Source organism: Salvelinus alpinus, chromosome 31, assembly GCF_045679555.1.
Source record: "Salvelinus alpinus chromosome 31, SLU_Salpinus.1, whole genome shotgun sequence".
NCBI classification, from domain to species: domain Eukaryota; kingdom Metazoa; phylum Chordata; class Actinopteri; order Salmoniformes; family Salmonidae; genus Salvelinus; species Salvelinus alpinus.
Genome location: NC_092116.1, coordinates 14,272,067 through 14,416,245, shown reverse-complemented (window position 1 = coordinate 14,416,245; position 144,179 = coordinate 14,272,067). Strand labels below are relative to the sequence as shown.

The window sequence follows — 144,179 nt, the reverse complement described above, 5'->3', positions numbered from 1 at the left end:
GACTCCAACCATCTGGGCCTCGCCTTGCGCCTTGATACTATGTTCATGATGTGTTTGAGATACTATGCATTGAATGACTGGAGGAAAATTATCATGGGCCACATGTGTATGTGTGTATATATATATATATAAACTCAGCAAAAGAAGAAACGTCCCTTTTTCAGGACCCTGTCTTTCAAAGATCATTCGTAAAAATCCAAATAACTTCACAGATCTTCATTGTAAAGGGTTAAAACACTGTTTCCCATGCTTGTTCAATGAACCATAAACAATTAATCAACAGACGGTAGGCAATTGAGGTCACAGTTATAAAAACTTAGGACACTAAAGAGGCCTTTCTACTGACTCTGGAAAAACACCAAAAGAAAGATGCCCAGAGTCCCTGCTCATCTACGTAAACGTGCCTTTAGGCATGCTGCAAGGAGGCATGAGGACTGCAGATGTGGTCAGGGCAATAAATTGCAATGTCTGTACTGTGAGATGCCTAAGACAGCACTACAGTGAGACAGGATGGACAGCTGATCGTCCTCGCAGTGGCAGACCACGTGTAACAACATCTGCACAGGATCGGTACATCCGAACATCACACCTGCGGGACAGGTACAGGATGGTAAAAACAACTGCCCGAGTTACACCAGGAACGCACAATCCCTCCATCAGTGCTTAGACTGTCCGCAATAGGCTGAGAGAGGCTGGACTGAGGGCTTGTAGGCCTGTTGTAAGGCAGGTCCTCACCAGACATCACCGGCAACAACGTCGCCTATGGGCATAAACCCACTGTCGCTGGACCAGACAGGACTGGCAAAAAGTGCTCTTCACTGACGAGTCGCGGTTTTGTCTGACCAGGGGTGATGGTCAGATTTGCGTTTATCGTCGGAGGAATGAGCGTTACGCCGAGGCCTGTCCTCTGGAGCGGGATCGATTTGGAGGTGGAGGGTCCGTCATGGTTTGGGGCAGTGTGTCACAGCATCATCGGACTGAGCTTGTTGTCATTGCAGGCAATCTCAACGCTGTGCGTTACAGGGAAGACATCCTCCTCCCTCATTTGGTACCCTTCCAGCAGGCTCATCCTGACATGACCCTCCAGCATGACAATGCCACCAGCCATACTGCTCGTTCTGTGTGTGATTTCCTGCAAGACAGGAATGTCAGTGTTCTGCCATGGCCAGCGAAGAGCCTGGATCTCAATCCCATTGAGCACGTGTTCCAATGGCACGTTGTGTTAGCTAATCCAAGTTTATAATTTCAAAAGGCCAATTGATCATTAGAAAACCCTTTTGCAATTATGTTACCACAGCTGAAAGCTGTTGTTCTGATTAAAGAAGCAATAAAACTTACCCTCCCAGGCCCACCCATGGCGGCGGCCCTGCCCAGTCATGTGAAATCCATAGATTAGGGCCTAATTAATTGATTTCAATTGACTGATTTCCTTATACGAACCTCAACTCAGTAAAATCGTTCAAATTGTCGCATGCTGCGTTTATATTTTGGGTTGAGGTAGGGTGATTGTGGAGGCCAGGTCATCTGATGCAGCACTCCATCACTCTCCTTCTTGGTCAAATAGCCCTTACACAGCCTGGAGGTGTGGTTTGAGTCATTGTCCTGTTGAAAAACAAATGATAGTCCCACTAAGTGCATACCAGATGGGATGGCGTATCGCTGCAGAATGCTGTGGTAGCCATCCTGGTTAAGTGTGCATTGAATTCTAAATAAATCACAGACAGTGTCACCAGCAAAGCACCCCCACACCATCACACCTCATCCTCCATGCTTCACGGTGGGAAGCATGAGTTTGAGCAAGAATTCATTTTTTCCCACAAAAGGGCTTTATTACAGACAGAAATACTCCTCAGTTTCATCAGTTGTCAGGGTGGCTGGCATCAGATGATCCCGCAGGTGAAGATGTGGAGGTCCTGGGCTGGCGTGTTTACACGTGGTCTGCGGTTGTGAGGCTGGTTGGACGTACTGCTAAATTCTCTAAAACGAAGTTGGAGGCGGCTTATGATAGAGAAATGAACATTCAATTTCTGGCAACAGCTCTGGTGGACATTCATGTGTTCAGCATGCCAATTACACGCTCCCTCAAAACCTGAGACATCTGTGGCATTTTGTTGTGTGACAAAACTGAACATTTCCGAGTGGCCTTTTACTGTCCCCAGCACAAGGTGCACTTGTGTATTGATCATGCTGTTTAATAAGCTTCTTGATTTGCCACGCCTGTCAGGTTGATGGATTATCTTGGCATAGGAGAAATGGTCTCTAACAGGGATGTAAACAGAAAAAAGCTTTTTGTGCGTATGGAACATTTTCTGGGATCTTTTATTTCAGCTCATAAAACATGGGACCAAACACTTTACATGTTGCATTTATATTTTTGTTCAGTATATATATATATATATATATGTATATGTGTGTGTTATATTTGACACCCCAGTAAACCTATACTTCATTTGGAGAGTGGTTAGAGAGAAATGGGTTAGAAATGTATTGGTGTCACACGCCTATGCTGATCCGCAACCCAATCCCAGAATCCTCCTGTGATATAATTACAATAGTACAGGACATTGGTATTGAGTGACCCAGGCTTCCACTGACACAAATTATGCCTCTGACCACCAAGGTCTGTTGAAGATAAGATTGCAAGTCGGGTTACCAGGTAGCCATGCAGGATAACCTAGTAATCAGAAAGGTTTGCCGGTAGTGAGTGTGCCTGTGTGTTTTTTTTTCATGTTTGTGTGTGTGTGTGTGTGTGTGTGTGTCCTCCACCCCTTAAAAACGAATCTCAGTCAGTTTCTACATTGACTTCAGTGATAACAACGCCCAGTCCCAGTCCAAGGGATGGTATTTAAGATGTCTTTCTTAAAGAAAACAAAAGGTTCCCGCTCGCCCCACCGAACACTCCATTCAGCAGAATACCAAAACTTCCTTATCCCTTCCCAAAAGGAAATGTTATTTTGCATCCTGAGGAATGAGCGTAAAAGCAGATATTTAAACCATTGTTTCACAACACTTATTGTCATGTTTTTTACGTTAGGCCTATTGGTCAAAACATTCAAAAGGACCCCAAAAACACTCAACACGCAACCTCAGAAGATGGTGTTATCTCATATTTAACAGTCAGAGGGTGTTATCTTTGTTATGGTTCCCGATATCGTTCGTACACACTCAAACCCCACTTAGTTGCACACCCGTCTCTGGCCTGCATCCAAGATGGCCGCCTTTGAAGGGTATTTACTGTAAGCTCTGTTATGGAAAACTACTTCCTCAGGATGTTGCTATGCTATTTGCACCCTGGCTGTGTTCTGTGTGTTGTAACCTACTATTGTATTACTGTACGTGCATATATCACAGGCAGGCTCATTGAAATGTTTACTTCTGGGAATAGCAAGGGGCCTCTGTTGTTTTGTTTAATGCTGCGTTCGCAAACCAACTACGAAGTGGGAAGTTACAACATACGACTGGGAAAAATCAACTTGAACGGCCCTCCAATTGTTAATTACTAGTGGAAACTCATCTTTCATCCTGAGCTCCCACTTCTCCACATAATGATCTCTGACGTTACCTACTAAGGAAAGCATTTTCGGCAGTTAAATGCAACAAAACATTATTTATAAAAAGCCATCTATTAATTTGTTTTTTGAACTCTATAATTTGTTTACAAGCATGATAGCTGTACTTTTAGTTTATGGTTTTTAGTTTAGCCAATGAGCATTTCTCAATTAGTTCAAAGTATGTGAATGCTTCACAACTGGTAAATTCCCACCTCCCTCTTGGAAACAAACGCTGCATTACTAACACAATCATATGGGCCACACTGAGGCTAGTGGGAGGAGCTATAGGAGGATGGGCTCATTGTAATGGCTGGAATAGAATAAATAAATACATATAGAAACCACATTTGACTCAGTTCTATTTATTCCATTCCACCATTATAATGAGTCCCTCCTCCTATTGCTCCTCCCACCAGCCTCTGAGTAAATCAAATCAAATCAAATTGTATTGGTCACATACACATTTTTAGCAGATGTTATTGTGGGTGTAGCGAAATGCTTGTGTTCCTAGCTCCAACAGTGCAGTAGTATCTAACAAATCACAACAATACACACAAATCTAAAAGTACAAGAATGGAATTAAGAAATATACAAATATTAGGATGAGCAATGTCGGCGGGGCATTGACTAAATACAATAGAACAGAATACAGTATATACATATGAAAGGAGTAAAGCAGTATGCAAACCTTATTAAAGTGACCAGTGATTCCATGTCTATGTTTATGGGGCGCCAGCCTCTAAGGTGCAGGGTTGAGTAACCAGGTGGTAGCCAGCTAGTGATGGCCTTGGGATAGAAGCTTTTTGTCAGTCTCTCGGTCCCAGCTTTGATGCACCTGTACTGACCTCGCCTTCTGGATGATAGAGGGGTGAACAGGCAGTGGCTCGGGTGGTTGATGTTCTTGATTATCTTTTTGGCCTTCCTGTGACATTGGGTGCTGTAGGTGTCCTGGAGGGCAGGCAGTGTGCCCCCGGTAATGCGTTGGGCAGACCGCACCACCCTCTGGAGAGCCCTGCGGTTGCGGGCGGTGCAGTTGCCGTACCAGGCGGTGATACAGCCCGACAGGATGCTCTCAATTGTGCATCTATAAAAGTTTGTGAGGGTCTTAGGAGGCAAGCCGAATTTCTACAGCCTCCTGAGGTTGAAGAGGCGCTGTTGCACCTTCTTCACCACACTGTCTGTGTGGGTGGACCATTTCAGATTGTCAGTGATTTGTACGCCGAGGAACTTGAAGCTTTCCACCTTTTGCACCGTGGTCCCGTCGATGTTGATAGGGGCCTACTCCCTCTGCTGTTTCCTGAAGTCCACAGTCAGCTCCTTCATTTTGTTGACATTGAGGGAGAGGTTATATTCCTGGCACCACTCCGTCAGGGCCCTCACCTCCTCCCTGTAGGCTGTCTCATTGTTGGTAATCAGGCCCACTACTGTTGTGTCGTCTGCAAACTTGATGATTGAGTTGGAGGTGTGTGTGGCCACGCAGTCATGCGTGAACAGGGAGTACAGGAGGGGGCTGAACAAGCACCCTTGTGGGGCCCCTGTGTTGAGGATCAGCAAAGTGGAGGTGTTGTAAACATTTATTGAAAATGTTGCAGCTATTGGCAAAACTGGTAACTTCACACTGTAAAACTGTAGGCCTGTCTTAGTTCCTATATTCTTGAAAAATACTTTTCATCAAGTCATATACTGTATACACATTCATTAATATCTTTATATATACATGCTGACAACAATTTACAGTTGTGCCTTTTGTTTTCAATGGCAACAAATTCAGATGCATGTCCATGTTATCTGTAAAGACATTTTGCCTTCTTTGAGATATTCTTCACCTCGTGCCTTATGTGGAGGTGGCCCCAGACTATATATAGGCTAGGCCTAAGTCAAGGCAGTAGGGGGGACACAGACTTTTATCAAATCCTTATTGGAAGGCCTAGTCTTCATTTCTATACAGCCAATTCATTAGAACCTTGGCCTGTTCAATGGCAAAATTTTTGCAACAAATATTTTGTGGAAATGGCCCTGGATACATGATCAGATTTACCAAACAGGACTCACTGGGTTATTGTTTAATTTTCTCTCTGAAAGTCCAGTGTGTCAGACAGGAAGTGACCTGACCTTCTTGAGCCGCGAAGGCAGGCTAAATAAACATTGTTCGTTGCCTCGCACCCTATAGTAGGCTACTGGAGTGACACACGTGACACGATGACTACACATTTCCTAATACGGTTTACAGATGAGAGTTTAAAGTCTGTGGAGGAGAATGAGTAACTAGTGTGTGAGATTATGTCAGCTTTTTTTCTTCCCCATTTAGCCTATGTTCTCTTCGTCTTGAGACAGGGTTACATCAGGCGCATGATGATCTAATTTCCTATTTTTCCACCCAGACTACCAGACAAAGTGGTGACTGTTTTTAAGAGGGGGAGTTACAACATTTGAATAGAATAGGCTAGACTAGTTTAGACTGTAATTTGAGGAGGGGTTTAAGGGGAATTCCTTCACATGAAATCAAATTTTTTTGTAATAGGCCTGCAGTAGAAATACCTTGTTTTTTTAGTTTTTATACACTCCGTTACTTCATGGCCTACTCTGCTGTGCTGTCCTGCCCTGAACAAGTCATCATCTATTAAATAACATTCCAAATAATAAACTATTACATTTCCCATCGGTCTATGGTAGCCTAACTCTGGTAGGAGCAATTTTATTGAGAGAGAGAGAGAGAGACTCTTGTTATGTAACAGCCTTGAGCAGAATAAATCATAATGGTCCTTTAATGGGTTCCATTGTGGCCATTCAATTGTATGAGAAGAACCGCCAGCCTACACAGATACACACACCAGAAGGCGTCTAGCCTCTAGAATAGTTCCCTTATCACAATGCTCCTATGTTCCCACAGTGGGCTATGTTGCTCCAGACCATGCTATCTATCCAGAAATATACTTATGGCACAGTAGGCCAGTCTATATTTAGGGCCAGGAGTTTCTCTTGTGGACCACATAACCAGACCAGGAAGGAAACAGTCTAGGCAAAGAACAAGGGTCCAGAGTTGTTCCTGGTGAGGGCACATGGTCAGGAAAAACACCTTATTTTGCAGTTCCGCTTCCTAGACAACAAAAAACACCTTTTCTGAAGCATTTTATGGTGGGTGGCCCTTGGACTACCTACTGTATAGTTGTATTTAATTCGTTATGAGTTATTATAAAGTGCTATAGGTAATTTAACCAGGATCCACTCTATAACAATTGCCACTGCTTTCCAGGGAATGCTGTTATCCAGAGTTATATGACCAAAATTGGATGGAAGGAATACACAGGGTCAAAACGATGTATCTATCAACCTTTCATTTGGACTAACTTATTGCTGCCCTCTCTTTGGCCATTGTTAGATATATGTTATGACGAGGTTTAGTGATGGTGGTGATGACTGAAATGTCATGAAAATAGTCCTCACAGCCCAATCACGGTAGACTAAACAGGAAAAGGAGGCAGCTTCCTGTGTTGGCCTAGAAGGGCTCCCAAATGATTTGTGAGCGCATCAAGTCACAACACCAGACCATTCAAATAGAATAAGAAAAATCTCTTGGAAGTCAAGTTGCCCATTACAAGACTAAACATCATATGTTATTTCTGCTCAGTGAAATCAAGAATGAATATGAATGTAATTAGTTAAATAGGTTTTGTTCCCTATCTAAATGAAGGGTTCTGTGCCCATATTCACAAAGAGTCTCAGAGCAGGGGTGCTATTAGGATCATTGTGCTTTAAAAGGCTAAACTGATCCTAGATCAGCACGCCTATTTGGCCCAAGGACTTGGAAAGCCGTTTCAGCTCTGTGTAGGCTACATTAGTGCCCCCAACCACCAAATGTCCTGTTTTGAACAGTGCCCAAAATAAGTGACTTCTATCAGGCACGGTATGTGTAATGTGTACCTTGATTATGGGTGCAGTGAGTGAGTGCACACATTTAGTGGATTTGGCAAAGTTAAGAATAAAACCTTTAATTTTTTTTATACCTAAAATTGTTTTCCCACATTGACATTCAACAGTTTGACATTCAGGAAGCCCCAATGTTTCCATAACACTTTATTAGAAGTGTTGGTGGGTAGTTGGCATTTGGCACAGTATAAGTCTCGCTTATGAAACACTGAGGATGATGTCATCTTTACAAATCTCAGAGGAATTCATTATTTGGGTTTTTAAAAAATATCTACAAAAAGCATCACAAACCTCTGGGAAATAATAACTCTCAATATTGTATTACACCTGTATTAGACAATATGTATTATATATTTACTATATCTTCATTACATTTGAATTAATGGTAGGCCTACAGCGAAAAACAGTACCAGTCAAAAGTTTGGACACACCTACTCATTCAATGGTTTTTCTTTATTTGTACTATTTTCTACATTGTAGAATAATAGTGAAGACATCACAACTATGAACTAACACATACGGAATCATGTAGTAACCAAAAAAGTGTTAAACAAATCAAAATATATTTTAGATTTTAGATTCTTCAAAGGAGCAATCCGTTGCCTTGATGACAGCTTATATGTGTTATTTCATAGTTTTGATGTCTTCACTATTATTCTACAATGTAGATAATAGTAAAAATAAAGAAAAACCCTTGAATGAGTGTGTGTTCAAACTTTTGACTGGTACTGTACATAGACAGAATATAATAAACAGACGCACACCAATTCCAACAAACATCAGTGACATCACGTGCTCAAACCCACATATTCCCACCGCATTCCGTTTGTCTCACTCCAACATTTTCTTTCATTCTTCATACCTTGGCCATTTCCAGTGCTTGTAACATTCTATGCCATATGGCTGAAATCGCGCTATACTATTTATCTGTCTCTATGCCATACGGCTGAAATCATGCTATTCTATTTATCTGTCTCTATGCCATATGGCTGAAATCGCACTATTCTATTTATCTGTCTCTATGCCATATGGCTGAAATCACGCTATTCTATTTATCTGTCTCTATGCCATATGGCTCAAATTGTGCTATTCTATTTATCTGTCTCTATGCCATATGGCTGAAATCGCACTATTCTATTTATCTGTCTCTATGCCATATGGCTCAAATTGTGCTATTCTATTTATCTGTCTCTATGCCATATGGCTGAAATCGCACTATTCTATTTATCTGTCTCTATGCCATATGGCTGAAATCACGCTATTCTATTTCTCTGTAGCACCCATTTTTTTCAATATATAAATGCATTTGATTCACCCACCGTCTTAATGATGGAGGATCATTTTATTTCCAGTTTTTAAGTACATTTTTCCCCAAAATGAGTGACGAGAAAAGTAGGCCTATGGTCCAACCCATTGGCGCCGACAGAGATGGCTGCCTCGCTTCGCGTTCCTAGGAAACTATGCAGTATTTTGTTTTTTCATGTGTTATTTCTTACATTGTTACCCCAGGAAATCTTAAGTTTTATTACATACAGCCGGGAGGAACTATTGGATATAAGAGCGAAGTCAATTCACCAACATTACGACCAGGAATTCGACTTTCCCGAAGCGGATCCTCTGTTTGGTCCACCACCCAGGACAATGGATCGGATCCCAGCCGGCGACCCAAAACAACGGCGGGGCAGACGGAGGGGCAGACGGAGCGGTCTTCTGGTCAGGCTCCGTAGACGGGCACATCGCGCACCGCTCCCGAGCATACTACTCGCCAATGTCCAGTCTCTTGACAACAAGGTAGACCAAATTCGAGCAAGGGTTGCCTTCCAGAGAGACATCAGAGATTGTAACGTTCTTTGTTTCACGGAAACATGGCTCACTCGGGATACGTTATCAGAGTCGGTACAGCCACCTGGTTTCTTCACGCATCGCGCCGACAGAAACAAACATCTCTCTGGTAAGAAGAAGGGTGGGGGTGTATGCCTTATGATTAACGAGACGTAGTGTGATCATAACATCATACAGGAACTCAAGTCCTTTTGTTCACCTGACCTAGAATTCCTTACAATCAAATGCCGAACGCATTATCTACCAAGAGAATTCTCTTCGATCATAATCACAGTCGTGTATATCCCCCCCAAGCAGACACATCGACGGCCCTGAAAGAACTTCATTGGACTCTATGTAAACTGGAAACCACATCCTGAGGCTGCATTTATTGTAGCTGGGGATTTTAACAAGGCTAATCTGAAAACAAGGATCCCTAAATTTTATCAGCATATCGAATGCGCGACCCGGGCTGGCAAAACCCTGGATCATTGTTATTCTAACTTCCGCAACGCATAAAAAGCCCTCCCAGGCCCTCCTTTCAGAAAATCTGACCACGACTCCATTTTGTTTCTCCCAGCCTATAGACAGAAACTAAAACAGGAAACGCCCGTGCTCAGGTCTGTTCAATGCTGGTCCGACCAAACGGATTCCACGCTTCAAGATAGCTTCGATCACGTGGACTGGGATATGTTCCGCATAGCGTCAGACAATAACATTAATGAATACGCTGATTCGGTGTGCGAGTTTATTAGCAAGTGCATCGGTGATGTTGTACCAACAGCGTCTATTAAAACGTTCCCCACCAGAAACCGTGGATTGATGGCAGCATTCGCGCAAAACTAAAAGCGCGAACCACTGCTTTTAATCAGGGCAAGGCGACCGGAAACCTGACCGAATACAAACAGTGTAGCTATTCCCTCCGCAAGGCAATCAAACAAGCTAAGCGTCAGTATAGAGACAAAGTAGAGTCGCAATTGAACAGCTCAGACACGAGAGGTATGCGTCAGGGTCTACAGTCAATCACGGACTACAAAAAGAAAACCAGCCCTGTCGCGGACCACGATGTCTCGCTAACAGACAAACTAAACAACTTCTTTGCTCACTTTGAAGACAATACAGTGCCACCGACACGGCCCGGTACCAAAACCTGCGGGGTCTCCTTCACTGCAGCCAATGTGAGTAAAACATTTAAACGTGTTAACCCTCGCAAGGCTGCCGGCCCAGACGGCATCCCTAACCGCGTCCTCAGAGCATGCGCAGACCAGCTGGCTGGTGTGTTTACGGACATATTCAATCAATCCTTATCCCAGTCTGCTGTGCCCACATGCTTCAAGAGGGCCACCGTTGTTCCTGTTCCCAAGAAAGCTAAGGTAACTGAGTTAAATGACTATCGCCCCGTTGCACTCACTTCCGTCATCATGAAGTGCTTTGAGAGACTAGTCAAGGACCATATCACCTCCACCCTACATGACACCCTAGACCCACTCCAATTTGCTTACCACCCCAATAGGTCCACAGACGACACAATCGCAATCACACTGCACACTTCCCTAACCCATCTGGACAAGAGGAATACCTATGTAAGAATGCTGTTCATCGACTACAGCTCAGCATTTAACACCATAGTACCCTCCAAACTCGTCATTAAGCTTGAGACCCTGGGTCTCAACCCCGCCCTGTGTAACTGGGTCCTGGACTTCATGACGGGCCGCCCCTAGGTGCTGAGGGTAGGAAACAACATCTCCACCCCGCTGATCCTCAATACTGGGGCCCCACAAGGGTGCGTTCTCAGCCCTCTCCTGTACTCCCTGTTCACCCATGACTGCGTGGCCATGCACGCCTCCAACTCAATCATCAAGTTTGCAGACGACACTACAGTGGTCGGCTTGATTACCAACAACAACGAGACGGCCTACAGGGAGGAGTTGAGGGCCCTCGCAGTGTGGTGTCAGGAAAATAACCTCACTCAATGTCAACAAAACAAAGGAGATGATCGTGGACTTCAGGAAACAGCAGGGGGAGCAGCCCCCTATCCACATCGATGGGACAGTAGTGGAGAAGGTGGAAAGTTAAGTTCCTCGGCGTACACATCACGGACAAACTGAAATGGTCCACCCACACAGACAGCATGGTGAAGAAGGCGCAGCAGCGCCTCTTAAACCTCAGGAGGCTGAAGAAATTCGGCTTGTCACCAAAAACACTCACAAACTTTAAACAGATGCACAATCGAGAGCATCCTGTCGGGCTGTATCACCACCTGGTAAGGCAACTGCTCCGTCCACAACCGTAAGGCTCTCCAGAGGGTAGTGAGGTCTGCACAACGCATCACCGGGGGCAAACTACCTGCCCTCCAGGACACCTACACCACCCGATGTCACAGGAAGGCCAAAAAGATCATCAAAGACAACAACCACCTGAGCCACTGCCTGTTCACCCCGTTATCATCCAGAAGGCGAGGTCAGTACAGGTGCATCAAAGCGGGGACCGAGAGACTGAAAAACAGCTTCTATCTCAAGGCCATCAGACTGTTAAACATCCATCACTAACATTGAGTGGCTGCTGCCAACATACTGACTCATCTCTAGCCACTTTAATAATACAAAATTGGATGTAATAAATGTATCACTAGCCACTTTAAACAATGTCACTTTATATAATGTTTACATACACTACATTACTCATCTCATATGTATATACTGTACCATCTACTGCATCTTGCCTATGCCATTCTGCCATCGCTCATCCATATATTTTTATGTACATATTCTTATTCATTCCTTTACACTTGTGTGTATAAGGTAGTTGTTGTGAAATTGTTAGGTTAGATTACTTGTTGGATATTACTGCATGGTCGGAACTAGAAGCACAAGCATTTCGCTACACTCGCATTAACATCTGCTAACCATGTGTATGTGACCAATACAATTTGATTTGATTTGATATTTCACCGCACCCTCATAATGTATGCCATGTCTTGAAATATGCTGATAGACGGATTAAAAGTCATCTTAAATTGTACCATTTCTGACAGCCAACTTTCTACACTGAAAAAAATATAAACGCAACATGTAAAGTGTTGGTCCCATGTATCATGAGCTGAAATAAAAGATCCCAGAAAAGTTCCAGTCACACAAAAAAAGCTTATTTCTCTCAGATTTTGTGCACAAATTTGTTTAAATCTCTGTTAGTGAACATTTGTCCTTTGCCAAGATAATCCATCCACCTGACAAGTGTGGCATATCAAGAAGCTGACTACATGGCATGATCATTACACAGGAGCACTTTGTGCTGGGGACAATAAAAGGCCACTCTAAAATGTGCGGTTTTGTCACACAACAGATGTCTCAAATTTTGAGGGAGCCTGCAATTGCCATTCTGACTGCAGGAATGTCCGCCAGAGCTGTTGAATGTTAATTGAATGTTAATTTCTCTACATAAGCCACCTCCAACTTAATTTTAGAGAATGTGGCAGTATGTTCCAACTGGCCTCCCAACTGGCCTCACAAACGCAGACCACGTGTATGGCGGCCTGTGGGTGAGTGGTTTGCTGATGTCAACGTTGTGAACAGAGTGCCTCATACAGTAGGTGGCGGTGGGGTTATGGTAAAGGCAGGCGTGTTCCAGTTCCCGCCAATATCCAACCACTTCGCACAGCCATTGAAGAGGATTGGGACAACATTCCACAGGCCACAATCAACAGCCTGATCAACTCTATGGGAAGGATATGTGTCGCGCTGCATGAGGCAAAAGGTGGCTGACTGGTTTTCTGATCCACACCCCAACCTTTTTTAAGGTATCTATGACTAACAGATGCATATCTGTATTACAAATCATGTGAAATCCATAGATTAGGGCCTAATTAATTTATATTTTATTCCTTATATGAACTGTAACTCAGTAAAATCTTAGAAATTGTTGCATGCTGCGTTTATATTTTTCAGTATAACTCAGTCCCTAACTTTTGGACTTGATAGAACTCCCAGAAGGCATGAATTATTGAGTCATTGTTAGTTTACACTTAATTAAGATATGACTCTGCCTTCAGCTGTATAATTTTTTTTCTTCTCTCTTTTATAATAAATTCTATACAATAGTTTATACTAGATTAAGCGTACATATTCGTTAACTGTAATTTCGTTAGTTACAGTATGTTCCAACACTCCCTCTGTCACGTTCTGACCATAGTTCTTTTGTGTTTTCTTTTAGTGTTGGTCAGGACGTGAGCTGAGTGGGCATTCTATGTTGTGTGTCTAGTTTTCCTGTTTCTATGTTTGGCCTGATATGGTTCTCAATCAGAGGCAGGTGTTAGTCATTGTCTCTGATTGGGAACCATATTTAGGTAGCCTGTTTTGTGTTGGGGTTTTGTGGGTGGTTGTCTTCTGTCTTTGTGTTCATTGCACCAGATAGGACTGTTTCGGTTAGATTCACTTTTGTTTTGTATTGTATTGTATTGTATTTGTATTGTGTCTTGTTCAGTTGTTTATTATTAAAACATGGACACTAACTACGCTGCGTCTTGGTCCGATCCCTGCTACACCTCCTCTTCAGACGAAGAGGAGGAAATCTGCCGTTACACCCTCCATCTTGAGCCAACCCATTGTTCCTCGATAGTGCATTTAACAATATGTCTGAAGTAAAAGCCCTGGGTGGCAAGTCGATACAATTAAAAGGTCAAAACCACCCTCACACTTAGGGAGATGTAAAACTTTACTTTTTATTCTGAGTATTATTGCCCATATAATGTATTTTATACTTTTTTTAAAGAATGTCTTCGGTGGGGTAATTAGTATTACCGAGAATAACGAAAGTTTATTTTTGCTTTAGGATATTTATATAATATTTGTATGATTTTTTTTTTTCAGCTGGAAAGTTGAAGGCTTCCAAAGTTTTGAATAGAAAAAGCCATTAAGGATGGATCTAAACATTTTTCGGCATCAACAGCCATTATTTATAAATCTACATCTTGTAATTTAGCGTATTGTTTTATACTGAACAGTATTCTCCAGACTTTTTCTTTTAGGCTACTTTTCATTTTTCTGCAATCCGATCCTGACTGATTCATTATGACTTACTCTGTATCCCACGGAAAACTCCCCTTTTTCCTTTCTCTCTCTCTGTCTTCTTATTCACTGTTCACACCCGTATTCTTTACAATGTTTCCATTTCTAACTGCCTGACTTCTCTAAAGTACGTCGATAAAAACCGCCAAGGGTGTCGAGCGCACGTCATCAGAGCAGGGACCAGAGATACTGATGAAAATGGCAAGCGCTGCTTTTGCTTACGCCGAGTGTTCAAAGAGCCGTCTAGTACGTCTTGTGTGCCAAACCGCCTCTCTGGCTTGAATGTATGTGTATGTATGTATCCTTTTTAGACACAAGTCAGGGTAGAATCTTGTAATGACGACTTCGAAGCCTGCCACCCCCTCTTACCCGTTTCCTCCCCGTACTCCTTATTTTTTATTTATCCTTTATTTAACTAGGCAAGTCAGTTAAGAACAAATTCTTATTTACAATGATGGCCTACCATGCCAAACCCTAACCCGGACGACGCTGGGCCAATTGTGCGCTGCTCTATAGGACTCCCAATCACTGCCGGTTGTAATACAGCCTGGAATCGAACCAGGGTCCATAGTGACGCCTCTAGCACTGAGATGCAGTGCCTTAGACTGCTGTTTTCTTTTTTTCTTTTTTTTCTTTTTATATACAGTAATCCCTCGTTTATCGCGGGGGTTACGTTCCGAAAATGACCCGCGATAAGTGAAATCCGCGAAATAGAAAACTTTTTTTTTTTTTACAATTAGCAACTATTACATGTATACAAATACAGTGACTCACGTGTAGGCCGTTTCACTGCTCTTCAGACTGGGCCGCTGCATCCTGACTGCGCTCTGCAGTGTTCTCTTCTTCTGAAGCCCGCGGTGCAGGTGTGTTTGTTCGGGAGAAGAGCATAGTGATAGGCAGCTGTTGTCGCTCTTTTTTCTTCTTTGCAAAAAGATCCTTGTACACCGACATGCCACCATCGATTACGTTGGAGAACTGTAATGAACGGCTCATCAAAGGGTCCCATTCCTCAGCTACTCGCTTAAGTTCAGTGGCCATTCGCACCATGGTTGCTAAGCGACCAAGCGTTAGTCCTTCCTTCCTTCCTGGCCAACTTAATGTAAATTTGCCAAGCTGTTTTATGTACGTACACATAACTGCACGAGACGACAAAATGATAGCACAATTCGTAGCATGTTTTGATACAAGAAGCGGGAGTGAGTTTTTAGCGAATCAGAATGCAGAGCACAATGCACCAAAAAAAAATAAAAAATGCATTATGAAAATCCGCGAAATAGCGAATCCGCGATAAGTGAACCGCGAAGTGGCGAGGGATCACTGTACTTCATATTTGATACACTTCTTGTGAATACGAAACTAATGGCATTGCACTTGTGTTGCAAAAGTTAATGGATGTCTCACCAGACGTGGAGAGAAATTTCCCATGCTAGTTGGAGTCCGTTAGAGATTGATGAGATCATGTTATGGGTTAGCCTATTTCTGGCACTGAAGGAAGTCACATGGCTGTTTTGTGCGTCATTTCAAACTGTTTGAAGAAAATCTAAAAGAGAAACGGTTCTGTAAAATGCTAGGCTTATTAATTGCCATAATATCATAGACATAATAGCATGTCAAGGAGCACACACACCCCTACCCCTGAAGTGTATTTGGGCCTGAAATGAAAGCTGGAATGCTGTTTCTCACAGTAGGCAGTGAGTCTGTCCATTAATCCAATTCACACATTTTTAAATGAATTAACTGTAGGCTAGATTTTCATTCTTTATTTGCACCTAATTTACGGGTCCTTTGGTGTTACTGGGGGACTGTGCTTCCATGCGAGTTCCAATGGTAACCACCTCCGCTTGGAAGGCACTATTAAGATATTAACAGCCTAGACTTAAACTCGGTTTTAAATCACAACCGTTATCTCCTTTCTGTTCTTTTCCGGTTTACTGTACCCAGTGGCGGTGTTAGCATGTAAATCTTGGTGGGGCAAACTCAAAAAATGTTTTTTAGATGCATGCCAGCAAAGCCAATACACAACACAACACAAAACTAAACAATATATTAATTGCAAGATAACATGACAAACGGTGCCCACAACTTTTACAGCCTACATAAAGCTGTCCCAACAGCAGAGCTTTCATTACAGCACCATGGAGTGAATCCTTACCACCGCTACACCTGGCTTTCAGTGGAGCCTTGTCTGGCAGCGAAACGGTTCATTCAGCCTCATTTACTGCCTTTTTAAAAAACAGCTGATTTGGTTGACTTGCAAAAATGTTGTTTCGACTGACTATTGAGATGTACAAACTATGGCATAAGGGGACGACGAGTGGATAAGAGGCAATCCGTAATGAAGACATTAATGAGCGAGCTAGGACGGACATAGTCAATATAACTATTTGTTCAGCACTTTTTAAATGTACAGCAACAGAATTCAGAACATGGGCCGTTCTTACAGTATTCTCCCTGTACACCAAGTCAGAACCGTAGGATAAATAAAGGGGGCATATAAGCAGACAATGAAAGCTCTTACAATATTAGATGATTACATTTATCTAAAAACAGCCTATAGGCTACATGTGCACCACCAAGTCAGAACAGTAGGCTAAGTTATGAGGGGGAAAGGGACCAAATTGTTAGGGTGAGGCACATGGACTACTAACAGCTTACTACACAACATACAATTAGTTTTACTTTCTTAGCTACAGTATACATATCTCCCTGGCATATTACATCATTTATGCAACTGTATACACAACATTTTTGGACTCACCTTGTTGTGCCGTGCTCACTTGAACAGGAAGGTGACGCTGCGGTTCTTCTTGTGGGCAAATTTTGTCATCAAAGTCTGGCATTCTCTGGATGTATGGTGCTTTCAAGACACCTGGGAACTTGGGGAAAAAACAAGGTCAAACCATGACGTCAGTGATCTTCAGGTCGGAGTATTAGAAAGAGGCCCGAGTTCCCAACTTGGAATTCCGAGTTGGCTGACCATCCAAAAAGTATTTGGAGCTTGTTTTTTAAAAACATATATACAGTACCAGTCAAAAGTTTGGACACACCTGCTCATTCAAGGGTTTTTCTTTATTCTTACAATTTTCTATGTTGTAGAATAATAGTGAAGACATCAAAACCATGAAATAACACATATGGAATCATGTAGTAACCAAAAAAAGTGTTAAACAAATCAAAATATATTTTATCTGTAACGGTTTTCTTCCTGGGATGAAGGAGAGGACCAAAACGCAGCGCGGCTAGTGTTCAACATGATTTAATAAAGAATATATTTGAACACTACAAACAACAAAACAAGAAATGTGAAAACCGAAACAGTCCTATCTGGTGCAGAACACAAAGACAGAAGACAACCACCCACAATCCCCAACACAAAACAAGCCACCTATATATGATTCTCAATCAGGGACAACGATAGACAGCTGCCTCTGATTGAGAACCATATTAGGCTGAACACAGAAACAGACAAACTAGACACACAACATAGAATGCCCACCCAGCTCACGTCCTGACCAACACTAAAACAAGCAACACACATACAGTGGGGCAAAAAAGTATTTAGTCAGCCACCAATTGTGCAAGTTCTCCCACTTAAAAAGATGAGAGAGGCCTGTAATTTTCATCATAGGTACACTTCAACTATGACAGACAAAATGAGGGAAAAAAATCCAGAAAATCACATTGTAGGATCTTTAATGAATTTATTTGCAAATTATGGTGGAAAATAAGTATTTGGTCACCTACAAACAAGCAAGATTTCTGGCTCTCACAGACCTGTAACTTCTTCTTTAAGAGGCTCCTCTGTCCTCCACTCGTTACCTGTATTAATGGCACCTGTTTGAACTTGTTATCAGTATAAAAGACACCTGTCCACAACCTCAAACAGTCACACTCCAAACTCCACTATGGCCAAGACCAAAGAGCTGTCAAAGGACACCAGAAACAAAATTGTAGACCTGCACCAGGCTGGGAAGACTGAATCTGCAATAGGTAAGCAGCTTGGTTTGAAGAAATCAACTGTGGGAGCAATTATTAGGAAATGGAAGACATACAAGACCACTGATAATCTCCCTCGATCTGGGGCTCCACGCAAGATCTCACGCCGTGGGGTCAAAATGATCACAAGAACGGTGAGCAAAAAATCCCAGAACCACACGGGGGGACCTAGTGAATGACCTGCAGAGAGCTGGGACCAAAGTAACAAAGCCTACCATCAGTAACACACTACGCCGCCAGGGACTCAAATCCTGCAGTGCCAGACGTGTCCCCCTGCTTAAGCCAGTACATGTCCAGGCCCGTCTGAAGTTTGCTAGAGAGCATTTGGATGATCCAGAAGAAGATTGGGAGAATGTCATATGGTCAGATGAAACCAAAATAGAACTTTTTGGTAAAAACTCAACTCGTCGTGTTTGGAGGACAAAGAATGCTGAGTTGCATCCAAAGAACACCATACCTACTGTGAAGCATGGGGGTGGAAACATCATGCTTTGGGGCTGTTTTTCTGCAAAGGGACCAGGACGACTGATCCGTGTAAAGGAAAGAATGAATGGGGCCATGTATCGTGAGATTTTGAGTGAAAACCTCCTTCCATCAGCAAGGGCATTGAAGATGAAACGTGGCTGGGTCTTTCAGCATGACAATGATCCCAAACACACCGCCCGGGCAATGGAGTGGCTTCGTAAGAAGCATTTCAAGGTCCTGGAGTGGCCTAGCCAGTCTCCAGATCTCAACCCCATAGAAAATCTTTGGAGGGAGTTGAAAGTCTGTGTTGCCCAGCAACAGCCCCAAAACATCACTGCTCTAGAGGAGATCTGCATGGAGGAATGGGCCAAAATACCAGCAACAGTGTGTGAAAACCTTGTGAAGACTTACAGAAAACGTTTGACCTCTGTCATTGCCAACAAAGGGTATATAACAAAGTATTGAGATAAACTTTTGTTATTGACCAAATACTTATTTTCCACCATAATTTGCAAATAAATTCATTAAAAATCCTACAATGTGATTTTCTGGATTTTTTTCCCTCATTTTGTCTGTCATAGTTGAAGTGTACCTATGATGAAAATTACAGGCCTCTCTCATCTTTTTAAGTGGGAGAACTTGCACAATTGGTGGCTGACTAAATACTTTTTTGCCCCACTGTAAGAACTATGGTCAGGACGTGACATTATCTTTGAGATTCTTCAAAGTAGCCACCCTTTGCCTTGATGACAGCTTTGCACACTCGACTCTGGGATGCTGGCCTTCTAGGCAGAGTTGCAAAGAAAAAGCCATATTTCAGACTGGCCAATAAAAATAAAATATTAAGATGGGCAAAAGAACACAGACACTGGACAGAGGAACTCTGCCTAGAAGGCCAGCATCCCAGAGTCGCCTCTTCACTGTTGACGTTGAGACTGGTGTTTTGCGGGTACTATTTAATGAAGCTGCTAGGTGAGGACTTGTGAGGCGTCTATTTCTCAAACTAGACACTCTAATGTTCTTTTCCCCTTGCTCAGCCTCCCACTCCTCTTTCTATTCTGGTTAGAGTCAGTTTGCGCTGTTCTGTGAAGGGAGTAGTACACAGCGTTGTACGAGATTTTCAGTTTCTTGGCAATTTCTCGCATGGAATAGCCTTCATTTCTCAGAACAAGAATAGACTGATGAGTTTCAGAAGAAAGTCATTTTTTTCTGGCCATTTTGAGCCTGTAATCGAACCCACAAATGCTGATGCTCCAGATACTCAACTAGTCTAAAGAAGGACAGTTTTATTGCTTCTTTAATCAGGACAACAGTTTTCAGCTGTGCTAACATAATTGCAAAAGGGTTTTTTAATGATCAATTAGCCTTTTAAAATGATTAACTTGGAAACTTGGATTAGCTAACACAACGTGCCATTGGAACACAGGAGTGATGGTTGCTGATAATGGGCCTCTGTACGCCTATGTAGATATTTCATAAAAAATCTTCTGTTTCCAGCTACAATAGTCATTTACAACATTAACAATGTCTACACTGTATTGCTGATCAATTTGATGTTATTTTAATGGACACAAAATGTGCTTTTCTTTCAAAAACAAGAACATTTCTAAGTGACCCCAAACGTTTGGGTTGTGTATATATATTTCTGGCTAAACAGGTGGGGCTCAAAACAGTTTCTATCTGCCCGTGCTTCCACCCTGGAAGACTGCAAAGACATCGCGAGGATGATCATGGTGAGTGTAACCATGGACCTCATAATATACACTGAGTGTACAAAACATTATGAATACCCACTCTTTCCATGACAGACTGACCAGGTGAATCCAGGTGAAAGCTATGATCCCTTATTGATGTCACTTGTTGAATCCACTTCAATCAGTGTAGATGAAGGGGAGGTTAAAGAAGGATTTTTAAGCCTTGAGACAATTGAGACATGGATTGTGTATATGTGCCATTCAGAGAGTGAATGGGCAGGACAAAATATTTGGTAGGTATGGTAGTAGGTGCCAGGCACACCGGTTTATGTCAAGAACTGCAACGCTGTTGGGTTTTTCACACTCAACAGTTACCTGTGTGTATGAAGAATAATCCACCACCCAAAGGACATCCAGCCAACTTGACACAAAAGTGGGAAGCATTGGAGTCAACATGGACCAGCATCCCTGTGGAATGCTTTCGACACCTTGTAGAGTCCATGCCCCCATCAATTAAGGGTGTTCTGAGGGCAAAAGGGGGATGCAAAGATTTGCATAACTAACCCAAGATAGACCACAGGCTGTCGTTTCCAATGGGAGCAAATTAATCATAGTGGGCAGAGCCAAGCACGAGCTAGCGAGATCCTATTGGCGCGTTCTAGCATGTATTTGCATATTTCCATTAGGCAATGCCTACTCTGTGAAGTGCACGTGTGCAATAACTCAATTCCCCCCTCCACTCCTTCTAAAGAACAAAATCTTTTTTACATCTACAAAACTTAGTCCACTCTGTTCATAACAGATTTTAGTTTTTGAAACCAATTTTTTTATTGAGATGAAATGTTTCATCGATGACAAAATTAGCAGAATGTCAGCCAAAATCCATCTCATTCCATCTTCTCCCACTGCCAGCCACTGGGCTTCCATATTTGGTAGTGAGTGGAAACGTCAACCGGATGCTTCACATTTACACATCAGGTGAAATATCTGGCTACAACTTAATATTCGGAAGGATTTCTTAATGTTTTATACACTCAGTGTGTAAAGGCAAGGGCATGCTTGGAATTTGGTGAACAATGAATGACATTTGCAAATAAATATTATGTCAGTATCTACATAGATCTCTATTCTTCGTCATGTGAAATTAAATATTTTGTTTGCAGCTGCTGTTACATTGTATAAATTCTTTGTCTCGCAAAAGCTAGGCGTATCCTGTTATTCGATAGGCTACAGAAGCCATGATTGTACAGTTGGAGTGATACAAATGTTTAATCAAACCTGGGCCATGTTCAGTTGCCAAATGTTGTCGAAATACCATGAATAGATTCCTTGGGCTACATGTCAGAGAGGCATATTTGTTCTATATTACAGATTTCTATTGGAACGTTCCAAAATCTTGTGTCCTGCTGAACGTGCCCCTGATGTGAGATTCTTGTATACAAGCGCTCTATGGTTGTCTCAGTGACCCTGCTGGTCATCTATGAACGTTTGAACATCTTGAAGAACAATCTGGCCTTATTGGCCATGTACTCTTATAATCTCCACCTGTCACAGCCAGAAGAGCCTGGTTCCTCTCTAGGTTTCTTCCTTGATTCCTGCCTTTCTAGGGAGTTTTTCCTATGCACCCTGCTTCTGCATCTGCATTGCTGTCTGTTTTGGGTTTTAGGCTGGGTTTCTGTATAAGCACTTTGTGACATCTGCTGATGTAAACATGCCTTTATAAATATACTTGATTTGCTAAATCAATGGTATTATGTTTGGAATCAATAACACTAATTACATTTTGTTAGGCCTAATGTGAATTTTATGTCCTCGTGTGTCCTCGGGAGCTGGCTGAATACGAGAAAGTATTGGACCAAATGAAAGTTACACAGAAAGGTAGAATAATTCAACCTTATCCATCAATATCTATCAAAAAAACAATCTGAATCGATGTGCTATTAAATCAGTACTTTATCCATCACTCAAGCCCCCTAATGATGAGTTGAGTTCTAGCTCTGTAAACAGTTTACACCGTTAACCCTTCCTGTCCTGCGTCTTTGTCAACTCTCCCCTCCAGATTTGGAGCAGGATGCATTCACAAAAAAACATTATTTCACGGTATCATTGCAGAAGTACCCGAACATCAGAGGGTGAGAGAACAACTAACTATCTTCTCAATCTATCCTCCCCATCATAGTTACCAGGCTGGCTCCATATGTTAATTCGCTCTCTTTCTGCTACTTAATCGTCAACCGTCAGTGCTGACTCTGCTCTCTCTCTGGCCACTCATTATGTAAGAGGCCTAACATATTTTTATGAGACCACCAGAATGAGAACATTATGCATTTCAACGACTGCCAGTCTCTCTTTTCCTTCCATGACACGTCTCTTTTTCCACATTCAGAGCAGAAGCCGCCTGGTTGCCGTTGGCCACCTGGTTAATATTCCTAACAGCCACCTCTTCACATCTATTACTCTGTCTTTATGGATTCTCTCTCTCTGTGTGTGTGTGTGTGTGTGTGTGTGTGTGTGTGTGTGTGTGTGTGTGTGTGTGTGTGTGTGTGTGTGTGTGTGTGTGTGTGTGTGTGTGTGTGTGTGTGTGTGTGTGTGTGTGTGTGTGTGTGTGTGTGTCCCCTACGTATTTATTTGAACAGTGAAGGTAACACTTTTGGTTTGGCTCTATAGTCCAGCATTTTGGATTTGATATCAAATGTTTTATATGAACTGACAGTACAGAATGTCACCTTTTTATTTGAGGTTATTTTCATACATACACTACCGTTCAAAAGTTTGGGGTCACTTGTTTTTGAAAGAAAAGCAAAAATTTAAAAAAATCCATTAAAAAAAACATCAAATTGATCAGAAATACAGTGTAGACATTGTTAATGTTGTAAATAACTATTGTAGCTGGAAACTGATGATTTTTTATGGAATATCTATATAGGCGTACAGAGGCCCATTATCAGCAACCATCACTCCTGTGTTCCAATGGTACGTTGTGTTAGCTAATCCAAGTTAATCATTTTAAAAGGCTAATTGATCATTAAAAAACCCTTTTGCAATTATGTTAGCACAGCTGAAAACTGTTGTCCTGATTAAAGAAGCAATAAAACTGGCCTTCTTTAGACTAGTTGAGTATCTGGAGCATCAGCATTTGTGGGTTTGATTACAGGCTCAAACTGGCCAGAAACAAAGGACTTTCTTCTGAAACTCATCAGTCTATTCTTGTTCTGAGAAATGAAGGCTATTCCATGCGAGAAATTGCCAAGAAACTGAAGATCTCGTACAACGCTGTGTACTACTCCCTTCACAGAACAGCGCAAACTGACTCTAACCAGAATAAAAAGAGGAGTGCGAGGCCCCGGTGCACAACTGAGCAAGAGGACAAGAACATTAGTGTCTAGTTTGAGAAACAGACGCCTCACAAGTCCTCAACTGGCAGCTTCATTAAATAGTACCCGCAAAACACCAGTCTCAACGTCAACAGTGAAGAGGCGACTCCGGGATGCTGGCCTGTCTGTTTTCGTATCACAGGTAAAGGTATCAGGAAGGGACTCATGTGCAAAGTAGCTCAGGTAATTGATGCTGTCCTGGTGTTGCATTTGTCATGAAAGTGAACCCTCTGGCTATGTTTCTGTTCTGTTGATGTATTGACACCGCTAAAGCCATTTTTTCTCATGGTACACGTGCATTATTGTTGTCATCCATGTACAGTGGCTTGCGAAAGTATTCACCCCCCTTGGCATTTTTCATATTTTGTTGCCTTACAACCTGGAATTAAAATTGATTTTTGGGGGGTTTATATAGTTTGATTTACACAACATGCCTACCACTTTGAAGATGCAAAATATTTTTTGTGAAACAAACAAGAAATAAGGCAAAAAAACAGAACTTGAGCGTGCATAACTATTCACCCCCCCCCAAAGTCAATACTTTGTAGAGCCACCTTTTGCAGCAATTACAGCTGCAAGTCTCTTGGGGTATGTCTCTATAAGCTTGGCACATCTAGCCACTGGGATTTTTGTCCATTCTTCAAGGCAAAACTGCTCCAGCTTCTTCAAGTTGGATGGGTTTCGCTGGTGTACAGCAATCTTTAAGTCATACCACAGATTCTCAATTGGATTGAGGTCTGGGCTTCGACTAGGCCATTCCAAGACATTTAAATGTTTCCCTTAAACCATTCGAGTGTTGCTTTAGCAGTATGCTTAGGGTCATTGTCCTGCTGGACGGTGAACCTCCAACACAGTCTCAAATCTCTGGAAGACAGAAACAGGTTTCCCCTCAAGAATTTCCCTGTATTTATTGTAACAGTCCGTCCCCTCACCCCGACCCGGGCGCGAACCAGAGACCCTCTGCACACATCAACAACAGTCACCCACGAAGCATCGTTACCCATCGCTCCACAAAAGCCGCGGCCCTTGCAGAGCAAGGGGAACCACTACTTCAAGGTCTCAGAGCAAGTGACGTCACCGATTGAAACGCTATTAGCGCGCACCACCGCTAACTAGATAGCCATTTCACATCGGTTAGATTAGCGCCATCCATCATTCCTTCAATTCTGACCAGTTTTCCAGTTCCTGCCGATGAAAAACATCTCCACAGCATGATGCTGCCACCACCATACTTCACTGTGGGGATGATGTTCTCAGGGTGATGAGATGTGTTGGGTTTGCACCAGAAATAGTGTTTTCCTTGATGGCCAAAAAGCTAAATTTGAGTCTCATCTGACCAGAGTATCTTCTTCCATATGTTTGGGGAGTCTCACACATGCCTTTTGGCAAACACCAAACTTGTTTCTTTAAGCAATGGCTTTTTTCTGGCCACTCTTCCGTAAAGACTAGCTCTGTGGAGTGTATGGCTTAAAGTGGTCCTATGTACAGATACTCCAGTCTCCGCTGTGGAGCTTTGCAGCTCCTTCAGGGTTATCTTTGTTGTCTGTGTTGCCTCTTTGATTAATGCCCTCCTTGCCTGGTCCATGAGTTTTGGTGGGCGGCCCTCTCTTGGCAGGTTTGTTGTGATGCCATATTCTTTCCATTTTAATAATGGATGTAAATGGTGCTCCGTGGGAAGTTCAAAGTTTTGGATATTTTTTTATAACCCAACCCTGATTTGTACTTCTCCACAACTTTGTCCCTGACCTGTTTGGAGAGCTCCTTGGTGTATATAAACTGAGATCATGTGACAGATCATGTGACACTTATGTAACAGTATCCCTCTCCTCGCCCCTACCTGGGCTTGAACCAGGGACCCTCTGCACACATCAACAACAGTCACCCACGAAGCATCGTTACCCATCGCGCCACAAAGGCCCCGGCCCTTGCAGAGCAAGGGGAACAACTACTTCAGGTCTCAGAGAGAGTGACGTCATCGATTGAGCGCGCACCGCCGCTAACTAGCGAGCCATTTCACATCGGTTACACTTAGATTGCTCACAGGTCGACTTTATTTAACTAATTATGTGACTTCTGAAGGTAATTGGTTGCACCAGATCTTATTTAGGGGCTTCATAGCAAAGGGGTGAATACATATGCACGCGGCAGTTTTCCCACAAAAAATGTAATAATTTTTTGAAACAAGTTATTTTTTCCATTTCACTTCACCAATTTAAACTATTTTGCATATGTCCATTACATTAAATCCAAATAAAAATCCATTGAAATTACAGGTTGTAATGCAACAAAATAGGAAAAACGCTAAGGGGGATGAATACTTTTGCAAGGCACTGTATGCTCTGCTATATTTAGCTGAGTGTGTACATCTCTGTGATTATTTATGTGCAAACATGTCTGTTTATTTTATTCTTTTTTATTAGTGTTTCCTCTTCAAGGGACTTTCTTTGACCTTTTTCTCTCTCCTCTTTTCCTTCGCACGCACGCACACACACACACACACACACACACACACACACACACACACACACCCCCCTACCCCTGTACTGTAGTTGGCCCTGGCCGCCAGCTGCACCCAGCTCAACTTTGTTATGCTGGACTGGAATTAACCATCTCTGGAGTTCTACTTTAACCAGGGGTGTTTTGACATGTCGGCAGACATGGGGTACCACTGCATGAGCTCTGAGGGGAACAACTGGAACAACTAGGCCAGGGGGACACCTACCCTCTGCAATACTGAGGTCAACCTGGAACACGTGCAGGAATAAAGAACCAACTCAAAGGCCCCGCTCCAATAGTTGAAAATGTACCTTTCCTTTCCTCCTTCTTCCCTGAACTGATCTAATATGATTGAATAGGACTGAGAAAATGTGAGATTTCTTTGCATAGTTCTCGCCAGATCAGTGATTACCTTCAAGGAAATGAGGAAGACAGGATACATTTCCTAAGTGTTGGAACGAGGCCAATGCAATGTAAAATGGTTGTTGATGAACCAACAAGGCCCCGACTAGTGTTTTGATATTACTTGTGTGTACAGTAATGTTTATCTGTGACCCCATAGCACTTGTCCCTGCCTAAACTGTTGATATTATGTGAGAAATCTGGTAAACAGGAACCAAAGACACTATACAATCACCTGTCTAAAACACCAACCAGATGATTATGATGATTAAGTACTGTACAATTGTCTTTGTCATGAAGCACAATGTGATTTTTGTGATTGATACTTGTTTCACCTTCAACAGTATTGAATGCCTGTTCAGGTTAGTTTATCATTTCTGCAATCTTAGGCTGCTACTTTAAGCAAATACGACAAACCAAGGCTTGCAATTTGCAATGGTGATTTATGAACAAAGTGTTTTATAGTAAATTGAGCTATTATGCCTTCTGGGGATCTGGCTTGGAGCCCAGTCCACAACATCATCATCATTACTCTACACTGGACAGCTTTCTAAGTTACATATCCAGGCAATCATCGTGGTACATTCATATAATAGGTAAGATTGATCTTTAATCTACTTGTAGCTTTATCACTGAATTGAATGTAATTGCTTTGCTTGATTGTTTTTGCTTGGTTTCTAGGTTGATGGTGAATAACGTAATTTATTGTTGATGGAAAATGCCATTAACAGAACTGTAAGCGAATGCTATTTTTAGTTGACCTAAGTGTTCTTGCATATCATCCATTAATCTCTAGATTTAAAAAAATAAAGATCAAACATATTTTCATTCAAGAGATCTATAAAACATTGGCGTTTTAAACTAAATCCACTCGTCCATCCCCACTTCTTTTGTCACTAAGTAAAACTGTCAACCTGTTACACTTTGAAATCACCGCAAGAACCTTAGTGTTACATTGCATACTACATTAAATAAGCTATTTGTTGTGTATGTTACACACTATTGAATAAAGTGGTGTGCCAATACAGTTGTGTGCTCATAATATGGTATCAATTTTTATTTGTTTCCTTTTATTATTGACCCACTCCTCACTGGGGGACATAAATAACTTTATTGTAAAATGGTTTTATCATTCTATATATTCCCATGGCCCAACTCCAGCTATTGAAAAATATCAATGCCCATGATTTTGGAATGAGATGTTCAACGATCAGGTGTCCAACTACTTTTGGTCATGTAGTGTATAATCCTTGTCATTAAATATATAATGACATAGAGTTATTCTGTAGAATAGGCTATTTTGACAGAATGGCCACAAATATGTACACCTATCTACTGGTATAATGGGCTGCTCACATTAGACCCTGTGGTATATGGTACTTGCACTCTACACTTAAATATATAGTTCCATTGATAGACAATCTATTTTTGGCCATGATACACACAAACACTCATTGAAGGCTGTGAGAGTGCGATCCAGGGGTATAACCACTAGAAACGAAACATAAATCAAACGGAACGAAACTGGGAGGGACCTACCTGAATTAGTCCAATAGAAACTCTTATGTTCGTTGCAAACACGCAACTGTTTGCAACGGTTTGGACTAATGACTACACCCCAGGTCACGCAGAGCCTGCGGGTAGCACCTTGCCCTATACAACAGAGCCACCTTGTGGACACTTGGATTAGTTCAGTCCATCGGTATATTCTAATAGCCTTCAGTTCTTCCCTCCCTGCAACAAGTTGATTCAGCTCGGTATTTTGATTTGGGCAATGAAGCAAATATAGTGTGACCAATGCTTTAATAGTTACTTAGTGGCTTTTGAGAGTGCATTCAAGTTGTGGGCTGAGGCTTTGCATCCGTGCGGGCGTCTGGCACACGACGGGTGCACTGCACTGAAATCTCTTTCCTGGAGAAGAAAAGCTCATGCGAAAGTGTGCAAGATCATACGTGGTCTATGCCAGAAATGACCCCCGGGAAGGCTGCAAAGGCAAGGGGAAGACAAGGAAGTTGACTCAACGAATCAAGTGGCAGAAGGATGCAATCCTAGTGGATGTAAAATACATATTTCGTTGCACCCGGGGTGCATATTACTCAACATAGCGCATTTGAATACGACCTGCAAGCCAGACAGTCCAACGATATTTCGTCTGATTAAATGCATTGATTAAAGCAACATTAATGGCTATTTAATTGTTGATTTGAAACCCATGGAATGATTTAATCTTTCACATGACTTTAACTTTTATCAATAGGGCTGTTGAGATCTCATTTGTTACTGCGGGCAATAACACTTGCGCGCCTTGTCGAAAATGTGAGCATTTGGATTTGATTTCACCAAGAAGGGAAACATGTGTCGCTGGAATGAAGTTAACATGAACACTTCGAATAGTCTGCAATGATAGCCGGGGAATGTGGAACGACCATGCATCGAATTCTGCAGAGGAGAAAAGTGCGCAAACTTCGCTTCGTCTGGGTATTCATGGCCATGGTGGCTCTGTCGCTCGCCGCCTGCAGCGCACTATTTACGGCGTGGACCTGGAGACAGACGCTGGACCTGTCCCAGTCCGTTAAAACTCTGCAAGACCGATTGGAGCAAGTAAGTAGCCATGCTATGTCATTATTATACTTTTTTACAATTTTACGAGGTAAATTTGCATTCCATGCTTTCCACACTATCATCGGTTATTTAAGTGATAATGCCCGAGAAGCCGGTGTTTGGAGGATATATTGTCACGGGTGTTGTTAGGCCAACATGTATAATACATGTATATTACACATTCGGATTTTGTAGCAACGCTAACGTAGCATGTGTGCATCAATTCGTCTTGGTCTTGTCATTGTAAATTACGCACGCTCTCACTCTGTAGGCCTACTCCAAGTTATTATTTCCATAATAACAATTTGAAGCAGTTGAAGTGGCTGTTACACAACTTCTTTGCCTCTGCTGACCGGTGGTTACGGGAACCCTCGTGGGGGCTAAGGAAAATGCAGAGCCATATTTTAATTCCCCCCTCTACGCCCAAGCTTTGTGGCGTTAAATTGTACACAAATAGCGGGCCGCTTCTCTGCTGGTGACCTGCGCATTCTGGGGAATGCTCTAGAGGCAATTTTATTGCGTACAAATAAGTGTGCTCAAGCCGTGGAGTTATTGCTTATAGTTTCTCTGCCAAGATTAATCGTTCTACTGCCAGTTGTGTTCCAATTTTAGCCCAATTTACTGGAATCCCTTGACTTCTTGGCTCGAGCGCGCATTATAGCCAACTGACTGTGCACTGAACTGAAGTGTTGAACTGCGTAAAACAGAGTAGACTTTACTGTGGTTAAGCGACGTGCAACATGTACAGCCTACTAATTGCAGGTCGGCTAGGCTACCACAGGTGGTAGAATTCTGCAGGTGAAAGTATTGCTTTCAAATGCATAGTACAATTATTTCTATACATCATTGTAATGCACACTGCATTACATTGTAACAATGCACCCTGCACTGGACTTTTAACACAAGTGGCTGATCTTTTCATTCATTCAAAACTCATCCTTATTAATAATACATTATGCATGTGCATCCTCAAATAGTCTACTTATGCACTGAATACACATGCACTCAATATCACTCATGGTGTGTCTGACAGTAGGCTACCAGTGACCTGACTGCCATCTGTTGATACTTTTTGCAAGCACTCAATGAGCTGGCCTGGGACAGTTCAAGTCCCCAATAAATGTAACCTCTAGTCCAGGCAGACCTGAGTACATCTAAACCACCCCATAGGCCGCACGCACCGACACACTAGCTATATATTGAAACCTACTTCCTCCTCTTTGGCATATATACGGCAGGCCCCAGTACTTCATAAAGTACGAGTTCACTTTGCTAGCTTGACAAATTTTAGCACAGCGATTTTTTTTTCTTCCTGCTTCTCAGTCTCAGCAGGGAAGTTAAGAAAGGGAGTTAAGAAATGTGAGGAATGCGGGCACTAAAAACACGCATTAGTTGTCACAACCAGTTTAGGCGGAAGTGGTTGACCTATTCTAAGCCTTGGAGTTACAGCGTGATACTGCCAGATACTGGAAGACTATTTGTTTATGTGGTTTTGCTGAAATCATTTGTCTGTGTAAATTTGCAGCGGGAGCCAATTTGAATACTCAATGGTCTCTCTGACGGTTCCATTCTCTCTCTCTTTCTTTCACTTTCTTGATTTCTTGCTCTGCCTGTCTTTCTCTTTTTTTTTATCTCTCTCTCTCTCTCTCTCTCTCTCTCTCTCTCTCTCTCTCTGTCTCGCTCTCTCTGTGCAACAGGTGAACACTCAGCGTAAGGCCATTGTCCAACTCATCATGGAGAAGAGAGAGTTGCTGGTGGGGCAAAGGGTGAAAAGAGATGGTACATGCCTGTGTGTGTGCGTGTGCGCTGGCATGCCTGCATGCTGATGTGTGTGTGTGTGTATGTGTGTATGTGTGAGACTATTTGTGCATGGAAGCAAAAAAAGGATCCAAATAGCACTACACCTCAATTACACTCTACTACAGACAATGCCTCTTTCTCTGTATCCCCATCATCATACATGCAATTCATAATCAACAATAACCAAACAGATAAGATAGATCTCATCGATGGTGCTCTGCTCTGTGTTTTTGCGGAGCTGGAGCAGCATTTAACTACAGCGACCAGACCAGGGGAATCTTGGCTCTGCATGGCACCTTGGTTAGGCCCTGTGGTCACTTGCTGCCCGCTGCTAAAAGTCGACACAGGAAACAGTAGGCAGCTGGATGACTGATGCAGAAATTACAGGTCTGCTCTGGACTGACGAGAACCTGGAGAAACCATCTGGCAAGAGGAGGGAGACAACGTTGCACGCTTCAGGGACTTAAAATGATTTTGCTCCTGACGAGACTGACAACAGCTATGATTTGGCGATTTTTTTATGATTAAGCAGTCATATATAGGCTAGGTAGTGCACATTTTCATCTCTAAATAGTGTGTATCATGAAATAATGCTGAGGATGGCCAATAGTAAACTTGGGTCAATTTGTTAGGAGTGCTACTCAAGACTTAAAGACGTCCTCCAGTGATTTAGGAACTTTTCCTGTTGAATATAAATACAGTATAATATAGTAAATACAGTAAAGTACACACACGAAAGGGTAAAAAAAAGATGTTTTGAGAAAATTACTGTTTTTTAGACAAAACTGAAAATTCAAGGAGTAGTAGGGCATTCAAGGAGTTGGTCTGATGGGAAGTTGTGATGTCATCGGCCTCCCCCTTGCTTGAGGAACAATAGAGGAGCAATAGAGAACAAAAGAGTAAATCCCCCCCACTTGTGCTATGTCATGACTTACCTGAACCAACTATGGAGATGTGCCTTTTCTTAAGTAAATCAGGTGTTGAATTCGGTGAAACGGAGACTGGAGTGACACTTTAAGAGTTGATGTACAGTATCAGTCAAAAGTCTGGACACATCTACTCATTCAAGGGTTTGGCTGGCAGGGATGTTCTTGTCCCATCGCGCACTAGTGACTCCAGTGGTGGGCCGGGTGCAATGCACGCTGACACGTTTGCCAGGGGCATGGTGTTTCCTCTGACACATTGGTGCTTCTGGGTTAAGCGGGTTAAGTGGGCATTGTGTCAAGAAGCAGTCCTGCTTGGTTGGGTTGTGTTTTGGAGCTCTCGACCTTCGCCTCTCCCGAGTCCGTATGGGAGTTGGAGCAATGAGACAAGACTATGAAAAAGGATAATACATTTTTTTTTATGTTGTTTTTTATTTTGACTATTTCCTACATTGTAAAAAAAAAACTTGAATGAGTATGTGTGTCCAAACCTTTGACTGGTACTGTATGTTCAGTTCAGAAGCAGTTCAAATAACATCCCCTAATGGGCCAAATGATAAATGGCTTAAATTCCCAAGCCCCCCAGTGTTCAATGTTTGCTGTTTTTCCCCCCAACATAACTGATCCTATAGTGAATACTTTCTGTGTGTTTGTGTGAGTGAATGAGTGAGTGTGTGTGGGTGTGTGTAAAGACCAGTTCAGATACAACAGCCGACAGGAGACTAGACAAGATAAATCTAGCAAGTTGTAGAATTTTGTGTTGTACCACAGCTGATTAAAAGACAGGTCATTCAGATCAAGAAGACAAGACATGCAGTTGAGACCATTTCCACAGTAACCGTGCCTCTTTACAATGACTTGATAAAACTATGAAACAAATTGGAGACTTTTTGTACCAAGGTGTTGTAGCAAACAAGTGTCATGAGATACATGCACCAAAAACTTGGTACACTTTGTTACTTGTCAGATAAATATCAGCAAGCTAGGCTAGCTATGTGCAGCAAAATAGCTAGCTAGCTCTCTGCTTGGTTAGCTAGCTAGCTGCTTCGCTGAACACAGAACATTAGCGCACTGCTCTCTGATTGGCTAAATGGATCCTTCCATTCTCAAGACTTTAGCTAAAGATTTGACATGTTGAATCTTGGAAACTCCAGCCGACGACATGAGATGTCCTAAACCTAGACCGTTAGGATCAAACCAAATTAGATCTAAAACTCTATAAGACCGTCACATTGCGTATCGTCTAATGTAGTTGAAATGGGCTTAAGGCCTGGAATCACTCCCTGCAGGCCTGATACTGGAGCTAAAACAAACCTCTGGAGAACAAAAAGGCCTGTCTTACCCCTCTCTCCCCCCTCTTATCCATCTATCACCCAGTTTTCAAGATGGATTTGTATTTATTTGAACGGTGGCCTTGGCTGTTGCTCTTGCCTGGTTTTCCTGACAGGGCCGTTACAGTTAATTTGGGTCATAGAACAGCCAAAGACCTCTCTCTATCTCTCTTTTGCTCCATCTTTCACCCTCTCTCTCCACCCCCTTCCCTCTCTCTCTAACTCTCCCTCAGCTGTCTTCTGTCTCTCTCTCTTGCGTTCTCTCTCCTTCTGTGTGCCTCTCTTTCTATCGTCCCCTTCTGTGTGCCTCTTTCTTTCCCTCCATTGATCTCTTTCTCTCTCTCTCTCTCTCTCTCTCTCCCTCCATCTATCTCTTGCCCTCTCCTCCCTCTTACCCTGTTCTCTCGTACTCTACTCTATGTTTCTGTCTTACTCTACTCCAGCTGGCACAGAAAGTAGTGAGAACAGACAGAGAGGAAAGTAGACTACACTTACTGAGAACAAGAAGTACAAATGACAGATATCAGAACAGAGCAGGAGAGGAGAAATGAAATCCTTCTCCATCTGTTAGAGCCGGTTGAGTATTCAGGTGGTGGATAGACAACTGCAAATTAATACATTATGGTCGCCACGACACACACCACAGCTGTGACCAATGATATTATCTCCTCTACTTAAAAAAAAAAAAAAAACATCCCTCTGAATTGTTTTCTTCTATCGTATTAACTCATATTCTTTCTTCCTTCCTTCTGCAAGGGGGAACTGGGAGAGGGAAGAGTGGAAATGGAAAGAAAGTGGCTTCTCAGTTTGAGAGTAAGTGACTTGGCAGATCCTCATCAAAGGTTGCATCCGAAATAGCACCCTATTCCCTATGGGCCCTGGTCAAAAGTAGTGCACTATATAAGGTTTAGGGTGCCATTTCAAACGCACCCACAGTGTTATAATGTAGCATCTGTTGAAGTGGTTTCGATTCGACACCAAATACGATTACAGTTATAAAATCTTAATTACCCTTTTCCCTCTCTCTCTTTCCACTAGTAACCAAAGAGTCTGTTCAGAAAGGTAAGCTTTATGATCGTGGATCAAATCAAATCACATTTTATTTGTCACATGCACCAAATACTTTACAGTGAAATGCTTACTTACAAGCCCTTAACTAACAATGCAGTTTTAAGAAAATACTTTTTTGTAACAGATAAGAATAACAAATAATTAAAGAGCAGCAGTAAATAACAATAGCGGGGCTATATACAGGGGGTACCGGTACAGAGTCAATGTGCGGGGGCACCGGTTACTCGAGGTAATTGAGGTAATATGTACATGTAGGTAGAGTTATTAAATTGACTATGCATAGATAATAACAGAGTAGCAGCAGCATAGAAGGGGGGGGGGGCAATGCAAATAGTCTGGGAAGCCATTTGATTAGATGTTCAGGAGTCTTATGACTTGGGGGTAGAAGCTGTTTAGAAGCCTCTTGGACCTAGACTTGGCGCTCCGGTACCGCTTGCGGTGCGGTAGCAGAGAGAACAGTCTATGACTAGGGTGGCTGGAGTTTTAAACAATTTTTAGGGCCTTCCTCTGACACCGCCTGGTATAGAGGTGCTGGATGGCAGCAAGCTTGGCCCTGGTGATGTACTGGGCCGTACGCACTACCCTCTGTAGTGCCTTGCGGTCAGAGGCCGAGCAGTTGCCATACCAGGCAGTGATGCAACCCGTCAGGATGCTCTCGATGGTGCAGCTGCAAAACCTTTTGAGGATGACAATTATTATCGAAAAGGGTCTTCTGGGTTTCTGGAATTGGTTTTGTAAGATCACTGCCCCCATGACAATGATACAAACTGTACAAAATTGACCCTCTACACACAAACCTACAGTATTGTAACGCTCGTCCTCCTCCTCGTCTGAGGATGAGCAAGGATCGGACCAATATGCAGCGTGGGTTGAATACATAATGATTTATTTGCGAAAGACGAACACGAAGAACACTTGACAAAATACAAAATAACAAAACGATGTGAACAGACCTGTACTTGAGAACATAAAACAAGAATGCACGAACAGGAACGTACACACGAACGAACGAACGAACGAACGAACGAACGAACGAAACAGTCCCGTGTGGCACAAACACTGACACAGGAACAATCACCCACAAACAAACAGTGAGAACAGCCTACCTTAATATGGTTCTCAATCAGAGGAAACGTAAAACACCTGCCCCTAATTGAGAACCATATCAGGCTAATACATTGAACCCAACATAGAAACACATAACATAGAATGCCCACCCCAACTCACGCCCTGACCATACTAAACAAAGACAAAATAAAGGAAATAAGGTCAGGGACGTGACAAGTATAAATAAAGAGAAAATAATATACTGCTATATTTATGTCAATGGGTGCAATGGTTCCTCCCCCACAACATGTGTGTGTTTCAGTGGGAGCTGATGGCTTGATAAAAGGATGGACGGACTCGGAGCAGTTGAATATGAGCAAAGCGGTGAAGTACAACACAGACAGAGGCACCTTCACAGTGGAGAGAGCTGGAGTCTACTTCCTCTACTGTCAGGTGAGCCTCTGAGAGTTGTAGTCCTGTGCCACCTGTCATCCAAAACTACCCCTGTCAAACAACACAGGCTCAATCAAACCCCGATTGGTCTGCTCTTTTCTTCTACTTCTAATTCTCCTCTCTCTCCCTCCATCCCTCCCATAGGTGTTGTTCAATGAGAATCAGTCTCAGCTGGTGAAGTTGGAAGTGGCGGTGGTGAAGAGCGGCCAGCCGCAGCAGAAGCTGCAGTGCATGGAGGGCTATGGGACTACGCCTGCATCCGGATCCCACCAGTTCCACTTTCTCAAACCCTGCCAGGTGTCTGGCCTGCTGCGGCTAGAGAAGGGGGCGGAGCTACAGGCCATCACAGGCGCCGGCTTCAGCCTCCACACCACGGGGAAGCACTACTTCAGCCTCTTCAAGGTCAACTGAGTTGCCGGAGAGGATGGAAATATTGGAAGGATGGAGGGGGTGGAAAAATGGTTGAAGGAAGCGTTTTGTCCTACTCCGTGTATTAATGAGACACACCAACGTGACATTCCTCATTTGTTTTATTGTGAAATCTGGACCAATGATCTGGAGCATTGGAATAACTATGGATCATGTTCGCTACAGACACTTTGTATCAGAGGAGGCTGGTGGGAGGAGCTATATGAGGACTGGCTCATTGTAATGGCTGGAATGGAATAAATGGAACCGAGTCGAACGTGGTTTCCATATGTTTGATACCGTTCCATTTATTTCCTTCCAGCCATTACAATGAGCCTGTCCTCCTATAGCCCCCCCACCAGCCTCCTCTGCTCTGTATGATACTTCTTCAAAGACAGAAGCTGTAAGGAAGACTATAAAGGGATACTTCTGCACTTCTAGACTCTCCTAGTGATTCTACCCCTGCTGTTTTAAGGAAAACTCATGGAATGTTGTCTGGATCAGTTGATGGGGCTCGTCTGGAGTGAAACTCATCCTCCTGACTCTCAGACTTCGCCTGAGCATAGCAGGGAACTGACCCATGATGCACCTCTCTGAGGCGCTAAGCTGGTGGACTACTGAATGAGAAGGATTCTGAGTAATGAGCCGGATGGATACGTTGGAACTATGAGTCTCTCATCCATTGTAATCCTTGCCCATGTTATCTCAGGAGTTGGGTCGTATATGTCTTTCACACACAGGAACGTATAAAAAAAAAAAACTATCCTATGATCTTACCAACTTCTCTCAGTCTAGAGACTCTTTAAGACTATGCATCTCAATCTTTTAAACTGAATCTCTTAACATTATAGGCCTATCATATATCATTTTAGATACAAATATTCAATATGTTCTGTCGAATCACATTGCAATATGTTACATGATTGTCAGTTTCAGACTGTACATCGAAGCACTAGGGCCGGGATTCATTCCAAGACGCGTTATAGAGCAACACTCTAAACAGCCGACAATGAGTCTTTTAAAGGCATTTTCCCCAAAATTCATGAAGATCGCATCCACAGTAATCGCCCCTTATTGGCTCGAGCAAATTACCTTAAAAAGTCCATTATAGTGAGCTGTGCTATGAGACTAAATTGGATTGAATCCCTGCGTAGATGTGTAAATAAGGCTTAGCCTGTCGAGATACAGTATATCATGGTGGAAATATAAATGATTTTGTATATTGTAATCACAATACTTGTACTCATTCCAAGCTCTCTTACGTGCTATTTGCAGCAATATGTTTTGAACACAGACAATACAAACAGAGTGTTTCTAGCAGGTGGTTTGGTTGAATGGTTTAACACTCCTACTCTGGTTTATAAGTAGTGTGTGGGTGACCACATTGGCTTCTACTCAGCAATTTGCACACATGCACACACATACACACACACAAATACACCACAATGCAAAAGTCACATAATTCTGGTTTTCAGTTCAAAACAGTCCTAATTTCTCATCATTAGATGGAAAGTACCTCATTTGTAAAAAGAGGTCTATTTGTGAGTCAAACCCATAGGTCAAGGTTGAAGAACCAGTGAGAGGATATTGTGTGTGCACGTGTTTGCGAAATTATGTCTGCAATGCTGGTTGTTGTTCTAAACTCACTTCCCCAAAGTCAAATAATTCTGGCTTCCAGCTCAAAAGCGCTGTAGTTTGTCATCATTAGATCACAAGTGGAAAGTGTGTTATTGTGTTGTAAACATATTTCCTGTTTGATTTCCTAATCCTTCTCCGCTTCCCTTTTGCACCTCACATTTACCCCGTTTTGCATCTAACATTTCCCTTTCAGAACCCAACACACACACACACACACACACACACACACACACACACACACACACACACACACACACACACACACACACACACACACACACACACACACACACACACACACACCTCTCACTTCCTGAATCCAACCAGAACCAAATAGCTGAACGCTTTTGAGGAATCAAATTCCTAACACTTCACTCCCCCAATTCCTATTTTTTTTAAATGTCAAAATTTATTGCCAGCTTAAAAAGCCTTATTTGGCACAAAGAGGCCTGTCTGAGAAGTCAAAAAAAGTAGGTCAAGGTTGAAGAACCAGCAAGGGGATATTGTGTGTGTACGTGTCTGCGAAATGATGTGTGCAATGCTGGTTGTTGTTCTAAACTCACTTTCCATAAAATGGTAAACCTTTTTAAACCCTTTTAATATCTCCTTGTGTTCGCTTTCAACTCAGGCCAGGGACTACTACTGCTCTATGATACAATATGACAAACAAAAAATAGAAAATCTTCTTACCCCTCCATTATTCTCCAGCTTCCCCCAATGACATCACTGTATTGCTAAATAGAATGTGTGGAACGCTGCACTATTCTGGTTCTTTAATCATGACTCACATACTACTGTGTATTGGGTCGTCACCACCTGTGATTCATACTTCTGTAGCTCAAGGTCTGGAGTCAGTACAACACAGTGCAGACAGACTGGGATGACCTCATGTGAGGGCTAGAGGAGGCGATTCAGCAGCCCAATGTGCGCGTGTGTTTTCCTGTGTTGCTATTCAAGCATCCATCCACGAATCACATCATTTTGTTAAATTTAATTTGATTTTATTACAAACAAAACTCAAAATAAAAAGAGATGCATTATTATTGACATGTTTAACTGCCACTCATTGTTTTATCGATCGGCACCACCACAACGTACACAGTGACACAAAATATCGAGGAATTAAAAACAAAACACAAAATCTGAAAAAAGAACAAGAAAAGAGAGAGGAAGTGCCTGATTTGACAGTGTCCATTTTAGTTAAGTGGTTGCAAAACACTTCCTACGAAACATAATCAGTGAAATGTAGTTTAGACTCTTCACTTGGAACACCAGTGTGGAGTATTCAGGGTTTTAAGGAAATACATGAACATTTTCTACTTTAATTATTTGAAATATGTCCAGGGAACTAACTAAAAGTGGTCTATTTCAACTAGCATGTAAAGAGTTTACATCTCCCGATTAATTCAGACTTAATTCAGATTTAACTTCTTTACACTTATTTCAGCTATGTTATGTTTAAGGCTGTTTGTGGATACAGTATATAAAGTTGACTTGATTCTACTAACAGTCTCTGAGTTTCCAGAGAATAATGAATTGATGTACTTTAACTGATGTAAGATAGTACACTGTTTAATTTTGTCTTAACGCATTTAGGGTTACATATGTAGTATATTATATAGGTTATTTGCAAGCCCCGAATCTAGAATGTAAGCAAGAAATGTTTATTTTTTTTATGTTATATCTATTTCCGAAGTTCTCAACCTCTTCGCTTTGCTTTATGCTCCGACTATAAGACGTCTGATATAAGAGGTACATTTGTGCACCAAAACGTACGATTTTATTGTTTTCTCAATCTCTCATTTGGTAGAAGCTCTTTTTTTCAATAGCAACAGCAAAGACAACAGCAATGTCGACAACAACAATAATAATCACAGAATTCGTAGAAAGTAAGTTAACAAGAGTAAAAACACAAGAGAACACGAATGAGACAAGTTTAAATATGCAAAGAATATCACAGAATTCGTAGAAAGAAGGAGAAACTCAAAAAAACGAACAAGAAAGAAAGGATTGATCGAGAGGAGGAGGAAGGGAAAGGGAGATATAGTGCATTCGGAAAGTATTCAGACCCCTTGACTTTTTCCACATTTTGTTACCTTACAGTCTTATTCTAAGATGGTTTAAATAAAACAATTTCCTCAGCAATCTACACACAATTCCCCATAATGACATGAATGAGAAAACAGGTTTAGAATTTTTCGCAAATGATTTCAAACCAAAAAACAGAAATACTTTATTTACATAAATTGAAATTGAGCTCAAGTGTTTCCATTGATCATCCTTGAGATGTTTCTACAACTTGATTGGAGTCCACCTGTGGTAAATTCATTCGATTGGACATGATTTGGAAAGGCTCACATCTGTCTATATAAGGTCCCACAGTTGACAGTGCATGTCAGAGCAAAAACCAAGCCATGAGGTCGCAGGAACTCTCTGTAGAGCTCCGAGACAGGATTGTGTCGAGGCACAAACTGGTGTGAAGGTTCACCTTCCAACAGGACAACGACCCTAAGCACACAACCAAGACAACGCAGGAGTGGCTTCATGACAAGTCTCTGAATGTCCTTGAGTGGCCCAGCCAGAGCCCGGACTTGAACGCTCCCCATCCAACCTGACAGAGCTTGAAAGGATCTGCAGAGAAGAATGGGAGAAAATCCCCAAATACATGTGTGCCAAGCTTGTAGCGTCATACCCAAGAAGACTCGAGTGTGTAATCGCTGCCAAAGGTGCTTCAACAAAGTACTGAGTAAAGGGTCTGAAAACTTATGTAAATGTGATATTTCAAATTTTATTTTTTATAAATTAGCAAACATTTCCCCAATTTTTTTTGCTCTGTCATTATGGGGTATTGTGTGTAGATTGATGAGGGAAAAAACAATTGAATCAATTTTAGAATAAGGCTGTAACCTAACAAAATGTGGGAAAAGTCAAGGGGTCTGAATACTTTCAGAAAGCACTGTGTAAGCTCTACGTAGGGGGTCAAAGAGCAAGGGGAGAGGACTGTAGTTGAGGGTGGTCAACACTGTATGACTTGCCTATGAAAGGTTATGACCAGTTCTATGAGTGAGGCCTATCCTGAACAAGCACTGGGACCTCTCATACCAATCAAAACCAAAGATATAAACTGTTCATCCTGGTCTGTAAGAACATCCTCTGGCATACCAGCTATAACTCATACAGTCAACATAATACTAAGTTGGGTTGGACTGACTGACATTTCAGTATTTCTACATGTACAATCAGGTCAACATGAAAGGGAAATGGGCTGAGAGTTTCCACAGCCCCGAGTCCTGTAATACTTCACTCATTCAATTCTCCAATGGGGCGATTGATGAATGGTTTTCGGCAAGCTTCGGAGATAAAACCAGCACTAGAATAAATACTGTAGGCACAGCTTGCATGATAACGCCATTTTTTGTGTGAGTTTTAGCACAGCATGCTTCTCAGGACGAATGGCAGGAATAGTGTCAAGAGCAAAATCTTCACAATGTTATATCATGCAGTTTCATGTCACTGGAGCGACCCCTTGGGGGGTCAAAGGTCAAGGGTCAGGTGTGGTAGCAGTTATTAGTTCTAGGTATTGGGGGGGGGGGGGTCTGTGAGCGATGCTAGGATAGAGGGAGGTTCTAGATTACAGAACCATACTGTTCTGGAGGGGAGATATTCTATGAGTAGGCTGCTTGTGAGGAGTATTGGTTGGTTTGAGGCAGACAACAAGCGATTGAGCAGGTGAGTATGTACGTGACAGCATGGACCACAAGTGTGTATTCATAGGGAGTGTCAGTCTGCGGAGTGTGGATACTGTACTACGTGTGTTCTGTGTTGGTGTGTGTGTGTGTGTATGTTGATGTGTGTGTGTTTATGTGGACGTGTGTGTGTGTATATATGTTGACGTGTGTGTGTGCGGTCAGTGAGTGATGTTGTTCAGTCGTCGATACAGATGACCTCTCCACGGCGCTGGTCTCTCCTGCTCAGGAGCTGCTCTGCTTCCCTCTCCTTCTTCACTGACACAGGACCGTTCAACACTGTAGGGGGAAGAGAACACACACATGAGCACACACACACACCATATAAACTGAGTGTACAAAACATTAGGAACACCTGTCCTTTCCATGACAGACTGACCAGGTGAATCCAGATGACAGCTATGATCCCTTATTGATGTCACTTGGTAAATCCTCTTCAATCAGTGTAGATGAAGGGGAGGAGACAGGTTAATGAAGGATTTTTAAACCTTGAGACAATTGAGACATGGATTGTGTATGTGTGCCATTCAGAGGGTGAATGGACAAGACAAAAGAGTTAAGTATCTGTGAACGGGGTCTGGTAGTAGGTGCCAGGCGCACCCGTTTGACTGTTTGATGTCCGTCTTAAAATGTTTCTCCATTCCATGATTAACAGACGTTAAGGCATGTTGTGCTGAATCAAACTGCAACGCTGCTGGGTTTCTCACACTCAACAGCTTCCCGTGTGTATCAAGAATGGTCCACCAGCCAACTTGACACAACTGTGGGAAGCATTGGAGTCAACATGGACCAGCATCCCTGTGGAACACTTTCGACGCCTTGTAGAGTCCATGCCCTGACAAATTGAGGCTGTTCTGAAGGCAAAAGGGGTGCAACTCAATATTAGGAAGGTGTTCCTAATGATTTGCACGCTCAGCGTACATGCATACGGTATATACAGAAACATTTGGACAAGCACTCGCGCCCGCGCACACACACCCACCCACACACACACCCACCCACCCAGACAGACAGACAGACAGACAGACAGAACACATTAAACCCTGCACTTTGTTTGATTTTCGACTTAAAATGTTTCTCCATTCCATGATTAACAGAGGTCAAGGCATGTTGTGCTGAATCAAAGCCCCGTCCTCCACAAGAATGATCACAATGTCACACGCTATCACTCTCTTAATCTTTACCCTGAACGCTCAGCATCAGGAAACGTGTGAAAGAGAAAAGAAAATCAAGATAGAGGGAGTGAGAGAGAGGGAGAGAGAGAGAGAGGGAGAAAAAGAGAGGGAGAGAGAGAGGGGGAGAAAAAGAGGGAGAGAAAAAGAGAGGTAGAGAGAGGGGGAGAAAAAGAGGGAGAGAGAGAGGGGGAGAAAAAGAGAGGGAGAGAGGGGGAGAAAAAGAGAGGTAGAGAGAGAGACAGCACGTACTACACTGATGAACAGAATGATACACACCATTTGCTTCCGAGCACGTATGACAACCTTTTTAATGAGCGAGCTGGCATATACATTCAGAATATCACAAACTACAGCTGAAGTCGGAAGTTTACATACACCTTAGCCAAATACATTTCAACTCCGTTTTTCACAATTCCTGACAATTAACCTAGTAAAAAATTCCCTGTCTTAGGTCAGATAGGATCACCACTTTATTTTAAGAATGTGAAATGTCAGAATAATAGTAGAGAGAATGATTTATTTCAGCATTTATTTCATCACATTCTCAGTGGGTCTGAAGTTTACATACACTCAATTAGTATTTGGTAGCATTGCCTTTAAATTGTTTAACTTGGGTCAAACGTTTTGGGTAGCCTTCCACAAGCTTCCCACAATAAGTTGGGTGAATTTTGGCACATTCCTCCTGACAGAGCTGGTGTAATTGAGTCAGGTTTGTAGGCCTCCTTGCTCGCACACGCTTTTTCAGTTCTGCCCACAAATGTTCTATAGGATTGAGGTCAGGGCTTTGTAATGGCCACTCCAATACCTTGACTTTGTTGTCCTTAAGCCATTTTGCCACAACTTTGGAAGTATGCTTGTGGTCATTGTCCATTTGGAAGAACCATTTGCGACCAAGCTTTAACTTCCTGACTGATGTCTTGAGATGTTGCTTCAATATATCCACATAATTTCCCATCCTCATGATGTCATCTATTTTGTGAAGTGCACCAGTCCCTCCTGCAGCAAAGCACCCCCACAATATGATGCTGCCACCCCCATGCTTCACGGTTGGAATGGTGTTCTTCAGCTTGCAAGCCTCACCCTTTTTCCTCCAAACATAACAATGATCATTATGGCCCAACAGGTATATTTTTGTTTCATCAGACCAGAGGACATTTCTCCAAAAAGTATGATCGTTGTTCCCATGTGCAGTTGCAAACCGTAGTCTGTTTTTTTTATGGCGGTGTTGGAGCAGGGGCTTCCTCCTTGCTGAGCGGCCTATCAGGTTATGTCGATATAGGACTCATTTTTACTGTGGATATAGATACTTTTGTACCTGTTTCCTCCAGCATCTTCACAAGGTCCTTTGCTGTTGTTCTGGGATTGATTTGTACTTTTCGCACCAAAGTACGTTAATCTCTAGGAGACAGAACGCGTCTCCTTCCTGAGCGGTATGACAACTGCGTGGTCCCATGGTGTTTATACTTGTGTACTATTGTTTGTACAGATGAACGTGGTACCTTCAGGCATTTGGAAATTGCTTCCAAGGATGAACCAAACTTGTGGAGGTTTCCAATTTATTTTCTGAGGTCTTGGCTCATTTCCTTTGATTTTCCCATGATGTCAAGCAAAGAGGCACTGAGTTTGAAGGTAGGCCTTGAAATACATCCACGGTATACCTCCAATTGACTCAAACGATGTCAATTAGCCTATCAGAACCTTCGAAAGCCATGACATCATTTTCTGGAATTTTCCAAGCTGTTTAAAGGCACAGTCAATTTAGTGTATGTAAACTTCTGACCCACTAGAATTGTGATACAGTGAATTATAAGTGAAATAATCTGTCTGTAAACAATTGTTGGAAAAATTACTTGTGCCATGCACAAAGTAGATGTCCTAACCGACTTGCCAAAACTATAGTTCGTTAACAAGAAATTTGTGGAGTGGTTGAAAAACAAGTTTTAATGTCTCCAACCTAAGTGTATGTAAACTTACGAATTATAAAACAAAACCGAACTTAAAAACAGTTTATATAGTCGATGCTTAATGGGGGTCTGCTTGAGGAATATGGGGCTGGCATACACTTACAAATACAGTTGCAAAACACACGCACACAAACACACACACACACATACACACTACACCAATAGGTAGTGGAACACCACAAATCCAGAGGAAGGACCGCGTTTAAGCTTCCACCTTGCCAAGTAGATCTGTAGCCTCAAGCCAACACGTGTGTCTCGGAGCAGACTAGCATCTGCTAAACTGAGGTATATAAAGTCTGCTGCTACTGTCCCTTCACCTCCATCCAACATGCTAACTGCGGGGACACCACAAAAACACACATGTACTCGTACACACACACACTGCTTGTCATTAGTTTGCGCAGGAAACCTACAACAAGATATACATCCATTTCCCTTTAGATTCACTGTCATAGTTCTAAACGGATGGTAGTCATGACCTCAAACTCACTCCTGGAGGCTAAACTCTCCTGGAGGTGGTGGTCTATCACAAACAGACCCAGGCCTGTCTGCTTCGGCTGGTCTCTGGCCCCGGAGAGGCATACACTGTCATAACACCCGCTGTCTAGATCAAAGCACTGATAGCGTACTGTAGGAGAGCAATGGGTGCGATGATAATGATAACTACCGCTGCTGTGGCTGTGGCTGCTGTACGTCCAGCCAGAGAGAGACTGAGGGGGGGGGGGGGGGGGGGACACCGTATGGCATGTGGCCCAGTGGAGGCCAATGCAAGGGAAGGAAGGCAGACGGACTACTTAACTTAGAGCTGTGTGACTGTGTGTGTGAGTTCAAATCTGATAACGAGTAATACAAATAAAGCTGGAAAGTTGGAGAAGGAGGGGGGGGGGGGGAAGAGAGAAGGAAACAGAGGGAGAGACAGGGAGATGAAAGATGTAACAATTTAGAGAATAAAAGAGAGAGATGTAGAAAGACAGCGGGAGGAGGTAGAGAGGGAGAGAGAGAGAGAGCGAGAACGAGAATGTGAGTGAGGGGAATGTAATGGATCACTTGTGCTGTTACAAGATAAAGGTTTTCATATCATATACTTCACTCGAAACCGATCCACACATATCTTTCTCCCTCCCTCCTCCCCCTTTCTCTTTTTCTCTCTCTCTCTCTGACTCCAAAGTCAGCCTGTTCACCAATCCAGCACTTTCACAACTTCACTCCCCTATCTCTCCCCCTCCTCTCTATTTTTCCTCTCTCTCCCTCCTCGGGAGTGTAGTCTAATCCCTTGTTCATTCTGTTCTACCTGTGTTTCCTTTGTTCAAGCGGCTGTTTCTGGCCTATCAGAGAGAATGAGAGAGAGCAAGAGAGAGGGGGGGAGAAGAGAAAGGCGAGAAGGCGAGAGAGTGTTCTGTCCTGCTTGTCTAAACAGACACTGCGCTGGTGCATCTATCATTCACCTCAGAGAGAAATGAAAACCATGAACAGAGGAGGGGGAGAAGACCTGGCAACACAAACGAGCGCAGGCAGCAGAGGTTTTGGAGTTCACAGGGATTTATAGTTGTCCATTTAGGACGAGAGCAGTCTTGGAGAGAGACTTGCAGCTCCACTTAGGATAACATACAAGAATATCCACAATTACACTGTCAGAGATGTGTGATGTATGGATTTGTGTGTGTGTGTGTGTGTGTGTGTGTGTGTGTGTGTGTGTGTGTGTGTGTGTGTGTGTGTGTGTGTGTGTGTGTGTGTGTGTGTGTGTGTGTGTTCACATATACAGTGCATTCTCAAAGTATTCAGACCCCTTCACTTTTTCCACATTTTATTTCGTTACAGCCTTATTCTAAAATGTATTAAATATGTTTTTTTCACAGCAATCTACACATAATACCCCGTAATCACAAGGCAAAAACAGGTTTTTAGAAATGTTTGAAAATGTATATAAAAAAACAAAAACAGAAATACCTTATTTACATACGTATTCAGACCCTTTGCTGTGAGATTCGAAATTGAGCTCAGGTGCATCCTGTTTCCATTGATCATCCTTGAGATGTTTCCACAACTTGATTGGAGTCCACCTGTGGTAAGTTCAATTGATTGGACATGATTTGGAAAGGCACACACCTGTCTAGATAAGGTCCCACAGTTGACATTGCATGTCAGAGCAAAAACCAAGCCTTGAGGCCGAAGGAATTGGCCGTAGAGCTCCGAGACAGCATTGTGTGAAGGAACAGATCTGGGGATGAGTACCAGAACATTTCTGCAGCATTGGAGGTCCCCAAAAACACGGTGGCCTCCATACATTTTAAGTGGAAGAACTTTGGATCCCCCAAGACTCTTCCTAGAGCTGGCCGCCCAGCCAAACTGAGCTATCGGGGGAGAAGGGCCATGGTCAGGGTGGTGACCAAGAGTTCCTCTGTGGAGATGGGAGAACCTTCCGGAAGGACAGCCATCTCTGGAGCACTCCACCAATCAGGCCTTTATGGTAGAGTGGCCAGACGGAAGCCACTCCTCAGTAAAAGGCACATGACAGCCCGCTTGGAGTTTGCCAAAAGGCACCTAAAGGACTCTCAGAGCATGAGAAACAAGATTCTCTGGTCTGACGAAACCAAGATTGAACTCTTTGGCCTGAATGCCAAGCGTCACGTCTGGAGGAAACGCTCCCCATCCAACCTGACAGGGCTTGAGAGGATCTGCAGAGAAGAATGCGAGAAACTCCCCAAATACAGGTGTGCCAAGCTTGTAGCGTCATACCCAAGAAGACTCGATGCTGTAATCGCTGACAAAGGGGCTTCAACAAAGTACCGAGTAAAGGGTCTGAATACTTATGTAAATGTAATATTTCCGTTTTTTATTTTTAATACATTTTCAAAACATTCAAATAACCTGTTTTTGCTTTGTCATTATGGGGTATTGTGTGTAGATTGATGCGGGGAAAAAAACTATTTCATCAATTTTAGAATAAGTCTGTGACATAACAAAATGTAGAAAAAGTCAAGGGTTCTGGATACTTTCAGAAGGCACTGTATGTGTAATTTGTGTTTGTGCACAGGCATGTCTTATACAATATCACTTTCCCTTCTTCAGATCCAACCTAATCTCTTTGTAATGTCGCTCCATTAAGGAATTTGGGTCGACAAGTCGAGCCACGCTTTGTGCTTTGAGGTACAGGAAACACCAGCTGAGAACTTTTTCACACAGACACACTTCATGACACTACACTCTTCGAACAAAAGGTGCTATCTAGAACCTAAAAGGGTTCTTCGGCTGTCCCCATAGGAGAACCCCTTGAAGAACCCTTGTTGGTTCCAGGTAGACCCCTTTTGGTTCCAGGTAAAATATATTTTGGGTTCCATGTATCTATTTTTTACTTAACACTTGTTTTTCTTAAAACTGCATTGTTGGTTATGGGCTTGTAAGTAAGCATTTCCCTGTAAGGTCTACACCTGTTGAATTCGGCGCATTTGACAAATACAATTTGATTTGGTTTGATTTGATTCCCACAGAGGGTTCTACATGGAACCCAAAAGGGTTCTACCTGACACCAAAAAGGGTTCTGTTTTGGGGACAGCCAAAGAACCCTTGTGGATCCCTTTTTTCTAAGAGTGTACACTACATCCTCATCCCAATACCAGATCCCCTATTGCCCCTGTTTCCTTCTTACATCCATCAAGATAAAGTGACCTCATATAAAGGTGCTACAGTAAGTATGATTGGTCAATACAGTACAAAGATTACATGTCTCTACACCAAGCTCTCTTCCCATTGGGCGCTGTCCTCTCAACATCTCATGTTGATTGGTTCATTACAACGACAACAATATAAAAACAGGAAGTTGTTTTTGTCTCTCCGTCTATGCTCCTTTATGGTTGGTCGGGGGTGGAATGCCGAGGGCTGACAGAGTTCAGGGAAAGGAGTGTGTTAGTTCCGGCACCACGCACCAGGTCTACAGTGCGCCTTATCCGGCCAGAGCCATCCGTCTCCCCAGCGCCGTCTGAGCCATCCGTCTACCCAGCGCCATCTGAGCCATCCGTCTCCCCAGCGCCATCTGAGCCATCCGTCTCCCCAGCGCCGTCTGAGCCATCCGTCTGCAATAAGCCGCCCGTCTGCCATGAGCCTGCAAAGCCGCCCGTCTGCCATGAGCCTACAGAGCCGTCCGCCAGACAGGAGCCGCTAGAGCCGTCCGCCAGACAGGAGCCGCTAGAGCCGCCCGTCAGACAGGATCTGCCAGAGCCGCCAACCAGACAGGATCTGCCAGAGCCGCCAATCAGACAGGATCTGCCAGAGCCGCCAATCAGACAGGATCTGCCAGAGCCGCCAGCCAGACAGGATCTGCCAGAGCCGCCAGCCAGACAGGATCTGCCAGAGCCGTCAGCGAGCCATGAGCAGCCAGAGCCGTCAGAGAGCCATGAGCAGCCAGAGCCGTCAGAGAGCCATGAGCAGCCAGAGCCGTCAGAGAGCCATGAGCAGCCAGAGCCGTCAGAGAGCCATGAGCAGCCAGAGCCATCAGAGAGCCATGAGCGTCCAGAGCCGTCAGCCAGCCATGAGCGTCCAGAGCCGTCAGCCAGCCATGAGCGTCCAGAGCCGTCAAGCTGCCATGAGCGTCCAGAGCCGTCAAGCTGCCATGAGCGTCCAGAGCCGTCAAGCTGCCATGAGCGTCCAGAGCCGTCAGCCTGCCATGAGCGTCCAGAGCCGTCAGCCTGCCATGAGCGTCCAGAGCCGTCAGAGAGCCATGAGCAGCCAGAGCCGTCAGAGAGCCATGAGCAGCCAGAGCCGTCAGCCAGCCATGAGCGTCCAGAGCCGTCAGCCAGCCATGAGCGTCCAGAGCCGTCAGCCTGCCATGAGCGTCCAGAGCCGTCAGCCTGCCATGAGCGTCCAGAGCCGTCAGCCTGCCATGAGCGTCCAGAGCCGTCAGCCTGCCATGAGCGTCCAGAGCCGTCAGCCTGCCATGAGCGTCCAGAGCCGTCAGTCAGCCATGAGCTGTCCCTCAGCCAGAAGCGGCTAGTAATTCAGAACTGCCCCTCAGTCCAGAGCTGTCTCTCTGTCCGGAGCTGCCCTTCAGTCCGGAGTTGCCCCTCTATCCTGAGCTACCTCTTTATCCTGAGCTACCTCTCTCTCCTAAGCTATCCCTCTGTCCTGAGCTATCCCTATGTCCTGAGCTACCTTGTCCCAGAGCTGTCCTTGATTCTGGTGTTGCCCCTAAATTTAGGTGGGGTTATTTGGAGGGTGGTCATTGTGGGGAGGATAGGGAAGCGGGGATTGATTATGGTGGGGTGGGAACCACGCCCGGAGCCTAAGCCACCACCGTGGTCAGATGCCCACCCAGACCCTCCCCTGGACTTTTTGGTGATGCGTTCGGAGTACGCATCTTGAGGGGGGGGTTATGTCACGTTCCTGACCTGTTTTCTGTTTAGTTTTGTGTGTTAGTTGGTCAGGACGTGAGTTTGGGTGGGCATTCTATGTTGTCTGTTTCTATGTTGGTTTAGGGTTGCCTGGTATGGCTCTCAATTGGAGGCAGGTGTTTGGCGTTCCTCTAATTGAGAGTCATATTTAGGTAGGCTGTTCACAAGGTTTGTTTGTGGGTGGTTGTCTCCTGTGTCTGTGTCGATGTTTGCACCATACGGGACTGTTTACGGTTTGTTCATTTCATGTAGTCTGTTCCTGTTCATTTCGTTCTTCACGTTGTATGTAAGTTCGTTGTTCAGGTCTGTCTACTTTCGTTTTGTTATTTTGTATCATTTTCAAGTATAGTTCGTTTTCGTGTTTGTTCGTTTTGTTTATTTAATAAATCATTCATGTCATTTCAACGCGCTGCACCTTGGTTCAATCCCTGCTCCTCCTCTTCGGATGAAGAGGAGGAGGACCGCCGTTACAGAACCACCCACCAATCCAGAGCCAAGCAGCGTAATTTGGAGCAACGGGCAAGTATACAGGACTTGTGGAGTTGGGAGCAAATATTTAACGGAGAAGGACCATGGGCTAAAGTAAATCACCGTCCATGGGAACGGCTGGAGGCAGCTCGGAGAGCGGAGGAAAATAGAGAGAGGAACCGGCGTTATGAGGGGACGGTTCTTGCACGGAAGCCCGAAAAGCCCGTGAGTAACTCCCAAAAATTTCTTGGGGGGGGGCTAAGGTGTAGTGGGCCTAGGGCAGGTAGGAGACCTGCGCCCACTTCCCAGGCTAACCGTGGAGAGCGGGAGTACGGGCAGACACCGTGTTACGCAGTAGAGCGCACGGTGTCTCCTGTACGTGTGCATAGCCCGGTGCGGGTTATTCCACCTCCCCGCACTGGTAGGGCTAGATTGGGCATTGAGCCAGGTGTCATGAGGCCGGCTCAACGCGTCTGGTCTCCAGTGCGTCTCCTCGGGCCGGCATACATGGCACCTGCCTTACGCATGGTTTCCCCGGTTCGCCTACACAGCCCGGTGCGGGTTATTCCACCTCCCCGCACTGGGCGGGCGACCGGGAGCATTCAACCAGGTAAGGTTGGGCAGGCTCAATGCTCAAGAGAGCCAGTACGCCTGCACGGTCCGGTATTTCCGGTGCCACCTCCCCGCCCCAGCCTAGTACCTACAGTGCCTACACTACGCACTAGGCTACCAGGGCATTTCCAGAGCCCTGTTCCTCCTCCACGCACTCTCCCTATAGTGCGTGTATCCAGTTCGGTGCCTCCAGTTCCGGCCCCACGCACTAAGCCACCTGTGCGTCTCCTAAGTCCTGTACACACTGTCACTTCTCCCCGTACTAGTCCTGAGGTGCCACCAGTGCCGGTACCACGCACCAGGTATAGAGTACGCTTTGAGAGTTCAGTGTGCCCTGTCCCTGCTCCCCGCACTAGTATGAAGGTGCGTGTCCTTAGCCCGGTGCCTCCAGTTCCGGCACCACGCACCAGGTCTACAGTGCGCCTTATCCGGCCAGAGCCATCCGTCTCCCCAGCGCCGTCTGAGCCATCCGTCTACCCAGCGCCATCTGAGCCATCCGTCTCCCCAGCGCCATCTGAGCCATCCGTCTCCCCAGCGCCGTCTGAGCCATCCGTCTGCAATAAGCCGCCCGTCTGCCATGAGCCTGCAAAGCCGCCCGTCTGCCATGAGCCTACAGAGCCGTCCGCCAGACAGGAGCCGCTAGAGCCGTCCGCCAGACAGGAGCCGCTAGAGCCGCCCGTCAGACAGGATCTGCCAGAGCCGCCAACCAGACAGGATCTGCCAGAGCCGCCAATCAGACAGGATCTGCCAGAGCCGCCAATCAGACAGGATCTGCCAGAGCCGCCAGCCAGACAGGATCTGCCAGAGCCGCCAGCCAGACAGGATCTGCCAGAGCCGTCAGCGAGCCATGAGCAGCCAGAGCCGTCAGAGAGCCATGAGCAGCCAGAGCCGTCAGAGAGCCATGAGCAGCCAGAGCCGTCAGAGAGCCATGAGCAGCCAGAGCCGTCAGAGAGCCATGAGCAGCCAGAGCCATCAGAGAGCCATGAGCGTCCAGAGCCGTCAGCCAGCCATGAGCGTCCAGAGCCGTCAGCCAGCCATGAGCGTCCAGAGCCGTCAAGCTGCCATGAGCGTCCAGAGCCGTCAAGCTGCCATGAGCGTCCAGAGCCGTCAAGCTGCCATGAGCGTCCAGAGCCGTCAGCCTGCCATGAGCGTCCAGAGCCGTCAGCCTGCCATGAGCGTCCAGAGCCGTCAGAGAGCCATGAGCAGCCAGAGCCGTCAGAGAGCCATGAGCAGCCAGAGCCGTCAGCCAGCCATGAGCGTCCAGAGCCGTCAGCCAGCCATGAGCGTCCAGAGCCGTCAGCCTGCCATGAGCGTCCAGAGCCGTCAGCCTGCCATGAGCGTCCAGAGCCGTCAGCCTGCCATGAGCGTCCAGAGCCGTCAGCCTGCCATGAGCGTCCAGAGCCGTCAGCCTGCCATGAGCGTCCAGAGCCGTCAGTCAGCCATGAGCTGTCCCTCAGCCAGAAGCGGCTAGTAATTCAGAACTGCCCCTCAGTCCAGAGCTGTCTCTCTGTCCGGAGCTGCCCTTCAGTCCGGAGTTGCCCCTCTATCCTGAGCTACCTCTTTATCCTGAGCTACCTCTCTCTCCTAAGCTATCCCTCTGTCCTGAGCTATCCCTATGTCCTGAGCTACCTTGTCCCAGAGCTGTCCTTGATTCTGGTGTTGCCCCTAAATTTAGGTGGGGTTATTTGGAGGGTGGTCATTGTGGGGAGGATAGGGAAGCGGGGATTGATTATGGTGGGGTGGGAACCACGCCCGGAGCCTAAGCCACCACCGTGGTCAGATGCCCACCCAGACCCTCCCCTGGACTTTTTGGTGATGCGTTCGGAGTACGCATCTTGAGGGGGGGGTTATGTCACGTTCCTGACCTGTTTTCTGTTTAGTTTTGTGTGTTAGTTGGTCAGGACGTGAGTTTGGGTGGGCATTCTATGTTGTCTGTTTCTATGTTGGTTTAGGGTTGCCTGGTATGGCTCTCAATTGGAGGCAGGTGTTTGGCGTTCCTCTAATTGAGAGTCATATTTAGGTAGGCTGTTCACAAGGTTTGTTTGTGGGTGGTTGTCTCCTGTGTCTGTGTCGATGTTTGCACCATACGGGACTGTTTACGGTTTGTTCATTTCATGTAGTCTGTTCCTGTTCATTTCGTTCTTCACGTTGTATGTAAGTTCGTTGTTCAGGTCTGTCTACTTTCGTTTTGTTATTTTGTATCATTTTCAAGTATAGTTCGTTTTCGTGTTTGTTCGTTTTGTTTATTTAATAAATCATTCATGTCATTTCAACGCGCTGCACCTTGGTTCAATCCCTGCTCCTCCTCTTCGGATGAAGAGGAGGAGGACCGCCGTTACAAGAGGAGGGTGGCTACGGAAAGAGAAAGTCGTCTTAATAGGTTTAGGTCATGTTGTGTGTGAGGTCTGCGGTGTTTGGGAGTGTGAGTGTGTGTGTGAGAGAGAAAGAGAGAGGGAGTGGGGGATGAGGAGTTGTGCAGGACTGAGAGAGGGATTGAGGAAGAATAAAGGAGGGCGGGGTCAGACTCGTTCACTCCGCCATTGGATAAAGAAGGATTCCGGAAGGGAAACGTTGCGGCCGGGGTCGGGAGCAGAACGGGCCAGTAGATTTGTCTGACACAGGGAAGGAGGGATGAAAAAGGACAAATCTCCCCTTTCTTTGCATTTTTTGTTCTTTCAGCTGTTCATACCTACATTCTCTCTTGATTACATTAACATACTCTCGTTTTTTCCCCTCTCTGCCAACATTTCTCCTCCAGGGTCAGCTTTCAGGCCTCTTTCCTCCCCTCTTTCTCCCTCTATTTTTGGGCCAGACAATTCACCTCTCTCTCTCTCTGAGTTTTTCTGTACTTCTCCATCCCTCCACCCTCAGGGTTTCTCTCTCTCCATCCCTCCATCCTCAGGGTTTCTCTCTCTCCATCCCTCCATCTCAGTTTCTCTGTACTTCTCCATCCCTCCATCCTCAGGGTTTCTCTGTACTTCTCCATCCCTCCATCCTCTGGGTTTCTCTCTCTCCATCCCTCCATCCTCAGAGTTTCTCTGTACTTCTCCATCCCTCCATCCTCAGAGTTTCTCTGTACTCCATCCTCAGGGTTTCTCTGTACTTCTCCATCCCTCCATCCTCAGTTTCTCTGTACTTCTCCATCCCTCCATCCTCAGGGTTTCTCTGTACTTCTCCATCCCTCCATCCTCAGAGTTTCTCTGTACTTCTCCATCCCTCCATCCTCAGAGTTTCTCTGTACTTCTCCATCCCTCCATCCTCAGGGTTTCTCTGTACTTCTCCATCCCTCCATCCTCAGAGTTTCTCTGTACTTCTCCATCCCTCCATCCTCAGAGTTTCTCTGTACTTCTCCATCCCTCCACCCTCAGGGTTTCTCTGTACTTCTCCATCCCTCCATGCTCAGAGTTTCTCTGTACTTCTCCATCCCTCCATCCTCAGGGTTTCTCTGTACTTCTCCATCCCTCCATCCTCAGAGTTTCTCTGTACTTCTCCATCCCTCCATCCTCAGAGTTTCTCTGTACTTCTCCATCCCTCCATCCTCAGGGTTTCTCTGTACTTCTCCATCCCTCCATCCTCAGAGTTTCTCTGTACTTCTCCATCCCTCCATCCTCAGAGTTTCTCTGTACTTCTCCATCCCTCCATCCTCAGAGTTTCTCTGTACTTCTCCATCCCTCCATCCTCAGAGTTTCTCTGTACTTCTCCATCCCTCCATCCTCAGAGTTTCTCTGTACTTCTCCATCCCTCCATCCTCAGAGTTTCTCTGTACTTCTCCATCCCTCCATCCTCAGAGTTTCTCTGTACTTCTCCATCCCTCCATCCTCAGGGTTTCTTGGGCCGTCCATTGCGGGGGAGGTTCTCCACAGTGTTACTGAGACGATACTTGACGATGATGCTGTGCACCGTGGACTTAGGCATCCTCAGCTCCTGCCCTATGGACCCCTCCGACTTGCCGTCCTTCCACAGGTCGACCACGCGCTGCCGCTGAATGATGTTGTGCTCCTTGGTCTTCAGGAAGCCGGCGCCGCCGCCACCCGGGGCTTCTGGGGCTTCTGTGGGGGCAGACAAGCGGCAGAGCTGTAGAGACTGGGTGGGACTGGGAGGGAGAGGTAGGGGTGGCCACGGCAACGGCACGGCAACACGAGTGACAGTCAGGCAGTACCGTAGCAGAGACACTCTGTCTGGCCCTCAACACTCCAATACTGAGAGGGTCAGTTTCCTCGAGGTGTCATGGAAACAACGACAACCACGGTTATAATTCCCAGAGGGCAATGCATTTTGGGGGACTTTCAATGTTGTTGAAAGTTTGTGTTCCCACAATTCAGGACTGTTGAAAAGCACAGAAAGTGACTGGTATGAGAGTCCAATATGTCATGCGTTTTTGTTTGGAGTTCACCAAATGTAGCTTAAAGTTACATGATGAGAAAAGAAGCAGGGCAGACAGACATTGTTTACTTTGAGACAGCAGCAGCTTTGCGTACTCAGGACTAGGATGAGGTTAACAGACTGTTGAGGTTATTAGGAGGTTATTACGAGGTCACATAAGTGTTTGCTTGTTTTTTTCATTCACAGTTGTTCTCCCTCACCCTCTCTCTATCCCCCTCTCATATCTCTCCTCATCTCCCTCTACCTTTTTTCCTTCTCTCTAAAAAGGGGTCAGTAACAACAACCAAGACAACAAACTCAATGCGCCCCCATGTACCAAATATGTACAGCTCTCTCCAGAGAGAGAGAGAGAGAGAGAGAGAGAGTTCAGCGCGTTCGTCTGTGCGTTCAGACAACATTCAGCTCGGCACGGTCCACTCAGACTCAACACCCACGGAGAACAGACGGCGGGCGATCTGGCGACTATTTCTGAACACCAGCGTTCAGCCCAACATTCAGCTCGGTCTAAGAGAGATCTAGTTTACAAGTCCCAACAAGGAGTTTACACAAGTAACTTCTGTGTGGTTTGGTGTCCTCTTAAAATACCTTTGTACAAAAGTCCCTGGAGACTGAATTGTATCTTGGCACCGCAACTCGGTACGAAACTGCACTGCAATGAGATGTTCAGAAAAAGCTCCCAAAAATACTATGTCTCTGACAGACGGGTCCCTCTGCAATTACATAAATCAAGACGTTGGAATACAGACAGAGCCCACGCTACAGACAGACTGGACTGGACAGCACACTGGGTCAGGCCAATTACAAGGTAATACCAGTCGAGAGTATCAGGTTTCACCACATATCTCTATTACATTACAAAACGTCTTGGAACACAAACACAAACCAGTGCAGACGTATCTGGTCAACATCTGCTGTACCCAAACTAATGGAGGGAAAATAAATTCCATCATTGGCAGTTGAAGAGGACTAAGAAAGAACGAAGGAGCTGGATAATAAGCCAACAAACCTTTGAGGTGGAGAGTTTAGGAGATTTTAATTAAAAAACACTTTAATGAGTACAATAAACCTTTAGGAGAAAAAATAAACATCTGCAAATATTCTTCCAAAATTGTCGGTGGGTTCCAATGTACTAGAATCCTTAATATTTTTACTAGCTTTGTTCATAACATCTGATAGAAAACCATTTGTAGGGTTTTTTAACGATCGAGTTGAAAAGATAAAGGAGAGAATCCTAACTTGCACCTACATTGAACTCTTAAATCTCCCATTGCCATCAACGCATGACAAAGTGAAAGTTCCATCTAGGTGGAAGTTAGGATTCACCATAGAAATAGAATGATATCATTCCAGTTCTGGGGCGGGGGGGGGGGGGGGGGGTCTGCCCCAAAGTGACAAAAAATATTCTGACATCAGAGATTGTGATTGGCTGTGAACCTGACTACTTCAGGTGGCCATCTGTCAACAACAACGACGACAGAGAGGAAGATGAAGTGGATCACGTGGATCTCACTGATCTAAGCGTCTCCCGCATTGGCAGGTTATATCATGACAGACGAGGGTAAGACGTACTCAACTCTGTTTTCTTCAATAAACAGTGCTTAGGAGGGTGATATAAAACATGGAGTAATCTCACAGTGCCATTTGAGAAAAAAATGCTGATTACTACACAGAAGTACTAGCCTCACCACAATGATTTATATATAGCAACAGCTGCAAATATTTCACTACATTATGTCTCACTACAAAATGTATGACCATATAAAGATGCTACATTCCCCATGCATATCTGGAACAGATTTGACCCATCTGTCCAAGTTGCCAAAGCCAGAAGCCAATGCATTCTGAACTGTACCTTATTAGGTCTACATCAACACAAATATAGTGACATACTTCTCCATCCCTCCATCCTCAGGGCTTCTTGGGTCGTCCATTGCGGGGCAGGTTTATATCGGTTACGATTGACTTTAAGGGTGTCTACTCTGCAGCAGCTGCAATGTCCTCTGAAATCATTCATGGACTGTCTGATATAGTCAACAATTCACTAGAAAACCTTCATCCGTGGTGCTCTGGAAGAAGAAGTGTGTGTGTGTGTGTGTGTGTGTGTGTGTGTGTGTGTGTGTGTGTGTGTGTGTGTGTGTGTGTGTGTGTGTGTGTGTGTGTGTGTGTGTGTATGTATGTATGTATGTATGTATGTGTGTGTGTATGTGTGTCAGTGTACTGAGCTAAATTGATCTGTTTACTCCATTTGGACTGTACAGACCACCTACTTGGATCGAGCACGCACGCACGCACGCACGCACGCACGCACGCACGCACGCACGCACGCACGCACGCACACACGCCTTCTTCCAAAGCACCACTGATGAAGGTTTTCTAGTGAATTGTTGACTATATCAGACAGTCCATGAATGATTTCAGAGGACATTGCAGCTGCTGCAGAGTAGACACCCTTAAAGTCAATCGTAACCGATATAAACAGTGAATCCTTCATCAGTAGTTTTGGAAAGCCCTTCTCAGTGAATGGGTATATGTGCAGTATGGGCCACTGACCTGATACGAAGGATCCAGGAGGCATCTGGCTGTAGTTGGCTCCTCCCATGGGTAAGACTCCCGGGGGGTTGGGGGTGAAGGGGTGCCCAAAGTTCTGAGGAGTGGCGTAGGGTCCTGGAGGGATGGTCTGGAGGGAGAGGAGACAGATGGTTCATTTGATTATCAATCTTAAATCAAGTCATCAGAAGCCAGAATATCTTAACCAGTGTGGGGTTGTGTGTGTGTGTGTGTGTGTGTGTACGCTTGCATGCGTGTGTGCTCACCGGGGGCGGGTGTGTGTCAGTGCCCTTGCTGGCCAGCCTGCTGAGGATGCTCCTCTCTGACATCTGCAGGCGTGCGGCGATGGGCGGGACCCGGGACAGCGTGGCGGGGAGCCGTGTCACGTCAGCCTTCATGTCGCTCAGCAGCTCCTCTAACTGGTTCAGCACTGACATTACACCAACACAACGGTCAGTTTCCAGTTAACAGGCACCTCTTCATTTACTATTATTAAGTCAACCATCAACCATCTACTATTCAGTTCCACTGGGTTCGGGGTACATTATCTACTAGAAGTGGGACACATAGCGAACGTGAGTCACGGTGCATAGAGAATCCGGTGTGTTGGTGCTGGACTAGAACCAAAGCCTTCAAACTCTGCAGTCCGCCAGTATTGAACATTCCTTTTCAACATCATTTAACAGTTGAAAATGTACCAAGTATGTTGTCCTTTCAAATTAACAGTACAAATATACCAACTCCTCTGAGATTGTAACTCTATCCTGATGATGACATTGTGAAATGTTCGCCTCTGGCAGCAACAGCTCTGTGAGGCTTACTGGACAGATTTAGGTCAAAGAACCTTGAAAACATATAGCCTGGGGGGGCCTGTGTTCCTTTATCACTGATATAAATGCATACAGACACGCACGCACGCACGCACGCACGCACGCACGCACGCACACACACACACACACACACACACACACACACACACACACACACACACACACACACACACACACACACACACACACACACACACACACACACAGACTCACTATCCTCCCTCCACCCCCTTCCACACTCCCCCTCACCTTTATGCAGCACGGCGTTGGCCGGTTTGTTCCCGGCCAGTGATTCCTTGCTGAGGTGTTGGTGGGACTCGGCCAGACACTCCACCTCGGCATAACGGGCGTTCAACGCCATGGCGGGGTGGACTGGGTCCTGGGTCATATTCAGGTAGGCTGCCCGTCTCAGTTGTTCCTCTATCACCAGGGCCTGCTCTAATAACTGGGGGGGGGGAGAAACAAGGAGAGTCATTGTCACGTCTGCTCCCTCTCCGGCCTCTAGGTCACCAGGCTGCTCGTTACAGCGCACACCTGTTACCATCGTTACGCGCAACTGCGCGACGTCAGACTCACCTGGACTCCATCACTTCCTTGATTCCCTGCCCTATATATGTTACTCTCTTTGGTTCATTCCCCAGGTGTCATTGTTTCTGTTTCTGTTTCATGTCTGTACGTTATTCAAGGTTCTTGTTTTGCATTATGTTCCGTTTATTTTATTAAAATACTTACTCCCAGCGCACATTGTTACAGTCAGTTCTTTCCTTTTATTTTTTTTTATTTAACTAGGCAAGTCAGTTAAGAACAAGTTCTTATTTACAATGACAGCCTAGGAACAGTGGTTTAACTGCCTTGTTCAGGGGCAGAACGACAGATTTTTACCTTGTCAGCTCAGGGATTCGATCCAGCAACCTTTCGGTTACTGACCCAACGCTCTAACCACCTGCCGGACCATCATAAAACTCTTCTGCTTTTTGACATACAGTATATCTACAGTATCTACTGCACATCATGGCAATACAGTTCTATTGAATTTCATTGATCTGAACTGTAATGAGGAAGATGTTAGAGAGAGAGAGAGGAGAGAGATACCGTATAGGTGGGTGTGGGGTGAGGAGGAGGAGGAGGAAAACAATAGATGACATGTTTGTAGAAATTCTAGAGATTATATTCATATTTACAGTTTTATTTTAGCCAGCTGTGATTTATTCAACACCATAATTCGGGGTCAGAGAGAAAGAAAGAGAAAGAAAGAGAGAGAAAGAAAGAGAGAGAGAGAGAGAGAGAGAGAGAGAGAGAGAGAGAGAGAGAGAGAGAGAGAGAGAGAGAGAAATGACAGAGAAAGGAGAAGGAGAGAGCGAGAGAGAGAGAAGGACAGAGAAAGGAGAAAGAGAGAGCGAGAGCGCGAGAGAGAGAGAGAGAGAGAGAGAGAGAGAGAGAGAGCGAGAGAGAGAGAGAGAGAGAGAGAGAGAGAGAGAGAGAGAGAGAGAGAGAGAGAGAGAGAGAGAAATGACAGAGAAAGGAGAAGGAGAGAGCGAGAGAGAGAGAAGGACAGAGAAAGGAGAAAGAGAGAGCGAGAGCGCGAGAGAGAGAGAGAGAGAGAGCGCGAGAGCGCGAGAGAGAGAGAGAGAGAGAGAGAGAGAGAGAGAGAGAGAGAGAGAGAGAGAAATGACAGAGAAAGGAGAAGGAGAGAGCGAGAGAGAGAGAAGGACAGAGAAAGGAGAAAGAGAGAGCGAGAGCGCGAGAGAGAGAGAGAGAGCGAGAGAGAGAGAGAGAGAGAGAGAGAGAGAGAGAGAGAGAGAGAGAGAGAGAGAGAGAGAGAGAGAGAGAGAGAGAGAGAGAGAGAGAGAATGCGGATGTTGAGGTCAGGGTATGAAACACGTGAGGCCGTCAAAAACAGGATGAGTGCCATTTCACAAATGCACCGGTCAGCAATACCAACCCGATCTGTCAACCCAATATCTGTCTCTCATAGGGTCTGTCTTGTTCTTACATCCTTCAAACAGATGTTTTCTATTAGATATTATAAACTGGGTGGTTCAAGCCCTGAATGCTGATTGGCTGACAACCATGGTATATCAGACCGTATACCACGGGTATGACAAAACATGTATTTTACTGCTCTATTTACGTTGGTAACCAGTTTATAATAACAATAAGGCATCTCGGGGGTTTGTGATATACGGCCAATATCCCATGGCTAAGGGATGTATCCAGGAACTCCGTGTTGCGTCAGGCATAAGATCAGTCCTTAGCCGTGGTATATTGGCCATATACCACACCCCGTCGGGCATTATTGCTTAATTGAATAGTACAAAATCTTGCCCTGAATCCTGACGGTCTTGTCTGTGTCATGGTTGGATTTTGTTGTGTCATAGTTATGTTATGGTAATGTTATAGTATGTCATTTGATGTGTAGGTTCCAGAGTGTTTCCAGGCCTTCTAGTTATGCTATGCTATGAAGGTTATACCATGCTACACTGTTATGCCATGTCATGTTTTTTCACCCTCATACCATGTCATGTTGTGTCACATGTCATGTTATGTGGTGTCGCACCTTGAAGCGGCGGGCCAGGAACTTGTTCTTCATCTCAAGGAAGTTGCCCTTGTTGGCCTGCGACTTGAAGGGCTCGTTGACGATAGCAAACTGGGGATCGTTCTGGATGTCCTGCCACCGTGCATAGCCATGACTGATACGCAGGGGTCAAGGGTCATACAGCTCAATACACCATTAGCCAAAGCAACACCTAGTCTGTCAGTAGTAATAAGTATTTTAGCACAACTTCTATGAATAGGGCTATCCTCATCAAGCGTATTCCTATTGAATCCTTTCAGATCTTTATTGTTTCTTGTGGTAGGAAGGCTAGGGTTGGATTGGATATTTGGCATTCTAGTAAATTCATACAAATAGAACAGAATGGACTGTTCCAATCTCTATTCCATGTGTAGATTTCTGCAGATACAATCTAATACCTCTCTGCTACACAAATGCACCGGCGGGTGGACTTCTCACGAAGCCACTGCCGCAGCATGACAGATAAATAAACACCACAAGACGGTCTCCGCGGCAACCACAGTCAAGGATACAGTACGATTCCCGCCAGCAGCCAGAAGTCGTGTCGCCGGTGCCAGATCTCATTCATCTTCCCGGAGGAGATGGCCGCCCGCTCCTCGTTCTGCCACAGTGTATGCAGCTCTGCAGTGTGAAACGTCAGCATAATGTTGGGTCAGTGTTATAACATCCACGTAACGTTGTGTCAATGTCATAACAACCAGTGATACGGACTAAGTGTATTATGCCACTGTGTATGTTGCTGAGCACAGGGACAGCAGCATAATGCTGTGTCAATGTTAAAACAACATCTGATACTGAGTGTGATCCGCCACTGTGTGTGGAGATCTTTGTGGGGAATCGTCAACATAACTTTGTGTGTCAATGTTATAATAGCAACCTGTGATACTGAAAACATTGACGTTAAAACAACCCATGATACAAGCATTTCGCTACACCCGCAATAACATCTGCTAAATACGTGTCTGTGACCAACCCGATTTGATTTGATTTGATACTAAGTTACTGTGTGCGGAGCTCTTTGTGGGGGATCATCAGCATAACATTGAATTCATGTTGAAACAACCCAGGACACAGTGAGTTCTGCCTCTAAACTGGGTGGTTTGAGCCCTGAATGTTGAATGGCTGACAGCCATGGTATATCAGACTGTATACCACGGGTATGACAAAACATATATTTTTACTGCTCTAATTACGTTGGTAACTAGTTTATAATAGCAACAAGGCACCTCGGGGGTTTGTGATATATGGCCGATATACCACGGCTAAGGGCTGCTTCCGTTCTAATACACAGTAGCAGACATGACAGGGGTCATATGATAGGGCTCATTTACCCGTGAAGCCCCCGTCAGCGATGTTGAACATGAAGCGCCGTCGCTCGGGGGGGGTGATGGGGGGTTTCGGCAAGGCATCTTTGGCAACCTCCTCCTTCGCCACTTCTTTCCCAGCATCCTTTTCACCTTTTACTTCCTCTGTGAGCAGTAAAAACACAAGCCAGTTCATTCAGAGAAGTGGATGCCATTGAACTATACCTAATAGTCTATACCTATCTACTAGTGACTAGTCAGTGAGTCACTAACTAACTAACTAACTAACTAACTAACTAACAGACATGTACAGACGGACGGACTGACAGGTGAGGTCACTCACCTTTCATCACGTCAGAGGGTTGCTGTCGCTCCATCCTTTCCATGTTGTCTGGCCCTTCTGTGAGGACAGGGGCCTCCTCACTCTTCTCCATGTCTTTTTCCTTGTTGTTGACCTTCTCTTTCTCCTCCTCCACCTTCTCTCCAGGCGAGAGTGTTACACTACCTGGTTTCTCATCTTTGACCTCCGACCCTTGCTTAGTTGTTTCTCCGGAAGACCCCTCCTCCTTACTCTCCTCCTCAACTTTCTTCTCCTCCACTAGGGCCGGAGGGGTGTCAGTCGTTTTGGTTTCTTTCCCCTCCTCCTCCTCTTTTGTACCCTTCTCTTCCTTGTCTGTTGTTGTGCAAGGGGATAATTCTTGTAGTGCTTCTTTGGTAGAGATTGGAGGCTGGGGACATGACAAAACATAATGTTCAGTGACAGTTATTGGTAGCAAGATTTATTAAGACCGTCAACTGTGTAATTAATAACGTTCAATCTCTCACCTCTTCAGGGTCTGCACTCTTGTTGCTCTCTTCCTCCTTCCCCTCGTCCTTCTCCTTCTCGCCATCTTTCTCTGGCTCAGATGAGGCCTTACCCTCCTCATCTTCCTCTTCCTTCTCTCCATCTTTCCCGTTCTTCTCTAGTTTGTCCGACGGAGCAGGGGTAGCTGAACACAACACACATGCAAGGGGGTCATTTCTCACTCACTCGCACGCACACACGCACTCGCACACACACACGCACACACACAGTAGGAAAGATGATGACCTTCTTGGACTCTGTGATTCAGACGCGTCGGCGACTGGCTGGCACGGGAGCACAGCGTGATGATTCAATCACAATTTATGATATTTATGATATTGTCCGGATAGACGGCCACATCTTTGAACTTCAAAGAGCATGGTACATCCTGAACTCGTACCTCCAGCCCTCGACAGGACAGCGGCCTACAGGAGATTCCACTTGTCTCCTGGAAAGTGATTAAAACCGGACCTGATGTTGTGAATGTTTGTGCGACTTCAATTGTCGTGTTCGGTTTGTTTCAAGAGATTAGAAATGCATTATATCCATTCCTTTTGATATGTCTTATTGCAATGTACAGTTGAAGTCGGATGTTTACATACACCTCAACCAAACACATTTAAACTCAGTTTTTCACAATTCCTGACATTTAATCCAAGTAAAAATTCCCTGTCTTTGGTCAGTTAGGATCACCACTTTATTTTAAGAATGTGAAATGTCAGAATAATAGTAGAGTGAATGATTTATTTCAGCTTTAACTTCTTTCATCATTCCCAGTGGGTCAGAAGTTTACATACACTCAATTAGTATTTGGTAGCATTGCCATTTAATTGTTTAACTTGGGTCAAACGTTTCGGGTAGCTTTCCACAAGTATCCCACAACAAGTGGGGTGAATTTTGCTCGCACACGCTCGCACACGCTTTTTCATGTCTGCCCACAAATGTTCTATAGGATTGAGGTCATGGATTTGTGATGGCCACTCCAATACCTTGACTTTGTTGTCCTTAAGCCATTTTGCCACAATTTTGGAAATATGCTTGGGGTCATTGTCCATTTGGAAGACCCATTTGCAACCAAGCTTTAACTTCCTGACTGATGTCTTCAGATCATTTTCCTTCATCATGATGCCATCTATTTTGTGAAGTGCACCAGTCCCTCCTGCAGCAAATCACCCCACAATATGATGCTGCCACCCCCGTGCTTCACGGTTGGGATGGTGTTCTTCGGCTTGCAAGCCTCCCCCTTTTTCCTCCAAACATAACAATGGTCATTATGGCCAAACAGTTCTATTTTTGTTTCATCAGACCAGAGGACATTTCTCCAAAAAGTACGATCTTTGTCCCCATGTGCAGTTGCAAACTATAGTCTGGCATTTTTATGGCGTTTTTGGAGCAGTGGCTTCTTCCTTGTTGAGCGGCCTATCAGGTTATGTCGATAAAGGATTCGTTTGACTGTGGATATAGACACTTTTGTACCTGCTTCCTCCAGCATCTTCACAGGGTCCTTTGCTGTTGTTCTGGGATTGATTTGCACTATTCGCACCAAAGTACGTTCATCTCTAGGAGACAGAACGCGTCTCCTTCCTGAGCGGTATGACGGCTGTGTGATCCCATGGTGTTGCGTACTAATAGCACTTGCGTACTATTGTTTGTACAGATGAACGTGGTACCTTCAGGCGTTTGGAAATTGCTCCCAAGGATGAACCAGACTTGTGGAGGTCTACAATTCTTTTCTGAGGTCTTGACTGATTTCTTTTGATTTTCCCATGATGTCAAGCCAAGAGGCACTGAGTTTGAAAGTAGGCCTTGAAATACATCCACAGGTACACCTCCAATTGACTCAAATTATGTAAATTAGCCTATCAGAAGCTTCTAAAGCCATGACATCGTTTTCTGGAATTTTCCAAGCTGTTTAAAGGCACAGTTAACTTAGTGTATGTAAACTTCTGACGCACTGGAATTGTGATACAGTGATTTATAAGTGAAATAATCTGTCTGTTAACAATTGTTGGAAAGATTCCTTGTGTCATGCACAAAGTAGATGTCCTAATCGACTTGCCAAAACTATATTTTGTGAACAAGAAATTTGTGGAGTGGTTGAAAAGCGACTTTTAATGACTCCAACCTAAGTGTATGTAAACTTCCGACTTCAACTGTATGTATTCCGTGTTGAGGGATTTTCAAAGTCACCGGTTTGACCGGTTTCAGGCACATTCAAATTGAATTGAGTTGATTTGACTCATATCTGGGTGTGATGTCATGCCTTATGTTTTTCAACAGCAGAATGCTGAGTCATGTATATTTAGGGTGGGGGTGACTTAAGTTTTTTCCCTGGATAAAAGGTCAGAGTTTTCTCTGGTAAAATGTGCCAGTATTACATTGCTATATATTTAGACTTGGTTTATTTCATCGTTATTTCATCGAGCCCCATATGTGTACAGACCCTTTCGCTCAGAGATTATTCTAAACTGAAGACACGTGTAACCACGTTAAGTCTTAGCCTATTGGTGATAGTCATTTACTCTGTGTTATTCTGTAACGTACCACGCATTTCATGTAGCATTTATCCACATAATAATGGAGTCAGATTGATGAATGTAGCCTACTGTAGTTTCGACACACAGTTATCACAGTCAGACTTGAGTGCCCTCTGCTGGGCATCCTGTGAGCTGCGTGCCTGCATCTGTGCGCATGTCTTTGTTCACCCACCTGGTTTTGAGGTGCAGGGGGTGTTGTCTGAGGTACAGCTGGGGTCAGGGGTGGGCGTAGCGGTCTTCATGGTCCCCCCAGGGGAGGAGGCTCTGGAGGAAGAAGACACACTGACCTCTGGTCTCAGGGCCTCTGGCTTCATCTCTGGCTTCAGTTCTGGAAGACTCCACCGCCCATTGATGTGCTCAAACTCCTGGATCTGAGGAAGGGGGTTGTGACAAAATCAAGCAATAAAGTATTTTATTCTGTTCTGTTCTATTCTAGCCAACAGTCCCTTTCCCCTGGAAAGAAATTGACCCTAATTTTCTGTCTATTATTGATTTATCATTATGTTACAAGGAAGTCACAGCCTGGGAAAATGTCTTAGTGGAAACGAAAGAAGTTGAATAACTGTGAAATATCTGTATTACCTCATACGATTCTGGTCTGACAGGTCTGAATCAATTAAAGCTTTGCCAAAAAACAGACAATTGCTGTTTTATGTAGCTAGCTAGCCTGTTAGCTTAGCATTGTGGTTTCTAAGATACACTTTGACCCCTGACCTTCTTCTTGACCAGGGACATGACCCCGATGCGGGTGAGCACAGGCTGCCGACACAGGCCCTCCCTCGGCACGCCGTCGGCAAACGTCTCGGCACCGTCGGCCACGGGCTCACACAGGTGACGCATGAACAGGGAGACATACGCCCTGGAAAAGAAAAAGGGAGGAGAGAGGGAAGAGATTGATACATAAGATGAGAGAAGTGAGGGAGAGAACAAGGCAGAGAGGCAGCAAAAAAGGGGGAAGAGAGAAAAACAGACGACAGAGAGGGAACAGACCAGCAGCAACATTGTAGCATGAAGAACTCAGTGTAAGCTCATACTTTAGCCTGCCTATGACTCAAACAATAAGGCCGCCATGCCATATCAGTCCCACTCCACTCACTTGAACTCCTTCTCACTCTTGCCCCTCAGGTCTCTGACCAGCCACTGGCAGGAGAAGGCGTCCTGTGCGGGCATGCCCCAACGCATCACCGCGTTTAGGAAGGCTTTCCTCTGGCGCGTGTTGAAGCCCAATACCTTGAGGGGAGAGAGGACATAAGGACTTCATTACACATTCATAACCATACCCTACCGTTCAAAAGTTTGGGGTCACTTAGAAATGTCCTTGTTTTTGAAAGAAAAGCATATTTTTTGTCCATTACAATAACATCAAATTGATCAGAAAGACAGTGTAGACATTGTTAATGTTGTAAATGACTATTGTAGCTGGAAACGACTGATTTGTTAATGGAATATCTACATAGGCGTACAGAGGCCCATTATCAGCAACCATCACTCCTGTGTTCCAATGGCATGTTGTGTTAGCTAATCCAAGTTTATCATTTTAAAAGGCTAATTGATCATTAGAAACCCCTTTTGCAATTATGTTAGCACAGCTGAAAACTCTGTTCTAATTAAAGAAGCAATAAAACTGGCCTTCTTTCGACTAGTTGAGTATCTGGAGCATCAGCATTTGTGGCTTCGATTACAGGTTCAAAATTACCAGAAACAAATAACTTTCTTCTGAAACTCGTCAGTCTATTATTGTTCTGAGAAATGAAGGCTATTCCATGCGAGAAATTGCCAAAAAACTGAAGATCTCGTACAGCGCTGTGTACTACTCCCTTCACAGAACAGCGCAAACTGGCTCTAAGCAGAATAGAAAGAGGAGTGGGAGGCCCCGGTGCACAACTGAGCAAGAGGACAAGTACATTACGGTGTCTAGTTTAAGAAACAGACGCCTCACTAGTCCTCAACTGGCATCTTCATTAAATAGTACCCGCAAAACACCAAACTCAACATCAACAGTGAAGAGGCGACTCCGGGATGCTGGCCTTCTAGGCAGAGTTGCAAGAAAAAGCCATATCTCAGACTGGACAATAAAAATAAAATATTAAGATGTGCAAAATAACACAGACACTGGACAGATGAACTCTGTCAATAACAAAGTCAAGGTATTGGAGAGGCCATCACAAAGCCCTGACCTCACACCTATAGAAAATGTGTGGGCAGAACTGAAAAAGCATGTGCGAGCAAGGAGGCCTACAAACCTTACTCAGTTACACCAGTTCTGTCAGGAGGAATGGGCCAAAATTCACACAACTTATTGTGGGAAGCTTGTGGAAGGCCACCCGAAACGTTTGACCCAAGCTAAACATTTTAATGGCAATGCTACCAAATACTAATTGAGTGTATGTAAACTTCTGACCTACTGGGAATGTGATGAATAAATAAAAGCTGAAATAAATCATTCTCTCTACTATTATTCTGACATTTTACATTCTTAAAATAAAGTGGTGATCCTAACTGACCTAAGACAGGGAATTTTTACTAGGATTAAATGTCAGGAATTGTGAAAAACTGAGTTTAAATGTATTTGGCTAAGGTGTATGTAAACATCCGACTTCAACTGTATAATATTCATAACCCCTATACAGAATGTATAAATTCTTATTTCAACAAGAATAGCAGATAAGTTGTTGTCTCTAACCTCCAAGTTTCCTCCTACTCTGGCCAACAGGGGGGGAAGTGGCTTGTCTCTCTCGTTCCTCATCTGCCGACGGGACTGTCGGCGAGAACCTGGACGAAGATAGAGAGAATATGAAGGGGGGGTGAGAGAGAGAGAGAGAGAGAGAGAGAGAGAGAGAGAGAGAGAGAGAGAGAGAGAGAGAGAGAGAGAGAGAAAGAGAGAGACAGAGAGAGAGAGAGAGAGACAGAGAGAGAGACAGAGAGACAGAGAGAGAGAGAGAGAAAGAGAGGAGAAATCAGGAGAGTACGCAGCATAGTCATTATGGTACTTGAGTGAAGCAGCCATAACATCTGAAATCTAATCATCCATCTGTTACAGGGGCGTCAAACTCAATACCTGGAGGGCTGTGTGTCTGCTGGTTTTCATTATTTCCTTTCAATTTCTGTCCAATTAGCCCTAGACAACCTGGTGAGGGGAGTTCCTTACTAATCAATCAAGTACAAGGGAGGAGCTAAAACCAGCAGACCTTCGGCCGTCGAGGACAGGAGTTTAACACGTGATCCATCCCAACACATTCAACAGAAGAGGCTTCATTCCAAATGTGTTTGTGCCTTGTGTACTTAGGCATACCTTCTGGCCTCTCATCGAAGTCTTCATCCTCCTCCTCAGAGCCCACAGAGTACTCGGACTGGTTATCTGAAATACCAGCATGCCACTCTGAAACAGCACATGGTGTACCGTCAATAGGCTAGGCCCACTGGCCCCATGCGGCTACCATTTAGCAATACCTAACGTATAGCACAGAGACCATATTACATGATCTAATTCTAGCAGAGAGCACAACTTTTATTTAAAACAATCATGGATGAACCAATATATGGGCCAATACGAAGTAGGAGGAGTCCAACCCTTCTTTAATTATAAAAAAGAAGAAGAAGTTATTCAGAATGCCTAAGGTGTGACAGTACAAAATAGCCCATGTTGTCATAGTGATGCATGCTAATTACATAAACGACACCTCAATCCATCTCCATGACAACTAGGACTGATGGTTACCAACTACCTACCTTGGTCCTCCTGTGCTGCGTCGTTGTAGTTGACAGGCTTGCGGTTTCTCTTGCCCTTGCCCAGTTTACTAGCCAGGTCCTCCTGTTGTTGCTCATAGTGATGTCTCAGCAGCTTCTCCCAGTATTCTGGGTCCACACACTCCTCCTGCTTAATGATCTCACGCTCCACCTCCTCAATCTGGATACACACATGCAAGAACATGGAAGAACAGTTTACATATAACCAGTGTGATATAATCTACTTATAAACCCGTATAATAGCTCAATGGACAGTGTTAACAGTTTACACATAGATAAATATTTTAAAAAGTACACTAAAGTGCCATACACATTTTTGTATACATTAAAGCATACAAAAACAGTAAAGTTATCTATCACTTCTCTCTCCAACAGCTTCTCTCCATCGCTCTCTCTGTACATCACCTTATCCTCTCGAACCATGTAGCCAGGTACTTTGAAGGAGCTGAGGTATTCCCCAACTGCCCCCCCAAAACCTCACCTCTCCCTTCCCCCTCTCTCTCCTTCCCCCTCTCTCTCCTTCCCTTTCTCACCTTATCCTCCTCTCGAACCATGTAGCGGGCCACTTTGAAGGAGCTGAGGTATTCGTTCATGTTCTGCATGTCTGTGTCGTCTGTAGCGTCCTGGCTCCGGTCCAGCAGTCTCTCGATGGCTGAGCTGTCGTAGTGGATCACACTGCCCTCATCATCCCTGTTGTCCCCCGCTGGACAGCGTAGGGGAGAGAGAGTGGACATACGTGGTGGTGAGAGGACTTTGGGGGAATAGAAAACGGTGGTGAAACACAGATTAGGATGTGACTAAAATCGATCTATATAAAGATGTATGTAACAACCCCCAAAATGCAATGTATATTAGAGAATTCTCCTAAATCTCTGACATCTAAACATATACCCCAAATAAATGTCCTATCCTCGCATTTCTTCCTCTGTTAATCCCTACATCCTCCTCCTGCTCCTCCTCTATCCTTCCACCTCCCCCCTCCCCCTTTCTCCTATCCTCCTCCCATCCCCCACAATCGATCATCAATCAAATCAAACCAATCAACAAATGTCACTTACATTCGATCTCGTCCTTGAAGAGTTCCTCGGTGCCGAACTTGAGGATGTCGTCCAGTTCCTGTTTGGACATGGATCCAGCCTTGGAGCCCAGGCCGGGCCTCACCACCAGGTGGGTCAGCATCATCTTCCTCTTTGCCACCTGGGTGATGCGCTCCTCCACACTGGCACGGGTCACGAAACGGTAGATCATCACCTTGTTGGCCTGCCCGATGCGGTGGGCGCGACTGAATGCCTTGTGAGGGAGAAGGAGGGAGAAGAGGAGGGAGGAAAGAGTGAGATAGGTAGGGAATGGACACAGAATGAGGGAGAGAGAAAAGGGATTAAGGAATTAACCATTAAATCAAATCAAATTGTATATGTCACATGCGCCGAATACAACAGGTGTAGACCTTACAGTGAAATGCTTACTTACAAGCCCTTAACCAACAATGCAGTTTTAAGAAAACACCTAAAAAAAGTAAGAGATAAGAATAACAAATCATTAAAGAGCAGCAGTAAATAACAACAGCAGGGCTATATAAATGGGGTACCGGTACAGAGTCAATGTGTGGGGGCACCGGTGTCGAGGTAACTGAGGTAATATGTACATGTAGGTAGAGTTATTAAAGTGACTATGCATAGATAATAACAGAGAGTAGCAGCAGCGTAGAATAGGGGGGAATAGTGCCTTGCGGTCGGAGGCAGAGAAGTTGCCATAACAGGCAGTGATGCAACCACTCAGGAAGCTCTCGATGGTGCAGCTGTAAAACCTTTTGAGGATCTGAGGACCCATGCCAAATCTTTTCAGTCTCCTGAGGAGAAATAGGTTTTGTCGTGCCCTCTTCACGACTGTCTGGTGTGCTTCGACCATGTTAGTGTGTTAGTGATGTGGACGCCAAGGAACTTGAAACTCTCAACCTGCTCCACTACAGCCCCATCAATGAGAATGGGGGCGTGCTCGGTCCTCCTTTTCCTGTAGTCCACAATCACCTCCTTTGTCTTGATCACGTTGGGGGAGAAATTGCTGTCCTTGCACCACACTGTCAGGTCTCTGACCTCCTCCCTATAGGCTGTCTCATCGTTGTCCGTGATCAGGCCTACCACTGTTGTCATCTGCAAACTTAATGATGTTGTTGGAGTCGTGCCTGGCCGTGCAGTCATGATTGAACAGGGAGTACAGGAGGGGACTGATCACGCACCCCTGAGGGGCCATTGTGTTGAGGATCAGCGTGGCGGATGTGTTGTTACCTACCTTTACCACCTGAGGGTGGCCCGTCAGGAAGTCCAGGATCCAGTTGCAGAGGGAGGTGTTTAGTCCCAGGGTCCTTAGCTTAGTGATGAGCTTTGAGGGCGCTATGGTGTTGAACGCTGAGCTGTAGTCAATGAATAGCATTCACACATAGGTGTTCCTTTTATCCAGGTGGGAAAGGGCAGTGTGGAGTGCAATAGAGATTGCATAATCTGTGGATCTGTTGGTGCGGTATGCAAATTGGAGTGGGTCTAGGGTTTCTGGGATAATGGTGTTGATGTGAGCCATGACCAGCCTTTCAAAGCACTTCATGGCTACAGACGTGAGTGCTACGGGTCAGTAGTCATTTAGGCAGGTTACCTTAGTGTTCTTGGGCACAGGCACTATGGGGGTCTGCTTGAAACATGTTGGTATTACAGACTCAGACAGGGAGAGGTTGAAAATGTCAGTGAAGACACTTGCTAGTTGGTCAGCGCATGCTCAGAGTACACGTCCTGGTAATCCGTCTGGCCCTGCAGCCTTGTGAATGTTGACCTGTTTAAAGGTCTTACTCACATTGTCTGCGGAGAGTGTGATTACACACTCGTCCGGAACAGCTGATGCGCTCATGCATGTTTCAGTGTTACTTGCCTCGAAACGAGCATCAAAGTTATTTAGCTCGTCTGGTTGGCTCGTGTCACTGGGCAGCTCTCGGCTGTGCTTCCCTTTGTAGTTTGCAAGCCCTGCCACATCCGACGAGCATCGGAGCCGGTGTAGTACGATTCGATCTTAGTCCTGTATTGACGCTTTGCCTGTTTGATGGTTCATCGGAGGGCATAGCGGGATTTCTTATAAGCTTCCGGGTTACTCCTCAATGCCATCGGAAGAATCCCGGAACATATTCCAGTCTGTGCTAGCAAAACAGTCCTGTAGTTTAGCATCTGCTTCATCTCACCACTTTTTTATTGATCGAGTCACTGGTGCTTCCTGCTTTCATTTTTGCTTGTAAGCAGGAATCAGGAGGATATAATTATGGTCAGATTTGCCAAATGGATGTGGAAGGAGAGCTTTGTACACGTCTTTGTGTGTGGAGTAAAGGTGGTCTAGAATTTTTTTCCCCTCTGGTTGCACATTTAACATGCTGATAGAAATGAGGTAAAACTGATTTAAGTTTCCCTGCATTAAATTCCCCGGCCACTAGGAGCGCCGCCTCTGGATGAGTGTTTTCCTGTTTGCTTATGGCGGTATATACAGCTGATTGAGTGCGGTTTTAGTGCCAGCATTGGTCTGTGGTGGTATGTAGACAACTACAAAAAATACAGATGAAAACTCTCTAGGTAGATAGTGTGGTCTACAGCTTATCATGAGATACTCTACCTCAGGCGAGCAAAACCTAGAGACTTCCTTAGATATCATGCACCAGCTGTTGTTTACATATATGCATAGGCCCCCGCCCCGTGTCTTACCAGAGGCTCCTGTTCTATCCTGCCGATAGAGTGTATAACCCGCCAGCTGTATGTTCTTAATATCGTCGTTCAGCCACGACATAAGATATTACAGTTTTTAATGTCCCGTTGGTAGGTATATACGTGCTTTCAGTTCGTCCCATTTATTTTCCAGCGATTAAACGTTAGCTAGCAGGACGGAAGGCAAAGGCAGATAAGCCACTTATTTACTGTTTGTATGATGTTTAAAGAGCAAAAATTAAGTGCATGGAAATTGATGTAAATTCTACATGAATGTCCTTCAGACTTGTTTTTTCAATAATGGACATTATTTCAACATTCAAGTGACAGTCTACCTGGATGTCATTGTGGGGGTTCCAGTCTGAGTCGAAGATGACAACAGTGTCTGCTGTAGCCAGGTTAATACCCAGACCCCCTGCCCTGGTGGACAGCAAGAAACAGAATTGAGGAGCACCAGGAGCTGAGAGAGTGAGACAGAGAGAAAGAGAGAGAGAGAGAGAGAGAGAGAGAGAGAGAGAGAGAGAGAGAGAGAGAGGGAGATCGAGAGCGTGAGAGAGGGAGATAAAGAAAGTGAGATGGGGAGAGAAATAAATTGCATTAGACACTGATAATGAGAAGGGGGAAAAAATCGCAATGTTCCCTTTCATCTAAATGGCTTGTATTTGTTTCTAGAACCTGCAGTAGACTGAGTGTCTGCCTCACCATTGAACCTGTCTATGGCCTCCTGTCTCAGAGCTCCTGTGACTCCTCCGTCGATCCTCTCGTACTTATAACCCTCAAAGTCCAAGAAGTCCTCAAGCAGGTCCAACATCTTAGTCATCTACCAGGGAGAGAGGAGGGAGGGAGGAGAGCAGGAGAGAGAAGAGAAATGGTTACGGAAGTGCTAACAGTGCGCATGTTTGTATTTGCGTGTGTGTGTGCGTGTGTACGTGTGTGTGTGTGTACCAACCTGTGAGAAGACTAGCACCCGGTGTCCCTGGTCCTTCAGTTTCCTCATCATCTTCTGCAACAGAGTCAGTTTCCCAGAAGCCTTTGTGAGGTCCGTGCCCTCGTACGCTCCGCTCGCCGTCTTGCGGGCTTCCTAATACCACGGTAAAGACATCACACCATGGCCATGTGATGACATATAACTCATACATTATACAGATATAACTTCTTTATTGAACTTGAATAACTGAAAGAACGTGAACTCTTTCATTTCCATGAACATTTGTGGTCATGTTTACATTAATGCATATTCCTAGGTTTTTTCCCCCCTTAGACTGTAATAATAGGCTGAATACATTTGTAGCTATACTACTCAAACCTACCAGAATGTATCACTGTTCTGCAATTTAGAGGTGAATTACAGTGTCCTTACTGTTGAAAATGTGACTTAAGATAATATACACTAATATTGAGTTGCACCAGCTATTGCCTTCAGAACAGCCTCAATTCTTCGGGGCATGGAGTACTAGGTGTCGAAAGCGTTCCACAGGGATGCTGGCCCATGTTGACTCCAATGCTTCCCACAGTTGTGTCAAGTTGGCTGGATGTCCTTTGGGTGGTGGACCATTACTGATACACACGTGAAACTGTTAGGAGTGAAAAGCCCAGCAGCATTGCAGTTCTTGACACACTGAAACCGATGCGCCTGGCACCTCCTACCATAACCCGTTCAAAGGCCACTTAAATATTTTGTCTTGCACAGTCACCGTCTGAATGGCACACATACACAATCCATGTCTCAATTGTCTCAAGGCTTAAAAATCCTTCTTTGACCTGTCTCTTCCCCTTCATCTACACTGATTAAAGTGGATTTAACAGGTGACATCAACAAGGGACCATAGCTTTCACCTTAATTAATGAGTCTGACAGGAAGGATATAATGTTGCTCCCAGACAAGGCCCAAATCCCTGTCATTCACATGAAGAAAATAAGGAAATACAGGGGGCGCAGATCAGGGTGCCTTGTGAGAATTTGTCGGCAAGAGGGTAACTCACCTCTACCATCTGTTCTATTAGCGTGCAAACACTGGAGAAAACACTGGATGGGCTCTGTTCGAGACTATCCTACCAATGGGACATTAAAAACGGTCATATCTTATGTTTCACCAAGTCGTGGCTGAACGACGACACGGATAATATACAGTTGGCTGTGTTTTCCGTACATCGGCAGGACAGAACAGCTATGTCTGCTAGGGTTGGGGGTTTGTGTCTATTTGTAAATAGCAGCTGGTGCGCGATGTCTAATATTAAGGTAGGCTCGAGGTATTGCTCGTCTGAGGTAGAGTACAACATAATAAGCTGTAGACCACACTATCTACCAAGATAAGCTGTAGACCACTCTATCTACCATATTTTTCATAGCCGTCTATTTACCACCACAAACCGAAACTGGCACTAAGGCCGCATTCAATGAGCTGTATAAGGCCATAAGTAAACAAGAAAATGCTCATCCAGAAGCGGCGCTCCTAGTGTTCGGGGACTTTAATACAGGCAAACTTAAATTAGTTTTATCTCCTTTCTACCAGCATGTCACATGTGCAACCAGAGGGAAAAAAACTCTAGACCACCTGTACTCCACACACAGAGACACATGCAAAGCTCTCCCTCGCCCTCCATTTGGCAAATCTGACCATAATTCTATCCTCCTGATTCCTGCTTACAAGCAAAATCTAAAGCAGGAAGTACCAGTGACTCGCTCAATACGGAAGTGGTCAGATGACGTGAATGCTACGCTGAAGGATTGTTTTTCTAGCACAGACTGGAATATGTTCCGGCATTCATCCAATGGCATTGAGGAGTATCCCACCTCAGTCACTGGCTTCATCAATAAGTGCATCGACGACACTGTCCCCACAGTGACTGTACGTACATATCCCAACCAGAAGCCATGGATTACAGGCAACATCTGCACCGAGCTCAAGGCTAGACCTGCCGCTTTTAAGGAGCGGGACATTAATCCGGAAATTTATAAGAAATCCTGCCATGCCCTCAGATGAACCAACAAACAGGCAAAGCGTCAATACAGGACCAAGATCGAATCCTACTCAACCGGCTCCGACGCTCTTCGGATGTGGCGGAGCTTGCAAAGTGTTACGGACCACAAAGGTAAACTCAGCCGTGAGCTGCCCAGTGACGCAAGCCTACCAGACGGGCTAAATACCTTTTATGCTCGCTTCGAGGCAAGCACCACTGAAACATGCATGAGAGCACCAGCTGTTTCAGACGTCTGTGTGATCACGCTCTCCGTAGCCGATGTGAGCAAAAACTTTAAACAGGTCAACATTCACAAGGCCACGGGGCCAGACGGATTACCAGGACATGTACTCAGAACATGTGCAGACCAACTGGCAAGTGTCTTCACTGACATTTTCAACCTCTCCCTTACCGAGTCTGTAATACCTACATGTTTCAAGCAGACCACCATAGTCCCTGTGCCCAAGAAAGTGAAGGTAACCTGCATAAATGACTACCGACCCGTAGCACTCACGTTGGTAGCCATGAAGTGCTTTGAAAGGCTGGACATGGCTCACATCAACACTATCATCCCGGAAACGGTAGACCCACTCCAATTCCCATACCGCCCCAACAAATTTGATTTCATATGATTTGATTCACCTGGTCAGTCCGTCATGGAAAGAGCAGGTGTTCCTAATGTTTTGTACACTCAGTTTATCATTATGATCATAGTTACCATGGAGGCGACGGGGAAGAGGTAGGGGTGGTTGGCACACTTCTTCAGGTCCATCATGATGTTGAGTAGAGACACCTGGTTACCTCCTCCTTTAGAGTTCAGAGCCTCAAAGTTCCTCGTCAGAATCAACTTGTAGTATTTCCTGTTATAATACATCAATGAAGAAAGACACAGTTAGTGTGTGATTATTTTTATGATTAACTTGTTAACTACTCCCTCACTCTCTTTTTCAGTATCTTTATCTACCATACGCCTTTCCCTCCTCTCTTCCCTCACTCTTTCACTATTCCTGTCCTTTCGTTCCTCTCCTCTCCTTTCTCCCTCCATGCATCCTCCCCCACCACTCCCCCACTCTCTCTCCACCCCGCTCCTCCTTACTTCTGCATGGGGCTTAGTTCCACTCGTACGATGAGCTCAGTCTTTGCCGGCATGTTCTTGAAGACGTCAGCCTTCAGCCTCCTCAACATGTGGGGACCCAGCAGGTCATGGAGCTTCTGGATCTGGTCCTCCTTGGAGATGTCTGCAAACTCCTCCAGGAACCCCTCCAGATTACTACAGAGGGAGGAGGGAGATGGAGGGGAGGGAGAGAGTGAAAGGATGTCTGGTGAATGGAGGATATTTAGGTTGAAAACATGCAAATAGAAGTAGAGATGCATGACTGTGTTGTGTGTGAGTGGTTTGCTTGCATATATGGCTGCGTTTAGACAAGCAGCTCGATTCCACTAATTGGTCTTTCGGCCAATCACATCAGATCTTTTCACGTCAGCTCTTTTTCAGAGCTGATCTGATTGGTCAAAAGACCAATTAATGGGGAAAAAATATCAGAATTGGGCTGCCTGTCTAAACGCAGCCTATGAGTGTGTGCATCTATACATCCACATACGTCCAAGTCGGTGTCAGTCTATATGTACATGTTATGTGTATGTGTTTATATGGCTGTGTTTATACAGAGAGCCCAATTCTTATATTTGGCCTAATTATTGATCTGATAGGTCAAAATACCAATTAGTGGCAAAAGATCAGAATTAGTCTGTCTGTGTAAACGCAGCCATTATGTGAATATGTGTGTGTGTGTGTGTGTGTTCCCCTACTTGAAACGGTTGGGAGTGAGGAAGTTGAGCAGGTGAAACAGCTCCTCCAGGTTGTTCTGTAGAGGAGTACCAGTCAGCAGCAGCTTGTGGTCAATCGTATAGTCATTCAGACGTCTGAAGAACTGAGGAGAGAAAACACAGGCAATAATTAATTGATTGATTAAACGATTGATTGATTGTTGACGTTCATTGTCTTTCTAGAGGAAATTCTGTAAGATTTCAAGTTTTATGATTAGCGAGAGTCTTCCTGGATGGCTCGGTATTGTCTTCCTCGAAGTGAGCATAGAATATGTTGAGCTCGTCTGGGAGGGAGGCTTCAGTGGTCACCGCATAGTTGGATGTGCCTTTGTAGTCTTTGATAGTCTGGAGTCCTTGCCACATGCAAAGTGAGTCTGAGTTGTTGAACATCAATTCAAGTTTGAGTCTGTATTGTCTTTTTGCGTCCCTAACGGATAGCTCGTACCTGCTTGCCTTGTACTCGTATACATCGCGCACAAGGCCAATGAAATTAAATGCTTACTTGCAGGTTCCTTCTCGACAATGCAACAACAATAAGAAATAATAAAATATAAGATTACGAGCATAAAGTAAATAACTCAGTAGAATAGAATAAACATTTTAGCATAAGTATAATACAGGCATAAGTATAATACAGGAAGGCACAATTTATAGTCCAATATTTACACGTGTATTTGGGAAAGGGGGATTGGGGGGGCAATTGTATAAATTGAGCAGTATAATAAGAGTCTGGTAGCAGCAACTGTGAAGTGTGTGTAGCATGAATGTGTGTGTGTGTGTGTGTGTGTGTGTGTGCGTGTGCATGAGTGAGTGCATGTGTGCTACGGTGTGGAGAATCAGAGCAGGTGGTCAGTCCAGTTCAACTGTTCGGCAGTCTGATGGCTTGTAGATACAAACGGTCTCTGAGTCTGTTGGTATCAGACCTCACGCTCCGATACTATCTTCACGATGGTACGGGAGCGAACAGCTTGTGGCTGGGGTGTATGGGGTCCTTGATTATGCTGTGGGCCTTCCTCAAATGACTGTTTCAAGTAGATATCCTGGATGGGTGGACGCACGGTCCCAGTGATGTACTGGGCCAGCTTCATCATCTGCTGGAGGGCCTTGTGGTCGTGGACGGAACAATTCCCATACCAGGCCGTGAAGCAACCGGTCAGGACGCTCTCAATGGTGCAGCGGTAGTATTTGGAGAGGATTTCCTCAGCTGCCTTAAGAAGTAGAAACTCTGTTGCGCCCTCTTGACAATGGTGGTGGTGGTGTTGGTCCATGACAAGTCCACGGTGACGTGGACGCCGAGGAACTTAAAACTCTTGACTCTCTGTACTGTAGTCCTGGTGATGTGGATCAGGGAATGTTTCCTCCTCTGCTTCCTGAAGTCAACAATCACCTCCTTTGTTTTGCTGGTGTTGAGGGAGAGATTGTTGTCCTGGCACCACAATGCCAGTTCACTTACCTCCTCCCTATAGGCTGACTCGTCGTTGTTGGTTATCAGACCTACAACCGCGGTGCCGTCAGCAAACTTGATGATGGAGGGTGTCGTGCAAAACTGGGTCGGGGTATGTCTGGATTCTTATTGTGGATACAACATCATCAACACATTTCCTAATGAAGCCTGTGACTGACGATGTATATTCCTCAATGTTGATGGATGAGTCCTGGGTGGATGAATCTTTGACCGTATTCCAATCAGTATTGTCAAAAAACTCCTGCAGCATTGAGCCTCTCTCCTCTGCCCAGCGCCTCACTATTCTCTGTGTTGGTGTCTCCTTCTTGAGTTGCTGCGTGTAGGCGGGGAGTAGGAACAGAGAGACGTGATCTGATTGGCCAAAGTTAAATACAGTACAAACGCACACACACAAAACAAAACCAAACAGGTGCAGCCTACCTTGCTCTGGTTGTTCTTGAGGCGGTGGGCTTCGTCCACCACTAGACAGGCCCAGTCTATAGACTTCAGGGAGGTCTGGTCTATCGTCACCAGCTCATAGGACGTCAACAGGACATGGAACTTTATAGGGGCTTCTCTCTGGAGAGGAGAGAAAGAGGAGGAGGGGGGGAGAGAGAGGGGAGAGACAGAGAGGGGATAGAGAGGGGAGAGAGAGAGAGAGAGAGAGAGAGGAGGAGGGAGGAGAGAGACGGGAGAGAGAGGGGAGAGAGGGAGAGGGACAGAGAGAAACAGAAGCAGATATTAGATGTTTTTTCTTTTTTAGAAGATAGGATGAACAGATCTGAGCTTTCTCTCATGTCATTCCTCTGCCCCCTCCTCCCCTCCCCTCCCTCCCCTCCGTCCTCACCCTCAGTTTGAAGGTTTTCTTCCCTCCCCGTACGGCCGTGTCGTCGAAGGTCAGCTCGTTCTCTCTGATGATGGCTCTGCTGTCCTTGTCCCCTGTGTAGGTCACCACGTAGAAGTCAGGGGCCCACATCTCAAACTCTCTCTCCCAGTTAATGATGGTGGAGAGGGGGGCACTCACCAGAAACGGGCCCCTAGTGTGGCCCTTGGTGGGGGGAAGAGGGGAGGAGAGATTCTTTTTTTTTACAAAGATGAATAGAATACTTTATTATTCTATTAAAATGACAACATGATACTCAAGAGGGAATTTGCATAGCACACAGAACACAGGGCTCCTAAAGGTGCCGTCCTACCTCTTTGAAGAGTGAGTAGAGGAACACGATGGTCTGGATAGTCTTGCCCAGCCCCATCTCGTCTGCCAGGATGGTGTCAGTGCCCTGTGCCCAGCTGAAACGCAGCCAGTTGAGCCCCTCCAGCTGGTACAGGTGCAGAGTGCCCCTCGTCGCCGTCACAAAGTCTGGCTGCTCCTCGTACTTTATTGTAGGCTGGAAGATAAAGAGAAAGACGGATGGTGATGTAAGGGGGGAAAAAACATCATTGTACAGAATGACACTAGTGTTTTGACTTGGTAGTGAGAGTTGATCGGCTACCGGAATGACGACCAATAGATGTGGCTGTTACAGAGTGAGTGAGCCAATCAGAACTCACGTCGTTGACAGGTGATCTGTGGGGGTCTTCGCTCTCTTCCATCCTCATCCTCCTCATCCTCCTCGGCATGTCTGGGGCCTCCTTCATCACCTCATCCCTGAATCAATCAATCAATCGATCCATCAATCAATCTATCAATCATCAATCCAGTGTCCCTGAGCTATTTACAACAGCATACAAGGTTTGCCAAACTTGGTTTGTGATGTAGAACTGTGACGTTCAGCATGTTGACACTGACATTAAGACAGATTCACTGTAGTAGTGTTAAGTGCCAACATGGATGCCATTTGGCCAGTACACTAGTCCAGTACCTGTGTGCCCAGTAGTTGGCCTTGTGAATGACAAACTCTGGCATCTCCAGATCGTCTCTCTCCCATGTGCACTGGTCATAGGTCAGGTCTCTCCACTTGACCAGGTAGTGGTATATCCCTTTCTTGTCCATACTGGGAAACACACACACACACACACACACACACACACACACACACACACACACACACACACACACACACACACACACACACACACACACACACACACACACACACACACATATTATGGACAGAACTGCACACAATCAATAAACTAGCACACACACACATACATACACCCCCCCCCCCCCCCCCCCGCTTCACACATACACACACACACCCCAACCTGCCCGCCCACCCCCCATCTCATACACATACACAAACACAAACAACCCCCCCCCTCTCCCCAGCACACCCCACATGCACACGTACCTGTGGTTGATGATGCGGTGGACCATCATCCATTCAGGCTTGATGCCGTATTTATAGAACTTGTCATCCAGGGCAGCATAGTCTGGGTCTTTCAGCCTCCTCTTCTCACTCTTAACACTCTCCTCCTCTCCCCCCGACCCATAGTCCAGACTGGGAGGCTCATCCATATCTGTCTTCCTCTGGTAGTTACGGAACATCACCGAGTGGAAGATCTCCAGCTGGAGGGATGGAAAAGAAGAGAAACAAGTAGAGAGGAATAGATGGAGGAAAGAGAGAATGTGTTGAATGAAAACAAGGAAGGGAAGTGTGTAGGATACCTGCATGCTAAGCGTGTTGTCGTTTTTCATATCATTACATCAGCCTCTCCTCCAACTGTTTCACTCTCTCTCCCTCTCTCCCTGCCAACTTCTCTCTCCCTTTCCTCTCCCTCTCTTTCCCTCTCACCTGTAGTTCAGTGATCCAGGTACAGTGCCAGTAGGACTGTCCGGTCAGCTTGACAAAGAACTCCCTCTCAGCCCTGCCCTTCATGGGGGGTGGCGGGGGAGCATCAGGAGAGGTATCGGGGGCAGGGGGCGCGGGTACAGGATCGGGGGGCTCGCCCCATCGCCAGTGGAGGATCCTCTGCACCCTGCCCTTGATAGCAGGACACTGGGGGTAGAAGACGAAAATGAAGAATCAGAATAGATTAGAGTAAGGTAGAGTAGACTGAATAGAATAGAATACAATAGGAAAGCTTTATTGTCCACACAATGTGGACATTTTGAATTTGGCCTCATAGTGGCATTGTGCACATAATGATAACAAACAAACAAGACTTACAGTGCAGCGTGGACACAGCCACTCTCCGTTGGGGATCTCAGGCAGGGGCGGGTTGAGACAGTGGATGTGGTAGGAGGAAGTGCAGGTGTCACAGCATAATAGTTCCCCCCCATCTTTACAGACCCTGCAGAACTCAATGTGGTCATCCTCCTCTTCCTCCAGTCCTACCAGCAGTCCAACCCCAGGTACCTCTGGTACCACCATGTCCTCACTCTCCTCCTCAAACTCCTCAAAGTCCTCATCCTTCGCTTCCCACTGTATCCCCTCTTTCTCCTGCAGGAGAAGAGGAGAGGAAGAGGACAGGAGAGGAGAAGAGGAGAGGAGGAGGACAGGAGAGGAGAAGAGGAGAGAAAGAGGACAGGAGAGGAGAAGAGGAGGGGAGGAGGACAGGAGAGGAGAAGAGGAGAGGAGGAGGACAGGAGAGGAGAAGAGGAGGACAGGAGAGGAGAAGAGGAGAGAAAGAGGACAGGAGAGGAGAAGAGGAGGGGAGGAGGACAGGAGAGGAGAAGAGGAAGAGGACAGGAGAGGAGAAGAGGAAGAGGACAGGAGAGGAGAAGAGGAAGAGGAAGAGGACAGGAGAGGAGAAGGGGAGAGGAGGAGGACAGGAGAAAATGAGGAGGACAGGAGAAGAGGAGAGAAGAAGGACAGGAGAAGAGGAGAAGAGTCCATGGGGAATTAATAGGTAAATAAAATAATTTGATCCATTATCCATTATCATCATCATTGGTAGGGTTTATATGTCTGATGATACCTTACAGTGCATTCAGAAAGTACTCAGACCCCTTGACTTTTTCCATACGCATTTTGTTACGTTACAGCCTTATTCTAAAATGTATTTAAAAAAATTAAAACTATCTCATCAATAAACACACAATACCCTAAAATGACAAGGCAAAAACAGGTTTTTAGAAATCAGAAATACCTTACTTACATAAGTATTCAGACCCTTTGGTATGAGACTCGAAATTGAGCTCAGGTGCATCCTGTTTCCATGAAACATCCTTGAGATTTTTCTACAACTTGTTTGGAGTCTACCTGTGGTAAATTCAATTGATTGGACATGATTTGGAAAGGCACACACCTGTCTATATAAGGTCCCACAGTTGACAGAGCATGTCAGAGCAAAAAACAAGCCATGAGGTCGAAGAAATTGTCCATAGAGCTCACACAGGATTGTGATGAGGCACAGATATGGGGAAGGGTACCAAGATATTTCTGCAGCATTGAAGGTCCCCAAGAACACAGTGGCCTCCAGAATTCTTAAAAGGAAGAAGTTTGGAACCCAAGACTCCGCCGGTCAAAACTGAGCAATCGGCCTTGGTCAGGGAGGTGACCAAGCACTCGATGTTCACTCTGACGGAGCTCCAGAGTTCCTCTGTGGAGATGGAATAACCTTCCAGAAGGACAACTATCTCAGCAGCACGCCACCAATCAGGCCTTTGTGGTAGAGTGGCAAGCTGAAAGCCACTCGAGTCAGGATCATGGGAAAGATGAACAGAGCAAAGTACAGAGAGATCCTTGATGACAACCTGCTCCAAAGCGCTCAGGACCTCAGAATGGGGCGAAGGTTCACCTTCCAACAGGACAACGACCCTAAGCACACAGCCAAGACAACGCAGGAGTGTCTTCGGGAAAAGTTTCTGAATGTCCTTGAGTGGCCCAGAGCCCGGACTTGAACCCGATCGAACATCTCTGGAGAGACCTGAAAATAGCTGTGCAGCAACGCTCCCCATCCAACCTGACAGAGCTTGAGAGAATCTGCAGAGAAGAATGGGAGAAACTTCCCCATATACAGGTGTGCAAAGCTTTTAGCGTCATACCCAAGAAGACTCGAGGCTGTAATCGCTCCCGAAAGTGCTTCAACAAAGTACTGAGTAAAGGGTCTGAATACTTACGTACAGTTGAAGTCGGAAGTTTACATACACTTAGGTTGGAGTCATTAAAACTCATTTTTCAACCACTCCACAAATTTTATGTTAACAAACTATAGTTTTGGCAAGTCAGTTAGTACATCTACTTTGTGCATGACACAGGTAATTTTTCCAATAATTGTTTACAGACAGATTATTTCACTTATCATTCACTGTATCACAATTCCAGCGGGTCAGAAGTTTACATACAATAAGTTGACTGTGCCTTTAAACAGTTTGGAAAATTCCAGAAAATTATATCATAGCTTTAGAAGCTTCTGATAGGCTAATTGACATAATTTGAGTCAATTGAAGGTGTACCTGTGGATGTATTTCAAGGCCTACCTTCAAACGCAGTGCCTCTTGGCTTGACATCATGGGAAAATCAAAAGAAATCAGCCAAGACCTCAGAAAAGAAATTGGAAACCTCCACAAGTCTGGTTCATCCTTCGGAGCAATTTCCAAACGCCTGAAGGTACCACGTTCATCTGTACAAACAATAGTACGCAAGTATAAACACCATGGGACCACACAGCCGTCATACCGCTCAGGAAGGAGACGCGTTCTGTCTCCTAGAGATTAACGTACTTTGGTGCGAAAAGTGCAAATCAATCCCAGAACAACAGCAAAGGACCTTGTGAAGATGCTGGAGGAAACAGGTACAAAAGTATCTATATCCACAGTAAAACGAGTTCTATATCGACATAACCTGAAAGGCTGCTCAGCAAGGAAGAAGCCACTGCTCCAAAACCGCCATTAAAAAGCCAGACTATGGTTTGCAACTGCACATGGGGACAAAGATCATACTTTTTGGAGAAATGTCCTCTGGTCTGATGAAACAAAATAGAACTGTTTGGCCATAATGACCATCGTTATGTTTGGAGGAAAAAGGGGGAGGCTTGCAAGCCAAAGAACACCATCCCAACCGTGAAGCACGGGGGTGGCAGCATCATGTTGTGGGGGTGCTTTGCTGCAGGAGGGACTGGTGCACTTCACAAAATAGATGGCATCATGAGGCAAAAAAAATATGTGGATATATTGAAGCAACATCTCAAGACATCAGTCAGGAAGTTAAAGCTTGGTCGCAAATGGGTCTTCCAAATGGACAATTACCCCAAGCATACTTCCAAAGTTGTGGCAAAATGGCTTAAGGACAACAAAGTCAAGGTATTGGAGTGGCCATCACAAAGCCCTGACCTCAATCCCATTGAAAATTTGTGGGCAAAACTGAAAAAGTGTGTGCGAGCAAGGAGGCCTACAAACCTGACTCAGTTACACCAGCTCTGTCAGGAGGAATGGGCCAAAATTCACCCAACTTATTGTGGGAAGCTTGTGGAAGGCTACCTGAAATGTTTGACCCAAGCTAAACAATTTAAAGGCAATGCTACCAAATACTAATTGTGTATGTAAACTTCTGACCCACTGTGAATGTGATGAAAGAAATAAAAGCTGAAATAAATCATTCTCTCTACTATTATTCTGAAATTTCACGTTCTTAAAATAAAGTGGTGATCCTAACTGACCTAAAACAGGGATTTTTTACTTGGATTAAATGTCAGGAATTGCGAAAAACTGAGTTTAAATGTCTTTGGCTAAGGTGTATGTAAACTTCCGACTTCAACTGTAAATGTGATATTTACGGGTTTTTAAAATAATTTTTATAGCAAAAATGTCTAAAAAACAGTTTTTCTTTGTCATTATGGGCTATTGTGTGTAGATTGAGGAGGGGGAAAAAAACAATTTAATCCATTTTAGAATAAGGCTGTAACGTAACAAAATGTGTAAAAAGTCAAGGGGTCTGAATACTTTCTGAAAGCTCACTGTGAATAGAGTACACACTAACAGTAGCATTCCACGCAGCTCTGTCTGTAATGCTGACATAAACAATCAGTCAAATAGACAGACTTGAGGATTATTAACACCAACTTTGAGGATTAAGGTATGGTACTCACACAGTGGGGGCAACTCCACTTGCCCTCGGGGGCCTTCTCCAGCTCAGGCTCCAGACAGACCAGGTGGTAGGCCCTAGGACAGGTGTCACACAGAATGATCTCCCCTCCCTGCTGGCACACCTCACAGTAGTCCTGGTGGTCTGTCTCATAACCATCCCCCTCCACCTCACCCTCATCCAGCACTGCGAGAGAGAGAGAAATTGGGGAGGGAAAAATGAGGAGGGAAAAGGGAAGGGGGATAAGAGAGGGGGTGGGAGAGAGGGAGAAGGAGAAAAGACAGAGAGACATCACATGCTGAGCATAAGTCAGACAGATTCAGAGTTTATAAAAAAAAATTATGGTACATTTTGTTTACTTTTCCTATTCTTCTTGGCCGGACGTCCTCTCTTGTTCTTCTTGACCCGGGAGGAGCTGTCGGAGCGGACCGAGGAGCTGTGGACACTGGAGTCCTCCTGCAGCGAGTCCTCCTCATCAACATCATCACCACTCTGAGAGGAAGGGATGGAGTTAGATATATACATGAACTCAGCAAAAAAAGAAACGTCCCTTTTTCAGGATGCTGTTTTTCAAAGATAATTTGTAAAAATCCAAATAACTTCACAGATATTCATTGTAAAGGGTTTAAACACTGTTTCCCATGCTTGAACCATAAACAATTCATCAACATGCACCTGTGGAACGGTCGTTAAGACACTAACAGCTTACAGACGGTAGGCAATTAAGGTCACAGTTATGAAAACTTAGGACACTAAAGAGGCCTTTCTACTGACTCTGAAAAACACCAAAACAAAGATGCCCAGGGTCCCTACTCATCTGCGTGAACATTTACATTTACATTTACATTTAAGTCATTTAGCAGACGCTCTTATCCAGAGCGACTTACAAATTGGTGCATTCACCTTATGACATCCAGTGGAACAGCCACTTTACAATAGTGCATCTAAATCTTTTAAGGGGGGGGGGGGGTGAGAAGGATTACTTTATCCTATCCTAGGTATTTCTTAAAGAGGTGGGGTTTCAGGTGCCTTAGGCATGCTGCAAGGAGGCATGAGGACTGCAGATGTGGCCAGGGCAATAAATTGCAATGTCCGTACTGTGAGACGCCTAAGACAGTGCTACAGGGAGACAGGACGGACAGCTGATCGTCCTCGCAGTGGCAGACCACGAGTAACAACACCTGCACAGAATCGGTACATCTGAACATCACACCTGCGGGACAGGTACAGGATGGCAACAACAACTGCCCGAGTTACACCAGGAACGCACAATCCCTCCATCAGTGCTCAGACTGTCCGCAATAGGCTGAGAGAGGCTGGACTGAGGGCTTGTAGGCCTGTTGTAAGGCAGGTCCTCACCAGACATCGTCGCTGGACAAGACAGGACTGGAAAAAAGTGCTCTTCACTGACGAGTTGCGGTTTTGTCTCGCCAGGGGTCATGGTCGGATTCGTGTTTACCGTCGAAGGAATGAGCGTTACACCGAGGACTGTACTCTGGAGCAGGATCGATTTGGAGGTGGAGGGTCCGTCATGGTCTGGAACGGTGTGTCACAGCATCATCGCACTGAGCTTGGCGTCATTACAGGCAATCTCAACGCTGTGCGTTACAGGGAAGACATCCTCCTCCCTCATGTGGTACCCTTCCTGCAGGCTCATCCTGACATGACCCTCCAGCATGACAATGCCACCAGCCATACTGCTCGTTCTGTGCGTGATTTCCTGCAAGACAGGAATGTCAGTGTTCTGGCGTGGCCAGCGAAGAGCCCGGATCTCAATCCAATTGAGCACGTCTGGAACCTGTTGGATCGGAGGGTGAGGGCTATGCCCATTCCCCCCAGAAATGCCTGCGAAATTGCAGTTGCCTTGGTGGAATAGTGGGGTAACATTTCACAGCAAGAACTGGCAAATCTGGTGCAGTCCATGAGGAGGAGATGCACTGCAGTACTTAATGCAGCTGGTGGCCACACCATATACTGACAGTTACTTTTGATTTTGACCCCCCCTTTGTTCAGGGACACATTATTCCATTTCTGTTAGTCACATGTCTGTGGAACTTGTTCAGTTTATGTCTCAGTTGTTAAATCTTGTTATGTTCATACAAATATTTACACGTTAAGTTTGCTGAAAATAAAAGCAGTTGACAGTGAGAGGACGTTCCTATTTTACTGAGTTTATTTATAATATAAGGTTGAAGTCGGATGTTTACATATACCTTAGCCAAATACATTTAAACTCAGTTTTTCACAATTCCTGACATTTAATCCAAGTAAAAATTCCCTGTCTTAGGTCAGTTAGGATCACCACTTTATTTTAAGAATGTGAAATGTCAGAATAATAGTAGAGAGAATGATTTATTTCAGCTTTTATTTCTTTCATCACATTCCCAGTGGGTCAGAAATTTACATACACTCAATTAGTATTTGGTAGCATTGCCTTTAAATTGTTTAACTTGGGTCAAACGTTTCAGGTAGCCTTCCACAAGCTTCCCACAATAAGTTGGGTGAATTTTGGCCCATTCCTCCTGACAGAGCTGGTGTAACTGAATCAGGTTTGCAGGCCTCCTTGCTCGCACACGCTTTTTCACTTCTGCCCACAAATTTTCTATGGGATTGAGGTCAAGGCTTTGTGATGGCCACTCTAATATCTTGACTTTGTTGTCCTTAAGCCATTTTGCCACAACTTTGGAAGTATGCTTGGGGTCATTGTCCATTTGGAAGACCCATTTGTGACCAAGCTTTAACTTCCTGACTGATGACTTGAGACGTTGCTTCAATATATCCACATAGTGTTCCATCCTCATGATGCCACCTATATTGTGAAGTGCACCAGTCCCTCCTGCAGCAAAGCACCCCCACTACATGATGCTGCCATCCCTGTGCATCACGGTTGGGATGGTGTTCTTCGGCTTGCAAGCCTCACCCTTTTTCCTCCAAACATAACGATGGTCATTATGGCCAAACAGTTCTATTTTTGTTTCATCAGACCAGAGGACATTTCTCCAAAAAGTACGATCTTTGTCCCCATGTGCAGTTGCAAACCATAGTCTGGCATTTTTATGGCGGTTTTGGAGCAGTGGCTTCTTCCTTGCTGAGCGGCCTTTCAGGTTATGTCGATATAGGACTCGTTTTACTGGGGATATAGATACTTTTGTACTTGTTTCCTCCAGCATCTTCACAAGGTTCTTTGCTGTTGTTCTGGGATTGATTTGCACTTTTCGCACCAAAGTACGTTCCTCTCTAGGAGACAGAACGTGTCTCCTTCCTGAGCGGTATGACGGCTGTGTGGTCCCATGGTGTTTATACTTGCGTACTATTGTTTGTACAGATGAACGTGGTACCTTCAGGCGTTTGGAAATTGCTCCGAAGGATGAACCAGGCTTGTGGAGGTCTACAATTTTTTTTCTGAGGTCTTGGCTGATTTCTCTTGATTTTCCCATGATGTCAAGCAAAGAGGCACTGAGTTTGAAGGTAGGCCTTGAAATACATCCACAGGTACACCTCCAACTGACTCAAATTATGTCAATTAGCCTATCAGAAGCTTCAAAAGACATTACATAATTTTCTGGAATATTCCAAGCTGTTTAAAGGCACAGTAAACTTCTGTCCCACTGGATTTGTGATACAGTGAATTATAAGTGAAATAATCTGACTGTAAACAAGTGTTGGAAAAATTACCTGTGTCATGCACAAAGTAGATGTCCTAACCGACTTGCCAAAACTATAGTTTGTTAACAAGACATTTGTGGAGTGGGTGAAAAACGAGTTTTAATGACTCCAACCTAAGTGTATGTAAACTTCCGACTTCAACTGTATATATATATAGAGAGAGAGAGAATTCTCTCTATATATATATAGAGAGAGAGAGAGAGAGAGAGAATTCTCCCAAAATATCCTCTGTGTACAACGTAAAACACCAAATAATGCATGCAGAGCAGAATTAGACCCATACCTTCTAATTATCAAAATCCAGAAAAGAGCCATCTACAACAACCTAATAGGAAGCGATTCTCTAACTTTCCATAACAAAACCATCTCCTACAGAGAGATGAACCTGGAGAAGAGTCCCCTAAGCAAGCTGGTCATGGGGCTCTGTTCACAAACAAAAACAGACCCTGCAGATCCCCAGGAGAGCAACAAAATTAGACCCAACCAAATCATGAGAAAACAAAAGGATAATTACTTGACACATTGTAAAGAATTAACCAACAAAAACAGAGCAACCTAGAATGCTATTTGTCCCTAAACAGATAGTACACAGTGGCAGAATACCTGACCACTGTGACTGACCCAAAATAAAAGGAAAGCTTTGACTATGTACACACTCAGTGAGCAAAGCCTTGCTATTGAGAAAGGCCGCCATAGGTAGACCTGGCTCTCAAGAGAAAACAGACTATGTGCACACTGCCCACAAAATGAGATGGAAACTGAGCTGCACTTCCTAACCTCCTGCCAAATGTGTGACCATATTAGAGACACATATTTCCCTCAGATTACACAGACCAACAAAGAATTTGAAAACAAACTCAATTTTGATAAACTCCCATATCTATTGGGTGAAATACCACAGTGTGTCATCACAGCAGCAAGATCTGTGACCTGTTGCCACAAGAAAATGGCAACCAGTGAAAAACAAACACATTTGTAAATACAACCCATATTTATGTTTATTTATTTTCCCTTTTGTACTTTAACTATTTGCACATAATATGAAATGTCTTTATTATTTTGGAACTTTTGTGAGTGTAACGTTTACTGTACATTTTTTATTGTTTGTTTCACTTTTGTTTATTATCTATTTCACTTGCCTTGGCAATGTAAACACATGTTTCCCATGCCAATAAAACCGTTTAAATTGAACTGAACTGAATTGAATTGAATTGAATTGAATTGAGAGAGAGAGAGAGAGAGAGAGAGAGAGAGAGAGAGAGAGAGAGAGAGAGAGAGAGAGAGAGAGAGAGAGAGAGAGAGAGAGAGAGAGAGAGAGAGAGAGAGAAACACCAATCGGTCGACTCTCATACACCAGCATGCTCCCACATACATTGGCCTACACTGCACATCTATAGATCCAAATTCACAGCATTATAGTACTTACAGAGCTGCTCTTCTTCCTCTTGTTGCCTAAGGCCCCCAGTTTTATGCGTATGGGGGACATCTTCTTGGCTTTAGCTACTGAAGCCGCTACTGCTGCTGCCACCGCCTTCTTCCTCTCAGCCAGAACACGAGGACTCTTACTGCGACTCTTCTTATACCCAGGGCCTGAGAAACAGGGACAGAATGAAGTCAAGATTTCTACTAGTGCTCTAGCGTGGGATTTCCCAAACCTCTCCTTGGGGTCCTCAGACGTTTCACATATTTGTTCTAGCCCTAAACTGGCACACCAGATTGAATTAGTCGACTATCACCCAAACCCTTGACGAATTGCATCAGGTGTGCCAGATCAGGGCTACAACATGTCTGAGGGTCCAGACTACAATTTGGGACCAATTCCATTTCAATTCAATCAGTCCTTGCTATACATGACACACTCCACCACTCCACCATTCTCTCTCATCCTCTGACCTTTGCCCTCTTTGGTCTTGGCCTTGCGGAGCGGGGGTGGCGGCTGGGGGGGCGGCCGTGGGGGTTGGGGCTGCTTCCGGGGTGGAGGCGGCTCCGGGGATGGGGTTGCCGCGGAGACCTGCTCGGCGACAGCGATGGCGGCGGCGGCGGCTGCAGCTGCCACGGCTGCAGCACCGGAGCCCTTGAAGGGGTTGTTGGAGCTGAACTCCCTCCACTTAACCCCCAGGATGGTCATCATCTTAGACATGGGGATCTTAGGGTTCTTCTTGGCGATCATGGGCCTGGGAAGACGAAGAGGAAGGTGAGGAAGAAGAGCTGAGTGTTTGATGTACAGAACAGTAATGACAATTGATTTTGAACAGTGTGGAAAATAATCTTGAACTTGAAAATACATTTGAACTAGAAATTGTTGTTTCTGAGGGATTGTGAAAGGAGGGAATTGTTCCACGGTTGGTAGTGAACTAGACAAATGAAATACACAATAACTCCTTGAGTCATCTCGCTGACAGTCAATCACTATAGCAGGCCAACTATACCTCATGGACTGGCTGAAGGCTTTGTAGTTGGTGAGTGTGCGGTAATCATCTTCAGTGAATGTATGATCCACATCCTCCAGACCCCAGTCCATAGCCAGCTGGGCCGACGTCTTCTGTTCTATTGGCTGCAGGAGAGAAACAACCAGTCAGAGAGCTTGAAGACTTGAGCCATCAGAATGTGTAAAAAATGAAGCAAAACAACAACAACTGCAACAATAGCACTTTCTTGTTGTGTTCTTCTTACCTTTGTTGTCTCCTCGTGCGTGCTGTCCCCATCATCTTTTTTCTTCTTCTTGGTTTTCTTCTCCTTCTTTTCCTTGTGTTTCTTCTTCTTCTTTTTCTCGCCAGAGAAGTCACTCGCTGCGCTGTCGGAGTTCTCACCATAATCTCTCTCTCGCTCCGAGTCTCTCTCTACATCACTTTCCTGAGAGGGGGAGAGGAGAAAAGAAGGGGAGAGAGGGAAAGTGAGGAAGAGAGAAAGAACAGAAGAGAGGGTGGGGATGCTAAATCAATATGTAATGTCACAGATAGAAAAAAAACTATGACTTCAATTAAGCAAATGAAATAGAATGACGTGTCATCAGAATGTGTGGCGGTTGATGGACCGTAATGATCGAGAAGCTTACAATCTTTTTCCGTTTTTTGGCTTTAACCGGTTTTCCTTCTTTCTCTTTCTCCTTCTTCTTTGTCTCCTTCTTCTTGGGCCCTCGTTTCTTCCTCCCTAGACTGGCCCTGTCTGATGCTTCCCTTTCTTCCTCTACTGGGGATTGAAGAGAAGAGAGGGGGATGGAAGAGAGAAAGAGAGACATGTGACTAAATCATATTGAATATAATCATCTTTGAAGGCTTTGAATTGTCAATCTAATCTCTTCTGAACACAATTAAGCACAACAAAAGCCTCTCACCAACACACTGTCATGTGTGCGTTGACACCAAATGTGTAATATGGGAGAGTATAGTGTCTTAACACAACCTTCGAGATTGACTGAATTGTGACATGCTGAATTAGTTCCAGTCAGTGAGTTTGACTGATAAGTGGAAATGACAGCTGCTTGGTATCAGTTCAGTGAAAACCAAATCCATATCTGGCTTATCTGTTAATGAACGCCTCACAACACACAATAATGTTGTTCATGGTGGCATTGAAAATGTGAGGCTGAGACATATGAAAGTACGGCCTTATGTAGGCTACATGTTACACAGTGCTTAAGGGCTTCTAAAACGTTATGTCCATGGCAATATATTTTTCCGCAATAATGAATTGGGAAAAGAAAAAAAAATCAAACATGTAATAGATTTATTTCGAAGACACGACATCCCACGTTTTGAGGGTCAGTAAGTGATAATGAACCGTTCATCCCTGTATTCAAGTTTTACCCCTGGCAAACAGTGAGACAGCACCCTATTGGAGAGTGAGAGAGAGTGAAGCCTGTGCTTTGTCAGGGGGATGAAGAGAAGGGGGAAAAACATCACCAAAAACTATCGCTTGCGACCGCCATTGCACTTGGTAGAAATTAGTTCGATTTAATGGCATGTCTTTGTTGGTAGGGCTACAACACGCAGCGCGCTCCCAGACAAGGTCTCCGCATATTTCTGCTGCAGACTGCAGCCAGGGGCGGCATTAGCATCACGCGGGGCCCGGTGATTCTGAGGCCGCAAGCCAGTCTGTCTCTATCGGATGAACTGAAACGACTCCCTACCCTACTTCCCCGCAATTAATTCCAACACCTGGGTCCCGACCACAACAGCAACAACCGCCAACGCAGGTCGCTGGGGGGTTAGAGCCGCTGCGGGAAGCGCACTCTTGTCTCGAGATGCTAAAATGTCCCTTGTTGAATATTCCAAAATCCTGATCTGCAATATCTGATGTCACTATTGAATACATGCAAATGAATGTAATTGTATTAATTAAAACGAACTGTAAAATAATGTAAACATGTTCTATGGTGTGGACCCAGGTAGGCCAAATCTGTAATCCCTCAAAAAGAAACTTATTTGGAGTAAAATAAGATTTCTGTTGATCGTATTTTTCACATGCAATTGTTGTGGGCAAGTCCTTTCTTTAATTAGGCTTCACGGTAATAGTTGCTAGGCTTTGTGTATTATAGGCCTACGTGTTACATGTGTTAGTATGCTATGACATCGAAAAGAGAGTGGGAACAATAGCCCTGTAGGCTACACATAACGGTTCTATTCAGAACTTGGGAGTAGTGTCAGTGTCCTATCATAAACCGTCCCTGTCAGTATGACAGTGGAGACCGTCATGGGGTAGGAGGCAAGTTTATTTACACTGTCATGCCAGCACTTACTCTATCATCCGGTTTTAACGCTCACGCCTCGGGAACAGACATCACAGCACTGTTCTAAAGATCACAATCAGAAAGCTTATTGCTGAGGAGTCCATGTTTTCTACCAGTGATGTCGTGAGCTGTACACTTCACATCGACCTATTAACATTGAGATATTATTTACATCTATGAATATGGCAGCATTGTCAGGATGAAAAGCAACGTTGAGGAGGATCAACTTTGTGGAATTGTTTACAAGTTGGAATCTTCAACTCTTTCTATTTCAAAGCTGCGCTATCCTTTGGAGCAACGGGCGCGCAACTAATTATATTGCAGCAACAGATAACTATTGAGATGAGCGGCACAGGGTGTCCTGGCGTACTTTAAAAAAAAATGTGGCGTATGTTGTTTCTATTTTGTGTGCGCGCTCCCGAGTCTTTCGCCAGTGTCTCTTTCGACTGTAGCTAATATAGCCTACCTGGCGCGGCTAGTGTTGCAGTTTCTCGAGGCGCCGCCGGCGAGTTTATGTCGCTTGCGTTCTCGTCTAGATCTCCGTCGTCCTCGTCTTCTTCATCAAAATCCACTCCCTCGGAATTAACCAACATGCCCTGGTCTTCCTCACAGGACCGGAGAGGAGAGGACATTATATTCCTGTCATCGGCTCCGTCCTCGAAATCAGAAACCCTCCGGAATTATGATATTTATTTAATATTCAAATCGACACCAGAAAAAAGTGGGGGCCGTTTTGGAATATTTTACACTACAAGGCAGGGAAACAAAGATGGCCGCTCTTATATTTATTTTTTAACAACCCCCCCAATAAGAAAAATCCCCTTACATAAAAAATGGCTGACTATATTATTGCAGAACGCCCCCCCCCCCTCTTCTTTTCTCTCTCTCTCTCTGCCTCTCTCCGCGCACCCCTCCCTCCTCAAAAAACATGTACATTGTTACAAGAAACAAGAAAGGGGGTGTTTGACTGCTTGTAATGTTACTGTCCCCCCCCACCAATGATCAGCCATGCCAGCTAACTGTCTCAAGATCACACGCAACAAAACTCCCTTTCTGCACTGAAAAACGCGATACAAATCTATCAAATATGGCCACCTTAATATTCTTAAAGGCCCCCACCGTGGTATAAAATGATACGTGTGAGAGAGAGTCGGGGAGGGAGCTTGAGAGTGGGGGGGTTGGGAAAATCTGCCGCAGCCATGCCCAGATTTACAGCAGATTGGATTGCTTAAAAATTAACCACTTGTGGTAGGGAGAAAAATCTATGCAATGTGCAAACTGGCATTTTTTTCAACTGGAGATTATTTGATAATAATAATAGAATATTTTTTTCAACATTCTGAAAGCATTACAATGAAAGAGGATACATTTTAAAATCATCTTGCACACTTTCACTAGAGTCCCTTTGATATGGGTGGCAGTAAGGCCATGGGAACCTCTAGTAGTCAAACAATGGTTGGTCTCCCTTCAGACAGCTCAGCTTTTACAAAGGAGTCTATGGTCAGACATACATACAGTATGCACATTTTAGAGTAAAAAATGTGTGTATAATTGTGAATAATGATAAATAGCCTAGATATTGATAACAATGACAGGTCACTGATTAATAGAACTATGGATAACATTTCGCTAAACTCGCAATAACATCTGCTAACCATGTGTATGTGACCAATAAAATTGGATTTGATATTATATATCAGACTGACTAAACCTGATATTGCTACTGTTATAGTAAATTTGGTTTCCTGCACATTCTGTACAACTGGAAATCTTAACCCAGCAGAGCCACAAAGGTACTGTTGAATATCACATAAACAATTACCATGGTTACCATGCTATTTTATGTCAAATGTTGGCATGAATTTATGTAGGCCTACTGTAAAGATGCAAGAAGCTTTGAAGGAATGACAAAAGGATGACACTGGGATAGAATGACAAGGAAAGGAACAGGTTACCAGTTCAAGTCCTTTTTGGGTTAAATTGGCTATAATAAAATTGCTACAACAATAATATAACGCTAACAAATAACACATACAGAAAATGTATTTTGTGAGTCAACATTTTAATAGATTGTCTGCTCGTATTGCTCACCACCATTTTCTAACATCCTTACATATAGGGTCAAAGTTCAGTGAGGTCGTCGTTGAAGTATAGGCAGATGGACTGGGAGAAGAGGTCGCTGTCCATGCGTGTGTTGTAGAAGTCCTCGTCCTCGTCGGGGATGCCGTTCTCCTCCAGCGTTTTACTCATGTCCAGGTTGACACAGTTGTGCTTCCAAGTGTAGCTGGCGGCGTGAGAGTTGTAGTGGAGGTACCGCTGGAGAATCTCATTCAAGGTCTCCTCGGAACACACCTGGGGAAAGAGAGAGAGGAGGGAGAAGTTCCAGTTTTTTTCTTCTTTTACTTTTCCATGTACAGTAGTTCCTGACTTCCCAGGGGATATATTGACTGCAGCTGAAATCTGTTGCAGCTGTTTCAGATCTAGAACCTATAGGTATGATCAGTCATTGTCATCAGCCATTGTATTTTAATAGTAAAAATATATATATATATATTTTCCATAGTTTTTTCCCCTGAAACTCATTCTGTGGTCTATGGGCATGTCTTGCGGTTAAACCACTCTAGCTTGGCTTCCAGGAACCAACAAAAAAAATAAGAAAATAATTTGTTTATGCAGTGCATGTGTCTGACTGTGTGGAGCGTGGAGCAGCCACACTAAGCTTCTGGCCCAGTAGAAGACTACTAGTGCCAGCTGGGGCAGGTTGGCGGGAAAGCCTGCTCTCCCACCGCGCTGGAGTGGAGAGGAGCTGGAGAGGAGAGGCGTGCTCTGCTGTGGGTGCGAGTGTGTTGTGTTGTGTGTTTGTTTGTGTAGGCTGCGGGGGGAATGAGCGAACCAAGCCAGGACTTGCTCACAAACCCCCCAGGGCTTGACAGTGACACACTGCACTACTGTGCTACTCACTCCCCCTCCCAGTGTCCCTTTGGTCCCTTTGGAAGCTAGTCACATACAGGCCAGGGCTCCCTAGAGTGCAGTGTGGTAACCCATATTTTATTCAGCCAGTGACACACAGAGTAAGGGAGACACAGCACCTGTGTTCCAGTCAGTGATATTACGCAGTGTGTGTGAAACAGTGCCAGCTGAATGGTTACACTCCTAATAGACTGCTACTGTGATATGCTGAAAATGCTTTGCTGATAAGGCGGTTGAGGGGGAGGTGGGAGGATAAGGCTTGAACAGCTACAATAGTATGCATGATGGTTATGTATAAATTGTGCATGAAGGTGACATGTATGTGTGCAGAATGATGTGTGCATATCTATAGCATATGTATAATACATGCATGCAGCATTTATCTATGGCACTAGCCCGCTTGCCAGGGGATGGTGTCTTGCTATGTGAGATTAGTATAACATGTACACATGCAGCCTCTTATGATCTATGCATGACATTCTCCCTGATCAGAATAAGGATAACTTACCTCCAGACCCTGCTCCTGGGATGTGAGGGTGTTGATGATGCGGATCCACCTGGTCTTGACAGAAAGTAGTCCCACCTCATATTGCGTATCTCTCCACCAGGGTCGCCCAAAGTCATTGGTCCAGTCAGTACGAGGGCAGGGAGGCGGCACGTGCACAAAGCGCCCCCTAGGGGTGTAGTATTTCACACACCCAGATAGTGGGTCAATGTGGGTCCGAATCTGAACATACAAATGGGGAATTAGCCTACTCATCATCAATATAATGAAAAAGAAAGACAAATATGCTACATTCTTGATAGACGTTTGATTATTTTTTCACTCACATCTTTTGTCTTTGGGTCAAACCAGTGACTGATGTCCTTTCCTGCACACTCAATGATAGGCTTCAGAAGTACATCCCCTGAAAAAGAGTGTGTTGTTTATTAAACTGTTGTAACCTAACAGCCTATTTGTATTCGACAACTTACCTTTAAATTCATTCACCAATGGTGTCAAGTCGTACACCTTGCCCAGGTATGACACCCACAGGTCGCCAAGGGTGTTATGAAGGGACACCTCTGTTGGGGTGAAATACTTTGTTGGCCGCATTTGTATTACTTCCGCAAATTTACCCAATTTATGTAGAGCTATAAAAGGTAATGTAAAATGTAACAACTGAGCATATGTCAGAGATATAAAAAGTAACGTATCTTGTTTATGTGCAAGCTCACACGCTATTGTATCAACAAGTGTACACACGAACAGCTGGAGCTCCGTTACTGTGGGAACCACGGAAGCGTCTGGTAAAGAGAGCACGACACTGAAATCAGCTTTGCGGCATCTCACACGAGTGGTTGCACAGTCAATAAATCATGACACACATTTGACAAATTTTATTATAGAATTAAGCATTACAATACTTTGTAATTTAATAGGATCAAACTGAATGATCCATTAAATGCTCCAAAACCATAGGTGCAAAGTTTTACCTACCTACATTGCATACTACAATACCCACAATGCATCGTATCCCCTAACGAATTTCCGTCTGTAAAACAGTGAAATAATTTCTCAAGAAAAATACGATCAAGAAAGGGTGGAATGGCAACAATGATTGAAGAAAATGGTCCATCAACTCATGTAGGGGTGATATATATTTAATATTGTCGTATTTGACGTGCTTCTAATACATAATATTCACTTTGCCAAACTGAAAGGACATACATTTCGTGGGCAAGTTGGATCCACTAGCTAGCTAAGCTAAAGTAGCCCAAGATGTACTCTTAAGGAGCATACCGTTAACATTACTCCTTAAGGACCTTGTGTTTTTTTTCCAAAGATAGACTTGCTCTGACAGCCAAATACTTAATCTTAACGTAAATCGATTCTCATTTGCGATACGGTTCTAGAAACATAAAGCCCTTTACTTTCATATCACATCAAAATAATTTCACAAACGCAAAATGTACTATTACTGTACACCACAGGAGGTTGCTGAGGGGAGGACGGCTCATAATAATGTCCGTAACGGAGCAAATGGAATGGCATCAAACACATGAAAACTGTGTTTGATGTAGTTGATACTATTCCACTAATACTGCTCCAGCCTTTACCACGAGCCTGTCCTCCCCAATTAAAGTGCCACCAACATCCCGCTGTACACTGTTTTAACCGGCTTTATCAAAGTAGCAGGCAACAGTATTTTTCAGTGACAATACGTTTCTGGCAGCCTTCTTCCATTAAACACAGGTGTTCAGAACATGCTATATAGCTCATTAACACTGGTGGTCCTTCTGTCTTCCGTAAACACCTGCTGTAACATGGATGTATGGCCGTGTGGGAACCCTATAAAAGGTGTGTATCAATGTATTCTTTTGTTGCTGATATGAAAGATAAAGTCCTTATGCTTCCAAAACCGTACCGCAAGCTATGCGTGTTAATGTTCAGACGGAGTGTTGGGGCTCTTAACAAAACTCCCCCATACAGAAGATGCCTTATATGTAATGGAACTGAGAGTCATGATCAAGGGCTAACGTTAACGTAGCTAGCTAGCATTATTTCAATAGTCTAAAGTAGCTTTTTCAACGACGTTAGCTCTAATCTAGCCTGAACAGTTGCTATTCATATGTACAGGTAAATACGCCTGCTTCAACACCCTGGCATCGTTCCATTTCCTTCATAGAGGATTTCTCAGATTTTGTCTAGTGACTGGCTTCAATATACTTTCGTTACCAAAGTAAAGATGTTGCTATAGTGCCGATAAACTTTTCTCTGTATGTACAAGCTGTCGTCTCTTCAAAATACAAATAAACACATGTTGAGCATTTTGTTTACCGTCAAACTAGCTCTGGTCCAAGCGCATACGTCACTACGATCTGCTTGCACATCCAATGTATGCACATGGACCAGAGCTAGGAAAATAAAGTGTTCGAAAGTCGTGTCTCCTTGTCAACCTTGCCAAGGGGAAGTTTAACAAGTATAGGCTACAAAGAGAGCAAGCTACTTTAGATGGTTGAGATGCACCCAGTATCACCATTATGCTTCCGTTACAAGTATAGGCCGATCATGTAATTTCTCCCTATTTCTAGGGGCGGGGCGAACTGTCATCTTACTCCTCCAGAGCACGTCAGAAGCTGGAGAGCCTGCTGAACAAAAACATGAGAATCAGAATGACAGACGGACGGACACTGGTGGGACTGTTCCTGTGCACGGACAGAGACTGCAACGTCATCCTGGGGTCCGCTCAGGAGTTCCTCAAATCCTCAGGTAACTACAGTACTTTTTAGGCTCAGCCCACATACTCTAGTAAGTTCACTGCTACTCACCCCTGTTCCTGCAGAGCAGTGGGTGCAGGGTTTTGTCCAAACCCAGCACTAACAAACCCGATTCAGCTAGCAAATGTATTGCTTAGTTTATTTGCTGTAAAAACCTTATAGCTCTCTGGGACCGGCGTGAACACGATGTCCATATTCTGCTTTGTAACAGTGTAACATTGCCGTTAATAGACTGTATACTGTGTACATGTTCATTTTTAAAATGTATTTTGTGTGTGTCTTACTTGCATCTGTATCAGACTCCTTCTCCCAGGGTGAGCCCAGAGTGCTGGGGTTAGCCATGATTCCCGGCCACCACGTGGTCTCTATCGAGGTGGAATCAGACAGCCTGGTCGGCACACAGGGGTTCGGGTCCAGCCACTGAGGAACAAGATCAGCTCGCCCAAAGCTGGAGGAGACTAGCTAACATCCTGGCTAGCCAGGTCTATGTCTCAGCAGCCTAGAAGACGTTACAGTACAGACTTGAAATTGACAATTCAATCAAAGGAGAATTCCAGATGCAGCTAATCTCTGGTGCCAGTGTATTTGGTTTAGCAGGCAGCCATGGTGTGTGTGAGATCTAACCAGGCACTCCCAGTGACATTACAGTGTGTGTGTGTTAAGTTAATATACTGAGTACAACAGATGTTTATTCAAGGAGAGGCATGGACTGAGCCAGGCTGTACAGTATATGTGTTTGTATGGAACCGCTGTTTAATTGTATGGAATATGGATAAATGTTTTCCAATACATTTCAGTATCTAAACCTGTCTGATCTGTTAATGAAGAATGATGCAGACTGTCCTTATATACTGGTAGTGCAGCAGTTACAGATGGTCCAGAGCAGGACTAGCTAAAGTTCATGACTTACTTGACTTAAACACCTCAACTAGCCTGTACCCCTGCACACTGACTCAGTACCGGTGCCCCCTGTATATAGCCTCAGTATTCTTATTGTATTACTTTTTATTTTAGCCTACTTGGTAAATATTTTCTTATTCTTGAACTGCACTGTTGGTTAAGGGCTTGTAAGCATTTCACAGTAAAGTCTACACTTGTTGTATTCAGTGCATGTGGAAAATAAAGTTTGATTTGATTAAACCCTTGTCTCCTATTAGCAGCATAGGCCGTTGACAAACGTCCTCCATCTCACTCGTTTCGGGACACGTCTTTCCAGGTCACACCAGTTCAGGCCATCAGTTAAAGTGCACGTGTTACTAGGAAAAGATGTTCAGTACGAGGGATTATTATTTGTATTTCTTTTAATTACTCCTTTTTCGTGGTATCCAATTGGTAGTTACAGTCTTGTCTCATCACTGCAACTCCCGTACGGACTCAGGAGATGCGAAGGCCGAGAGCCGCGCGTCCTCCGAAACACAATCCAGCCAAGCCACACTGCTTCTTGACACAATGCCTGCTTAACCCGGAAGCCAGCCGCACCAATGTGTTTCGGATGGTACACCTGGCGGCTGTGTCAGCGTGCATTGCGCCCGGCCCGCCACAGGAGTCGCTAGAGTGCGATGGGACAAGAACACCTCTGCCAGCCAATCCCTCCCCTAACCCTGATGACGCTGGGCCAATTGTGTGCCGCCCCAGGGGTCTCCCGGTCGCGGCCAGCTGCGACAGAGCCTGAACTCAAACCAGGATCTCTAGTGGCACAGCTAGCACTGTGATGCAGGGCCTTAGACCACTTAGGCTACTCAGGAGGCCCCAGTACGAGAGTTACATGATGATGCATGATTGCAAAAGTTTGCCATTATTTTCTGGTAATGTGTATTTGTCGTATCAATTTTTGCCCTTGTGGGGTTTGCGAAGCAAATGCCCCCACGTTTACATCTTCAACATTTTTCTTATTCTTTAGCGCAACTCCTCTTACACCGTTTAAGCTACACATGCCATTCAAACTTCAAATGTGTAGACTGGTCTGGGTTGAGTTGCTCATATTCAACTTTTGATATCTTTTATACTTTTTAAAATATTCAACTTTTTATCTATCTTCATTCACTAGAGTGGGACTTTTTTCAACTATCTCCCCATTGTGACATCTTCACTTCAACATTCCATTCACTTTAAATGCAACAACAACTTTTGACACAAATCTGCTACTTTGAATACTTTGCCAACAATATAGACAAAAAGTTAGAGAGTAGGAAATCTTCCTCTACTTCACTGCTTTTAAAATCTGAAAACGGATTAGGAATAGTTTCTTCAAATTAATAGATTGAGCTGTTTTATTAACATAAACTGCTTTCATTATAGATGCAATTATTCATGTCAGAAGCTAGCAGATTCATTACTTACCAACAGCAGTAAATTCCAATACAACTAAATCACATTTTGACGTTCACTCTTCTTGCTTTGTCTAACATTATCATGAATGTATTAAATAAATTGTGGGTCAGAGTGCAGCATTTATTTAGTTTCAAAGCACAAACGTTTGTTAGCATGTTTATCACACTGGCTTTAGCAACACGTGCCTCGGGAGGAGACAATGTCTTTATAATAAATTCCCATGATTCAGAATCTGTTTCGGACCAAACAGCTAGCACTAATATTTTGAATAATTCTCAGGTCTGAACTACCTGGAATGATAGAGAATATTTGTCATGCTCACTAGCTTCGTCCTCCACAGGATTGTGCTCCGCGCTCTAAATAACTCAACTGGCTAGTTTGCCTGTCTGTAAAGAGAAGGGCGGGCTGTACGTTGATCCTGTTGCGCTGATTGGATAGAGCGAAGCTGTCTCTGTTCACTCACTTTATATTTCACCTGATAACTTCTCATCGCATTTCGTTCAGTTTTCACACGCAACAACTGTAGTTTAGACTGACCACCACCAGAATCTTAGAAAAAAAGGTTCTGGATAGAACCAAAAATGGTTGTAGGGTTCTTTGATCAGAACCCATTTGATTCTTCTTCACTGAACCAAAATTGGTGCTATATAGAATTAAGGGGTGCCATATATGAAGCAAGCAGATTACCCTTTTTGATTCTTTCCAGAACCTTTTTTCCCTAAAAGTGCACACAACTACTGACCACAACCACACAACTATTTACAACACAACTATTGCACCACACAACTACTGACCACAACAACACAACTACAGACTATAACTACTGACCACAACTACTGAACACCACTCATCACCACAATTACTGACCACAACCACAAAAATACAGACCACAACACAACTAGAGACCATAACTACTGACCACAACCACACAACAACTGATCACAACTACAGACCATAACTGACCACAACTACTGAAAACAACTACTGAACCACAAAACTACTGACCACAAAAACACAAAACTACTGACCACAAAAACAACTACTGACCACAACATAACTACAGACCATAACTACTGACCACAACTACGGAACAAAACCACACACCTACTCGCCACAACTACTGAACACACAACTACTTAACCACACAACTACCGACCACATCCAACCAACTACTGAACACAACTAGAAACAACTCCTGACCATAACCACAGAACTACTGACCACAACTACTGACCACTACTACTGAACCACACACCTGCTTAACAAAACTACCGACCACAACCACAAAATTACTGACCACACAACTACTGACCACAACCAACTACTTACCACACAACTACTGATCACAACCACACAATGAGATCACAACTTCTGACCACAACTCCAGACCACAACCACACAGCTGCTACTGACCACAACTACTGACCACAACCATACAACTACTGACCACGACTACTGAACCATACACCTACTTATGAAAACTACTGACCACAACTACTGAACCACACAACTACTGACCACAACTACACAACTACTGACCACAGCCACACAACTACTGACCACAACTACCGACCACAGCAGCACAACTATTGACCAGAACCACACAGAGACCACATCTCCAGACCACAACCACATGACTAATGACCATAACCAACCAACTCCAGACCAGAACCACAGAACTACTGAACCACAACTACTGACCACTACTACTGAACCACACACCTGCTTAACAAAACTACTGACCCTGACCACAACGAGACCACAACTCCAGACCACAACCACAGTCCACTACTACTGAACCACACACCTGCTTAACAAAACTACTGACCATAACCACAAGACTACTGACCACAATTACTGATCACAACCAACCAACTACTTACCACACAACTACTGACCACAACCACACAATGAGACCACAATTCCAGAACACAACCTTATGACTACTAAACCACACAACCACTAAACCACACAACTACTGAACCACACAACTACTGACCACAAGCAGACATCTAGTGAACCACACAATGAGATCACAACTCCAGACCACAACCACATGACTACTGACCACAACCACAACTATTGAACCACACACCTGCTTAACAAAATTACTGACCACAACAACAAAACTGACCACAATCAAACATCTACTTACTACACAACTACTGACCACAACCACACAGAGACCACAACTCCAGACCACAGCCACATGACTACTGACCACATCCAACCAACTCCTGACCACAACCACTACTACTGAGCCACACACCTGCTTAACAAAACTTCTGACCACAACCACAAAACGACTTACCACAACTGATCACAACCAACCAACTACTTACCACTCAACTACTGACCACAACCACATAATGAGACCACAACTCCTGACGGCAACTCCAGACGACAACCACATGACTACTGACCACAACCACACAGCTGTTACTGACCACAATTACTAACCACACAACTACTGACCACAACCACACAACGACTGACCACAATACCAGAACTACAGACCACAACACCAGAACTACAGACAACTGACCATAGCTACTGACCACAACCACACAGCTGCTACTGACCACAACTAACCACAAAACTACTAACCATAACCATACAACTACTGAACCACACCTACTTAACAAACCTACTGACCACAACTACTGAACCACACAACTACACAATGAGACCACAACCACACAACTACTGACCACAAAACTGACCACAACCATACAACTACTGAACCACACACCTACTTACTAAAATGACTGACCACACAACCACACAACTACTGACCACAACCACACAGCTGCTACTGACCACAACTACTGAACCACATACCTACTTACCAAAACTACTGACCACAATTAGTACATTTACATTTACATTTAAGTCATTTAGCAGACGCTCTTATCCAGAGCGACTTACAAATTGGTGCATTCACCTTATGATATCCAGTGGAACAACCACTTTACAATAGTGCATCTAACTCTTTTAAGGGGGGGGGGGGTTAGAAGGATTACTTTATCCTATCCTAGGTATTCCTTAAAGAGGTGGGGTTTCAGGTGTCTCCGGAAGGTGGTGATTGACTCCGCTGACCTGGCGTCGTGAGGGAGTTTGTTCCACCATTGGGGTGCCAGAGCAGCGAACAGTTTTGACTGGGCTGAGCGGGAACTGTACTTCCTCAGAGGTAGGGAGGCGAGCAGGCCAGAGGTGGATGAACGCAGTGCCCTTGTTTGGGTGTAGGGCCTGATCAGAGCCTGAAGGTACGGAGGTGCCGTTCCCCTCACAGCTCCGTAGGCAAGCACCATGGTCTTGTAGCGGATGCGAGCTTCAACTGGAAGCCAGTGGAGAGAGCGGAGGAGCGGGGTGACGTGAGAGAACTTGGGAAAGTTGAACACCAGACGGGCTGCGGCGTTCTGGATGAGTTGTAGGGGTTTAATGGCACAGGCAGGGAGCCCAGCCAACAGCGAGTTGCAGTAATCCAGACGGGAGATGACAAGTGCCTGGATTAGGACCTGCGCCGCTTCCTGCGTGAGGCAGGGTCGTACTCTGCGAATGTTGTAGAGCATGAACCTACAGGAACGGGTCACCGCCTTGATGTTAGTTGAGAACGACAGGGTGTTGTCCAGGATCACGCCAAGGTTCTTAGCACTCTGGGAGGAGGACACAATGGAGTTGTCAACCGTGATGGCGAGATCATGGAACGGGCAGTCCTTCCCCGGGAGGAAGAGCAGCTCCGTCTTGCCGAGGTTCAGCTTGAGGTGGTGATCCGTCATCCACACTGATATGTCTGCCAGACATGCAGAGATGCGATTCACCACCTGGTTATCAGAGGGGGGAAAGGAGAAGATTAATTGTGTGTCGTCTGCATAGCAATGATAGGAGAGACCATGTGAGGATATGACAGAGCCAAGTGACTTGGTGTATAGCGAGAATAGGAGAGGGCCTAGAACAGAGCCCTGGGGGACACCAGTGGTGAGAGCACGTGGTGCGGAGACAGATTCTCGCCACGCCACCTGGTAGGAGCGACCTGTCAGGTAGGACGCAATCCAAGCGTGGGCCGCGCCGGAGATGCCCAGCTCGGAGAGGGTGGAGAGGAGGATCTGATGGTTCACAGTATCAAAGGCAGCCGATAGGTCTAGAAGGATGAGAGCAGAGGAGAGAGAGTTAGCTTTAGCAGTGCGGAGCGCCTCCGTGACACAGAGAAGAGCAGTCTCAGTTGAATGACTAGTCTTGAAACCTGACTGATTTGGATCAAGAAGGTCATTCTGAGAGAGATAGCAGGAGAGCTGGCCAAGGACGGCACGTTCAAGAGTTTTGGAGAGAAAAGAAAGAAGGGATACTGGTCTGTAGTTGTTGACATCGGAGGGATCGAGTGTAGGTTTTTTCAGAAGGGGTGCAACTCTCGCTCTCTTGAAGACGGAAGGGACGTAGCCAGCGGTCAAGGATGAGTTGATGAGCGAGGTGAGGTAAGGGAGAAGGTCTCCGGAAATGGTCTGGAGAAGAGAGGAGGGGATAGGGTCAAGCGGGCAGGTTGTTGGGCGGCCGGCCGTCACAAGACGCGAGATTTCATCTGGAGAGAGAGGGGAGAAAGAGGTCAAAGCACAGGGTAGGGCAGTGTGAGCAGATCCAGCGGTGTCTTTTGACTTAGCAAACGAGGATCGGATGTCGTCGACCTTCTTTTCAAAATGGTTGACGAAGTCATCAGCAGAGAGGGAGGAGGGGGGAGGAGGGGGAGGAGGATTCAGGAGGGAGGAGAAGGTGGCAAAGAGCTTCCTAGGGTTAGAGGCAGATGCTTGGAATTTAGAGTGGTAGAAATTGGCTTTAGCAGCAGAGACAGAAGAGGAGAATGTAGAGAGGAGGGAGTGAAAGGATGCCAGGTCCGCAGGGAGTAGTAACCACACAACTGACCACAACCACATTATTGCACCACACAACTACTGACCACAGCACCAGAACTACAGACCACAACTGCCCATAACTACAAGCACACATCTACTGACCACAACACAACTAGAGACCATAACTACTGACCACAACCAATTACTGACCTGAACAGCACAACTAGAGACCATAACTACTGACAACCTCTGACCAAGACTACAACTACTAACCACACAACTACTGAACCACACTACTACCACAATTACTAACCACAACACCACACAACTACTGGCCACAACTAATGATCACAAAACAAATACTGACCACAAGCATGCAACTACAGACCATAGCTACTGAAAACAACTACTGGCCACAATCACACAACTACTGAAACACAACTTACCACAAAACTACTCACCACAACCACACACCTACTCACCACAACCACACAATGAGACCACAACTCCAGACCACAACCACAGAACTACTGAACCACAACTACTGTCCACTACTACTGAACCACACACCTGCTTAACAAAACTACTGACCCTGACCACAACGAGACCACAACTACATGAATACTGACCACAACCACACAGCTGCTATTGACCACAACTACAGGCCACAACAACACAACTACTGAACCACAACTTACCACAAAACTACTGACCACAACTTCTGACCACAACCACACAACTACTGACAACCTCTGACCAAGACTACTGACCATAACACCACAACTACTGAGCCACACTACTACCACAACCACAACACTACTGAACACAATTACTAAGCACAACACTACTGACACACCATACAACTACTGACCATACAACTACTGGCCACAACAACAGAACTACCGACCATAACTACTGAAAACAACTGAACCACAATTTACCACAAAACTACTGAACACAACCACGCACCTACTCACCAAAACTACTAACCACAACCACATGACTCCTGACCACAACTACTGAACCACACACTTGCTTAAGAAAAACTACTGACCACAACCACAAAACTACTGACCACAACTGACCAAAATGACTGACCACAACCAACCAACTACTTACCACACAGCCACACAATGAGACCAAAACTCCAGACCACAACCACTAAACCACACAACTACTGAACCACACAACTACTGACCACAAGCAGACATCTACTGAACCACACAATGAGATCACAACTCTAGACCACAACCACATGACTACTGACCACAGCCACAACTATTGAACCACAAACCTGCTTAACTAAATTACTGACCACAACAACAAAACTGACCACAATAAAACATCTACTTACTACACAACTACTGACCACAACCACACAGAGACCATAACTCCAGACCACAGCCACATGACAACTGATCACAACCAACCAACTACTGACCACATCCACATGAGACCACAACTCCTGACGGAAACTCCAGATGACAACCACATGACTACTGACCACAACCACACAGCTGTTATTGACCACAACTACTGACCACAATACCAGAACTACAGACCACAACACCAGAACTACAGACAACAACTGACCATAGCTACTGACCACAACCACACAGCTGCTACTGACCACAACTAACCACAAAACTACTAACCATAACCATACAACTACCGAACCACACCTATTTAACACACCTACTGACCACAACTACTGAACCACACAACTACACAATGAGACCACAACCACACAACTACTGACCACAAAACTGACCACAACCATACAACTACTGAACCACACACCTACTTACTAAAACGACTGACCACAACCACACAGCTGCTACTGACCACAAAACTACTGACCATAACCATACAACTACTGAACCACACACCTACTTAACAAAACTACTGACCACAACCACAACTACTGAACCACACAACTACTGATCACAATTACAAATCACACAATGAGACCACAACCACACAACTGCTACTGACCACAACTACTGAACCACATACCTACTTACCAAAATTACTGACCACAACCACACAACTACGGACCACAATTACTAACCACACAACTGACCACAACCACATTATTGCACCACACAACTACTGACCACAGCACGAGAACGACAGACCACAACTGCCCATAACTACAAGCACACATCTACTGACCACAACACAACTAGAGACCATAACTACTGACCACAACCAATTACTGACCTGAACAGCACAACTAGAGACCATAACTACTGACAACCTCTGACCAAGACTACAACTACTGAACCACACTACTACCACAATTACTAACCACAACACCACACAACTACTGGCCACAACTAATGATCACAAAACAAATACTGACCACAAGCATGCAACTACAGACCATAGCTACTGAAAACAACTACTGGCCACAATCACACAACTACTGAAACACAACTTACCACAAAACTACTGACCACAACCACACACCTACTCACCACAACCACACAATGAGACCACAACCACAGAACTACTGAACCACAACTACTGTCCACTACTACTGAACCACACACCTGCTTAACAAAACTACTGACCCTGACCACAACGAGACCACAACCACATGAATACTGACCACAACCACACAGCTGCTATTGACCACAACTACAGACCATAACCACTGAAAATAAGGACACATCTGACCACAACCACACACCTACTTACCACAACTACTAACCCACTCAACTAATGACCACAGCTAGACCACAACCACAGAACGACTGACCACAACTTCTGAACCACACACCTACTTAACAAAACTACTGACCACACAACTACTGACCACAACCAATCAACTACTGACCACAACCACAACTACAGACCCCTGACCACAACTATGGACGCACACACCTACTTACCTACTGACCACAACTACTGAACTACACACATACCTACTTACCACAACCACACAACTACTGACCACTACTACTGGCTAGGGTTTGGCATTTGAAATGATCACTTTCGAATAATATCATTAAAGTAACACTTTTTAAACTTCTTCCGCTACCACAAACTACTTTTAAAAGAGCCTTACCAAGCCCCACAACTTTACTTGTAAAGTTAACATCTAGTTATTGGTTGTGATTACAGGGTAGTAGGAAACTAAATTGTAGGTGTGTCAAACAAATAATTAAAGTACACAAACATTCATTTTCATGGAACTAGACAGACCCACCACCTGCCACAGATTGCTGGAAGAGGATTCTCATATTTGCACAACAATGAAAAGACAACTCAAACAAGAGCTAGAGATGGTTCGCTATCAGTAATGTACAAACAATTTTTAAACTTTCTTCAAAATAAGATCACACCATCCACATAAAAACAGGGTTTGTTGATATTTTAATACCGTTTTTGAACATTTCAGTTGATTCTGTTTGGCAATGTAAAAACTATCCATAGCAACTAAAACCAGGAGAAAACCCCATAGAAACAAACCCAAGAAAATAACCCATCCCAGGCATTTAATTTAACACAAGGTTATCACATTAAAATGACGTACAGTGCCTTCAGAAAGTATTCAGACCCCTTGACTTATTCCACATTTTGTTGTTACAGCCGGAATTCAAAATGGATTAAAGTCTCACCACCTCTCCCACCAAGTGAAAGTACATTTTTTGAAAATTAAACAGAAATATCTCATTTACATACATATTCACATGTCTGAGTCAATACTTTGTAGAAACACCATTGACAGCGATTACAGCTGTGAGTCTTTCTGGGTAAGTCTCTAAGAGCTTGCCACACCTGGATTGTATTATTCAAGCTCTGTTAAATTGATTGTTGGTCATTGCTAGACAACCATTTGCAGCTCTTGCCATAGATTTAAGTATATTTAAGTCAAAACGTCTTGGTAAGCAACTTCAGTGTAGATTTGGCCTTGTATTCTAGATTATTGTCCTGATGAAAGGTGAATTAATCTCCCAGTGTCCGGTGGAAAGCAGACTGAACCAGGTTCTTCTAGGATTTTGCCTGTGCTTAGCTCCATTGTTTCTTTTTCATCCTGATAAACTCACCAGTCCTTAACGATTACAAGCATACCCATAACATGATGCAGCCACCACTATGCTTGAAAATATGGCAAGTGGTACTCAGTAATGTGTACTGTATTGCAATTTTCCCCAAACATTAGACTTTTATATTCAGGACAGAGGGAATTGCTTTGCCACATTTCTTAAGTGCCTTGTTACAAACAGGATGCATCTTTTAGAATATTTTTTATTCTGTACAGGCTTCCTTTTCTCTGTCAGTTAGGTTAGTATTGTGGAGTAACTACAATGTTGTTGATCCATCCTCAGCTTCCTATCACAGCCATTAAACTCTAACTGCTTCAAAGTCACCATTGACCACATGGTGAAATCCCTGAGCAGTTTCCTTCCTCTCCTGCAACGGAGTTAGGAAGCACGCCTGTATCTTTGTAGTGACTAGATGGTGTATCAATTCACCCAAAGTGTAATTAATAACTTCACCATGCTCAATTCAATGTCTGCTCTAAAAAAAAAAAGATGTATTCAACCCATCAATCAATAGGTGCCCTTCCCTACGAGGCATTGGAAAACCTCCCCGGTCTTTGTGGTTGAATCAGTGTTTGAAATTCACTGCTCGACTGAGGGACCTTACAGATCATTTCCTGTGTGGGGTACAGAGATGAGGTACTCATTCAAAAAGTATATTAAACACTATTGGACACATAATATTCCTTGCAACTTGTGAAGCACATTTTTACTCCTGAACTTAGACTTGCCATAACAAAGTGGTTGAATACTTATTGACTGAAGACATTTCAGCTTTTAATTTTTCATTAATTTGTTAATTTATGAAAACATAATTCCACTTTGACATGTGTAGTCCAGTCATAAAAACATCTCAGTGTAATCCATTTTAAATTCAGGCTGTAACACAACAACATGTGGAGAAAGTCAAGGGCTATGAATAATTTCTGAAGGCACTGTAGTGTCAGTGACATTCAAAGCTTTCAGTTACAGCTATACTGTATCCTTAGAATTCAATGTATGTTAATAGTTGACGGGATGATATTGACAGTCCATACATCTTGTAGTCCATAATTTGTTTGACACATTAAAATTACTCAATAGTTTGTTCGTTGTTGCAGTGAGTCCCTTCAGTTGCTTTGAACCATGGGACACATTTTCAGTAACATCAGGAGTGGTTATTAAAAAGAAAATAGACAAAGTACAAAAAGTGCAAGTTTTCATTCAGACATGCTTTGAAATCAATGAAGAAGGAGAGAGAATGCAACAACGCAGGCTCTTTCAGGAAGTAGACAGACAAGCTTCATGCTCACGCTTTTGATTGGGTACACAACTAGGAAGGAGTCGTGTGATTGGCATTGAGAAAGGACTCATCTTTATATCTGTGCCATTATAGCAAGCTCAATTTTTATATAGTCAATTTTCTTCACGATTGGCTGATCCTGGTTGGTCATCAGCCAATGAAGTTGGAAGTCCCTCCCAGTTGACTACATTAAAATGGTGGAAGCCCTCAATGGCACTGCTCATGCCAAAACTGCCTTTTGGCCACTAGAGGCCTCTATAATTTTCTATGGTGATTGGGTATGCAACCAGGAAGGAGTGAATGCCAATTTAGTGGAGAACAACGTTCAGAGCTTTTTGCAGATAGAAATATAAAAAAACAGAACAGACACAATTTGTGTGGTGAAGAGAACGACATCAATCTCTTAGAAAACATTCTGAAAACTCTGAATGTTGTACTTTTCTGAATATAATCTGAGTAGCTTGGGTGTCAGTCTGAATCTGATTTTATCAGACTTGAGCTCGTCTTAGCATTATAAATAAATGGATAGAGTCCGGCACCCAGGTTATTGTAGCAGAGCAAAAACCAAAAGAGCTACGTTGTTACCAAAACGAGCCCTTTGAGGAAGAATGAGGCGTAAAAAAACTGCAAACAAAGAAAAACACTGCAGACAGACATCCCAAAGAAAAAGAACATGGATACTGGAGGAGGGATGCACTGATGTCATCAACAGCCTGGGCCTAGATGGGAGGTCTGAACAGCGCACCTATACCAGTCTTCATTCTCGCATCTTCGACAACTCGAGTGGAAAATTGCAATTGCTCCAGAACAGAGCAGCACGTATTGCACTTAGATGTACACAGAGGGTGAATATCAGTGGTATGCATGTCAATCTCTTTTGGCTCAAAGTTGAGGATTGATTGACTGCATCACTATTGGTCTTTGTGTGAGGTGATGATGGGTTAAAAAGGTACTGAACTGTCCATTCAAGCAGTTGGTACACAGTTCAGTACCACTCAAGACATGCAGCCAGAGGACTCTTCATAGTCCCCAGGTCCAGAACTGAGGCTGGGAAATGCACAGTATTAAATTAGAGCCATGACTACATGGAACTCTGCCACCCCAGATAATGTTATCAGCCAGCCTTAAAACCAGATAAAAAATAAAAAACACCTCACGATGCAGACTGTGGAGAGACAGACATTTTTATATGTATTGTATTATGTATATTATTTGTTTTTTGTTTCGACCCCCGGAAGAGTAGCCACTGCCTTGGAAGCGGCTAATTGGGGATCCTAATAAAATACTTAAATACTTTTCAGAGTCAACTGCCGACAACATTGTCACCCAGTTTCATCCATGTAGAATCTGTAGTAGGAAGTTTAACTCCGTACAACTCAACCCCTCGCGGGACAGTAGTAGTCCACCGCCTTTGACAGTCATTCACGTCCCCATAGTCTCATTACATTACCCACAATCCCCCAAACCCGACGACACCTGGGTACATCCATAAATTACTCCGCGGGTTGTCATAGGCCTTAAATCCCCCAATCGTAGGTCCTTTCCGGTTCCGTCAGCCCCCCATGTTTCTTGTCCTAACTAGTGGTTGAACTTGAAGTGGTAGTTGCCGCCGGACTCGTAGGGGTTGAAGTGGAAGGGCCATCCTTGGCCACCCTGACCCCCTCCTCCACCCTGCTGGCTCTCTGGGTCCAGGGGGTCCTCGCCCGAGTCAAATTTCTGACGCATTTCTACAGGGGATGGAGAGATGTGCGAATAAGCAACAAGTTAATCTTGTTTCCGGCTAGGTTTTCAACAGAAATTTAGATTCCTGAAAACAGGATGTCATCATACTGCAAATAGGTTACAGCTTCCTAAATACAATCATACCAGGTATACATTTTCCAATATGGGAGGGGTTAATAGTACTCTTATCTACAAGCTTGACGAACACTATCAGGTGCATATACAGTAAAGTACAGTACCTGGGTCGGTGAGCACCTCTTTAGCAGAGGCGATGTCGATGAACCTTTTCTCCGCCTCCTTCTTCTCTGCCTCCTCTCTGAAGTTATCAGGATGCCACTGTTGGGCCAGCTTCCTGTACGCCTTGATGATTTCCTGTTTGTTGGCACTCCTGGAGAAAAATAACATAAGCTAAGGTAAAAAACTGTTTGAATACAAGGAGCAAATGCATTCCAATTTCCCTGAGGTTATCACACTGGTTGGTGAAAATTTGTTCAACATCATGAACTTCTCACTTGTACAATTGCTTAAAGATCACATAGACAGTAGATTATGTCAAAAGATTATGTTTTTAAGAAATATTTGAACAGGGCTCCATTCTCTAGGTCAGCCATACCTATTGACACCCAGGATCTTGTAATAGTCTCTCTTCCGAGAGAGCTTGAGCAGTTTCTGGGCTCGCTCTAGACCTTCCCTGATCTCATTGCTCTCCTTGTCAAACTCCCTCGCTTCCTGGTAGTCTTCCACCGCTAGAGCCGGAGGGAGGGAGAGGTAAAGAAAGAAAGGCAGAGACAGAAAGAAAGATCAAAATGGATACTTGACAAAGCTGGTCTACGATCCCATTGGGATTTGACCTCAGTAATCAGGACATTTACATATTTTACATGTTAGTCATTTAGCAGACACTCTTATCCAGAGCAACTCATCTTAAGATAGCTATCTGAGAACCATAAATCACAGTAAGTACATTCTTTCTCAATAAAGAAGATATCAGCAAAGTCAAAGCTAGTAAGAGGGGAAAAAGTGTTAGTTCAGGCTTTAGACTGGCTCCTGGCTACAAACACCGGGTTACATGGAAAGTTTGGGTTCCCCTAAGCTACAAAAAGCCCACAAGTAAACAAAGGCACTGTTTGAGTACTTGAGGGAGTGAAAAACAATGCAAAATAAAGTGTTATCATTCCATGCCATCATTCTCTCTGCTACAGTAATAGCATGGAGAAAGCAGTGGTTTAAAGTACTCAAGTAAAAATACTTTAAAGTACTACTTAAGTAGTTTACTATTTATATTTTTGACAACTTTTACTCCACTACATTCCTAAAGAAAATTATGTACTTTTTACTCCTTACATTTTCCCTGACACACAAAGGTACTTGGTACATTTTGAATGCTTAGCAGGACAGGAACATTTTCTAAATTCACGCACTCATCAAGAGAACATCCCTGGTCATCCCTACTGCAGACTCACTAAACAAATACTTTGTTTGTAAATGATGTCTGAGTGTTGAACTGTGCCTCTGGCTATCCGTAAATAAAAAATTAAATTGTGTCGTCTGGTTTGCTTAATATAAGAAATGTGTAATGATTTATACTTAAGTACATTTCAAACCAAATACTTTTAGACCTTTACTCAAGTAGTATTTTACTGGGTGACTCACTTGTACTTGAGTCATTTTCTTTTAAGGTATCTTTACTTTTACTCAAGTATGAAACATTGGGCACTTTTTACACCACTGGGTGAAAGTACCTTTCTCGTAGTCCTGGTTGAGGATGAAAGCCTCAGCTCTGTCTCGGAGGATGTTGATGTTGCGTGGGTCTCTCTGGTGGGCTTCAGAACAGATGTCTATTGCCTTAGCAGCCATCTTGTTCTGGTGGAGAAAAATGGAACAACGTATATTAAGCATTATTATTGGTTGCCAGTCCATTAGTAATTACTTAATCATTAAGTAATATAGTTTTTAAAAAGTTATGTGAAGTCAGCGGTAGTAAAAGTAATTATGAGAATTTGAACACACTACCATTGAATTTCTGACTTTAGTAGAAGAACAGGCCAAGCTATTACTATCAAATGACTATGGCTGAGGCCATGGTAACGGTCCACTCTATAGGTTAAATCTTTCTACAGTATGTGATGGGACCCACCTTGACCAGGCAGAAGCAGATCCTCTCATTGGCCTTGTTGGTGTAGTATGGCACATTAGGCTCTGTTCTCATCACTGACTCATACTTGTCTATGGCCTCCTGATACCTGAGAACAAACATTTAATAATATACATTTTAGAGCAACAAGAGATAAATACAACCACCATACAATAGTCATAACTAAAATCAACCAAAGTGGATACAAATACAAACTACCATTTAAGAACACATAGGAAGGCAGGGATTGATATTAAGGGTTGACCTATTGTCTGGGGCTGAGCAGTCGTACAAGTGGCCAGAGTAAACAGCCTGCTACTCAGTCCCAGTTGCTAATATATGCATATTATTAGTGTGTCATCTGATGAAGATCATCAAAGGTTAGTAATACATTTTCTCTATTTCTGCTTTTTGTGACTCTTGTCTTTGGCTGGAAAAATGGCTGTTTTTTTGTGACTTGGCGGTGACCTTACATAATCGTTTGTGGTGCTTTCGCTGTAAAGTCTTTTTGAAATCGGACACTGTGTTGGGATTAACAACAAGATTACCTTTAAAATGGTATGAGATACTTGTATGTTTGAGGAATTTTAATTATGAGATTTCTGTTGTTTGAATTTGGCGCCTTGCCCTTTCACTGGCTGTTGTCGTATCGATCCAGTTAACGGGATCGCAGCCATAAGAAGTTAAGTGAAATGCCAAACATTTATGAAAGTCGGGCAAGTTGACCCTGCTCAGATTCTTTTTACTGAACAAAATACAAAGAATTCCAGGACTGATCTTTCTGATTCCCCCACTATGTGTAGGCAAAAGGCAGACAATATATGCCTCTTCTGCATGTAAATAGCTTATTTACATTTTCGGGCAAGAAGCTGATTAAACAGCATGATCATTACACAGGTGCACTTTGTGCTGGGGACAATAAAATGTGAATTTAAAATATGCAGTTGTTACACAACACAATGCCACAGAGGTCTCAAGTTCAGGAAGTGTACAATTGGCATGCTGACTGCAGGAATGTCCACCAGAGCTGTTGGCAGAGAATTTAGGAGTATTTCTGTCTGTAATAAAGCCCTTTTGTGGAGTAAAAACCTCATTCTGATTGGCTGGGCCTGGCTCCCCAGTTGGTGGCTACACCCCTTCCCAGTCATGTGAAATCCACAGATTAGGGACTAATACATTCATTTAAAAAATGGACTGATTTAAAATGGACTGATTTCCTTATATGAACTCTACCTCAGTAAAAACATATACACTACCGTTCAAAAGTTTGGGGTAACTTAGAAATATCCTTGTTTTTGAAAGCAAAACATTTTTTCCATTAAAATAACATAAAATTGATCAGAAATATAGTGTTGACATTGTTCATGTTGTAAATGACTAGTGTTGCTGGAAACGGCTGATTTTTTATGGAATATGGAATATAGGCGTACAGAGGCCCATTATCAGCAACCATCACTCCTGTGTTCCAATGGCACGTTGTGTTAGCTAATCCAAGTTTATAATTTTAAAAGGCTAATTGATCATTAGAAAACCCTTTTGCAATTATGTTAGCACAGCTGAAAACTCTGTTCTAATTAAAGAAGCAATAAAACTTCTTTAGACTAGTTGAGTATCTGGAGCATCAGCATTTGTGGGTTTGATTACAGGCTCAAAATGGCCAGAAACAAAGGACTTTCTTCTGAAACTCGTCAGTCTATTCTTGTTCTTAGAAATTAAGGCTATTCCATGCGAGAAATTGCCAAGAAACTGAAGATCTCATACAACGCTGTGTACTACTCCCTTCACAGAACAGCTCAAACTGGCTCTAACCAGAATAGAAAGAGGAGTGGGAGGCCCCTGTGCACAACTGAGCAAGAGGACAAGTACATTTGAGTGTCTAGTTTGAGGAACAGATGCCTCACAAGTCCTCAACTGGCAGCTTCATTAAGTAGTACCCGCAAAACACCAGTGAAGAGGATGCTGGCCTTCTAGGCAGAGTTGCAAAGAAAAAGCCATATTTTAGACTGGACAATAAAAATAAAAGATTAAGATGGGCAAACGAACACAGACACTGGACAGAGGAAGCCCGGAAAAAAGTGTTATGGACAGACGAATCTAAGTTTAATGTGTTCAGATCACAAAGAAGAACATTAGTGAGATCTGTCAAGCATGGTGGAGGCAATGTGATGGTCTGGGGGTGATTTGGTGATGGTAAGTGGGATATTTGTAATGGGTAAAAGGGATCTTGAAGAAGGAAGGCTATCACTCAATTTTGCAATGCCATGCCATACCCTGTGGACAGCGCTTAATTGGTACCAATTTCCTTCTACAACAGGACAATGACCCAAAGCACAGCTCCAAACTATGCAAGAACTATTTAGGGAAGAAGCAGTCAGCTAGTATTCTGTCTATAATGGCGTGGCCAGCACAGTCACCGGATCTCAACCCTATTGAGGTGTTGTGGGAGCAGCTTGACCGTATGTTACGTAAGAAATGCCCATCAAGCCAATCCAAATTGTGGGAGGTGCTTCAGGAAGCACGGGGTGAAATCTCTTCAGATTACCTCAACAAATTGACAACTAGAATGCCAAAGGTCTGCAAGGCTGTAATTGCTGCAAATTGAAGAATCTTTGACGAAAGCAAAGTTAAGGACACAATTATTATTTCAATTAAAAATCTATATTTAAAACCTTGTCAATATCTTGACTATATTTCTTATTAAAAAATATATATATTGTATATATATATTTTTTTCCCCCTTCAGAGCAGGCTCAACTTGCATACAGTGGTACTGACCTTGCCTCCTCGATGTGCTCCTCGGCAGAGTCCAGCTGCTTGCTGAGCTTCTTCACCTGTTTGTAGTGCGAGAAACAGTCCTTGTCATCCTGGTCCAGCTTCAGACACTCTCGGACGTGACTGCACAGAGAGAGATTTACATATAATGTAAAGCGGATTGAGATTATTTTTCTTTTTCCCCATGAATTGAGTGATTATTCTTTACCAACTGACAAACCTCAAGTGCCATAATCAACCACAAATACAAAAACTCAAACCAATGTTGCTCTGAAGCCCAAAATCTCTTCATTTACATGCATTTGCTTGATAAACATGGTTTGCTTAAATCACACCTCCCCATTACTAATAAATTCCTAGTGAGAGTACCCTAGTGACTCCTGGTGCTCCCCCAGGTCATAGTGCAGATTGCTGAGCTTGAGGAAGGCAGCTCGGTTGTCATTCCTCAGCTGGGTGGTGGGAGTCAGGTCCTGGATGGCCTTCCTGGGATCTCCCAGGCGGATGTAGCATTCAGCCCGGAGCTCCCGAGACTCAGGGTCCCAGGGGGAGAGCTGAGGAGAAAGAGAGGTAAGGTCAGTGGTGTGAATTTTCCCTTTTTATGATTTGATACAAGACTGTTGAAGTATAGTACAGCACTGTTTGATGATGAAGGTATTGCTTAGGTGAAAATGCATTTCTTTCCATCCTCAGACTAGGCCCTGTGACAGAGGGAGCCCCTACCTCCATGACAAGGCCCAATTTCTAGGCCCTGCAGCAGAGCTAACCCCTACCTCCATGACCAGGCCCAATATCTGGCCCTGTGGTGGAGCTAGCCCCTACCTCTACGACGCGGTCCAGCACAGTGATGGTGGCGCTGTAGTCTCCTCTGTGGTGGGCCGCGTGGGCCTCCTCCCGCAGCTCCACCAGCTCGTTGGCCCTCATCAACTGGTCCCGCGCCTCCTCCTGGTCAGGGGAGCGCTGCAGCTGAGGAGGAGGAAGTAAATCAAATAGAAAGGTCAAGTTTCTGAAGAAACTGTGTGACATTTATTACAAGCTTATAATTATTATAAGAGATCACTCATATCAGGTCTAAAAATACATATCACCACACAACACATCAAGTCTAATCTAATCCTTCAGATTCCCTTTACCTTGCCCACATCACATAATTGCAGTAGCAAAATGATAATGAATGAGATTTTTTTTGAAGCGCAACATGAGACAGTGAAACGATACGATGATGGTATGAGCATTCGGAAAATACAGCAGTGAGATTTTGATTGAAAGAAGGATAAGGTAGAAATATATAGAAACATAATTAATAGTATGGTAGTAGTAGCATTCTAAAGTCAGCAAAATAAGAAACGTCCTCTCACTGTCAACTGCAGCATCTTAGGCATCTCACAGTACGGACATTGCAATTTATTGCCCTGGCCACATCTGCAGTCCTTACATTTACGCGACTTACAGTCCTCATGCCTCCTTGCAGCATGCCTAAGGTACGTTCACACAGATGAACAGGGACCCTGGGCATCTTTCTTTTGGTGTTTTTCAGAGTCAGTAGAAAGGCCTCTTTAGTGTCCTAAGTTTTCATAAATGTGACCTTAATTGCCTACTGTCTGTAAGCTGTTAGTGTCTTAACGACCGTTCCACAGGTGCATGTTCATTAATTGTTATGGTTCAAGCATGGGAAACAGTGTTTAAACCCTTTACAATGAAGATCTGTGAAGTTTTGTATTTTCACAAATGATCTTTGACAGGGTCCTGAAAAAGGGACTTTCTTTTTTTGCTGAGTTTAGTAGTTATATTTCTAAGCATCTAGACTTACCACAGTCTCAAAGTCCTCCCGAGCATCCTGGGTGTTGCCCTGCTTCAGGAGGATATTCCCTCTCTGCAGGCTGGCCTGGAAACATGGAGGAAGTTGGAGGGGGAGAGAGGGATGAATGTTGAAAGTAGGAGGAGAGAGAAACAATGAGGGAGAGAGCCAGAGAGGGTGACATAGGACACAAAGACAGAGAAAGATACAGGTAAACAGGCAGAGATAAATAGAGAAAGAAAGAGTTAATAACAATATCACAACATTGTGTCCATAACTGTGATTTATCATGACAACAGAGATGATATTATTGTTGATGACTGTCTGTGACCACTTACAGCCAGGAAGTCTGGTTTGAGCTGGATGGCTCTGGTCAGATCTGGAAGGGCTGATTTGGACTTCCCCATGGCCAGAAACACAGCTGCCCGCTTGTAGTAGGTGAGGTAGTTCTTAGAGTCTCCCTCTGAGGGGAGGCATAGGGTTGAATACATGACGTTAGTAGGTGATCACATACTTTAGATCTAGCTATTGTCATGTGGCTACATTGATTACATGGCCATACATTGACTGAAAGTGTGTAGGTATAAATGGTCAATGTGTTTATCTAAGTGAAAGGATGTATGACAAAGTTGGCATACAACGATTCATCCTTTGGAAGGACTGTGTTATGCAATGCAGCAGCCTGACTTACTTTTAAGAGAGGGTACTAACGGAGGGAGACAGACACAAAAGCTACAGGCTGAGATCTAAGGATGTTTGAGTTATGATAACGAGTGTCTGGTTGGTAACCTTACCCACTGCATAGTGGTAGTGGGACAAAGCCTCCGCCAGTTGACCGGCGGCCAACAGCTTACGGCCCATCTCCAAGTGCTGCTCAATCTCCACATGAGTTGCCCCCAAGACACCTGAAACAACACTTTGTGTGCGTGAGCCTCTAAAAGAAGGCCCCAAAGCAATACATATAGCTAGTTCAGCTAACCACATAGGAACTGACTTTAATGCAGGAAACAGTGTATGTTTTGTTGGGAAAGGGGATTTTCAAAAGACAAGTGGAAAACCAGCTAAGTTACAGCCAAAGGGTTTGGGTAGCCTAGTTAGCCTACAGCTAGTAGCAAGCAATGGGGGGCACACCTGATCATGCTGAACCCTATACAACCGGTCGTAGTTAAGGAAATGACTGAATACTTTAGTTACCAGTATTTTCTATGCACAATGCAGGCAGAACTTTTAGAACACAAAACACAAGCTAACTACCTTGTCTGTCTTGTCTTACCGTTCAACTGGATGTCCAGAATGACACAGAGCAGTGACAAGGAAGACAGGAACCCGTTGAGACCTTTCCGTCGACCCGACTCCATACTTGAATACTTCAAACTTCTCCCGGAGCTGTATATTTCACGTCTCTAATTATATTGTACGCTATCATTTAAACTGTAATTTCCTTCATCGTGTTTCTTCCTGAACCTTTGAGGATAACAAGTGTTCCCATAGTCCGGTTAAGAAATAGTTCCGAGTGACACAGTGGAACGCCACTGGAAGGTTCCTACAATTTCCTTGCGAAGGACAACACAAGTTGTTTAGACAACGAAGAGTGAGCAAAAATATAGCATGAATCTAATATATTGTTCCCGTTTTCTCTACGTGGCATGACATTGAATAACTTCGGCAAATGTCAACAATAGGTGGTTTCTTAAGTGAAACTTCAACCGGTCCCGTTACTGGCCAACTCCTTCACTGATTCAAGCTGCCCTACATTTCTTTAGTGAAGTGCAGTTCGCGAACGGTTCATTCTTTTTGAACGATTCTTTTTACCGACTCGAGGTCATGATTCATTTTCTGATTGATTTGTTCATTTTAGTCGTTAGTTTAACTTGCTAGTGCTGGCATCAATGAGTCCTACAGCGTAGGCTGGCTACACGCTCCTCCGGCACAGAAGCTCCAGAGACATGATCAAACCACCAACTGTCTGTCATATACGCGCAAAGAAATAGATCATGAGCATAGAGAAGACAAAATACATGTTTAGAACTGATCATTGATCTCATGGTGCAAAAAATTATATATTATTGAACGTTATGACGGACACAGCGTTGTAGAACCAAAACATACACAGCCTCAGAGACATCTGCTCAACAAACCCGAACTCGAGAACGAATATTACGGGGGGCTGCAGTTCGCGAACGATATTGTGCTTATCACCCTCACGGCAGTCACGCAATACATTCCGCCAAGAGTCGTTCATAATCTAGTTCGGTTGCGACCATAACTAGACCTCGTTTCAAATGTATCATTCAATAAATAATATTTATTGTATGCCTAGAAATCAACAAATGTACATTGTTTAAAGCACACGTTTAAAAGTCTCAGTCACAAATTACAGCTCCATAAGCCCCCTTATGGCAGGGGCTCCAAAACTTTTTCACTCGGGCCCCCCTTCCAGCATTCGGGAACATCACGCACCCCTCTGCGCGCGCCACATCTATTTCTATGGGCACAAGCACAGTTCATAACACAAACTGTTCACACCCCTCTTGTTGGTGGGGAGAACTTTGCTGGTTTAAAGCTTATTTCCTGCAATTCTTCACATTTTGTCATGGGGTGCAAATAAAATGTTGCCGTTTTAAAGCAAATTTTCTTGCAATTCTATACATTGTGCCACGTCTAATGTGTATTCATGTAATATATGAGAAGCTAAAAAACCTCAATAAAAATGGGCAAGTTCATCTGGACATTTCTGACAAGTTACAAATAGCTCTCTAAGATATGCAATGACTAACATGACAAGAGGAGCTGATGATGCACTACCCAGTTATGAAATTGCACCTTGAGATATGAACGAGAGAGCAAAATTACATTCTACTATTAAGACTTTCAAGAGTAAGTTTAAAGACACCCCCCATGGTGAATGAGATGTGAACGAGAGGCTTGTAGAATCGTGACTCTTTCGAGTTTTCAGTTCATTATTCGCCAGTAGGGCAGTAGGGGGTCCTGTGTGCTCTGGTCATAAATGAAAGAAATGAGTCGAAAGATTCGTTCTCTGGACTGAACGAGTCGAAAATATCCGAGTCAGTAATAAGAGCCGAAACCATTACTAATTTATGTGCGGTGAATGGCCACTGGCCAGTCCTAGCAGCACACATCCTTGTTGCCTACAAACGTGGGGCAGTCTCATTGGTTGAACTATTTTAGCTCGTACACGAAACTCCCATGTCCTTGTATGGTACAGAATGCCGTCACTGCACATACAGTGGAAACACCAGAAATAAGCACACAAGGAAATTCATTGATAGGCCTACCCTATGTCTAATTTTCTGTGGTAGTAATAAACATATGTTTGACGATGTTCATTCCTTATTAGATACAAAAAAAAAATGAATTTGAGTATATAAAGAGGAATTTTATTGGTTGGAATTATAAAAAACTAAAACAAACATTCAGAATGGCATATGACCACCACACCAGCAGTGTAGCCACGTGTAGGCCTAGGCCTACTCAGTTTGATCTCAGGCCTACCCAAAACATTTCCCAGAAATTATTTAATATAAATTGTGTTTTATCTAATTACATTTTTTTAACTAACGCATGTGAGATTTATTTTCTATTGGTAATTTTATTATAATGTAATTGGCTTCCGACTATTAGTTACATAAAAAAAAATAATCATACCGTAATTTACCTCAACAATCTGGCAACGTCACGTGGCTAAACTTTGTAGCGCATAAGCTAGCAAGCTCTACCATGCTAGCTTACTTGAATTGACTTACCAGCTAAGGTAATTTAGTAGTTCTAGCAATGACAAACCAAATGTCGATCGCTAGGTTTTTCAAAAAAAGATGTCTGGAGGAAAAGGAGTGTGTGCCATTAAATAATTTAGATCAATCTACTGATAGCTTCCAGAATGAGACATTAACAGGTGGCGACAGGATAGAAACAACCGCAATCGCCATCACAACCGCCAATGCCACGTTGAGCCAGGCATGCTTGCCTACCCCACCGTCTCCTCTCGTTCTTGATGCTGCGGGCGGGGGTGAACCTGCAGTAGGTCCACCGACAGATTTGTCTGCCGTTGATGAACCAGCAAAGTCCCCTTCAAGTATGATAAATGGCAAATCACGCTGCTTCTCTTCAAGGTGGTATGACTAGTTCGTGTGGATTGAGTACAGTAAAGCAAAATATGCAATTCATTGTACGTTTTGTAGGCACTTTCCTGGGGCAAATGTCGAATTCATATTTATACAAGATGGATTTAAAAACTGGAAACTCACAAGAAATGCTTGTTGCAAACACGAGAATAGCAAATGACATGCTAGTGCCCTGGCAAAATGTTCATCCTACAAGGCGACCCATGGGCCTAGAAGTTGTGGGACTGTGTTGAACCAAATACATGGTGATGCAAACATGGATTTTATAGAAAGAAACTATGCACATGTTAAAGTGGTCATAGATATTGTTCTAATGTGTGCAAAGCAGGATATTCTACTCAGAGGTCATATAGAAATTGAAGAGGGCATCAATAAAGGTAACTTTTTAAGAAATCTTCAATTTCATCTCAAAGTATGACTCAGAAATACAAAACAGGCTTAATGAGCTACCTCACAATGCCACGCTTATTAGCCCCGAAATTCAGAACGAGTTGCTGGAGTGTGCAGCATCATTGTTACTGTGCAGGATAAAAGATAAAGTTCATTCTGCGCCTTCCACGTATTTTGCCATACTAGCAGATGAATATAAAGATCAATCTAAAGGAGAACTTATTGCTGTGTGCATCCGATGCGTTTATGCTGGAATGATTAAAGAAAGAGCTGTTGGGTTTATGGAAACCGCTGACTTGTCTGTACAAGGAGTTTCTCGGAAAGTACTTGAAGTGTTGCAGCCCCTGGAGTTGGATCCCACTCGGTGTGGATTTTTGTTTCGATGGCACTTCAGTCATGTCAGGGAACAGAGGGGTACATGTCTTACTAAAGCAAACATTAAAGCAAGCAGTATATGTGCATTGCAACTCCCACCGTCTGAATTTGGTTTTGTGCACCGCGGCAAAAGTGTCGGGACTTGTCATTCCTTTTTTTGACACAGTAAACCAGCTACACACATTCATGAAGTGGATCCCACAGATGCTCGATTCATAGAAGTACAGAAAGAGTTGCATCCCAATAGACCATGTATCGAGCTAGAAAGATCCACGGATGTACGGTGGAGTTCAAAATCAGGGTCTGTGAGTAAAGTGCTGTTACTGCTAGATGTCATTTCATAGGTTCTTGCAGAGTTTTCAGAGGCTTGTGGACAAACCAAATTAGAAGCCGATGCCCTCTTACAACAAATCCAGAACAAGACGTTTTTATTCCTGTTAGTCCCATTTAGTAAATTGTTTGACACTAGTGATTTTGCTACAAAGGGATTACAAAGCTCTACATTATCTGTGACGGACTGTATTGGTTTAATTGAAATCCTCAAAAGCAGCTTTTCTACGTTCAAAGAACTCAGGGGGAGAATTTGATAAAGTTCTCAAGCTAACTGAAGAGATGATGATTAAGCATGATATTAGTAATTGGGATGTGAGTGCATCACGGCAGCGAAAACTGCCTGTAAAATTGGCAGTGTAGTCACAACTTCATTAGGGAAAACATCCAGCATCAAGAGTGATTGTGACCTGAGGCAACTTTGGAACAATATTCTAGACAAACAGATTACTGAGTTAAACTCAAGATTTCAAGAAGACACATACAGGATCGTGCAAGCGGCAGCCTCCTTTTCCAAAAAATCCCAAACCTGCGGCCTTAAAGAGCAGCTGAAGACCACATGCGACCATTATGCAATATCAATTGAGGATGCTGAATTCACTGTTTTTATTCAGCAGTTGAGTGGCAAAATGAACATGGGAAAGAGTGACGTATCCTCCATAATGAGTGTACTTGACAGCTGCCCATATGATATTTTCCCTAATATAAACTTTCTGTTAAGGATCATTGTCACACTTCCAATGACAACATGCAGTGTGGAGAGACTTTTCTCAACAACAACTAGGATAAAAAATCCTCTTCGCACATCAATGACAAGCGCCCAGCTGAACCACTTCAGTTTGCTGTCTTTTGAGCGTCAACTGACAGATACATTGGATTATGATGAAATCATCACCATATTCAACTCAAAGCCTCGCTGTCTGCGCCTTGTGATGTAGGTCACGCCTTATGATGCGTCTACTAAAGGTAAGGTACCATTTTATAGTACTACTGCCCGCCGTGGTATAAATTGTAACATCAAATATAGGCTTGTTTGCCCATCGAGATTAAAGTGTGTCTAAAGATGAGTTTATGTTGTTGGCAAGTTGGCAACTGGTCTAGAATTACTGCCTTATTTTAATATGCTGGGATAGGTAATTATTTGTATATGTAACGAGGTTTCTCCAAGTACTATGCACTAGTATAAAACGATTGTATTACGAAATAATATACGGTGCACATCGCAAAATAAATTAAATAAGTCAATTTCAATTTTTAATTTTTTTTTTATAGACCTATCCCCCCCCCAAAATCTGGCTAAGCCCCTGCACACACACATCTCAGACATTATAAAACTGTACAAATGTAACAGTTTAACTTTAGTCCGTCCCCTCGCCCCGACCCGGGCGCAAACCAGGGACCCTCTGCACACATCAACAACAGTCACCCACAAAGCATCGTTACCCATCGCTCCACAAAAGGCACGGTCATTGCAGAGCAAGGGGAACCACTACTTCAAGGTCTCAAAGCGAGTGACGTAACCGATTGAAACGCTATTAACGCGCACCACCGCTAACTAGCTAGCCATTTCACATATGTTACACAAACAATACAAAACATCTCGATAACAGAAATACAAATCAATATATGAGAATCAATAAAGTTTGAATCTTCTGGTTATGACCTCCCCCTAGATCTAGAAGTTTGTACGTCAACAGATCATCAAGTGATTCCTTTTCCAAAGAAACAAACTACCTGATTGTCAATATGGAATGAGCCTATATCATTATGAAAATAAATGTGTGAAATGTACATATACTGTAATGAATGTTTCAATTATAAGGCAATCCATCTTATGCTCATTATTTTACAGGCAATATGTTTGCACAGCGCACAACAACATAACTAACTGACACTTCTTCATTATGAGATGATTCCAACTCAAAGACATGATCATATAGGCTACAGCAGGGGTGTCAAACTCATTTTGGGCTGCATTCGGTCTTCAACGAGGTCCGGAGGGTCCCAGTGAAAATTGGTTATATTTCCTCGCTGTCAAAATTTGCAAAAAATTATCCATTTGTTTTGGGGAATTTTCCATGCTCCCTGACTGTCTAGCTTTCATTTTGGTAATTATTAGCATAGCTGCGGGAAGTAAGGGTGCTGGTAAATTTAAATAATTTAACCAAAATTATACAAAATAATCTTGCCAAAATTATACAAATAATCTTGCCAAAATTATTACAAATATTTCCCCCCAAAATTGTGTAAAGTTCGGGTAACCTTAGCGAAATTTGCTAATTGTCAAGGTCATTGTTTTTATTTTAAAAGTAACTCAATTACTTTTACTCTGAGTACTTTTTACTTTCATTTTAGTTGTTTTTTACATGAGTAGTTTTACTTTACTTGAGTAAAATGTCATTGAAGTAATAGTACTTCTACTTGACTAGGATATTTTAGTACTTTTCCCACCCCTGCTGTAAACCACGCACAAAGTGGCTGGACTCAACTCAATGCAGATTAATGTCCTGCACACAGCAATAGACTGTATGGGAGTACAGCATGTTCTGAGCAATAGGAAAGTTCACAGTTTTTGTGTCCTCAGCTGTGGTAGAGTTTCAAATTATAGATTGTGCTTCTAAAGTTGTTGATTTGTGTGTTCCTTATTTGTTAATCTTTTGCTTAAAAAAATTGTATTACAGTATATCTACAATTTGTAATTTTAATAACTGTTTAGACTGTAGTAATGTTGTAACATGAATTGTTATTGTTAGAAGTATTTGCACCTTTAGAAAATGAACAGATTCTGTAATATAGAGAATGTAGAAAAAAATAACCAAATAAGAAATCACTCACTGGGTAAATAAAATATTAAATAATGATTATTCAGCAATAAAGTAAACGAGAACCCACTACCGGGTCCGAAATACATGAATAACCATAACCCAGCAAAAGAGTAAAAAGCAACTCACTGCTGGATCAAAATACCACATTTTTGGGTAAACCAAGTAACCAATGTGTTGGGTCATTCACATAATCCAAGAGTGCTGGGTCAAAATAACCCAGTTCTGCACTGTAAAACGTTCCCTTGTAAATCTACAGCATTATACTGGCACTAGAGTTGCCAGCTTAATGCTGTAATTTTGGCGGTCCTGTTCTGTGAGCTTTTATGTGAACTGGCCTACCAGTTGGCGGCTGAGCATCTTATAGAAAAATAAGTAATTTAAAGTCCGAAGTATGTCACATAAATAGACATCAAAATCACTCAATCATCCTAACATAATACAACATATAATGGTCTTATTTAGCAAATAAGTGTTCAGTTTCAACTTAACCATGATCATACTGTATATGTAATTTGTGTCTTTTCAGGTCTTAAAGGTTAGTAAAAATGTATGCACTATTACATTTTGTCATTACCACCACATTCTGTCCTCACCATCACAGATCATTATGTGGTGGGAATGACGATTTTACAGTATTTGGGCATAAATAGCAGGGATTCTAGCATGCTAACTCCAGTTGAACAGCTAGCATACAATGTATCCTAAATACATTTTTAAAAATGAAATTAGAGCCTATTTGCTAATGACTTTCAATATATCTTCTCAAGTCATATTTACCTTTTTTCCCCCTATAATTTTCCGGCATCAAAATTTGAATCTCTCTTCATGACATCGATGTGTTGCACTGTTACTATTCATATCCATGATAACCAAGTACACAAACTTTTGAAATAACGTTGTAATTTGCTTGTCATGGTGGTAATGACACAATACTTATTAAGAGGACTGTGTTTTGTGTAAAACAAATAAATAAATATAAAGTTACAAATGGCTTATGAATATGTTTTAGTTTCTAATATGTTTTAGTTAACCATTTATTTGACTATATATATATTTTTAAACCGGTGCATTAAATATGTTCTAATTATCAAGACTTTTGTACTACTTAGCAAAATGTTAAAAGTCTGGGTGTAAGACAGTTTTGCACTGTTTTTGTCCTATCAGAACTCAGGATAAGACCCAGATGCAGACAGTTTTAATCAGATGTTTATTAATGAAACAGGGGGCAGTCAGATGACCGGTCAAGTGGAGGCAGAGGTCAGTAATCCAGGGCAGTGTTAGACAGGTACAGAACGGCAGGCAGGGTCAGGGCAGACAGTGGTCAAAAACGAAAAAACGGGCAAGAGAGAAACAAGAGTACAGGAAAAACAAGCTGGTAGGCTTGACGAGATGAACTGGCAACAGAAAACACAGGTATAAAAGCACAGGGGGAAATGGATGACACCTGCAGGGGGGTGGAGACAAGCACAAGACAGGTGAAACGGATCAGGGTGTGACAAAAACAGTGAAATCCAGACACTTAAATGCTTTAGAAAAAAGAAAAAAAACATATTGAAAGCTGAAAAAAAAGGTTTAAGGTTATTTTAGTCTCTACTTATTGGATGTGAAATAAAACATCGAAATAAACATGATCTTAATCTAACCCAGAGACCATTTATGCCCGTATTTACAAAATCCCCCATTTTATATTGTGTGGGGGAGAGCGAGACAGCGAGAGATTTAAAATTGGGATTGGTTACAATCCTAGATCTATGACCAGGGGCAACTTTATTCGTGGTAAGGAGGTTCATAGGCAGTGAAACACAATGGGACAGTTTGGGCATGAGCATCTAGGAGAGAGAAGTCAGCACAGCATCAGGTGTTCCTCATGGTGCTCCATAGAAATCCTCCTTAGTTCTGATTTGTCAGCTCTTCTCACCCCTAGGACAAGAATAGAAAAGGAAAGAATATAATGAGAAACAGAGCGCACCAGGGCTATTACTCTGTGGGTGAAATGACAGGTGACAAAGGAAATAATGATTATATGTGCTTACCTCACTAGATGTCTTGATTCAAACTCCGTGAGCTCTTGGGAGACTGGGGAAATGTAGAGGTTGAAAACAGCATGGCTTCCTCTGGGCCACCTTGTCTTGCTCTTTGTCCCATCTTCAGGGTCCATCATCTTGGGTTGATTTCAATCCTACAGCATATATCCAATATAGTTTATGAAATCAATTGAGGCATTGAACATATACTAATAAGACAGCTCAATACACCTACCTCAAACCCCAGCTAACTGATGCAACATTGCTGTAGCCTACACAAAACCACAGATTTTTTTACCAGATGCTCAACATTTTCCTTTCTTTCTGTGCCACCAAATGTTTGCATTCTACTGGTAAATTGAACAGGTTATGCTAACACTGTAACATTATGGAAGAATATTTAAATTAAACAGATGGTTAGCGCGGAGAAGTAGGACGGCAAAACCATGACTTATGTCACGCAACTGAGAGCCGTGTGAACCAAATCACATGGTTGTGACAGCTAAGCTGTGTTGCCATTCATGCTCTCCCCATTGACTAGACCAGGGCTGTCCAACCCTGTTCCTGGAGATCTACCATCATGGTGCAACACAATCTCACACTCAATTCATACAAATATGTACAAAAAGTATTTCAGCAGACACAGTGACATCTACTGTAGATGGCTAACAATATTAGTTATTTCTTGTGTAGTTTGCAATTTTCCCTATCATGAGATACTCTACCTCAGGTGAGCAAAACCTCAAGACTTCCTTAAATATTGTGCACCGGCTGTTGTTTACAAAAATACATAGACCGCCACCCCTTGTCTTACCATAGGCTGTTCTATCCTGCCGATACAGCGTATAACCCACCAGCTGTATGTTATTCATGTCGTCGTTCAGCCACGACTCGGTGAAACATAAGATATTACAGTTTTTAATGTCCCGTTGGTAGAATATACGTGCTTGTAATTCATCCACTTTATTAACGAGCGATTGTACGTTGGCCAATAGTACCGATGGCAAAGGGAGATTAGCCACTCGTTGCCTGATCCTCACAAGGCACCCCGATCTCCTTCCGCAAATTCTCTTTCTCCTGCGACTGACTGGGATGAGAGCCTGTTCGGGTGTCTGGAGTAAATCCCTCTCGTCCGTCTCGTTAAAGAAAAATGATTCGTTCAGTTCAAGGTGAGTAATCTCTATTCTGATGCCCAGAAGCTCTTTTTGGTCATAAGAGACAGTAGCAGCAACATTATGTACAAAATAAGTTACAATGTGAAAAAAGAAACAAAATAGCACGGTGGGTTAAGAGCCCATAAAACAGCCGACATCCACTCTGGCGTCATCTCTCATCTATGCCTACTGTAAAGAAATACAGAATGTTCGAGTAATTGTTACAGGAGTTTTCAATCTACAGCATTCATGCTGTAAAACACATTTACGGTATGGCTATTATACTGTGCATTAGGATAGTAAGTAGATTGACATACACCTACACCATTTTTTTGTTGTTGCAATTAAACACTGGAGTGATAGATGTGCAGAAGATGAATGTGCAAATAGAGATAATGGGGTGCAAAGGAGCAAAAAATAAATAAATAACAGTATGGGGATGAGATAGTTGAATGGGCTGCTTAAAGTTAGAGAGGGAGATATGAGTCTCCAGTTTCACTGATTTTTGCAATTCTTTCCAGTCATTGGCAGCAGAGAATTGGAAGGAAAGGCGGCCAAAAGAGGAATTGGCTTTGGGGGTGACCAGAGAGATATACCTGCTGGAGTGCGTGCTACAGGTAGGTGCTGCTATGGTGACCAGTGAGCTGAGATAAGGTGGGGCTTTACCTAGCAAAGACTTGATGACCTGGATGACCTGGAGCCAGTGGGTTTGGCGACGAGTATGAAGCGAGGGCCAGCTAACGAGAGCATACAGGTCGCAGTGGTGGGTAGTATATGGGGCTTTTGTGACAAAACGGATGGCACTGTGATAGACTGCATCCAATTTGCTGAGTAGAGTGTTGGAGGCTATTTTGTAAATGACATCGCCGCTGTCAAGGATTGATGGGATAGTCAGTTTTACGAGGGTATGTTTGGCAGCATGAGTGAAGGATGCTTTGTTGCGAAATAGGAAGCCGATTTCTAGATTTAATTTTGGATTGGAGATGTTTAATGGGAGTCTGGAAGGAGAGTTTACAATCTAACCAGACACCTAAGTATTTGTAGTTGTCCACATATTCTAAGTCAGAACCGTCCAGAGTAGTGATGCTGGACGGGCGGGCAGGTGCGGGCAGCGATCGGTTGAAGAGCATGCATTTAGTTTTACTTTAATTTAAGAGCAGTTGGAGGCCACGGAAGGAGTTAACACAGTGTCCAAAGAAGGGCCAGAAGTATACAGAATGGTGTCGTCTGCGTAGAGGTGGATCAGAGAATCACCAGCAGCAAGAGCGACATCATTGATGAATACAGAGAAAAGAGGCGGCCCGAGAATTTAACCCTGTGGCACCCCCATAGAGACTGCCAGAGGTCTGGACAACAGGCCCTTCGATTTGACACACTGAACTCTGTCTGAGAAGTAGTTGGTGAACCAGGCAAGGCAGTCATTTGAGAAACCAAGGCTGTTGAGTCTGCCGATAAGAACGTGATGATTGACAGAGTCGAAAGCCTTGGCCAGGTCGATGAATACAGCTGCACAGTATTGTCTCTTATTTATGGCGGTTATGATTAGAGGTCGACCGATTAATCGTAATGGCCGATTTATTTAGGGCCGATTTCAAGTTTTCATAACAATCGGAAATCTGTATTTTTGGACACCGATTTGGCCGATTTTTTCCCCCCATTTATAATTATTATTATTTATTTTTTACACCTTTATTTAACTAGGCAAGTCAGTTAAGAACACGTTCTTATTTTCAATGACGGCCTAGGAACGGTGGGTTAACTGCCTTGTTCAGGGGCAGAACGACAGATTTGTACCTTGTCAGCTCGGGGATTCAATCTTGCAACCTTACAATTAACTAGTCCAACGCTCTAACCACCTGCCTCTCATTGCACTCCACGAGGAGCCTGCCTGTTACGCGAATGCAGTAAGAAGCCAAGGTAAGTTGCTAGCTAGCATTAAACTTATCTTATAAAAAAACAATCACTCAATCATAATCACTAGTTAACTACACATGGTTGATGATATTACTAGTTTATCTAGCGTGTCCTGCGTTGTATATAATCGATGCAGTGCGTATTCACGGAAAAAGAACTGTCGTTGCTCCAACGTGTACCTAACCATAAACATCAATGCCTTTCTTAAAATCAATATACAGAAGTATATATTTTTAAACCTGCATATTTAGCTAAAAGAAATCCAGGTTAGCAGGCAATATTAACCAGGTGAAATTGTGTCACTTCTCTTACTTTCATTGCACGCAGAGTCAGGGTATATGCGATAATAATAAACGTTTTGTTTTCGAAATGATAGTTTCCGGATTCGACCATATTAATGACCAAAGGCTCGTATTTCTGTGTGTTATTGTGATATAATTAAGTCTATGATTTGATAGAGTAGTCTGACTGAGCGATGGTAGGCAGCAGCAGGCTCGTAAGCATTCATTCAAACAGCACTTTCGTGTGTTTTGCCAGCAGCTCTTCACTGTGCTTCAAGCATTGCGCTGTTTATGACTTCAAGCCTATCAACTCCCGAGATTAGGCTGGTGTAACCGATCTGAAATGGCTAGCTAGTTAGCGGGGTGCACGCTAATAGCGTTTCAAATGTCACTCGCTCTGGGACTTGGAGTAGTTGTTCCCCTTGCTCTGCATGCGTAACGCTGCTTCGAGGGTGGCTGTTGTCGATGTGTTCCTCGTTCGAGCCCAGGTAGGAGCGAGGAGAGGGACGGAAGCTATACTGTTACACTGGCAATACTAAAGTGCCTATAAGAACATCCAATAGTCAAAGGTATATGGAATACAAATGGTATAGAGAGAAATAGTCCTATAAATACTATATTAACTACAACCTAAAACCTCTTACCTTGGAATATTGAAGTCTCATGTTAAAAGGAACCACCAGCTTTCATATGTTCTCATGTTCTGAGCAAGGAACTTAAACGTTAGCTTTTTTACATGGCACATATTGCACTTTTACTTTCTTCTCCAACACATTGTTTTTGCACTTTGTTTTATTTAAACCAAATTGAACATGTTTCATTATTTGAGGCTAAAATGATTTTTATTGATGTATTATATTAAGTTAAAATAAGTGTTCATTCAGTATTGTTGTCATTATTACAAATACATTTAAAAAATCGGACGATTAATTGGTATCGGCTTTTTTTGGGCCTCCAATAATCGGTATCGGCGTTGAAAAATCATAATCGGTCGACCTCTAGTTATGATATCGTTTAGGACCTTGAGCGTGGCTGAGGTGCACCCATGGCCAGCTCGGAAACCAGATTGCATAGCGGTGAAGGTACGGTGGGATTCAAAATGGTCGGTGATCTGTTTGTTAACTTGGCTTTCGAAGACCTTAGAAAGGCAGGGTAGGATAGATATAGGTCTGTAACAGTTTGGGTCTAGAGTGTCTCCCCCTTTGAAGAGGCGGATGACCGCGGCAGCTTTCCAATCTTTGTGGATCTCAGACGATATGAAAGAGAGGTTGAACAGGCTAGTAATAGGGGTTGCAACAATTGCGGCGGATAATTTGAGAAAAAGAGTGTCCAGATTGTCTAGCCCGGCTGATTTGTATGGGTCCAGATTTTGCACCTCTTTCAGAACATCGGCTTTCTGGATTTGGGTGGAGAAATGGGGGGAGGCTTGGGCAAGTTGCTGTGGGGGGTGCAGGGCTGTTGACCAGGGTAGAGGTAGCCAGGTGGGAAGCATGGACAGCCGTAGAAAAATGCTTATTGAAATGCTCAATTATCGTGCATTTATTGGTGGTGACAGTGTTTCCTAGCCTCAGTGCAGTGGGCAGCTGGGAGGAGGTGCTCTTATTCTCCATGGACTTTACAGTGTCCCAGAACTTTTTGGAGTTTGTGCAGGATGCAAATTTCTGTTTGAAAAAGCTAGCCTTTGCTTTCCTAACTGTCTGTGCATATTGGTTCCTGACTTCCCTGAAAAGTTGCATATTGCAGGGGCTATTCAATGCTAATGCAGTATGCCATATTATGTTTTTGTGCTGGTCAAGGGCAGTCAGGTTTGGAGTGAACCAAGAGCTATATCTGTTCCTGGTTCTACACTTTTTTGAGTGGGGCATGCTTATTTAAGATGTTGAGGAAAGCACTTTTAAAGAATAACCAGGAAAATACGAGCAGGATTGTTTCATTCAGAATGAAACAAAACAGGTTTTGCATATGCTATTTAAAGAACTGGTTTAGATTCATAAATAGGCCAACAATAATAATGATATATAATAATAATAATAATGATAAAACAAAATATAATAGCCCCAAAAAATCAGCATGTGGAAATCCTAAAAACGCTTCTGCTCAACTATACAAATTTGATTATAGATGCATGCAATACATCACAATTTTTGTAAATGTACCATCCAGCACTTCCAACTCAAAACCCCTTCCTGCAGCTATGCTTATTAGTGAGCTGGACAGTCAATAAACTGTGTTATAATTTCTACACAGTTTGGATTTAGTCATTTTAAAGTATATTGAATCGCCCCCCCCCCTAATTGTTTTTATAAAAAATAAAGAAATATATAAGCAATAGCGGCCAAGAAGTGCTCCGCATATGTGGGAACTCCTTCAAGACTGTTGGAAAAGCATTCCAGGTGAAGCTGGTTGAGAGAGTGCCAAGAGTGTGCAAAGCTGTCATCAAGGCAAAGGGTGGCTACTTTGAAGAATTTGCTTAACACTTTTTTTGTTTTTTTGTTACTACATAAATCCATATGTGTTATTTCATAGTTGTGATGTCTTCACTATTATTCTACAATGTAGAAAATAGTACAAATAAAGACAAACCCTTGAATGAGTGGTTGTGCCCAAACTTTTGACTGGTACTGTGTATGACTAAAATACTCAAACCACCAGCAGGCTGGATTGGCTGTATGTTTGACACCTTTATACAGTACAGTGTAAAACTCTCTCAATAGATATTGTTTAGGGAGCGGTTGAAACGTACATAATTGTTACCAGGAGGAAAATGGGGGAGGGTCATGCGTTTTCAATTTCAGTCAGGGGGAGGAGGGTTTTGTATTTTTTTAAATTTAGTCCAGGGGAGGGTCATGCAATGCGTAGTAGATGAAATGTCATATTTCTCAGTGTTTGAGAATTAGTTGCTTCATATAGTATCTCGATGTGTGCCCGATTATGCCCCACATCCCTGATTCTCTGCTCTGTGTGCAATTATCAAGTACTCCTAGTGTAGTCTCAATAAAATGATCCATAGCCTATACCCCTCAAACTCAAGTCTGGACCTCGAAGCCAGTTCCACTGCATTGTTCTCCTCCTAAACAGGGACTGATTTAGACCTGGGACACCAGGTAGACCAGGTAGAACAAATCAGGTCGAACAGAAATCCAACAGGCTCCGGATCTCGTAGGGTAAGGGTTGAGTACTACCCTTGGCCTATACTACAGGCTATAAGAAGAGCATACTTGGAGAAGCACAGGGCAAAGTTATGTTTCTAAGACAATATACTTCCTTCCCAAGTTTTTGTGCTGCTGGGATGGTGTATATTAAACTACACTGCAATGGATAGGCATTCTGTATTATGAGCCCCGGCTTGCCCTGCTCTTGCTGATGTAAACCCTGTTGTGCTGCCTAACCAATGACTGTGGTGTGTATGGTGGCACTTCAGGGGGCAATATCTGTGCAAGCGACTAGGCCTACTGATGTCCTGTTCAGTTTGAGAGGTAGAGCACTTAGATTAGCAGGACTGGAGGTAATCCTGCTACTGCTATAATTGATTTGAATAAAAATCTATTTGTTTTGTTTCCTAATGAAACTATTTGTCAGAGTTACTGACCTTGACAATAAGCCATATTCGAGTAATTTACATAACTTACATTATTATGAAGCGGCAGCAGAACATGGGTGTTGAGTAGGTTCATTCGAGAAGGCCTAATGCATTTAAACCGTTTTTGATTTGACTTTAGGCTAATAACAAGAGGGCTTTGTGTTGGAGCGTATTTCTTCCTATTTAAGAAAAAAGAGGTATGCCTTCCTGTTTGACAGACGAAATTATAGTCTACTGTCCATAGATTTTGTCAACCAATTCCTTCAGTCGTGTGTTAACACCAGGGCTCGAATTGAGGGGGTATGTGAGGGTATTGTGGCTTTTGTTAAAGAAAATGGCTAAAGCATAGGATGCAGGGGGAAGACGTGACTCCGATGCACATGGCATATCTTTGGTTTGTCTCTATGACATTGAGGCTGCGCTGCAACGTTCTATACCTGAGGAGGCAAAAAAAATGACTTTGCTTGGGAAGGAATGTGTGATTCTGTCATTATGAATTGACGTTCGACATTTCAACAGGCTATTAAACAACATACTAATTCTAAATCAGTCAGGAGCAAGCCAGGTAGCCTAAGAAGGAACAACAATTTATTATTTAGGCTATATTATTATTTCAAGGCTATAGCCTGCCTATACATTTTGCATTTAGGCTGTATACAAAAAATGATTCCTTACTATTGAATAATAAAACAAAATGCCTTTATTCTACAGTGCAGTCATTTTACAGTACCTTCTGAATTCACTTTTAGAAACATGAGTTTGGCCAGTCTTTGGTTTGAGGATCATGCAGTGAGCTATGCATGCCTAGTTTGTTAATTTAGAATACTGTAGCAGATGCTCTTGTATTCCCATGCCCTAATCACAGACAACACAAAACAGTTTTGTAACAACAATGGCATGGAATAAAATAGAATAAGAAAATGATTTCCCAAATGAAAAAAAGTTACAAGTGCATATCGCTTTTTCTTGAATTCATTAATGATCAGTTGCTTCAGTTGTAACTGGTTCTGTTGCACTACATTTCTACAATTGATAGACAACTTTAGCCCTGTTCCTATCATCTTTTTTAACAATACCCTGAATAGAAATGTAAAGGTCTCCGGTGCTGCAGCATGCGCTCATTCGGTGTCATGCTCTGTTGTGGCATTAAAAAAGATTCTGCTTGTCACCAGTCATGTAGAATTGCATGAAATGCATTTATAAAAGGCATGTTTTTCTCAGCCTGAAAATAAGAGATTCATGCAGTGTTTTTATTATAATGTATATCTTTTCACCCCTACCATTGTCTGCGGTGGTCTGCAAATCCACAACCTTCTGGCTAGTTTGTCATGTAATAGTAATAAAATGAAGAACAGTTTCTAAAACGGCATATCTAAGGCTCTGGTCTGTCCTAGGATTGAGGGTAAATTATAGGTATGTTCTCTGCTATCCACTTAATGTTTGAATTATTATTGTGGGTATAGGGGTTGATCACTTGTTTTTTTTATGTTCAGGGAGGGTCGGGTAATATATTTTACTGAAGGGAGGGACATTAATTTTCATTTAAGAGAAGTCCGATTTTTCTCCATGTATCCCTCATTATAAATAACGTACAGTCCCTTACACCTCCTCAGTAGCTGTGCGTGTAACAGTGTCTGGTAGGTTTTAAACATGGTGAATGAAGGTGATCCACAGTGGTGTGCCCTCTCTTTCTCAGACATAGGCGTCCTGGCCGTAGGAAGTGGCAGCCTGACTCCGTGATAGAGCAACTCCAGAGTACACTCTGTCCCTGGGCTGGTATGGGTAAGGTCTGAGGAAGGGAAAGAAGAGAGGAAGAATGGGTGAGGACACACATAGATGTGGATAAGGAAGGATACAGACACACACACAGTATCCACTGAACTCACTGTTTCTCAGACGTGCCCAGTTTGCAGGCACATGTCAAACATGACCCTCCAGTGAGAGCAAGAACAGCCGAGCACCAGCCAATGTAGAGGCCCTCTCCGATTTCATACCTGCAACACACAGTACTTCCTACAGTTAATCAAGTTCATAAACGGGCTTTGGAAGCGAGACTGCTCTTCTGTCTAAAATACAGCAGAGGGCAGCAGTGTGCTACTAGCCTCATTACTGCAGTTGGAATAGGCCAACAGTCTCCTCTCACTTACTTTATCCCGGGATATAATGGGTTAAAAAAGTCCTGGGTGATGTTGAAAGCATACCAAGACACTGAGATCATTGTGCACAGGCCTGAGAGAGAAATTGAGAGAGAGCGAGAAAGAGAGAGAAGTTAATTGTGGACAAATTGAGATTTGGCAGTTATAAAACATAGAAGCAGTAATTAATTATAGTAAACTTGAGCATGCCCAGTTACCTTGAAGAAAGAAAAGCACACCACCAACGGCAACTATTCTACCCTTTAGAACCATGTCCTCTCCGGCAGCTTTAGAACACTGTACCCCGACCAGGGTGGCGACGAGCCCGATAGATCCAAAAATGACCGCTGCAATCATCAATGCTCGAGACGCCTGGATGTATCCTGCTTAAAAATAAAGACAAATTGTACAATCAAGATTAATAGTGCTATTACATGTTTTTTTTAATATACTGTAATAATAAATACAATGATTATCAAATTGGTTTCACATGTGATTTGTACAGAATCATATTGAGTAATGCACATTTTAATAGCCACACTTGAAACTAATAATTATGATAAATATTTAAGGATATGATGTATTGAAGTGGAACAGCCTTCTGTTTTGCTGAGTGGGGAAGGAAAATTGGCACAATCAAATACCAGAATTGTGTTGTATAGAATCAATTATTTGGCAGATTTTTATCTTTACCAATTACATCTTGATTCAACCTAAATTGATTGATTATTTATGTTGTTCTTGGATAATCATTTGTTTAACCACAAATGAAAAAGGTCAAGGTATTGCCTATGGGCCTTTACATATTCGTTTAACTACACAAAACGATATCAAACATCACAGGCAATAAATCAATTTACTCTTCAAACATTATTTCTTAATTTCTCTATTGCAATTGTTCAATTTTTTTTATTGATAAAGATTCCTATTATCTTGGGTGCACTTGCCGTTCAGGGCCAGTAGAGAGGGGAAATCGCGGCAGTTGTGGACACCAGTTGAGTCCGTGGCACAGGACATCCATAGGTTCTCATAGATGTTCGAGGTAATGATGACGTTCCCGTCATCCGTTGAAACCTTCCAGTAACGGTTTGGTATAGCTATCCCCACCATCACCCATCCAATGAACCCAAGCAGCAAGCAAACAACCTCCAGTATAGGATCCATTTAGATTTTTCAAGTAATTGGTGTAAATAAAAACAGAAGGAAAAGCGAGAAAAAATCGGATATCCTATCGTTAGCTTGTATCCTCTTCGATTTTATTCGATTCCCTTCTTTTTGTTTATGATATTTGTGCTTAAAAAAAATATAAGCATATAGCTCCACAGGATGAAATTCTGTTGAGTGTCTGCTCCCCTTCTTGGTCACGATTGTGTCAGGTTGTCAATGAGCAACAGACATGCTCAGTGATTTATCTTAGCCTACCTGTGTTCTCTCCCACCCCCTCACAAACACACACACGCACAGACACACACACACTTGTTTTTGCTACATCATGGGGAAACATGTCTGGGAGGTGCCTGACAGGGACAGCACTTTCTCAAATGGTCTAGGGACATGATCCAAACTGATACACGTTTCTTGTGCTTCTGCAATCTTAGAAATTACTTGAAATATCAAGATGTTATCATATTAACCACACCTGACATTTCACACCCTGCTGAGTACTTGTCAGAAAATCCACCCTAATGAGGACCAGTGATGTCATTACTATTTGCATTTCAAAGTGTGACATCACTGTGGTACTGCAAGGGACCAAGCTTCTGGTGCGTCTTTGCATTGCGTTTAATGGTTTACAACATTCTAATGTTTTTAAACCCATATGGGATAGTGGCCTAGAGGTGTGGAGAATGGTTATATATGGGATGTATATTCTGTAAACCTCAATCTGCCTCAGAAGTGAATCTTCCCCAAAGACTGGTACCACAGCTACCATTGTGCTGTTCCTTACTGGCAGTTTGGATAACAAGGTTGCTGGGTCTTATCTGCTGGAGTTAAATCTGTAGGATTCCAATGTGTCAACACATCCTATACATCTTTAGGGAAGCTTTCACGCTCTAGCAAACAAAGGGATATGAGGGGTGCTCGACAACTAGACATATACTGAAGATGTTCACTGATACATTTTTCTTTTTAAGACATTGAATGGTGTTCAAGCACTAAAAAATCTGAATGTTGAGGAATAAATGCATTCATATTGCACTCACTTCATTCCCTCTGAGGACAGATGGACATCCTTGTATATCTTATAACCCTTCTATTTTGAAGGGTCATGGCACCCCTACAAGACACCAATTACCCTAGGCCACGCCCCTTCCCTCCACACCTATTCCCACTCCCTAATCACCTCTCCTCTACCTTTTT

At 43.7% G+C, this 144,179-nt stretch overlaps 6 protein-coding genes across 12 annotated transcripts; 2 read left to right on the top strand and 4 right to left on the bottom strand.

Moving 5' to 3' along the window:
• The first annotated feature begins 28,609 nt into the window (after nucleotides 1-28,609).
• On the top strand, nucleotides 28,610-38,371 carry tnfsf12 (TNF superfamily member 12). Its single transcript, XM_071378982.1, has 6 exons — nucleotides 28,610-29,390; nucleotides 31,088-31,169; nucleotides 34,201-34,257; nucleotides 34,483-34,506; nucleotides 35,885-36,015; nucleotides 36,160-38,371. The coding sequence occupies exons 1-6, from the start codon at nucleotides 29,190-29,192 to the stop codon at nucleotides 36,424-36,426; spliced, it is 762 nt and encodes a 253-aa protein (XP_071235083.1). The 5' UTR covers nucleotides 28,610-29,189; the 3' UTR covers nucleotides 36,427-38,371.
• Nucleotides 38,372-41,635: 3,264 nt separating this feature from the next.
• chd3 (chromodomain helicase DNA binding protein 3) lies at nucleotides 41,636-96,657 on the bottom strand. 7 transcript variants are annotated; one of them, XM_071378976.1, is made up of 39 exons: nucleotides 95,972-96,654; nucleotides 93,832-93,962; nucleotides 93,450-93,629; nucleotides 93,206-93,330; nucleotides 92,670-92,950; nucleotides 92,203-92,366; nucleotides 87,470-87,602; nucleotides 87,115-87,296; nucleotides 83,253-83,525; nucleotides 82,878-83,081; nucleotides 82,434-82,651; nucleotides 82,002-82,133; nucleotides 81,691-81,787; nucleotides 81,336-81,527; nucleotides 80,987-81,187; nucleotides 80,581-80,718; nucleotides 78,678-78,799; nucleotides 77,965-78,138; nucleotides 77,587-77,728; nucleotides 74,858-74,989; nucleotides 74,611-74,728; nucleotides 74,244-74,368; nucleotides 71,236-71,467; nucleotides 70,711-70,928; nucleotides 70,160-70,337; nucleotides 69,723-69,809; nucleotides 69,114-69,202; nucleotides 67,527-67,660; nucleotides 67,145-67,289; nucleotides 66,603-66,801; nucleotides 63,875-64,038; nucleotides 63,393-63,777; nucleotides 63,077-63,214; nucleotides 62,258-62,366; nucleotides 61,728-61,860; nucleotides 59,420-59,615; nucleotides 58,607-58,770; nucleotides 58,344-58,470; nucleotides 41,636-42,086 (listed from the first exon to the last, which is right to left on the bottom strand). In XM_071378976.1, the coding sequence occupies exons 1-39, from the start codon at nucleotides 96,135-96,137 to the stop codon at nucleotides 41,986-41,988; spliced, it is 6,429 nt and encodes a 2,142-aa protein (XP_071235077.1). In that variant the 5' UTR covers nucleotides 96,138-96,654; the 3' UTR covers nucleotides 41,636-41,985. The 7 variants fall into 7 exon arrangements, with proteins under 7 accessions (XP_071235077.1, XP_071235080.1, XP_071235076.1 ...); XM_071378979.1 differs by having other exon boundaries at nucleotides 70,711-70,880; XM_071378975.1 differs by having other exon boundaries at nucleotides 93,832-93,965; nucleotides 95,972-96,652.
• A 712-nt stretch (nucleotides 96,658-97,369) lies between these two features.
• cyb5d1 (cytochrome b5 domain containing 1) lies at nucleotides 97,370-99,763 on the bottom strand. The gene is made up of 4 exons (XM_071378986.1): nucleotides 99,451-99,763; nucleotides 99,307-99,383; nucleotides 98,984-99,202; nucleotides 97,370-97,857 (listed from the first exon to the last, which is right to left on the bottom strand). The coding sequence occupies exons 1-4, from the start codon at nucleotides 99,569-99,571 to the stop codon at nucleotides 97,627-97,629; spliced, it is 648 nt and encodes a 215-aa protein (XP_071235087.1). The 5' UTR covers nucleotides 99,572-99,763; the 3' UTR covers nucleotides 97,370-97,626.
• Nucleotides 99,764-99,973: 210 nt separating this feature from the next.
• Nucleotides 99,974-102,876, top strand: LOC139561718 (N-alpha-acetyltransferase 38, NatC auxiliary subunit-like). Its single transcript, XM_071378983.1, has 3 exons — nucleotides 99,974-100,102; nucleotides 101,551-101,728; nucleotides 102,036-102,876. Exons 1-3 carry the CDS (start codon nucleotides 100,064-100,066, stop codon nucleotides 102,158-102,160), a joined length of 342 nt encoding a protein of 113 aa, XP_071235084.1. The 5' UTR covers nucleotides 99,974-100,063; the 3' UTR covers nucleotides 102,161-102,876.
• A 12,535-nt stretch (nucleotides 102,877-115,411) lies between these two features.
• On the bottom strand, nucleotides 115,412-124,397 carry dnajc3b (DnaJ (Hsp40) homolog, subfamily C, member 3b). The gene is made up of 12 exons (XM_071377722.1): nucleotides 123,942-124,397; nucleotides 123,463-123,573; nucleotides 123,007-123,131; nucleotides 122,681-122,755; nucleotides 121,693-121,836; nucleotides 121,243-121,424; nucleotides 120,877-120,996; nucleotides 118,105-118,210; nucleotides 117,710-117,830; nucleotides 116,581-116,713; nucleotides 116,207-116,355; nucleotides 115,412-115,972 (listed from the first exon to the last, which is right to left on the bottom strand). The coding sequence occupies exons 1-12, from the start codon at nucleotides 124,024-124,026 to the stop codon at nucleotides 115,824-115,826; spliced, it is 1,500 nt and encodes a 499-aa protein (XP_071233823.1). The 5' UTR covers nucleotides 124,027-124,397; the 3' UTR covers nucleotides 115,412-115,823.
• A 15,968-nt stretch (nucleotides 124,398-140,365) lies between these two features.
• LOC139561198 (claudin-15-like) lies at nucleotides 140,366-143,178 on the bottom strand. The gene is made up of 5 exons (XM_071378146.1): nucleotides 142,766-143,178; nucleotides 142,037-142,201; nucleotides 141,831-141,912; nucleotides 141,570-141,677; nucleotides 140,366-141,472 (listed from the first exon to the last, which is right to left on the bottom strand). Exons 1-5 carry the CDS (start codon nucleotides 142,980-142,982, stop codon nucleotides 141,376-141,378), a joined length of 669 nt encoding a protein of 222 aa, XP_071234247.1. The 5' UTR covers nucleotides 142,983-143,178; the 3' UTR covers nucleotides 140,366-141,375.
• Nucleotides 143,179-144,179: the final 1,001 nt, after the last annotated feature.

What these genes read in the sequence shown, in the direction of transcription:
- LOC139561198 (XM_071378146.1), bottom strand. Translation starts at nt 142,982, where the DNA reads ATGGATCCTATACTGGAGGTTGTTTGCTTGCTGCTTGGGTTCATTGGA. An exon ending in CCATTATATCCCGGGATAAA is followed by an intron (nt 141,678 to 141,830) that starts GTAAGTGAGAGG and finishes TGTGTGTTGCAG; the next exon opens with GTATGAAATCGGAGAGGGCC. An exon ending in CTGGGCACGTCTGAGAAACA is followed by an intron (nt 141,473 to 141,569) that starts GTGAGTTCAGTG and finishes TCCCTTCCTCAG; the next exon opens with ACCTTACCCATACCAGCCCA.
- dnajc3b (XM_071377722.1), bottom strand. Translation starts at nt 124,026, where the DNA reads ATGGAGTCGGGTCGACGGAAAGGTCTCAACGGGTTCCTGTCTTCCTTG. An exon ending in CCACTACCACTATGCAGTGG is followed by an intron (nt 123,132 to 123,462) that starts GTAAGGTTACCA and finishes GCCTCCCCTCAG; the next exon opens with AGGGAGACTCTAAGAACTAC. An exon ending in GAGCACCAGGAGTCACTAGG is followed by an intron (nt 120,997 to 121,242) that starts GTACTCTCACTA and finishes CTCTCTGTGCAG; the next exon opens with TCACGTCCGAGAGTGTCTGA.
- tnfsf12 (XM_071378982.1), top strand. Translation starts at nt 29,190, where the DNA reads ATGATAGCCGGGGAATGTGGAACGACCATGCATCGAATTCTGCAGAGG. An exon ending in AGTGGCTTCTCAGTTTGAGA is followed by an intron (nt 34,258 to 34,482) that starts GTAAGTGACTTG and finishes TCTTTCCACTAG; the next exon opens with TAACCAAAGAGTCTGTTCAG. An exon ending in TCTACTTCCTCTACTGTCAG is followed by an intron (nt 36,016 to 36,159) that starts GTGAGCCTCTGA and finishes TCCCTCCCATAG; the next exon opens with GTGTTGTTCAATGAGAATCA.
- chd3 (XM_071378981.1), bottom strand. Translation starts at nt 96,137, where the DNA reads ATGTCCTCTCCTCTCCGGTCCTGTGAGGAAGACCAGGGCATGTTGGTT. An exon ending in CCTGGATCACTGAACTACAG is followed by an intron (nt 82,652 to 82,877) that starts GTGAGAGGGAAA and finishes CCATCCCTCCAG; the next exon opens with CTGGAGATCTTCCACTCGGT. An exon ending in GGGTGCTAGTCTTCTCACAG is followed by an intron (nt 74,729 to 74,857) that starts GTTGGTACACAC and finishes TCTCCCTGGTAG; the next exon opens with ATGACTAAGATGTTGGACCT.
- cyb5d1 (XM_071378986.1), bottom strand. Translation starts at nt 99,571, where the DNA reads ATGCGGCCAACAAAGTATTTCACCCCAACAGAGGTGTCCCTTCATAAC. An exon ending in ATTGGTGAATGAATTTAAAG is followed by an intron (nt 99,384 to 99,450) that starts GTAAGTTGTCGA and finishes ACTCTTTTTCAG; the next exon opens with GGGATGTACTTCTGAAGCCT. An exon ending in TTGACCCAAAGACAAAAGAT is followed by an intron (nt 99,203 to 99,306) that starts GTGAGTGAAAAA and finishes TTGTATGTTCAG; the next exon opens with ATTCGGACCCACATTGACCC.
- LOC139561718 (XM_071378983.1), top strand. Translation starts at nt 100,064, where the DNA reads ATGGCAACAATGATTGAAGAAAATGGTCCATCAACTCAT. An exon ending in AAAATGGTCCATCAACTCAT is followed by an intron (nt 100,103 to 101,550) that starts GTAGGGGTGATA and finishes CCCTATTTCTAG; the next exon opens with GGGCGGGGCGAACTGTCATC. An exon ending in GGAGTTCCTCAAATCCTCAG is followed by an intron (nt 101,729 to 102,035) that starts GTAACTACAGTA and finishes CATCTGTATCAG; the next exon opens with ACTCCTTCTCCCAGGGTGAG.